The sequence below is a fragment of the Bos javanicus genome, chromosome X (genome assembly GCF_032452875.1).
Source record: "Bos javanicus breed banteng chromosome X, ARS-OSU_banteng_1.0, whole genome shotgun sequence".
Lineage (NCBI taxonomy): Eukaryota > Metazoa > Chordata > Mammalia > Artiodactyla > Bovidae > Bos > Bos javanicus.
This window is the reverse complement of record NC_083897.1, coordinates 124,420,956-124,565,134: the sequence shown is the minus strand read 5'-3', so window position 1 is coordinate 124,565,134 and position 144,179 is coordinate 124,420,956. Positions and strand designations below refer to the sequence as shown.

Genomic DNA, 144,179 nt, shown 5'->3' with positions numbered 1-144,179 from the left:
TAGTGAAAAATCTGTCTGGTTTCTTTGCTCAGTTGTGTCTGATCGGCCATCCTGTCTTCACTTGAAAAAGCCCATTGTGGTTTTATGGATATTGGGTTTTTCCCTTGTATCTCAGCTGGAAAAGAATTCGCCTACAGTGCGGGAGACCTGGGTTCGATCCCTGGGTTAGCAAGATTCCTGCAAAAGGGGGAGACTACCCACTCCAGTATCATGGCCTGGAGCATTCCATGGACTGCATAGTGCATGTGGTCACAAAAAATCGGACACAACTAAGCGTCTTTCACTTTAAACTCACTGAAAAATCAAACCTGCAAACTGAAATGATAAAGAAAGCTTCAAGAACCTAAAAAAACCACCCAAAATCATTTATTTTTCAATTTCTAGTTTTCTGCACTAGAATATTGGCCTTGCTTAATCTCACAAAACCTCCAAAAATTGTCTGGTAATGGAAGTATTATTTCTTTCTTGGTCCCTACTTGACCTAGTCTCCACCACAACACAAGAGATTAACTTCAAGCAGGAGCAAGAAATGCACCATGGGTACAGCACTGTGCCTGGGCCATACCAATAAGAGGGAGCTCACTCCTAATTCTGAGGATGAGAAGCACAAAAAAGGGTACGTTCCCGTGAGGAGGTTGTAGCAGATCTTTCAACATAAGGGGATGAAGGCTCATTCTTCAAAATACATTTAAAAGAAATCTATGATAAACTGAAATAATAAATTGAACGTATTGCATGCAGTGCATTCTGGTTATGCAAATGATGCTGAGTCCCCGCCCCCAAGATTCGCCCCTTTCCTGCCCCAGCTCCTGCGAAGCCGGCTTCCAGTCCATTGTTCCCAGGCCCCTGACTCTATGTCTTTTCTTCGACACTCTGCGTCTGATTTCCTTCGAATAAAGGATTTTGTTGACGGCTTAAGAAACTGATATAGGAGCACTGCATTTGACACGAAGAAGGTTCACTATAATGTCAAATGAAACAGAGTGCCCTGAGTGCACAGGCCTGCCGAACTATTTGTGACCCCATGGACTGTAGCCCTCCAGACTCTTCTGTCCATGGAATTCTCCAGGCAAGAATAATGCAGTGGGTAGCCATTCCCTTCTCCAGGAGATTCTTCCCCAGGAGCAAACCTCTGTCTCCCACATTGTAAGCAGAGTCTTCACTGTCTAAGCCACCACGGTGACTCTAATCACTAATTTTTTTAAAAAAGCTGTCTACCAATATAGGAGGAGCTGGTTCCATCCCTGGGTCATAAAAATTGTCCAGTTCCTTTGCTCAGTTGTCTCCAAACAGTTCTCCTGGGGCTTGTTCGAACGCATGTCCACCGAGATGATGGGTGCTATATAATGAGTCAATGTCATCCCTTTCTCCTCCTGTCTTCAATCTTTCCTAGAATCAAAAAACCAAAAAAATCTCTTTCAGGATTATGAAAATCTTACTGACTAAAAATAAAGAACACGATTTCACGTGATAAATACACATCAAACTCTTAACTGCTGCAGGCATAGAAAAACTGCCCAAAGCCCTCCACATTTCAAATTCTATTCTTCCACACAACAATATTGGCCTTGTTTATCTCACAAGGCCTCCAAAAATTATCGGAAGCTAGCCTTATCCCTACTTGGGCCTACCTCACCAAATCCTCAGTAAGACAAAAGACTCAGTTCGAGTAGAAGCAAGGACAAGAGTAAACATACTGTAAAGAGCCTGTGAACATACTGATGAGGTGACACTCACACCTAACACAGTGAGCCTGAGGAGTGTCAAGGGTAAGTCCAGGTCAAGAGTTTGCAGCAGATCTTTGCACCTAAGAGGATGAAGGCTCATTCTTCAAAATACTACATTAAAAAAAAATTATGATAAATTGAAAAAAATAAATAGAAACTATATGGCCTGCATTGCATTCTGGTTATACAAATGAACGCTGATCCCCGCCGCTGAGATTTGTGCCTTTCCCCCAGCTCCTGTGAAGCCCGCTTCCAGCCCCTTGTTCCCAGGCCCCTGACTCCATGTCTTCTCCTCGACGTTCTGAGTTTGATTTGTGTCGAATAAAGGATGTTGTTGACAGCTTAAGAAAATGATATAGGAGCGCTGCATTTGACACAGAGAAGGTTCACTATAATGTCAAATGAAATAGAGTACCATGTGTGCTCAATCCTGCCCAGACAATTTGCAATCCCATGGACTGTAGCCCTCCAGGCTCCTCTGTCCATGGAATTCTTGAGGGAAGTGCACTGCAGTGGGTAGCCATTCCCTTCTCCAGGAGAAGCTTCCCCAGGATCGAATCTGGGTCTCTTGCTTTGTAAGCAGGCTCTTTACTGTCTCAGCCATCAGGGTGACTCTAGTCACTATTTAAAAAAAAAAAAAAATTGCCAAAATAGGAGGGCCCAGTTCCATCCCTGGGTTGAGAAAATTGTCCAGTTCATTTGCTCAGTTCTGTCCCACCGGCTTTCCTATCCTTCACTAACTCCTGGGGCATGCTCAAACAAATGTCCACCGAGTTGGTGATGCTATCTAATGATTTTCCCCAATGTCGTCCCTTTCTTCTTCCATCTCTGATCTTTCCTGGCACAAGAAAAATTTCCTGGAAAGTGCAGTCATGATTATGAGAACCATACTGGCCAAAGACCAAGCAATTTTACTGACTGAACAACCTTACCTGCCCCCTGAGAAACCTGTATGTGGGTCAAGAAGTAACAGAACCGGACATTGAAACCCAGACTGGTTCCAATTTGGGAAAGGAGTAGTCAAGGCTGCATATTGTCACCCTGCTTATGTAACTTATATGCAGAGTACATCAAGTGAAAAGCCAGGCTGGATGAAGCACAAACTGGAATCAACACTGCAGGGAGAAGCATCAATAACCTCAGATATGCAGATGACACCACTCTTATGGCAGAAAGCTAAGAACTAAAGAGCCTCTTGATGAAACTGAAAGAAGAGAGTGAAAAAGTTGGCTTAAAACTCAAAATTCAGAAAAGGAAGATCATGGTATCCAGTCCCATCACTTCATGGCAAATAGATGGGGAAACGATGGAAACAGTGACTGACTTTACTTTCTTGGGCTCAAAAATGACTGAGGACAGTGACTTCAGCCACGAAATTAAAAGACACTTGCTCCTTGGAAGAAAAACTATGACCAACCAAGATGGTGTATTAAAAACCAGAGACATTACTTGGCCGAAAAAGGTCCGTCCCGTCAAAGCTATGGTTTTTCCAGTACTCATGGAAGGATGTGAGAGTTGCACTTACGTAAAGAAAGCTGAAGGCCAAATAACTGAGGCTTTTGGATTGTGGTCTTGGAGAAAACACTTGAGAGTCCTTTGGACTGCAAGGAGATCCAACCAGTCCATCCTAAAGGAAATCAGTCCTGAATAGTTATTGAAAGAACTGATGTTGACACTGAAATTCCAATACTTTGGCCACCGGAGGCAAAGAACTGACTTACTGGAAAAAACTCTGATGCTAGGAAGGACTAAAGGTCAGAGGAGAAACAAAATGACAGAAAATGAAATAGATAGCACCATGGGGTCTAAGGGTATGTGTATGAGTAAGTTCCCACAATGGGCGACAGGGAAACCCGAAAAGCCGCAATCCACGGAGTTACAAAATATTCAGACTAGACTGAGAAGATCAACTGAGCAGACCAAAACCTAACATACGAAACAAACAGAAAACTGTTAATTATAACAACCCCAATAAAAAGACCTATCTTCAAAGTTTCATCTCATAAGATCTGTTTTTGTATACAACCATATTGGCTTTGTTCAGCTCACAAAGCCTCCAAAAATTGTGGGAAACGTAACTTACACGTCTGTCAAAGCCTATCCGCCAAGCACCACAAAAGACCCACCTTGAGAACGAGCACTCTTAATACAGTTAGGGTGAGCAGTGTCAAGGGTAAGTCTGGGTCAAGAGTTTGTGGCAGATCTTTTTACTTAAGTGCGTGAAGGTTCATTCATCCAAATATTATGTTTAAAAGAAATCTATGATGAATTAAAATAGTAAATTCAATCTATATTGTGCGCAGTACATGCTGGTTATGCAAATGAATGCTGAGTCTCCGCCCCCTAGATTCACGCCTTTCCCCGCCCCAGCTCCTGGGAAGCCAACTTCCTGTCCCTTATTCCCAGGCCCTTGACTCCATGTTTCTCTTCCTCGACACTCTGAGTCTGATTTCTTCTCAATAAAGATTTTGTTGACGGCTTAAGATAATGATATATGGGTGCTGGATTTGACACAGAGAAGGTTCACTATAATGTTGAATGAAAGACAGTGCCGAACCTCCTCAGTCGTGCCCAGACTATTTGCGACCCCATGGACTATAGCCCTCCAGGCTCCTCTGTCCATGGAATTCTCCACCCAAGAATACTGCAGTGGGTAGCCATTCCCTTCTCCAGGGGAAGCTTCCCCAGGATCTAATCTGAGTCTCCCGCTTTGTAAGCAGACTCTTTACTGTATAAGCCATCAGGGTGACTCTAATCACTATTTTTTTTTTAAAGTGACTGCCAAAATTGGAGACCTGAATCATTGGGAAAGACCCTGATGCTGGGAAAGATGGAAGGCTTGAGGAGAAGGGGACAACAGAGAATGAGATGGTTGGATGGCATCACCACCTTGATGTACATGAGTTTGAGCAAGTTCCAGGAGTTGATGACTTACAGGGACCCTGGCGTGCTCCAGTCCATGGGGTCGCAAAGAGTCTGACACGACTCAGGGACTGAACTGAACTGAACAGGGCATGGCTCATAGTTTCATTGAGTTAGACAAGGCTGTGGTCCATGTGATCAGTTAGAGAAATTTTCTTTGACTCTGGTTTTCATTCTGTCTGCCCTCTGACAGATAAGGATAAGAGTCTTATGGAAGCTTCCTGCTGGGAGAGACTGACTGTGGGGAAACTGGGTCTTGTTCTGATGGGTGCGACCATGCTCAGTAAATGTTTAATCCAATTTTCTGTTGATGGGTGGGGCTGTCTTCCCTCCCTGTTGTTTGACCTGAGCCCAAACTAAGGTGGAGGTAATGAAGATAATGGCCACCTCCTTCCAAAGGTTCCAGGCAGGCACTGCTGCACTCAGTGCCCCCAACCCTGCAGCAGTCCATTGCCAACCCATTCCTCCGCCAGAGACTCCTGGACACCCATGGGCAAGTCTGGGTCAGTCCCTTGTGGGGTCCCTGCTCCTTTCTCCTGGGTCCTGGTGCGCACAAGGTTTTGTTTGTGCCCTCCAAGAGTCTGTTTCCCCAGTCCTGTGTAAGTTCTGTAATCAAATCCCACTGGCCTCCACAGTCAAATTCCTTGGGGGTTCTCAGTTCCCTTGCCAGATCCCCAGGTTGGTAAATCTGTTGTGGGTCCTAGAACTTCCTTAACAGTGCGAGAATTTCTTTGCTATGATTGTTCTGCAGTTTGCGGGTCATCTGCTTGGCAGCTTTATGGTCGGGGTTAATGGCAACCTCCTCCAAGAGGGCTTATGCCACAGGGTGCATGACCAGGGTTCCTGCACCCAGAGCCCCTGCCCCTGTGGCAGGCCACTGCTGACCCACCATCCCTCCACAGGAGACACTCAAACACATTTCTGGCTCAGTCTCTGTGGGGTTTCTGAGCACTGCTGTGCACAAGGTTTTCTTTGAGCCTTCCAAGTGTCACTGGCGGGTATGGGATTTGATTCTAAACGAAATTTCACCCCTCTTACTATCTTGTTTGGGCTTCTCCTTTGCCCTTGGACGTGGGATATCTTTTTTTGGTGGGATCCAACATTCTCCTGTTGATGGTTGTTCAGCACCGAGTTGTAATTTTGGACTTCTCCCAGGAGAAGATGAGGGCAGGACCTTCTACTTCTCCATCTTGTATGGGAATCTTTGGTCAGATTCCCATAACACTGAATGGGGATATCCAAGAGATTTTTTGGTGCCTGGAAAGATTGAAAGCAGGTGGAGAAAGGGACCACAGTGCAAAAAGCAATTAAGTGGCATCACCAACTGAATGGACATGAGTTTGAGCAAGCACACGTGTTGGTGACAGACAGGAAGGCTGGTCGGATAAGACTCAGCAAATGAACTGCACAATTTTCACGACCCAGGGATGGAACCAGGCCCTACTATATTGGCAGTCACCTTTTTTTTTTTTCTTTTTTAATAGTGATTAGAGTCACCCTGATGGCTTAGACAGTAGAGAGTCCATAAACTGGGAGACCCAGGTTCAATCCTGGGGAAGCTTCTCCTGGAGAAGGAAATGGTTACCCACTGCAGAATTCTTGCCTGGAGAATTCCATGAACAGAGGAGCCTGGAGGGCTATACTCCGTGGCGTTCCCAAATAATCTGGGCATGACTGAGGAGGTTCGGCACTCTCTTTCATTCGACATTGTAGTGAACCTTCTCTGTGTCAAATGCAGCGCCCATGTATCATTATTGTAAGCCGTCAAAAAAATCCTTATTCAAAAGAAATAAGACTCAGAGTGTCGAGCAGGAGAAAACATGGAGTCAGGGCCCTGGGAACAAGGGACTGGAAGCTGGCTTCCCGGGTGCTGGGGTGGGGAAAGGGGCAAATCTCGGGGGCGGGTCTCAATGAATATTTGCATAACCAGCATGCACTGCACGCAATATAGTTTCAATTTATCATAATTTCTTTTAAACATTGTGTTTTGAAGAATGAGCCTTCAGTCACTTAAGAGGAAAGATCTGTTGCAAACTTTTAACCCGGACTTACCATTGACGCTCCTCACCCTAACTGTGTTATGTGTGCTTGTGGTCAAGTTGAGTCTTTGACTTGCCTTAGTATTTGGTTGGTTAGGTCTGGGGAGAAACATCACTGCTTTAACTTCAATTTTTGGAGGCCTTGTGAGAGAAACAATGCCAACATCGTTGTATGCAAAAACAGACCTTGCAAAGTGAAAGCTTTGAAGCAGGCTTTTTTTCTAGGCTACTTTAAGAGCTCTCTGTGTGGCTATTGGGTGAAATTCTGAGGTTAGGCTTTGGTCGGCTCAGTTGATTCTGTCAGTCTGTCCAACTATTTTGTAATCCCATGGACTGTGGCACTTCAGGATGCCCTGTCTATCACCCATTCTCGAAGCTTACTCATACTCATGCCGTTTGAATCAATGGTGCTATCTAACCATTTCATTTTCGGTCGTCTCTTTTCTCCTCCCTCCTTTAGTCCTTCCCAGCATCAGGGGCGTTTCTAGTAACTCAGTTCTTTGCATCAGATGGGCAAAGTATTGGAGTTTCAGTGTCTGCATCAGTTCTTCCAAGGAATACTCAGGACTGATTTTGGTCAGTAAGGTTCTCATATTTGTGAATGGGCTTTCTAGGAGATTTTTCTGGTGCCGGGAAAGATTGAAGATGGGAGTAGGAAGGGACACCATTGGGGAAAACCATTAGATAGCATCATCGACTTGGTGGACATGAGTTTGCACATGCCCCATGTATTAGTGATGGATAGCAAAGCCAGTCGGACAAAACTGAGGAAATGAACTGCACAATTTTTGCGACCCACAGATGAAACTGGGCCCTCCTATTCTGGCAGTCAATTTTTTTTTTTTTAATATTGATTAGAGTCCCCCTGAGAGACCCAGGTTCAATCCTGGGGAGCTTCTCCTGGAGAAGGGAATGGCTACCCACTGCAGTATTCATGCCTGGAGGTCCATGGACAGAGGAGCCTGGAGGGCTATATTCCACAGGGTTGCAAATAGTCTGGGCACGACTGAGGAGGTTCGGCACTCTGTTTCATTTGACACTATAGTGAACCTTCTCTGTGTTGAATTCAGCCCCCATATATCATTATCTTAAGCTGTCAAAAAAATCCTTATTGAAAATAAATCAGACTCAGAGGGTCGAGGAGGAGAAAACATGGAGTCAGGGGCCTGGGAACAAGGGACTGGAAGGTGGCTTCCCAGGAGCTGGGGTGGGGAAAGGCGTGAATCTCAGGGGCAGGGAGTCAGCGAATATTTGCATAAGCAGAATTCACTGCTTGCGTTATAGTTTCAATTTACTATTTCGATTTATCATAGATTTCTTTTAAACATAGTATTTTGATGAATGAGCCTTAAACCACTTAAGAGAAAAGATCTCCTGCAAACTCTTGACCCGGACTTACGCTTGACGCCCCTCAGCCTCACTGTGTTATATTTCTCTGTACTGTACAATATATTCTTGTTGCTTCTTTATTTCATATGTAGTAGTTTGTATCTCTCAATATCATACTCTTAATCTAGTGGTGTTTTTTTTTTAATTGAAGTATAGTTGATGTACAATGTTGTGTTAGTTTCAGGTGTACAACACAGTGACTCAGTTACACATACATTAGGCCACTCAGTTTTGACAATTAATTTGATCTCAAAGACACTGAAGGAGGCCCTTGGTTATTAGGACCGCCTACAAAACCATTATTTCAGCACATGCTCAAAATCGCCATCTTGGTGAGATTAAAATCAAGAGTGCTTTGAAACAGAAACATCTGACTTAAAAAAAAAAATTCTTCCAGCTATTACTAAACACTTCAAAGCACTGAGGGAAGGCAAGCATTAAGCATCATCTAAATAGATGGTAAAGAGTTCGCCTGCAGTGCAGGAGACCCAGGTTCTATCCCTGAGTCAGGAAGATCCCCTGGGGAAGGAAATGGCTAGCCACTCCAGTATTCTTGCCTGGAGAATCCCATGGACAGAGGAGCCTGCCAGGCTACAGTCCATGGGGTCACGAAAGAGTTGGACATGACTGAGCAACTAACACTGAAAGATCTGCTGCGTTAAATTAAGGATGTGCCATGGGGTCCCACAGAAGGCTTAAAGCTACTTACCTTATCAAATGCTGTTATTAGCTATGAAATGAGTTCTGGTACATATTCTTTGCTATTAGCAAGCCATGCTCTTTTTAAAGACATGTCTTATTTCTTATGCACTGTAGAATTATGCACAAGAGTAGAAAAAAGGTTTGGCAGCCAAGTCCCTTGACAAATCACATCAAGGTGAAGAAGAACAAAACAGCTTCTACAGACATATTTGTAGTCTCCAAGCAACAGTTACAGTTTTTAACAACAGAGGGACAATATAATGAGATTTGACCATCAGAATTTTCCCCAGGTCTTTCCAAATTCATAACAGGTTCAGCTGTATCTACTTGGCACACATCCAAAGGGGAATAGGATTAAGATAGCCTTGTGTATCAGACACATTACAACTCTCTATGGACACAGTGCTCTCTTTCCAGGAAAGCCCAGCATTTTCCAGTAGTTTTAAACTCAAAATCCAGCCCCAATAATGAGGAAGAGATGTTGTATACAGTTGTGCAAACTCATAGAATATATCACACCAAGAGTGAATGCTAATGTAATCTATGGACTTTGGGTGATTATGATGTGTCAATATAGGTTCATCAATTGTAGCAGATGTCCCACTCTGGTGGGGGTGTTGATAATGGGGAGGACAGGCATGTGTGAAGCCAGGGAGTATATGGAGCCCTATATACCTTCCTCTGCAAACCTACAACTGCTGTTTAAAAAACTGTCTTAAAAAATTCCAGCCCCATATGGAAGAGGGGCTAGACTAAGTGAGCAATGATTTGGCCAACTCTGAATCAAAGACTCAAAGAGACGGCAAATCAGCTTGCAGCTGATTTTCCAGTCCTCATCTTATTGGTCCAGTAAGCTCATAACAATGATTATGGTAGCACCAGGGTGCCTGAAATTCACACTATACCACATTAACTGGCATCAGAGACACGTCTCCAGTGCCTACCCCTCCCCTGCATATCCCAAATCACCCTGCATTCACTGTGCATTTTACAAATTAAGGGTGATGATCAACAGGCAAAAAGGCAGGCCACTAGAAGGGCTGGAGTGAGCCACAGCAATGTCACTGAGCCCCAGAGGAAGCCTTTGTTATGCTCCTGATGGAGTGAGGCAGTGTGAATATTTAACACTTCTATTGAGGTATAATTTCAGAAATACCATCAGCTTCTCCCATTTGGAATGTACCATGTAATTACCTTTGGGAGCCATCCTGAGTTGGGCTACCATCCCCACAGTCCTGTTTAGGGACACTTGCATCACCCCACAGAGACCCCTGATACCCATTTCCAGTCACCCCACCCCCAGCCCTGTCTCTGTAGATTTGCTTTTCTGGATATTTTACACAAACGGAATCATATAATATGTGCTCTTTGTATCTGGCTTCTTTCAGTGAGCATAATGATTTTAAGGTTCATCCATGGCAAAGTAGCATTTTGCTACAAGGAATTTTATGTCCAATCCTTAGGGTTCTTAACAAAATTCATAAACCACAGACCATGCAGCTCATGAGAAGCAGAGTTTGGGTTATTCTCCTTTCCTTTTGATTTCTATTCCATAACATTCCTTAATAGCTCAGAAACCATGGGGACATCATCATAACCTAAAGTTCAAGGATCTTATTACAGAGTTGGTGCCATCACATACTAGGGCCAAAGAGGGTGTGTCAGAGTGAGTGATGTAGTGATCTATGTATTCCTGATACAGAAGTGCCTTCATCCCAGAAGATACCTTGGTAAGAATGGGTTTTGAGTGATCATCTCCTAGATACCACTATCCTCTGGTTCCATTTTAGTTAAGTGATTGGATTGTTTCTTCAGGATAAATAGTAGTATAAATCCTACTGGATTTCACAATCATTTACATGGACAAAATAATGCTTTCCCCTTACACTCACATACAGCCTTTTCCCCTATGGATTGTTTCACTTTTTTGTAGTTGTAGCCATGCCACCCCCCTTCCCTAACCCCGACCTGCCCACACTCCCATATTGTATTCTTCTCTTGTCATCTTGGTTAAGCTGGGAGTTAAGAGTCTCAGTGACTTACTTATGGTAGGCTAACAGTAACATGTATGTATATTGTATCTTATTTTTAGAGAACTTTCCTTCTAAAACTGAAATCTGTCTTATGCATCTATACATTTTATACACCAACCAAGTGGCAGATCTGGATAATTCTTACTGTAGTCGGATCCAGCTTTTTGTATCCTCTTCCTACTTCGATACATAGAACACCAAGGAAGAGAGCATCACACTGCCTTCATGGGGACCCTTGATTATCAAAGAGGGTAGCTATGAAAGAACCTATAATAGTCAGCTGAGGTCTAAGGAATCTCAGGAAAAACAATTTGTTACCCTTGTGTTGTCCTGTAGGTAGGGCCAACAGCCAGCCAGTCTATATAAATAACAACCAGGAAGACAATTAATCAATCTGTTCTGGATTGATTTATTGTCTGGAATTTACTGTCTGGAATGTTTCTCTGTCTGTCACATTGGCCTGAGTTAGCCTTAGAAGATGGTAGATGTGGCCATCTTGGAACGATGACATGACTTCTGATTTAGATGCCAGTGTGGGTAATTGTCTATGCAAGCAAACTCAGGAGCTGGCAAGAGGCACAGAGAGGTGACATAACTTGCCCAAGGCCACACAAGGGTGACCTTGGGCAAAGCCCAAGGGATTGGGATGGGGATACCCAAGGTTGGGATTCAAACCCATGACAGGGAAGAGCCACAGGCCATTCATTCAAAGCCCGTCCTGTCTCTCTGCATCGCTAAAGGGGTGACACAGAGGCCAGAAGGGCAGAAGCCACCAAGATGGACCAGCAGAAGATCAAGGCTCAGAGTAGCAATTCCAAGGAGAACTTAGGATGTTGGGATGGTCAGGAAGAGAGTGAAGAAGGGCTCCTAGCTAAAGCAAGAAGAAAATGCTACAATGGACCCTCCAGAAAATGACTGATTTCTCTTGAGGGAAATTTCAAAAGCCAGGGCAAGTGAGGGGGAGGAGAAAGGACTGGCCAAGCTGTGGTCCAGGCTAGCACTTGGGTGTCTCCTAGGAACAGGATGTTGACTGGGCCAGAGCTTCCCAATCTGTAACATGCACCAGAATCACTGGGGGAATCTCTAGTGCAGATTCCAGTCCAGTGGGGCCCAAGACTCTGCACTTGTAACATGCTCCAAGGTGGTGCTGGTCCACGCACTGCACTGGGTAGCAAAGGACTAGGCTGATAGAAACATGTTGTTCAGTCGCTCAGTCATAACTCTGTGACCCCTAGGACTGTAGCACACCAGGCTTCCCTGTCTTCCCCTATCTCCCAGAATTTGCTCAAACTCATGTCCAGCAAGTCGGTGATGCCATCCAACCATCTCATCCTCTCTCAGCCCCTTCTCCTCCTGCCCTCAATCTTTCCCAGCATCAGGGTCTTTTCCAATGAGTCAGCTCTTCGCATGAGGTGGCCAAAGTATTGGAGTTTCAGCTTCAACATCAGTCCTTCCAATAAACACCCAGGACTGATCTCATTTACGATGGACTGGTTGGACCTCCTTGTAGTCCAAGGGACTCTTAAGAGTATTTTCCAACACCACAGTTCAAAAGCATCAATTCCTCAGCACTCAGCTTTCTTCACAGTCCAACTGTCACATCCATACATGACCATTGGAAAAACCATAGTTTTAACTGTACAGACCTTTGTTGGCCAAGTGACTGCATAGGTTTAAAATGGTAGCTTAGGGCTTCCAAGGCAGCCCTCATAGGGGCAGTCCCTCCAGGATTCAAAAGGGTCTAGGCTTCAACAGGATGAGATTCTTGAGTGGGAGTTTCTAAAATCAACCTCCCAGCAAAAACACCCAGGGACCTCAAAGCTCTATGTCTGAGACGGTTTCACACTCAAGACCACAAACCAGCTGAAAAGGCTCCCTCTGGAGCTTTCCAGATTTCAGAGAGGAATATGTTCAGGAGCACATGGGGAGATACATGTTTGTGGGAGAAAGAGGAAGCCTGTGTCTGGACTTTGCGGCCATTCCATACATTTGTTTCCATGCGGGCACAGTATTTATTGAACTAACCTTATTTATTATCTGTTGAACTCTGCGCTGAGCGCTATTTGTCACACTATAAATACAGTCTGTAAGGATACATCACATATTTAGCAGTGGCCATCTACGGAGCATGGAATTTGGAGCAAAATATTTCATGTGACTTTCTACTTTAGGCAGTTCTGTGTGGCCTGAGTTGTTAAATAAACAGACTTTACATCCTGAGGATCAGGATATACCGTCTGAAGTACTCCAGATACACCAAGTATTTCTTACTTCTGTGCCTTTGGGCAGATGCCTCTGTCCAGAATGCCCTTGCCCACTTGGCAAACTCCTATTTTGATGTCAGGGCTTCCCTCGTGGCTCAGACGGTAAAGAATCTGCATGCAAAGTGGGAGACCTGAGTTTGATCCCTGGGTCAGGAAGATCCCCTGAAAAAGGCAATGGCAATCCACTCCAGTATTCTTGCCTGGAGAGCCCATGGACAGAGGAGCCTGGAGGGCTACAGTTCCATGGGGTCACAGAGAGTCGGACACAACTGAAGCGACTAAGCAGCAGCACCCCGCTCCCATGCCATTGCCTCCAGGAAACCCATTTGGTGAAACCCTAGGCTGAATCCAGGCTCTTTTATGTGTTCTCACAGTATTTCACCTGCTCTTTCTTGAGAGTCCTTAGCATAGTCTATTATAATATTGGTTTTTTTTCTGCTATTTCTTTTACTAGACAGCGAGCACCTTGAAGGCAGAGGCTTGGTTTCCTTTCTATCTGTATTTCCAGCTCCCAGCTTGGGGCCTGGCATACAGTAACCACTATCCCTGTTCTTCAATCATTGTGTTTCTAGATACACTAGCTTGTTTTTCATGCATTTTGGGTTGAGTTTTCATTTGCTACCATCAGATGTGGGGTTTTGCTGGCCCCGCTGTGATCCAGATTAGCACTGTAAAATGTGGTCAGGCGCGTTCACCACAGCTTGTGTTTTGGGCCAAGTTCCTTAACTGGGCCTAAGACCACCAGAGTTCTCGCTTGTGAGGCATTAAAGTGACTTAGTGAGCAAGCCCAATTGAGGGTCCTGTCTTGATTTTCAGCCATCACACAGCCTGGCTCAAGTGCAATTAGAAGTAACAGTTGTCAAGCTCGCAATTTGATCAGGCTCTCACCCTTGTCACTGACCTACATTCCTCATCTGGAAGTGATTTAAATTCACCTGACATTTGTTTGGAGCCGAGTGGTGTCAAGGCAGATGGCTCCAGCCCTATGCTGCAGAACTCTGTCTAAGCAGATCTGCCCTGAGGGACTCGTTCTCAGCCTTTTGAATTAAGCCTTGGGGTCGAGTGCTAGCAGACAGCCCTGTCCTCCTGCATTGTGTGCAAGAAGCAGGCTGGGGAGGAAAAAATCAAGTTTATTTGCAAAGGAGGAAGCAATAGAAAGAATGACAGAGATAGACAAGCCGGAGCGCAGACACAGTCATTGTGATACAAATCCTCAGGGACCACAGCCTTAGAGACGGAAAGTAGCTAAAAATTACAGACTGAACAGGCCGAGCGTTTTGCACATCGGTGAGCCAAATCATACTCCATTATCCTCATGAAACTGTCTAATCAAGTAGCCACTACCCACATGTGGCAATTTAAATTTCAGTGAATTAAAGTGAAATAAAGTTATCTGGTTCTCATGTCCCACTAGCAACGTTTCAAGGGTTTCATAGCCACAGGTGGCTGGTGGCGTCCATGTTGGACGGCACGGACATAGAATGTCTGCCTCATTGCACAGACTTCTGTTATCCAGCAGACGTCTAAGCATGCAGCAAAGTGGTGTCTGTGCTCTCTTCTCTAAATATGTGCTTGGAGCCTTCTTTCTGGTCATTTTCCAAATGCTCTGGGGGCACCTTGCCTATTAAGCTCAGCTCTCTGAACGGAATGGAAGCGAGCTAGAAACAGCTAAGCCGACAATCACCATCAAGCTCATTATTTTCCATGTCTTTTATTTCCAGCCAACCCCCAACTGCCCTTGCCACCTGCTCACAGGGTCTCAGTAGCCCCCAAGCAGCTCTCATGCTGTTTCCACCAGGACACTTCACATACTTGAAAGCAGGACTTCCAGACTGAAGGAGAACCGAACACTTCTGTGATGAGGTTTTAACAGCTTCTCCATATGTGAGGCTCAGGCCATTCCTCTGGGGACTGGCCTCAGATGTTATGGTTTCCAGCGTTTTGAAGGCAGCTTTGAATACTTCTGGATATTTTATAAGGCTGAGGAAATTGGGGTCTCATTTTATGGTGTGTTATAAAGGATCTCACCAGAGCAAAGGAGAAATGTGCCCAGATTCAAAGCAGTTATTTATAGAATGGCCATTCTCTTATTCTTAAAGAAGATACATGTCCCATATGAAATACATACCACCATGGTCAGGAAATAGGAATAAGAAGAAGAAATAGAAGAATTGATAAAGAAGAATTGTTCCTTTTTAAATGTTATTTTTCTTAAAATATACTTTATATAACATGCATATGTGTATATATATGTATGTATGTGTGTTTGGTGTATGCAAAAAATTGTTTATATGTGAACCTTGAACTTCCTGATGTTCAAGCTGGTTTTAGAAAAGGCAGAGGAACCAGAGATCAAATTGCCAACATCCGCTGGATCATGGAAAAAGCAAGAGAGTTCCAGGAAAACATCTATTTCTGCTTTATTGACTATGCCAAAGCCTTTGACTGTGTGGATCACAATAAACTGTGGAAAATTCTGAAAGAGATGGGAATACCAGACCACCTGATCTGCCTCTTGACAAATTTGTATGCAGGTCAGGAAGCAACAGTTGGAACTGGACATGGAACAACAGACTGGTTCCAAATAGGAAAAGGAGTTCGTCAAGGCTGTATATAGTCACCCTGTTTATTTAAATTATATGCAGAGTACATCATGAGAAACGCTGGACTGGAAGAAACACAAGCTGGAATCAAGACTGGCGGGAGAAATATCAATAACCTCAGATATGCAGATGACACCACCCTTATGGCAGAAAGTGAAGAGGAACTAAAAAGCCTCTTGATGAAGGTGAAAGTGGAGAGTGAAAAAGTTGGCTTAAAGCTCAACATTCAGAAAACGAAGATCATGGAATCCGGTCCCACCACTTCATGAGAAATAGATGGGGAAACAGTGGAAACAGTGTCAGACTTTATTTTTTTGGGCTCCAAAATCACTGCAGATGGTGATTGCAGCCATGAAATTAATAGACGCTTATTCCTTGGAAGGAAAGTTATGATCAACCTAGATAGCATATTCAAAAGCAGAGACATTACTTTGCCAACAAAGGTTCATCTAGTCAAGGCTATGGTTTTTCCAGTAGTCATGTATGGATGTGAGAGTTGGACTGTGAAGAAGGCTGAGCACCGAAGAATTGATGCTTTTGAATTGTGGTGTTGGAGAAGACTCTTGAGAGTCCCTTGGACTGCAAGGAGATCCAACCAGTCCATTCTAAAGAAGATAAGTCCTGGGTGTTCTTTGGAAGGAATGATGCTAAAGCTGAAACTCCAGTACTTTGGCTACCTCAGGTTAAGAGTTGACTCATTGGAAAAGACTCTGATGCTGGGACGAATTGGGGGCAGGAGGAGAAGGGGACAGACAGAGGATGAGATGGCTCGATGGCATCACTGACTTGATGGAGGTGAGTCTGAGTGAACTCTGGGAGTTGGTGATGGACAGGGAGGCCTGGCGTGCTGTGATTCATGGGGTCGAAAAGAGTTGGACACGACTGAGAGACTGAACTAGAACTAGAACTGAACTAAAGTAAACTATAGTCTGCCTATGGACTCCACGTCCCCCACTAATAGTCAGCCATATTCCTATTAAATTACCATGTATTTCATCAGTATATCTAGGAAACAGTAGTGTCTGTCTGTTGTTTTGTTTGTTTATAGCAGGCTATCCTTCAATAATGGATCTAAGACAAATACAAAACATGACATACTCTTGAAACTCATCAACTGCTACAAATGTATCAATCATAAATATACTGTTCACTAGTATACTTGTTGACAGTAGTATACTTGTTGACTCAATGGAAAAGACTCTGATGCTGGGAGGGATTGGGGGCAGGAGAAGAAGGGGAAAACAGAGAATGAGATGGCTGGATGGCATCACTGACTCGATGGACGTGAGTTTGAGTGAACTCCGGGAGTTGGTGATGGACAGGGAGGCCTGGCGTGCTACGATTCATGGGGTCACAAAGAGCGACCAAGCGACTGAACTGAACTGAACTGAGTATACTTGTATGGTGCTGCTGCTAAGTCGCTTCAGTCATGTCCGACTCTGTACAACCCCATAGACGGCAGCCCAACAGGCTTCCCTGTCCCTGGGATTCTCCAGGCAAGAACACTAGAGTGGGTTGCCATTTCCTTCTCCAATGCATGAAAGTGAAAAGTGAAAGTGAGGTCGCTCAGTCGTGTCAGACTCTAGCGACCCCATGGACTGCAGCCTACCAGGCTCCTCCGTCCATGGGATTTTCTAGGCAAAAGTACTGGAGTGGGGTGCCATTGCCTTCTCCGGTATACTTGTATACATTGTGTTAAATGTATCGATTGTTATATCTCAGAAGTATCCATTGAACAGTGTTTAAACATAAGAGGCAAAGTTAACTTTAAAAATAAGTGGAGAGACTTCCTGGTGGTCTGGTAGTTGAGACTTCACCTTTCAATGAGGGCGATGTCAACAACAACAACAACAACAAATCCACAATGTGAGTGTTGCAAGTTAAATTTTATTTGGGGGAAAATGAGAACTGTAGCCCAGGAGACAGCATCTCAGATAGCTCTGAGAAACTGCTCCAAAGGAGCAGGGTGAAAGGTCAGTGTATATGTGATTTTGGTGAAGGTGGAATACATACAATCGAGCACATATTTTTCCAGAAGCTTTCTGCTAGTCATGAGAAACAGTCATGACCATGAAGGATTTCATACCTTTCTAGATATGAGGATGTCGACCTAAAAGAAAAAAATGCACTATGTGAGAGTTGGAAGTTAAGTTTTATTTGGGGCAAAATGGAGACTGCAGCCCTGGAGCCAGCGCCTCAGATAGCTCTGAGAAACTGCTCCAAAGAGGCAGGGGAGAAGGTCAGTATATATGTGATTTTTGGTGAAGGGGAAATCCATGCCATGAAACACTTTTTCCAGAAGGCTTCTGCTAGTCTTGTGAAATCTTCACTAGTCACGAGGAACAGTGTCACCATGAAGGATTTTAGTGGTTTTCTAGATATGAGGAGATGCAAGAATTGGGCTCATAAAATCAGCTCCTGAGAATATCTAACTATCTGAAGACCTGTCCAGCCACTTTTCCCAGAGCACAGAGGGCCTCATTTCTGCTCTCCACCCTGAACTCTTTCAGGGGTGTTAGAGGTCAGCAGCTGCAGCAGCACGATCTAATCCTTGTAGAGATAGATGGCAAGCACCCATGGCAAGTGCTGATTTGTAGTTGACAGGGATGTGGGCTTGATCTCTGTTCAGGGCTGGGATCCCCTGTGCCTTGCAGCCAAAAAAACTAGAACAGAAACAACAGAAGCAATCTTGTAACAAATCATTAAAGCCTTTGGAAATGGTCCACATCAAAAAAAAAAAAATCTTAAAAAAGAAGTAAGTGAAGAAATTGGGCAAAGGCAAATAGAGTTAACTGCTCACATAATTAGTTCTAAACTTCCAAACAGCCAAGACAAGAAGAGAAACACAGGCAGTTACATGATCCAGCATTCAAAAAGCATGAACTAACTCTTAAGGTGTTCTCTTCTCCCCAGTCCTAGCAAAGAGAACAGTATAAAAGTGAAGAAGGACCTTATCAATGACCCCATGAAAAAAAATTATTTGGTATGTTTGTTCTTCTAGTAGGCTAATCGAAATAAAAAAGCAATTCTGAAGCAAAGAGCTTAGGGATCAAAACACTTTTGTCTGGATGAGAATCTTTCTGATGGATCCTTTCATCCAAGGATAAATGGTAGAGGTGTGGTTCTTAGACTAATTGGGAAAATGATCCAGCTGTTGGAATCAGCTGGGGATCTTTTCAAACTCCATAAGCACCTCCCCATTTCCATCCTCTCTGAGATTTACTAGGACTCTTGGATTGTTTTTAATTGAAATAATATCAATTTACAATGTTGTATTAGTTTCAGGTGTACAGAAGAGTGATTCAGATATATACTCTCTTTTTACATACTCTTCCAGTATAGAACTCTAGGATGTTTGTCCTGAAATTTACTAACAATGAGCCTGAAGTGCATCACTCCTGTGTGTTGGGGCAGGAACCTCATGGAGAATGGAGGTTGTCGTGAGAGGGTCATCCGGAGCAGACACAAAACCACCTAGGGAGCGTTCTCCATGAACTGCCTTGATGTCACCCTAGACCTGGGAATCTGTGTCCCAGATGGAGCCATGCCCATGTGTTCTTAACTCCCTTACCACGTGGTTCTCATGCAAAACTCCCTTGAGAAGTGCCAACTAGAGCAATGGATGGAACATGTAGTGTTTGAACAAGCTCCCCTAAATGTTTTTTTTCCAAGAAAAATTTTCAGAAAGACTGAATTCCAAGCTATAGTCCCTAGTAAACATACCCAGAGTGCCACTCCTCTGTCATTTCAGTTGATCAGTCCTGTGATGGATTTACCAGTTAGCTCATCCCAACATGGAGGAGGCATCCGCTGATTAAAGCAGAGGATACCAACAGAGGGGCATTCTTAACAGGCAGTCTTCCTCCTCTCCCTACTCATGTGTCTCTGAACACAGGTAAGATAGTCTGTGGGTCAGAATCTAGATTCCATCTGTTTCTTTAGGTCCTTGATCTTTAGCGATGCCCCGTGGTGTGCAAATCTACTTCTGTACCTCCAGGCGTTGTGCAAAATGCCACTGATGGAAAGATATCATATTGATATTTTATATTTGATGCCTGAAAAAAAAATCTTATATCTAAAATATTTTCAGCATTCACTGAATTGATGTAAATTAAATTTATATTTAACAGTGATGTGAATGACATTCACTGTTCTCAGACAACACAGATAGAGGAACTACCCACCTGGCCCAGATAATTTGACATGCCTTGAGATTCCTGAACCAACATGTTTGAGAAGAGTCAATGTCATTCACATCACCATTATTATATATAAACATTACTACAAAATATTACATATATTATTATATATTATATATTTTAAAATATAAATTTATTTATTTTAATTGGAGGTTAATTATTTTACAATATTGTATTGGTTTTGCCATATGTTTTATATTGCATATATTATTATAAAATTATATATAATTACATAAATATGTATTAAATTTTATTAAAATGTAATTTCTAAACTATGAAAAGCAGAGGATGAGGAGAAAAACGGTGCAGGAGCGGTGGCTGTGACAGCATAGGGGCGGCCGAGAGAAGCTACCCCACATCCAAGGTAAGGAGCAGTGGCTGCACTTTGCTGGAGCAGCTGTGAAGAGATACCCCACGTCCGAGATAAGAGAAACCCATGTAAGTTATGACCAACTTTAGACAACATATTAAAAAGCAGAGACATTACTTTGTCAGCAAAGGTCCGTCTATTCAAGGCAATGGTTTTTCCAATGGTCATGTATGGATGTGAGAGTTGGACTATAAAGAAAGCTGAGTGCTGAAGAATTGATGCTTTTGAACTGTGTTGTTGCAGAAGACTCTTGAGAGTCCCTTGGACTTCAAGGAGGTCCAACCAGTCCATCCTAAAGGAGATCAGTCCTGGGTGTTCATTGGAAGCACTGGACTGATGTTGAAGCTGAAACTCCAATACTTTGGCCACCTGATGCGAAAAGCTGACTCATTTGGAAAGACCTTGATGCTGGGAAAGATTGAGGGCAGGAGGCGAAGGGGACAAAGGAGGATGAGATGGTTGGATGGCGTCACCTACTCAATGGACATGGGTTTGGGTGGGCTCTGGGAGTTGGTGATGGACAGGGAGGCCTGGCGTGCTGTGGTTCATGGGGTAGCAAAGAGTCAGAAATGACTGAGTGACTGAACTGAATTGAACTGAGGAGAAAAAGAGTAAAAGGAAAGAAAAAAGGACAGAAAAGCCTTCAGTTTGCTGTGGAGACAATGCAGGCTTGGCCCACTCCTGACGGACACATGAAAAAGCTCCAGAAATTTCTTCTACTCTGGCCCAGTCCGTGAGCATCCCAGAGAGACTTTCATTAGGGCTCTTCTTCCCTTTTTGGTACCCAGTTTATAAAAACATTCCTGAAAATGAGAGTAGGGCATACATAACAGGGAAGTAAGCACAACGGAAATTCAGCTCACTGTGACTGGTTGAAGGGACGTTGATCAGAAACTGGTTTCTTGCCACCAATAATGAGCGGCCCTGAACTTGTAACAGCCTTTAGAAAACAAAGATACCCTGTAGAGACAATTCACTCAGCCACTCACCAGTAAAATTTACTTGGTTTTCATTGCAAAATCATTTTCATTTAAGAAAAAAGATGGATCTGATTGGATTTGCCTTTCTATTTTAGTTCCAATAGCTAAGTAATATCTTGAGATTAGAATAGTATGTTTTCTTTTTTCTTTTTCTTGGGCTTTATAAGGAACTATGAGAATCTACATCTTTAGCTGGGAGGTTATTTCTTTTAATATTTTCATTGCAGGCAGATTCATTAGTGTCTGAGCCACCAGGGAAGCCCCCGATATTTTTGATGCATGCTAAGTTGCTCAGTTGTGTCCAACTCTTTGCAATCCCATGGGTTGTAGCCTGCCAGGCTCCTCTGTCCATGGCATTCTCCAGGCAAGAATACTGGAGTGGGTAGCCATGCCCTCCTCAAGGGGATCTTCCTGACCCAGGGATCAAACCCACATATCTTGCATCTCTTGCATTGGGAGGTGGGTTCTTTACCACTAGGGCTACCTGGTAAGCCCAGCTTATTGACAGAGGAGGTACGGGGAGATGGATTTCATTCTTTTATTCAAAAGGCAGGCCTGGGATACTGGTGCTACTTGCATTGAATATTCCTGTCCTGAAAGGTGGATGGAAGGACATTCCATCACGTTCAATTTCCTATTTCCATTTCAAATACAATGATCTGGTTTTGATGGAAGACAGAATAATTGTGCTTATACCGTTCTTTAGGAGTTATCTGAAATTTCTTATTTTTACTACCTTGAAAATTGGAAGGAAAAAAAACTGTAGGAATGTTATAAATATGTTGGCATGCTTGCATCTGCTTTTGTACTTTTGAAAATTTTCATTAAAAAAAAAAAAAAGACCTGTGGGGACTTCCATGGTGGTCCAGTGACTAAAGACTCCGCACTCCCGATGCAGGGGGCCGGTGTTCGATTCCCGGTCAGGGAGCTAGATGCCACATGCCACAACTAAGAGTTTGCATGCTGCAAGTAAAGACTTCATGTGCCTCAACTAAGGTTTAGTGCAGCTAAATAGGTAAATGGGTAGATAGATAGTCAGACTTCTGTTCTGGCCGCCTATTTTCTAATATTGAAAGGAACTGTGACTTTTGCACAAAGTTCAATAAATATCTTTAAGAAGATTTAACAGCCTTACGAATAGCTGTTAAAAGAAGAGAAGCTAAAAGCAAAGGAGAAAAGGAAAGATATAAGCATCTGAATGCAGAGTTCCAAAGAATACCAAGAAGAGGTAAGAAAGCCTTCCTCAGCAATCAATGCAAAGAAATAGAGGAAAACAACAGAATGGGAAAGACTAGAGATCTCTTCAAGAAAATTAGAGATACCAAGGGAACATTTCATGCAAAGATGGGCTCGATAAAGGACAGAAATGGTATGGACCTAACAGAAGCAGAAGATATTAAGAAGAGGTGGCAAGAATACACAGAACTGTACAAAAAAGATCTTCATCACCCAGATAATCACGATGGTGTGATCACTGACCTAGAGCCAGACATCCTGGAATGTGAAGTCAAGTGGGCCTTAGACAGCATCACTATGAACAAAGCTAGTGGAGGTGATGGAATTCCAGTTGAGCTATTTCAAATCCTGAAAAAATGATGTTGTGAAAGTGCTGCACTCAGTATGCCAGCAAATATGGAAAACTAAGCAGTGGCCACAGGACTGGAAAAGATCAGTTTTTATTCCAATCCCAAAGAAAGGCAATGCCAAAGAATGCTCAAACTACTGCACAATTGCACTCATCTCACATGCTAGTAAGTTAATACTCAAAATTCTCCAAGCCAGGCTTCAGCAATATGTGAACCGTGAACTTCCTGATGTTCAAGCTGGTTTCAGAAAAGGCAGAGGAACCAGAGACCAAATTGCCAACATCCCCTGGATCATCAAAAAAGCAAGAGAGTACCAGAAAAACATCTATTTCTGCTTTATTGACTATGCCAAAGCCTTTGACTGTGTGGATCACAATAAACTGTGGAAAATTCTGAAAGAGATGGGAATACCAGACCACCTGACCTGCCTCTTGAGAAATTTGTATGCAGGTCAGGAAGCAACAGTTGGAACTGGACATGGAACAACAGACTGCTTCCAAATAAGAAAAGGAGTACTTCAAGGCTGTATATCGTCACCCTGCATATTTAACTTATATGCAGAGTACATCATGAGAAATGCTGGGCTGGAAGAAGCAAAAGCTGGAATCAAGATTTCTGGGAGAAATATCAATAACCTCAGATATGCAGATGACACCACCCTTACGGCAGAAAGTGACGAGGAACTAAAAAGCCTTTTGATGAAGGTAAAAGAGGAGAGTGAAAAAGTTGGCTTAAAACTCAACATTCAGAAAGCGAAAATCATGGCATCTGGTCCCTTCACTTCATGGGAAACAGATGGGGAAACAAGGGAAACAGTGTAAGACTTTATTTTTATTTTTTTGGGCTCCAAAATCACTACAGATGGTGACTGTAGCCATTAAATTAAAAGACGCTTACTCCTTGGAAGAAAAGTTATGACCAACCTAGACAGCATATTGAAAAGCAGAGACATTACTTTGCCAACAAAAGTTCGTCTAGTCAAGGCTATGGTTTTTCCAGTGGTCATGTATGGATGCGAGAGTTGGACTGGGAAGAAAGCTGAGTGCCGAAGAATTGATGCTTTTGAACTGTGGTGTTGGAGAAGACTCTTGAGAGTCCCTTGGACTGCAAGGAGATCCAACCAGTCCATTCTGAAGGAGATCAGCCCTGGGATTTCTTTGGAAGGAATGATGCTAAAGCTGAAACTCCAGTACTTTGGCCACTTCATGCGAAGAGTTGACTCATTGGAAAAGACTCTGATGCTGGGAGGGATTGGGGGCAGGAGGAGAAGGGGACGACAGAGGATGAGATGGCTGGATGGCATCACCGACTTGATGGACGTGAGGTTGAGTGAACTCTGGGAGTTGGTGAGGGGCAGGGAGGCCTGGCGTGCTGCGATTCATGGGGTTGCAAAGACTCAGACACGACTGAGGGACTGAACTGAACTGAACTGAACAGTATACCTCCAGGGCTATGATTTCTATTTTTTAAAATTTTTATTGTAAGATAAAGCATAAACACAAGAAATCACATAAAGCAAATATATGTCTTAGTGAAGTAGTCTAAGTCAAGCACCCTTGTGCTTGTAACCATTACCACATCCAGAAAGATTTTTGCAAGTCAACCCAAAAGCCCCTTCTTTGTACCCAGTCCTCATCTCTTCTCACCCATTCCCCATAAGAAACCATTTTGGCTTTTCTAGTAATCACTTCCGGAGATGGCAATGGCACCCCACTGCAGTACTCTTGCCTGGAAAATCCCATGGATGGAGGAGCCTGGTAGGCTGCAGTCCATGGGGTCGCTAGGAGTCGGGCAGGACTGAGCGACTTCACTTTTACTTTTCACTTTCATGCATTGGAGAAGGAGATGGCAACCCACTCCAGTGTTCTTGCCTGGAGAATCTCAGGGATGGGGGAGCCTGGTGGGCTGCCGTCTCTGGGGTTGCACAGAGTTGGACACGACTGAAGCGACTTAGCAGCAGCAGCAGCAGCAGCAGTAATCACTTCCTTGCAATTTTTAATAGTTTTGTTATCCAGATAGATGTACCTAGATATTATATAGTTTTGTGGACATTTTAAAATTTGACAGCTTTTGTATCTCTTTCAGTCTTTAAGTTCCCTGCTCATTCCTTTCTTTTGCTTATAATTTATCTGATGAAGTTCATAGACTATTTGAATAGTCGTGTTTTGACAGCATGGCATTTGCTGATGGCATACTCGTGGTTTCCAGCTTTCCAGAGGGGTGCCAATGACCCGTACTTCCTGTCATTCATACACTTGTATAGTCCCATCCTACATGACATCAGGGTTGGTCTGTGTGACCAACAGAATACAGCCAAAGTGATAGTGTGTGGCTTCTAAGGTTTTGCCATCAATAACATTGTGCTGTGTCTGTTTTTCTTCCTTGGATTACTCAGCAGGAAATCAACTACCACGTCATGAGGACCTTTAAGCAGCCTGGGAGTAGTCTATGTGAGGAGGAGCTGAGGCATCCCACCTACAGCCAGAATTAACTTAGCTGCCATGTGAATGACCCACCTTGGAAGCAGGTATTCCAGCCCTGGTCAGGCCTTCAGATGATATCTGCCTCAGCTAACATCTTGACTGTGACCTCATGTGTGACCCTGAGCCAGAACCACCCTGCCAAAACACTCTAGAATTCCTGACACAAGGAAACTGTGAGTATAAATGTGAATTGTTGTCTTAAGCCACTATGCTTTGGGGTCATTTGTTACGCAGCAGTAAATAACTAACACAGCACTCTTGACTAATGCAGCTCAATATATTCCTCTGTCTTCCATATTTCTGCAATTAAGCATCTGGATCCTGAGATTTGTCAGACTCAAGTCACTTCTCTTTGGCCCAAACCATAGGATGGCGAGGTGTTTTCCTGTCAGGAGGCTCACAGTGTCTGTTTGTCTCTGTTTCGATGACATAACAAGCCATTGATGTCTAACACCTATACATTATCTGTGTATTCATCAGGGGTTGCAAAATGGTTATTTTTTTTAACTTTATCCGCTCTTTTTCATTTATTAGTTGGAATACTTTTATAGAGAAAGACTTTCCTCATTTACTCTCTGTTACCTAGTGGTATAGTTCATAGATGCTTACTCCTTGGAAGAAAAGTTATGACCAACCTAGACAGCATATTAAAAAGCAGAGACATTGCTTTGCCAATAAAGGTCCATCTAGTCAAGGCTATGGTTTTTCCAGTAGTCATGTATGGATGTGAGAGTTGGACTATAAAGAAAGATGAGCACTGAAGAATTGATGCTTTTGAACTGTGGTGTTGGAAAAGACTCTTGAGAGTCCCTTGGACTGCAAGGAGATCCAACCAGTCCATCCTAAAGGAAATCAGTCCTGAATATTCATTGGAAGGACTAATGTTGAAGCTGAAACTCCAATACTTTAGCTACCTGATGCAAAGAGCTGGCTCATTTGAAAAGACCCTGATGCTGGGAAAGATTGAGGGTGAGAGGAGAAGGGGATGACAGAGGATGAGATTGTTGGATGCCATCACTCACTCAATGGACACGAGTTTGAGTAAACTTCGGGCGTTGGTCATGGACAGGGAGGCCTGGCGAGCTGCAGTCCATGTGGTCATAAAGAGTTGGACACGACTGAGCAACTGAATTAAACTGATCTGAATATTTTATAGAGGAAAGGTGGGATAAATCTCTGATTCACTTCATTTATCATTTTTTTTAAGATTACGAATTAGTGTCCTATCCTCCTATAAAGGTGGAAATTATCATTATCATCATTCTGAATATTATTATGAACTCATGTATTTAAATATTTGATGGATTTCAGTCCATGGCAATTAGTATTATTCTTAGAGCTTATATTTGGCCAGTGGGAGCCTCATCAAGTTGATTTCTAAGTCATCTGATGTGATCCTGGATGCTTTTGAGAGCGTCCTTGCTATCTGGTGTCAGAAGATGTTCCAGACTCTGTTGTGTCATGTCAGCCTTTTGATAGAGATGCTATTGTCCAGAAATGCCTGAAGCGCTCACCTGGGCCCCCACTACCTGTGGCAGCCCCCATAGACACTTCCCAAACCAGAGCCAATATTGTGGCTGGACCAGCCTTTGTGGTTCTTATGATTATGAAATGTACCTTAGCACCAAGCCTCAGGGAACTTTGAAGAATGTGATTTATTACTCACAAATCTGGGAAGGGACCTGACATGCCCAAGGACCATACAGCCAGATCACAGGTAGAGAGAGGAGGGGAAAGGGGTGCAGACCTGCGGCTCTCCCTTTATTAGGGTCTGAAACTCCAATACTTTGGCCACCTCATGGGAAGAGTTGACTCATTGGAAAAGACTCTGATGCTGGGAGGGATTGGGGGCAGAAGGAGAAGGGGACGACAGAGGATGAGATGGTTGGATGGCATCACCGACTCAATGGACATGAGTTTGGGTAAACTCTAGGAGTTGGTGATGAATAGGGAGGCCTGGTGTGCTGTAGTTCATGGGATCGCAAAGAGTTGGACACGAGTGAGCAACTGAACTGAACTTAACTGAAAGCAATCCAAGCCTGTGCCTTGAGACTGGGAACCTGGCAGAATAGCTCCAAGCCTAATCCTTTTAAGATGATATAAGCCACTGATTTCTTCCACTAGTCCTCCATAAGAACAGTTTAAAGTGTCTCCAATGATAAACATTTCATTGTCAGAGACCCATTTAGGGTTGGTCAATTTAGGGTTGGTCATCATAAAGTGAGTTGCCTTTCCAAACCTATAGTTCTTCATCGTTATCAGTGCTCCTTTTGTATTTCTCCAGCTTCCACAATTCCTTGTCTCTCTCAATTCTTCATTCTCTTCCAGAGTTCTCCATTCCCTCCCCCAGTTTCCTATATTTCCTATAATTCTTGATCTCTCCATGATTCTTTTTGCTCTTTTATAATTCTCTTTTCCCCCATTTCCTACTCACTCCCCCATCACTACTTCTCCTGTAATTCCTCATTCTCTGGCCCAATTCCAGGCAGCCCCTATGATTCCCTATTTTTCTTCAATTCCACAAAGCCTTCTCTCTCACTCATCACTGTTCCCCTACAATCCCCAGTGGCCCTCATAATCCCCATCACTGCCACAATTCTGTGTACCCTCCACTATTCCCCACAGTCCCCACAATCTCCCACTTGCTCCCACAACTCCATGCAACGTCTCCACATAAGTTTCTCCCACAATGCCATCTAGCTGCCACAATCCCTTACTCATGACCTCAAATCCTCATTGTCTCCACAAGTCACTGTTTCTCCCCAAATTTCTCATTCTCTCCCACAATTCCATGTTTTCTCTCCCATTTTTTCATGTCAGGCCGTTCTCTATTCTCTTTCCCAGTTATCTATTCTCTAGCAATTCTTCATTCTTTCTCACAATTCCCAACTCTCACAAGTCCCTATTTTTTCCACAGTTCCATACAGCTCCTTCAGTCTCCATTCACTTCCACGGTTCCATATCTCATCTATAATCCTCTATCCTAAAATCCTCCGTGTTCTCTTGGGATTTTCCCATTTTCCCACACAGTTCTCCATTTTTCTCTCACAATTCTGTTTCCTCTTCATATTCTCCATTTACTCTCACACTTCTGTTTCTCTGTGTTGGTTCTCCATTCTCTTTTAAATTCTGTTTTCTCCCTCAGCTCTCACAATTTTCCATTCTTTCCCACAATTTCTTATTACTCCCACAATTCCATGTTTTCTCCCACAACTGTTTATTATACAACTTGACACAGAATTTGGTAATTGTGTCTTAAACTGTGTATTTCTCCTACCTATGAGTTTTCTGAAGTCAGAAAACATATTTCATTAGTTGTGTAACCCCCGTGTCTGTGCTGGTCACAGTGCATCCTGAACACAGGCACCAGTGCACACACTGCTTTAAGAGATAAGCCTGTGCTAGAATGGAGTGCAATTTCTTTCGTCAATAAAATCTTATTCCAAAAAAAATAAGTCATCCTGATAAACACTGTGCTGAGTGGCATATCAGATGTACATTTTGGTATAAGCTTTGTGTCTCAGCTTAGACCAGTAACTCACACTTTCCGGACTGGCAATCGGGTAGCACTGCCCCCTATCACTTATAGCCTAGATCCTATGGTGTGAAGGAGCAGTCACTGAAGCAGTAAGGGGCAGTAAAGGGATAAAGGAATTACTCTTGAAAAGCCTTATTCATTCACCTGTGCTTATGGAGCATCTGTGACCTGCCAAGTTCTGTGTTAAGTGCTAGGAATACAGAAGTGAACATGCTGAACAGAGTCCCCAGGTGAGGGCCAGTCCTGTTTACCAGGGCCCAGAGTCCCTGTCTCCTTGCTCAGAACTGTGTCTGCATTGACCATGGCCACCTTCTGGTGCTCAATACTGAAGCTGGGGCATCCACTGTGGGCCTGGACACATGAAAGTCTCCCGCCGGCAAAGTCAAGGAGCCTGTGAAGGAGGCCATTGGTGCAGGAAACCACCAAGTTGACTGTGCCTGTGTCTTATCAGAAGAAGAATAAGATGGCGGAAGCCATCTGAGAGAAGGGTGTGAAGCACGGGGACCTCTTCATCATGAACAAGTTATGGTCCATCTTCTTTGAGAGAAGCTGGTGAAGGAAACCTGTCAGAAGATCCTAAACAACTGAAAACTGGACCATCTGTACATTTATCTTAATGGCTGGGATTCCAGCCTGGGGAAAACTTTTCCCCAAACACAAGAAAGGTGATGTCCTCACCAGTAAAATAGCATTCTTGAAGGCCTGAGTGACCATACTGGGCTGGTGGGTGAGGGGGTTGGTGAAAGCCATTGGAATCTCCAACTTCAGTGACTTCCAGATCAAAGGACTCTTTGCTGCTGATGCTAAGTCGCTTCAGTAGTGTCCAACTCTCTGTGACCCCATAGACGGCAGCCCACCAGGCTCCTCTGTCCATGGGATTCTCCAGGAAAGAACACTGGAGTGGATTGCCATTTCCTTCTCCAATGCATGAAAGTGAAAAGTGAAAGTGAAAGTGAAGTCCTGTCCGACTCTTCAAGACCCCATGGACTGCAGCCTACCAGGCTCCTCCATCCATGGGATTTTCCAGGCAAGAGTACTGGAGTAGGTTGCCATTGCCTTCTCTGGAAAGGACTCTTTATTTAACTTAAAAAAAAAAAAAAACTTTTTAAAATTGAAGTATAGGGACTTCCCTGGTGGTTGAGTGGCTAAGACTCTACACTCCCAATGCAGGGTGCCCGGGTTTGATTCCTGATCAGGGAACTAGATCCCACATGCCACAATGAAGAGTTCACATGCTGCAACTAAGAACCAGCACAGCCAGATAAATAAATTTAAAAAAGTTTAAATGAAGTGTACTTGATCTACAATGTTGTGTTAATTTCTGCTATACAGCAAAGTGGTTCAGATATATATATATATATATATATATATATATATTCACAAATATACATATTAATATATATATACACACAGTCACACATCTTTTCTGAAACATTTCTTTCCATTATGACTTACAGGATATTGCATATGTTCTCTGTACTCTACAGTAGCACCTTCTTGTATGTTCAGACACACAATGCTGTTGAGCAGACCTGGAATGAAATACAGTGACTAACCAGATTGTCACCCCTACTTCATACAGGAAGGAGGAATGGAGCCAGTAATGCCACTCCAGGGGCATAACTGTCATACTATACAGCCTTCTGGTGTGTCTGTGCGCTCAGTCGAGTCCAACTGTTTGCAACCCCATGAACTGCAGTCTTCCAGGCTCCTCTGTCCATGGAATTTTCCAGGCAATTATACTTGAGTGGGTTTTCAGGTCCTCCTCCAGGGGATCTTCCTGACCCAGGGCTCTGGGTCTCAGCTCCTGTGTCTTCTGCATTGGCAGGTGAGTTCTTTACCACTAGTACCTCCTGGGAAGCCTGCATAGCCCTCTTGGCTCTCCAGATAAACCTCAGGCCAACCCAGAGTACTCTTCCCTACTGGAAGATCCCCAAATTAAGGAGATTGCTGCAAAGCACAAAAACTGCGGGCCAGGTTCTGATCCGGTCCCCCATCCAGAGAAATGTGGTTTAAATCCCCAAGTCTGTGACACAAACATGCATTGTTGAGAACTTTCAGGCCTTGACTTTTACACTGTACAATGAGATAGTGATCATACTCAGCTTCAACAGAAACTGGAGGCCCTGCACCATGAACCCTCTGTCCCATTTGGAGGATTTTCCCTTCAGTGCACAATATTGCAGCTGAATCTCCCCCCAAAATTGCCCAGCAGATGTTCTATGTTCACTGAAGTCGCACTCTCCCCACCAGAGTCTTCATTTAGCTGAGCTAATCGGAGTTCATAGTGAGCCTGGCTCCGCTGAGGCCAGAATCTAGGCAGTGCTGTATCTAGTATGTTCCACTGGGAGCAGATTATCACAAGGAAATAAGATTCTGATAAGCAGATTACAATTTTTTTTCCACTTACTTGATTTGAACACCAGGGGAACTCTGCTAATGCTGAGAATACAAAGATTAAAGAATAAAGAAGAATCGTGTGAAAAAAAGTCCCCGCTCTTATGCTCTTATGGAAGTTACTAGTAGACGAATAGATCAGCCCACTCATGAACAATCCAGTACACAAACAGATAAGTAATTTCAAAATGTGAAGCATCATGAGAAAAATGAAACAGGTAGTGTGACAGAGATGAAGGGGTGGTCCTACCCAGCTCCTGGGATCTTGTTAGAAATGCTCTCCCCGCATTACCCCCAGTTTGTCCTCCACCACCCCCACCCCAGACCACTGACTGAGTCCAAGTCTGCCTTGTAACAGGCTCCCAGATCGGCTTGCACAGGACAGATTGAGATCCTAAATACAGCCTCAGCTATGGACATCAGGAAGACCTCTCTCTAAGTGGTTGGGGCGGGGAGGGCTATTTTAGAGGAGACCTGAATGATGAGAAGGACCCAGCATATAAAGATCAGGACAAAGAGCAGTGCAGACAACGGTAACAGTAAAGGAGAGCGTCCTGTGATTGGAGTGAACAGCAGAAGGCCAGGGGGCCGGCCCGGGGTGAGTGAGGGTGGAACTAGGAGAGGACGAAGCTGCTGGAGCTCTCTGGGCGGGGGGTGTATTTTCTTCTAAGTGAGATGTGAAGCTGGAGGAGGGCTTTACAAAGAATTACTCACCTGACAACAGGGAGAAGTTTGCTTTTCTCAACTTCACTCTTCACCGCTCTGCAGTAAGGTCCAGGGACCTTCCCTTGGCAGCACTGCCCATGACCTTCACGGTCTTTGCTGGGGCCTGAATACACGAGGGCAAGTTGCTAAGACAGAGCTGGTGAGCATCCTTGTAGCTCAGGGCTGCACGGGTCTGCCCGGATTCACCGGGACTCGCCACATCTGTGCTCAGAGGGACCATGTCCACATCATGTCTGTCCCAGGGGCCAGGGCTGCCTCACACTCTCTGAGATCAGTGCTCCTTTCATCATAGGAATTTGTTGCCAGTGATGTTACATGTGGCCAGAAATTATCATTCTGTTGAACATTTTCAGCACCGTTATAACAACTTCAGAGGATGGGCTATTGCTAAGCAGTAAATCTCAATCTTTTTGTTTATAAATGATAGTTCAGAGTCTCTTCTCAAATGTCTACAAACAAAATTAATTTTCACTCTCTGTAAATCCGAAGAATGCTCTAAGATTGTGGGCAACTAGCTTTCAATGTGGATCAGCCTCAACTTCTTATCTGAACCCTAGTTCCATGCTTCTAGCTGTTCACTGGACATCACTCTTTGAATAAGTTTCTCTTATTTCTTTCTCCTACAGATGTGATATTTTTTAACAACTTGCTTTGTAGCAATGAGAGGTTCCCAAATGAAAACCTTAGGATTGTCTTTAACTTTTGTTTCCACTCTCTTACTACTTATATTGATTTTGTTATCAAATCTTGGTCCTTTTTTCCCCCCCTTCTTTGACTCCTTTCCTTCAGTTCCTACTGCCAGAATCCTACAGGCTTCATCTTTCCAACAAAGTCCAGGCTCTCCATACCTATGGAAGAGATCTAGTCCCTGGACGACGGTTCTAGGAATGAACAGGACACTATGATGTAGTCTTCGTAGAGCCTTTATTGTCACTTAAACTTCAGGATGAAATGGTTTGTCCTGTGCCTCTCCAGAAGGAAAGAGCAGGAAAAAATCCTTAACTACAGTTCTAAACTCAAAATAGCATCTTTATAGCATAGGAAATATGTGCTGCTGTTGAAACCCATATTTTATTTAAAACACCAGTCCTGTCTCAGCCAACTTCAAACTCTTTTATTTTATTTTTTTTTCAAACTCTCTTTTAAAAGAAAAACCTTTAAACTCCCGAAGGTCTGGAACCCTAACCTTCCTGCCAGTATGTTTCCCTCCAGATATATATTCTTTCTTGCCACTTAAGCCTCAAAGGCTCCTCTAGGCTTCTTTCATCTGCTTAAATGATTGATTTTGAATATCAGCATTTATAGTACCCAGACATCGACATTTACAAAGTCTTCGGCTATATTTTTTTGTGTCATATACAACTCACTGAACACATGTCATTTTTTTTTTTCTGGTTTCAAATATTTTAAAAAATCTTTATTGAAGTATAGTTGATTTACAATGTTGTGTTTCAGATATATAGCAAAGTGATCGAGTTATATTTATTTTATATGTATATTTTTGTCAGGTTCTACTCTCTTATGTTATTACAAAACACTGAGTATAGTTCCCTGTGCTCTACAGTAGGGTTTTATTTATCTATTTGGTATATAGTAATTTGTATCTGCTAACCCCAAACATCTTTTTTTTTAAAATTAAAAGCATTTATTTTTATTTATTTATTTTGTTGTGCAGGGTCTTAGTTGTAGCATGTGGAATCTAGTTGCCCAACCAGGGATCAAACCCAGGGCCCCTGCATTGAGAGCTCAGTCTCAGCCACTGACCACTGGGGTTAGGGGAGTCCCTAACCCCAAACTTCTAACTTATTCCCTCCCTTCTCCTTTGGTAACCATAAGTTTGTTTTCTATGTCTATGGGTCTACCTCTGTTTTGTAAATAAGTTCATTGGTATCATTTTTTTAGATTCCACATATATACAATATCACATGATATTTGTCTTTCTCTGTCTGATTTACTTTTCTTAGTATGGTAATCTCCACACGTGGGTCATTTGTGACTTTGCCTTTGACTGTGTGGATCACAATAAACCGTGGAAAATTCTGAAAGAGATGGTAATACCAGACCACCTGATCTGCCTCTTGAGAAATTTTTATGCAGGTCAGGAAGCAACAGTTAGAACTGGACATGGAACAACAGACTGGTTCCAAAAGAAAAGGAGTACGTGAAGGCTGTATATTGTCACCCTGTTTATTTAACTTATATGCAGAGTACATCATGAGAAACGCTGGACTGGAAGAAACACAAGCTGGAATCAAGACTGGCGGGAGAAATATCAATAACCTCAGATATGCAGATGACACCACCCTTATGGCAGAAAGTGACGAGGAACTAAAAAGCCTCTTGATGAAGGTGAAAGTGGAGACTGAAAAAGTTGGCTTAAAACTCAACATTCAAAAAACAAAGATCATGACATCCGGTCCCACCACTTCATGAGAAATAGATGGGGAAACAGTGGAAACAGTGTCAGACTTTATTTTTCTGGGCTCCAAAATCACTACAGATGGTGACTGCAGCCATGAAATTAAAAGACGCTTACTCCTTGGAAGGAAAGTTATGACCAACCTAGATAGCATACTGAAAAGCAGAGACATTACTTTGCCAACAAAGGTCCGTCTAGTCAAGGCTATGGTTTTTCCTGTGGTCATGTATGGATGTGAGAGTTGGACTGTGAAGAAGGCTGAGTGCCGAAGAATTGATGCTTTTGAACTGTGGTGTTGGAGATGACTCTTGAGAATCCCTTGGACTGCAAGGAGATCCAACCAGTCCATTCTGAAGGAGATCAGCCCTGGGATTTCTTTGGAAGGAATGATGCTAAAGCTGAAACTTCAGTACTTTGGCCACTTCATGCGAAGAGTTGACTCATTGGAAAAGACTCTGATGCTGGGAGGGATTGGGGGCAAGAGGAGAAGGGGACAACAGAGGATGAGATGGCTGGATGGCATCACTGACTCGATAGACATGAGTGTGCATGAACTCCAGGAGTTGGTGATGGACAGGGAGGCCTGGCATGCTGCGATTCATGGGGTCGCAAAGAGTCAGACACGACTGAGCGACTGATCTGATCTGATCTGATGTACTGAGGACAGAGTGTTTACTAAAATGACAGTCATCTATTCTGGGAGTACAATGGGGAAAGCATCTTGACAGGAAATTGAACATTGCCTGTGATGTCTGATGAGGCCCTCACTCTCAAAGTCTTTAACACCCAGTTAATTGTTTGAAATTGTCAGTTTGAATCACCTACTGTTCTGTCTCTGATTACCTTTCACAGATAAATGTTTAAATGGTTTTAGAGTTTCCGGTATCTTCATTCTGCAAAAACTCAGACGAATGACATGGTTACTTATTTAAGTTTCACTTTCCAAATATTTTTGTGTTCTGATTCTATTTGGGAGGAAAAAAGGTATATATTTGGAATGGCTTCATTAATTTTGGGGAAATAACCTTACCTTCCAATCTGGAATCAAGATTGCCAGGAGAAATATCAATAACCTCAGATACGCACATGACAGCACCTTTATGGCAGAAAGCGAAGAACTAAAGAGCCTCTTGATGAAAGTGAAAGAGGAGAGTGAAAAAGTTGGCTTAAAACTCAACATTCAGAAAACTAAGATCATGGCATCCAGTCCCATCACTTCATGGCAAATAAATGGGGAAACAATGGAAACAGTAAGAGACTTTATTTTGGGGGGGGGCTCCAAAATCACTTCAGATGGTGACTGCAGCCATGAAATTAAGACACTTGCTCCTTGGAAGAAAAGCTATGACCAACCTAGAGAGCACACTAAAAAGCAGAGACATTATTTTGCCAACAAAGGTCCATCTAGTCAAAGCTATGGTTTTTCCAGTAGTCATGTATGGATGTGAGTGTTGGACTATAAAGAAAGCTGAGTGCCAAAGAATTGATGCTTTTCAACTGTGGTGTTGGAGAAGACTCTTGAGAGCCCTTTGGACTGCAAGGAGATCCAACCAGTCTATCCTAAAGGAAATCAGTCCTGAATATTCATTGGAAGGACTGATGCTGAAGCTGAAACTCCAATACTTTGGCCACGTGATGCAAAGAACTGAGTCATTTGAAAAGACCCTGATGCTGGGAAAGATTGAAGGCAGGAGGAGAAGGGGATGACAGAGGATGAGATGGTTAGATGGTATCACCGACTCAATGGATATGAGTTTGAGTAAACTTCAGGAGTTGGTGATGGACAGTGCTGCAGTCCATGGGGTCACAAAGAGTCGGACATGACTGAGCAACTGAACTGAACTGAGCTGCACTGATTTACATTCCCATCAACAGTACACAAGTCTTCCCTTTCCTGCACATCTTTGCTAACACTTGTTATTTGTTGTCTTTTTGATAATAGCTATTCTGACAGGTATGAGGTGGTACCTCACTGTGGTTTTGATTTGCACATCCCTGATGATTAGTGATGTTGAGCTTCTTTTCATGTACTTGTTGGCCATCTATATGTCTTCCTTTGAAAAATGTTTATTCAGATTCTCTTCTCATTTTTAAAATTGGGTTGTTTGCTTTTTTTTGATATTGAATTATATAATTTTTTGTATAATTTGGACATTAATCTCTTATCAGATATACTGTTTGCAAATATTTTTTTTCCATTCAATAGGTTACCTTTTTGTTTTGTGTATTGTTTACTTTGGTGTGCAAAAGCTTTTTAGTTTGATATAGTCCCATTTATTTATTTTTGCTTTTCTTTCCCTTACCTGAAGAGACATATCGAAAGAAATATTAGAAGTCATGTCAAAGAGCTTACTGCCTATGTTCTTTTCTAGAAGTTTTATGGTTTCACGTCTTATATTTAAGTCTTTAAACCACTTTGAATATCTTTTTGTGCATGGTGTGAGAGAGTAGTCCAGTTTGATTCTTTTTGCACATAGCTGTCCACTTTTCCAACCACCATTTATTGAAGAGACTGTCTTTTCTCCGTTGTATATTTGTGCCGCCTTTGTCATACATTCATTGCCTATACATGCGTGGGTTCATTTTTGGGTTCTCTATTCTGTTCTCTTGATCCATGTGTATGTTTTTATACCAGTACCATACTGTTTTGATGATTAGCTTTGGGGTATAGTTTGAAAACAGGGAGTGTGATATCTCCAGTTTCTTCTATTTTAGATTTTTTCTGTTTCCATATCAACTTTAGAATTATTCACTCTAGTTCTGTGAAGAGTGCCATTGATAATTTGATAAGGATTTTGCATTGAATCTGTATATTGCCTTAGTCAGTGTGAACTTTTTTTTAAGAAAAAAATAACGTTTACTAGCTCCTTTACCCATTCCAGTGTTCTTGCCTTGAGAATCCCAGGGATGGGGGAGCCTGGTGGGCTGCCATCTATGGGGTCACACAGAGTTGGACATGACTGAAGCAACTTAGCAGCAGCAGCTCCTTTAATTGATTAATAGAGATGGAATCTTTTAGATGAGGCTTTATTCTAGGCTCTAAAGATGTCTGTGACCCAGTTTTTGTTTTCATTTTTCCCCCCTCTCCATTTAAAACAAATTTTTTTTTAAATTGGAGGCTAATTGCTTTACAATGTTGTGTTGGATTCTGCCATACAACAGCATGAATCAGCTGTTAGTATACATATATCCTCTCCCTCTTGAATCTTCCTCTCACCCCCCAGTATGGACTTTTTAACAATATTCATTCCTCCAATCCTTAAGTGGGTTTCCCTCATAGCTCAGTTTGTAAAGAATCTGCCTGCAATGCAGGAGACCCTGGTTTGATTCCTGGGTCTGGAAGATCCACTGGAGAAGGGATAGGCTACCTGCTCCAGTATTCTTGGGCTTTCCTTGTGGCTCAGCTGGTAAAGAATCCACCTGCAATGTGGGAAACCTGGGTTCAATCCCTGGGTTGGGAAGATCCCCTGGAGAAGGGAAAGTCTACCCACTCCAGTATTCTGGCCTGGAGAATTCCATGGACTGTATAGTCCATGGGGTTGCAAAGAGTCAGACACAACTGAGCAACTTTCACTTTCACTTTCCCTCTGTTTCTCTCATCCTTAATTTCTTTCATTAGTGTCTGATAGTTTTAGATTTAGTCCTAGGCATTATTCTTTTTGATGTGATATGATATATTAATTTTATTTTATTTTTGATATACTAATTTTAAAATTAAATTTTATTATCTCTATTTGAACAAATTTGAGTGGGAGGGATATTTTGTATTATTAAATTTTAAAAAATATATTTGAGTTAAGTGGAAATAAATTGTGACCAAGAAAACTGGTTAGGGAATCTAAGTTGATAAAAGTAACATAGACTAGAGCAACAGCAACTTGGAATATTTTAGTTAATAAATCTATGCCTCACAAATAAAATAAAACTTAAATATATGTATACATATGTATGTTTGTATTATATCTCAAATATTTCAACTAATATGTCAGATAGTTCTTATTGTAAAGGTTAAGATTAATTAAAAGATAATTTTTAAAAAGGTGAAATGATAAAGATATAAACACGTGTTAAAGATTTTATTTAATTACTGTGGAAACTAGGGAGATATGACAACTAGTTCAAAGGAGAAACCAAAGAACAGACACATATAAATCAGAAATGTTGAAATGAACTTGCAAATGGAACCAAAACTGTCCTCTTCCACCATGAGGGAGGGAAGTCACTTGAATCTCCAGAAGACAGGATGTACATGTCTGTAGATATGAATGTTTTGCATTGTTTTATTAGTAACTTATAGCTTGCAACAAAACAGCTCAAAGACAATGAAAGGCTAGACTCAGAAAACCAGGAAGGGTATGATCTAAACAGTCTTTTCACTGAAGCATAAATGTTTCTCTACACCACCATGAGATAATACATGTTTTCCATTTACTATTTTTTAAATTGAAGTATAATTCATTTACAATGTTGTGTCCATCTCTATTGTACAGCATAGTGATTCAGTTATATATATATATATATATATATATATATATATATTCAGTTTTGTATATATTTACATATATTCTTTTTCATATTCTTTTCCATTATTGTTTATTACAGGATACTGAATATAGCTCCCTGTGCTATAGAGTAGGACCTTGTTTTATATATAGTAACTTGTATCTGCAAATCCTGAACTCCTTTATACCTGTTCCCCTCCCTTTCCCTTTTGGTAACTAGAAGCTTGTTTTCTATGCCTATAAGTATCATTCTGTTTTATAAATAAGTTCATTTATGTCATATTTTAAATTCCACATGAAGTGGTATAATATGATATTTGTATCTCTCTGTCTGACTTACTTCCCTTAGTATGATAACCTGTAGGTCCAGATGGCATTGTTTTGTTCTTTGTTATGGCTGAGTAATATCCCATTGTATTATGTACTGCACCTTCTTTATCCATTCACCTGACTTTGGACATTTAGGTTGCTTTCATGTCTTGACTAGTGTAAATGTTGCTACTATGGACCTTAGGGTGTATGGATAGTACACGCTTTTGGACTGAGTTTTCTTTTTTTATAAATAACATTAAAAAAAAGAAATAACATTTTTTATTTGTTTATGTTTTGGCTGCAGTGGGTCTTTGTTGCTTTGCATGGGCTTTCTCTAGTTGCAGCGAGTGGTGGCTACCCTTTGTTGCGGTGTGCTGACTTCTCATTACGGTGGGTTCTCTTGTTGCATAGCACAGGCTCTTGGCACATGAACTCAGTAGTTGCGACATGCCTCCCCTAGAGCATGTGGGCTTCAGTAGTTGCAGTTCACAGGCCTGGTAGTTGGGGCTTGTGGGTTCTAGAGAGCGGGCTCAGTGGTTGTGGCATACAGGCTTCGTTGCTCCTCAGCATGTGGAATCTTCCCAGACTGGGGATCAAACCCATGTCCCCTGCATTGGCAGGTGAATTCTTTTCCATTGTGCCATAAAGGAAGTCCTAGACTGAGTTTTTTATTGGCGTGATTGTGTTTGGGATCTAACATAGCTGAAGAATAAAGCTTTAGAGGATTTATTATAGAAAATAGGAGGCTAAAGAAGACAACTTTTAAAGAATCTTTTTATGTTAGAAAGAATTAGCAGAATTCTTACATTTAATATTGGCATTGTATTTGTCACTATGCACAAAATTAGGTCTACCAAATACATACCTCTTTGGTATTCAGTTCAGTCCCTCAGTCATGTCGACTCTTTGTGACTCCATGGACTGCAGCACACCAGGCCCACACCAGGCCTCTCTGTCCATCACCAATTACCATAGTTTACTCAAACTCATGCCCATCAAATCAGTGATGCCATACAACTATCTCATCCTCTGTCATCCCCTTCTTCACCCACCTTCAATCCTTCTCAGCATCAGGGTCTTTTCCAATGAGTCAGTTCTTTGCATCAGATGGCCAAAGTATTGGAGTTTCAGCTTCAGCATCAGTCCTTCCAATGAATATTCAGGACTGATCTCCTTTAGGATGGACTGTTTGGATCTCCTTGCAGTCCAAGGGGCTCTCAAGAGTCTTCTCCAACACCACAGTTCAAGAGCATCAATTCTTCGATGTTCAGCTTTCTTTGTAGTCCAACTCTCACATCCATACATGATTACTGGAAAAACCATAGCTTTGACTTGGCAACGTAATGTCTTTGTTGGCAAAGTACTGTCTCTGATTTTTAATATGCTGTCTAGGTTGGTCATAACTTTTCTTCCAAGGAGCAAGTGTCTTTTAATTTCATGGCTGTAGTAACCATCTGCAGTGATTTTGGAACCCAAAAGATAAAGTTTGTCACTTTTTCCATTGTGTCCCCATCTATTTGCCATGAAGTGATGGGACCAGATGCCATGATTTTGGTCTTCTGAATGTTGAGTTTTAAGTCAACTTTTTCACTCTCCTGTTTCACTTTCATCAAGAGGTTCTTTAGTTCTTCTTTGCTTTCTGCCTTAAGTGTGGTATCATCTGCATATCTGAGGTTATTGATATTTCTCCCAGAAATCTTGATTCCAGCTTGTGCTTCATCCAGCCTAGCATTTCTCATGATGTACACTGCATATAAGTTAAATTATCAGGGTGACAATATACAGCCTTGACATACTTCTTTCTTGATTTGGAACCAGTCTGTTGTTCCATGTCCAGTTCTAACTGTTGCTTCCTGACCTGCATACAGATATCTCAGGAGGCAGGTCAAGTGGTCTGGTATTCCCATCTCTTTCAGAATTTTCCACAGTTTATTGTGATCCACACAGTCAAAGGCTTTGGCATAGTCAATAAAGCACAAATAGATGTTTTTCTGGAACTCTCTTGCTTTTTTGATGATCCAATGGATGTTGGCATGTATCATGTTAGTCCCTGTTTAAAGTCCCTCAATGGCTCCCAGAGCCCATAGGATGAAGTCCAAACCCTTCAGCCAGGCTCATGAAGCTCGTCAGCATGCTAGGCCAGTGGTTCTCACCAGGACAGTGTCACTTTCATGAGGGTGTTTTGAAAATTCACAGTAGCTTTAAAGGTAAGCATGATGACTGGGGGCACTAATGTCAGTTAATGCTAGACATCCTGAACTTAATATCACCAACCCCAGGCATTGTGCCTGGCCCCAAATGGATACTCAACAAATTAATGTGTACATGTAACAGCTCTCACAGAATGTGGAATAAACTCTAGAAGCAAAGCAGGATGGATCTTAACCACAATGGATGAAAAAAATCCACTCATTTGTCTATCCATTGATTCTTGAGATCAAGATTCCTTTGATGAAGTTACCCCAACTTTGCCATTTCAAATACGGTCTTTGGGGACATAGATGATTTTTTTCCCACCCTCCTCCCAAACAAAGTGTTTGAATCAGGCAACTTTGGAGAAAGACAGTGAGGGATCCAGAACCCTTTTGTTGTTGTTTAGTTGCTCAGTCATGTCTGACTCTTTTCTGACCCCTTGGACCATAGCCTGCCAGTCTACTGTCCATGGAATTTTCGAGGCAAGAATACTGGAGTGGGTTGCCATTTCCTTCTCCAGGGGATCTTCCTGACCCAGGGATCAAACCTGCATCTCCTGCATTGCAGGCAGATTCTTTACTGTCTAAGACACCTGAGATGGAGAAGGCAATGGCACCCCACTCCAGTGTTCTTAAGAGACATCAAGTGCTTTTTGGAGATGAGACTAATAGTTGTTCTAGCAGTGGACAAACGGACCTCCAGGAGCCTCAGTTTCAGAGGGCAACCAAATTAAATCAGCAGTCGAAAAGCTCCCAAATTAAACCCAAGAATATTACATTGGAAGCTTGACATTAGGATTCTGCAATTTCACAGTTTTAAAGATGTGAACCGTGGTTTCTGTCTGTGGTCTCAGGTTCACGAGCTGGTATGCTCATTATCTGTGCAACATGCTTGGAAATGTCTCACGCTTGATTTTTCAGGAACTGCCCAGGGACCAGGTGTAATCACCTCCAGCACCCAGGTTACAGACAGCACGTTTACAGGATAGGCAAGGTGCTTGTAGCATAAGAGCGTGTCCACTGGTTATTTCCTGAGGTTTTATGACTTTTAGTAAAAACTGACTGCTTTATAGGGATTTCTAAGATAAGCACCCGTTGTTGTATTTTTTTAATTGAGACATCGTACCATAATTTAGGTGACCTAGAAGATTATATGCCTCTTAAATGTTGATTAGTGTATTAGTCATCAATTAACAATCATCAAGTGAATAAATCTTCAGCAGCATGCAATTTTTTCATCTTCAGCATCAGAATTTGGCATAAACCTTTTACTTTTATCTTGTATGCTGCTTCAAACTAATACTCTAAGTATCATTGACTTACAGTATTATTTTCAAGTGTACAACATAGTGATTCAGTATTTTTGTAGCTGACACACCATACAGAGTTCTTATAAAATATTGACTGTTTCCCTATGTGACTCCCATGCATTTTAATGCCATTTGGGCTTTGGGTCTATTTAGATGCTCTCAACCTGCTTTGTCCAATACAGTAAATACAGTAGTCACTAGCCCCATGTAGCTGTTGAGTACTTGAAACATAACCAGTCCAAGTTGTGATGTGCTGTGATTGCAAAATATACATTGGATTTTGAAGACTTTCTAATAAACAAAGAACATAAAGCATCTCACTAATCATTTCCTATTGAATACATGTTGATAATGTTGTGGATATACTGCATTAGATAAAATATATTACTAAAATTAATTCCACTTGTTTCTTTTATAGTTTAAACAATATGGCTGCTAGAATTATATTTCTATTGCATGCTGTTAGTCTAGAACACTTACTGATCTGAACTCCATCTCCAGCATTCCAGGTCCTGACACTGGTACCTTTCTGCCTTGGGCACATAAGATAAATATGCTATTAACTTTGCTGTTCTTGAGTTTGATGTGTGGAACAACTCCCTTCTTATATTTATGCAATATACATTTTTTTCTCTATTGAGTTCAAGTAACAATAATGTGAGCGATAAAGGAATTGCTGAGTTCGTGTATTCATGGACAGAGGCCTGCTTTCTGCAGACTACACCCTGTTTGAGAATTGATTCTTCTCAGAATCCTGCTAAGGAAGTGCCTTTGTCACAATTTTCCACAAAATTAGTGGCTTAAAATAGCATAAATCTGGGATTTCCCTGGTGGTCTCATGGTTAGGACTCCCTGCTTCTATTGCTGAGGGCACAGGGAACTAAGATCAAATCAGTTCGATCCCTGGCTGGGGAACTAAGATCCCACAAGCCTTGCAGCATAGGGTAGGGGTGGGAGCAGGGATATACATAGATTTTTCTAGAGTTCTGGAGGTTGGAAGTCCAGAATTTGTCTTATGGGGCTAGAACTAAGCTGTTGGCAGGGTTTGTTCCTTCTGTAGGCTCCATGGGAGCATCCATTCCTTGTCTCTTAGACTTATAGAGGCTCCAACAGTCCTTGGCTTGTAGGCATATCACTGCACCTCTTCTTCCTTTGTCCCTTTGCCTTTTCTCTCACTCTTAATCATGTTCTTTAAAGAACCCTGTGATTATACCTGGCCCACCCAGAAAATAAAGGGTGACCTCCCTGTCTTAAGATGCATAAGAGCACATATGAAATTTCCCTTTTGTTCCATAAGGTAACATTTTGAGGTTCCAGGGATTATGACATGACCAACTTTTGGGGGGTTCATTATTCAGCCTGCCACAGGAAGTCTGAGCTATGAGTCTGTTGTTCTTGGTTTTATGGATTGGATCTTATATTTAAACATGATTTTAATGATTTGTGAGTGGTTGGCATATCATTCCTTTCTTTATTCTTAAAACCAGGGTTTGAGGGAATATACCCAAAACTCAAGAGCTGAGTGTTTCTAGGAAATGGTGACCATGAAATGCCAAATTACAGTATAGAAATCATTTCTGATCAGTCTTGTTTCAATAGTTTCATTAGTTTAAAGGGTGTTAAAGTCCTATTTATATGTAATTTATGTACATAATCCAAGGTTATGTAAACATTAAAATGAATAAGTATATTATCTAGTCTTCATAAACCAGATTGGGATTCAGCTAATTTTGTTGAAACACTATGTGTCAACACTTTTTCAGTGTGATTTCAGCCAACTGTCTCATCAATCCTAAGAAATAAGTATTGGGTCTCTTTGACAGACAGTGGGATGGAGAAAATTGAAATTAGATGATTCCTCAAGAACTGAATTGGATTTGGTCTTCTGCTCTAACAACAGTGACATTCCAATATTTCAAATTTGTTTCTGAAGGAAAATTGAATACATAGAAGCTGACGTTCTTACAAAGTACTTTCTCACATGTTACCACCAATGAGCCTGTTGAGCTTGATGCTTGCCCAGCACCATCAAGGTATGTGTGTAGAGTAAGTGGGGACTTCCTGGTGTTCCATTCTCCCAGCCTTTCCTCTCTAGGTTTCATTCTCTCAGAAACAGACTCTGAAACCAGAATTCAAGTGTGCATGGTTTATTTGGGAGGTTGTCCCCAAAAGTGCTAGTTCTAGTAGGACAGAGAAGGGAAAGACATGTTATATAAATAAGTTACCATTGTGATTGAATTCTGCTGGGGAGTTCTAGAAGACAGTAGGGCCCAAGCCTTAGAATTATCCCCCCTGAGGCACAGGAGCTGGGGTATCTGTGCTCCCAGCAGTCATTGGTGGAGGGCTTCGGAGGATGCCAAGTCTACGTGTTCAGCTTGCCATGCTCACAAGCAGCTCGGGCTCTGTGAGGAGCCCTGCATGTGTGGGTAAGGAATTTGAGCTTTGATCTGAGGGCAGTAGCGAGCAAAGCAGGGCATCGCTGGCTGAATTCTTTAACGATAACCCCATCATGACCAATTCATGCTCAGAATTATCACACAATTGCACAAAATAATTTTTAAGATAATGAGCAATAATTTAGTTTACCTGGCAGCATTTTTTCCACTAGTGTACAAAATAATAGTCCATAGTATCTCAGATTTAATGAATACAAATTAAAAATCAAAATACCAAAGCAGCAAATACCTTTATAAAGATCATCACCTTGTCCTTCAAGTTTTCCCTTTGTTCGATTTCTGGTCCCCACATATATTACAGTTATCTATTGCTATTCAACAAAATACTGCAAAGCTTAGTGGTTTAAAACAACATTTATTGTCTCACAGTTTCTGTGAATGGGAAATCCAGGAGCAGTGTACCTAACTGGGGCCTGGGGTTTTTCACCAGGTTACAGTTGAGTTGTTGGCCGAGGCTGCAGTCATCGAAAGGCTTGACTCCAACTGCAGGATCTTTCAAGATGGTGTGCTCACATGGCCATGGGCTCCTTGCCTTGTGGACCTCTCCATAAGAATACTTGAGTGTCCTTATGAGGTGTCAGCTGACTTCCTACATATCAAGAGTTACAAAAGAGAGAACAAAGGGGAAATTATAATGCCTCCTATGTCCTAATCTCAGAAGTTACTCTCCATCACTCCCACCATAATCTCTTCATCAGAAACCAGTCACTAAGTACAGTCCCACATCAGTGTTAGGTCCAACTGCTCAACACTCAAAAGCCAATACTTGAGAGGCAAGATTGGTGGCAGGAAGTTTGCTTTATTTCAGAGGACAGGGTGAACTCATGTCCAAAGGCCAACTTCTTACTGACAATCAGTAGGCATGAGTTTCAGGGGTGTATAGATGGAGGGAGGGGGCTACAAGTAGAAACAACATAGTCAACTCTGACGGTCCCATCTTGGAATTGATCATGTGGTGGTCTGATCAGTGTTAATCTTGACTGTTTTAAGTACAGTTCATCTTCAGCTCCCAAGGTTGGTTTGTTCCCATTTCTTTGAGGCCAGTTCTCAGAACCCTGGCAGCTTATGTCATGACTACAGCCTGGTCATTGTATAGTTACATTCTTGCACATGGTGAAGGTTTTAGTATCTATGAAACAACTCAAAGGATATAGCTCAGAATATTATCTATAACTCTTGAGGACGAACTAAAGGTCCTTGACATTTCCTAATGACTAAACTATTATTATTATGGTTGGATAGCATCACCAACTCGATGGACATGAGTTTGAGCAAGCTCCGGGAATTGGTGATGGACAGGGAAGCTTGGTGTGCTGTAGTTCATGGGGTCACAGAGAGCTGGATATGACTGAGCAACTGAACTGAACTGAAACTATTATCATTGTGTCTCCTTTGCTTCTGCATTTTTTCACTTTACTGATTAAATTTTTCTACAGGCAAAAAGCAACAAACTTTCCTGCACCTGCCATTTCTCAGATTCCTTCAGCTTAAAATATTCACTATGCCAAAGTGTCAGATGAGGTAGCGTGTCCTCAGTCCTATCACCGAGGACTCCATCAACTATAAGGATGCAAGGAGTGCAGTCTTTGTGCACTCTTGCTAGAAACCAGTTAAATGACACTGGGGCCCCTGCCTCGGTCCTTGCTTCCCTCCTTATCTGCCTTCACACAGCAGCCAGAGAGATGCTTCCTGAGGTCATTCAAATTGCATTACTACCCACCCTCAGCTACCATAGCTTCCTATCAAGCTTGGCAAAAATTCCATAATCCTCATCATGACTCCCCAGGGTAGTCTCATGAGCTTGGCATCATGAGCCTGGCATCTCCTGGATCCTTCATCCCCTCATGAGCCTGGCGTCTCCTCGATCCTTCATCCCCTTCCTCCTACTGTGCCTCAGCTCTGACGGACTCTGCCTGCGCCCTGTCTGTGTCAGACACCCTCCCATCCTGGGGCCTTTGGACTTGCTGTCCTTGTAAAAATGATTTTAATGGAAATGAGAGCTCCTTTACCCCATGAGCACTTTAAAAGAAAACCCCTTTCTTTTCAAGAGATAAGCATAGGATGTAAAAGAACTCTTACCTATACTTGGAAAATGTAATGCTCTCTCATTGACTAAAAGAAAACAAAAACCAGTTACTATTTTCCTATCTATAGTTGCAACACTCACTGACAAAGGTGATAAAAAATGAAGAAGACATGCATACATATACATATGTCAGTTGCTCCCTTGTGTCCAACTCTTTGTGACCCCATGGACTGTAGCCTGCTAGGCTCCTCTATCCCTCTATCCATGGGATTCTCCAGGCAAGAATCCTGGAGTGGGTTGCCATTCCCTTCTCCAGGGGATCTTCCTGACCCAGGGATCAAACCTGGGTCTCCCACATTGCAGGCAGATTCTTTACCGTCTGAGTCAACAGGGAAGGCGATCAACTTAGAAAATGTAATGCTCTCTCACTGACTAAAAGAAAAGGAAAAAAAAAAAAAAACAGATTACGATTTTTCTATCTATAGTTACAACTCACTGACAAAGTTGATACAAAATAAGGAAGACAACTCAGATTTTTAGATCTTGGAGAATAAAGGAATTTCCATTTCAAGTGCTTCCATTCATTTGCACATTCAGTTTGCAAAATTCTGGTACAAATAAAAAGCACCAAAATAAAAAACAAACAAAATCCTACTCCCTAAAACACACCCAAAAGCCCCCAACCAAAAGACAAACTCTGATGTGAATGGATCACATGCGGGTTTCACATGCTGTGCTCTTTTCTAACCACTGAATAGTTTTGAAGACCACTCCAAGCAAGTCACATGAAACCACACTTGGTGAACCTTGAAGTTCTAGTTGGCTGTGCAGAGTTCTTTAAAAGACTGTTACATCACAATAGGCAGTGCTCGGAAGCCTCTGGGAGAAAGATAGCAAAACAGAATTCCTCCCAGAGAGCCTCAAGCTGCTTTCTTTAAAACCACTTGAAAACACAAATATATTTGCTTTGTGTGTTCTGCACATTTGGGGGAATTCTGTCATGAGGCAGGTAAACTGTATAGTCCATGAAGACTTCAGAGCTCTGCCAAAGGGTCTTAGAAGAGTAAAGAAAGAAGATCTGGTGAAAATGTGTAGGTTTGGAGGTAACTTACACACTATAGTGAAAACAATATATAGTAAAATTCTATGAAATTAAAAAAAATCAGCTGTAATCACACAGAAGGACTGTTATATTTCAACATTATATAGGTTGGTTCGACACTGTTTACAAAAACTTCACGGAAGTGATTCCCTTTTCCTTGAGGAGACAAACATTGGGAGAGTCAAAGACCGAGGTAACAGACTTCCTCTGAGAGGTTGATGCCAGTTTTTACAAAAGCAGAATCGAACTTTGGACCTAAAGGGGTTTGGAGCATGCCACCCTCAAAATACAAGGGCAGAAAGATCATTGGAACTGAAAGCACACAAAAAATGGAAACACGGCTGAGCACTCCGCCCTCCCCCAACTGCCTCAAAGCAGACCCCAAATCCCCCTTGTGAATTCCCTACCAGGGAGAAGCACCCGATCACTGGAGGCAGTATGGAACAGAGAGGAGTCTACACAAACCATACTACACGACCCATATCGTCCATCATTTCCCCAGCTAAAGGACCTTCCCACAGCCTGCTGCCCCTAAAAGCCTACAGCCATTTTCCTTGGTATTAGGTGGAATTTCACTGAAATTTGTTGTCTCTGCTCTCATGGCTCAGATGGTAAAGCGTCTGCCTACAATGTTGGAGACCGGGGTTCGATCCTTGGGCCAGGAAGATCCCCTGGAGAAGGAAATGGCAACTCACTCCAGTACTCTTGCCTGGAAAATCCCATGGACAATGGAGGAGCCTGGCAGGCTACAGTCCATGGGGTCGCAAAGAGTGGGACATGACTGAGTGACTTCACTTTCTTGGTCCTTCTCTACAAATGGAAAATGCTGTCTAAGCCCAAGTTCTAACCATCCCTTTGAGTTACTCATCACTGAGTTTCTCCTACAGGTATAGGTGGTGCACGTGTAAATAAACTTGACTTCTCTCTGGTTCCTTTGTCTGTCTTTCCGCAGTTCTAATTTGCAGGGTCCCAGCTACAGAGTCTAGGGTTTTGTTTTTTTTTTTTTACTCCCCTACAGATCTAAACACATGCCTTTGAGAACATGAAGACTCCCTAACATCAATAACCAAATGTCCTAAAGAGTTTATGTACTCTGGAGAAATTGTGTGGAGGAAAAACAATGTGTGACTCCTATGACTGAGCAAGAGGGCTGGAAACAAAATTCTACCTGGAATTAATAGGGGAACTTTCAGGGCTCCAGGGAGACCTGTAAAGTGGAAAGAGAAAAGAGAATGGAAAACAACAAAGCTCTCATCCGCTGATGTGGGAGCTTGAAGACACTATTCTTTTAGTTCCACATCTCCAGGGCTGTATTTCTCAGGAGTCAGTATGGAAGCCGTCTCAGACAGGGAACTGGAAGGAAGAAAATCTAGCCACAGTTCAAGTGTGAGTATTTACATTTGTGTTGCCGAGGTGAGCCACAGGACCTCTGTGGACATTTCCTCAACAGTGAAGTCTACAAAATAACACTTTTCTTAAAGGTGACAAAAGGATCAAGTGCAAGCCTTTGGAACTCTGATTGCAACTTCAAGTAACTTGAGGAAAGAAAACAGAAATGTTGATGCTGGGCTGCATCCCCATAGTAAAAAGTCAAAGTGTTAGTCGCTCAGTCATGTCTGACTCTTTGTGACCCCACAGACTGTAGCCCGCCAGGGCTCCTCTGTCCATGGGATTCTCCTGGTGAGAATACTGGGGTGGGTTGCCATTTCCTCCTCCAGGCATTCCACAGATCCAGATGTAATTGTCCCAGGGTGGTGGGTAGTCAAACTACCCCCCACAAAGCACAAAGAATGCTCAAACTACCACACAATTGCACTCATCTCACATGCTAGCAAAGTAATGCTCAAAATTCTCCAAGCCAGGCTTCAACAAAACGTGAACTGTGAACTTCCTGACGTTCAAGCTGGTTTTAGAAAAGGCAGAGGAACCAGAGATCAGATTGCCAACATCCGCTGGATCATGGATAAAGCAAGAGAGTTCCAGGAAAACATCTATTTCTGCTTTATTGACTATGCCAAAACCTTTGACTGTGTAGATTACAATAAACTCTGGAAAATTCTGAAAGAGAGGGGAATACCAGACCACCTGATCTGCCTCTTGAGAAATCTGTATGCAGATCAGGAAGCAACAGTTAGAACTGGACTTGGAACAGACTGGTTCCAAACAGGAAAAGGAGTACATCAAGGCTGTATATTGTCACCCTGCTTATTTAACTTATATGCAGTGTACATCATGAGAAATGCTGGGCTAGATGGAGCACAAGCTGGAATCAAGATTGCTGGAAGAAATATCAATAACCTCAGATATGCAGATGACACCACCCTTATGGTAGAAAGCAAAGAATTAAAGAGCCTCTTGATGAAAGTGAAAGAGGAGAGTGAAAAAGTTGGCTTAAAACTCAACATTCAGAAAACTAAGGTCATGGCATCCAGTCCCGTCACTTCATGGCAAATAGATGGGGCAACAGTGGAAACAGTGGCAGATTTTATTTTTGGGAGCTCCAAAATCACTGCAGATGGTGACTGAAGCCATAAAATTAAAAGATGCTTACTCCTTGGAAGGAAAGTTATGACCAACCTAGACAGCATATTCAAAAGCAGATACATTACTTTGCCAAAAAAGGTCCGTCTAGTCAAGGGTATGGTTTTTCCAGTGGTCATGTATGGATGTGAGAGTTGGACTATAAAGAAAGCTGAGTGTCGAAGAATTGATGCTTTTGAACTGTGGTGTTGGAGAAGACTCTTGAGAGTCCCTTGGATTGCAAGGAGATCCAACCAGTCCATCCTAAAGGTGATCAGTCTTGAGTGTTCATTGGAAGGACTGAAGTTGAAGGTGAAACTCCAATACTTTGGCCACCTGATGTGAAGAGCTGACTCATTTGAAAAGACCCTGATGCTGGGAAAGACTGAAGGCACGAGGAGAAGGGGACAACAGAGGATGAGATGGTTGGATGGCATCACTGACTCAATGGACATGAGTTTGAGTAAATTCCGGGAGTTGGTGATGGACAGGGAAGCCTGGCATGCTGCAGTTGATGGGGTCACAAAGAGTCAGACACCACTGAATGACTGAACTGAACTGAATCACTTTGCTATACACTTGAGACTAGTAAAACATTATAAATTAACTATACCTCAATTAAGAAAAAGAATAGTATGTATAAGATTTAAAAGACAAGCATAAAAAGGTGGTACAAATAAAAGACAGCACTTCAGTTATCTGCTGTTAAAAGAAGATTTATTTATAATCACAAGCACACCCACTTGCTATGATACCACTGCTCCCCACATTCATTGCAGATGACATAGGTCATCATTTCTTCTTCTGGGCCTGGATTCCTCATCCAACTTAGAAGGAAGAGTGTCCCTTTGGGGATGACAGTGACCTGGCAGTTGAATTTCTCACAGCGCTCGCATTTTATTTTCCTTGTCGGCGTGCCCTCCACCACTTGGGGCAGGTAATGTTTCCGTAAGGCAGATTTCATGTAGGAGGCTCTCAACTGCTTCAGTTCCTGGCTGGCCATCTCCATGGCGGTCATTTCGGCAAATTCTCTTGGAGACATGGTCCCAGAGAGCAAGTTCTGCTGTAAGTGAGAATTGTGGGGCTTTTTTAGATTGGCCACTTTGCTGCGGATGCATGTTTTGTATTTTTGGAGGTTCTTGGGGTGAAGGGCAAAAACGTGTGCTTCGATTTCTTGTGCCAAGTTGGGCCACATGTGGGCTCTGGGCTGGCCTGGGGAGGAAGCAGTTAGAGCTTCGTACAGCAGCTCTGTGCATCTGGCTCTCACTGGCACTATGCGGTCCTGCTGCCCATTTGCTGCCAGGTCGGTGGATTGAGGGTCCCGGGCACTGAGAGGGACTGCCTTAGGCTCCACACTGCCGCAGCTGTCTTCCGGCACGATCATTTCAACAGCTCCCACCACATCTTGAGATGTGAACAGAGAATTATACCTGGAGCCACCCCATACCTCCTCCTGATGTGGGTCAGGAGGAAGTACTCGATTTTCTTCTTGACTTCCACCCAGAGGAAATCGTTTAGGGCTGCCCTCTGGCTTGCAGAGAGTATCCTTATACAGCACTTTCCATTCTGACAGCAAACGCTTGGCTTTCTGCTTCAAAGCCCCCGTGGGGCAGTTTTTGAGGACTCTGTACACCGCCCTGACCACCCCTGTCTCCTGAAGGTGCTCTGGAGTCACATGCAGAATTTCCAGCACAGTGAGGTGATGGCCGAGTTCCTCAAAACTCCTTTGAGACATCAGCTGCTTGATAAGGGAAACTCTGGCCGCTATCTGGTTCTTGTCAGACATGGTTAGAGCTGCCAAGAAAAAAGGGCTTTCCATGTTCTCAAGCTTGTGTTTGCCGGGCGCAGGTCCGTCATACATGCACTGTGCTCTCTGCCAGTTACCTAGGTAGAGAAAAAGAAGAAGAAAGTCGCTCAGTCTTGTCTGACTCTTTGTGACCCCAGAGATTATACAGTCCATGGAATTCTTCAGGCCAGAATACTGAAGTGGGTAGCCTTTCCCTTCTCCAGGGGATCTTCCCAAGCCAGGGATAGAACTCAGGTATTCCACATTGCAGGCGGATTATTTACCATCTGAGCCAGGCAGAGAAAGAGTTAGGTAATAAAAGTGGGTGTGACATGTTAGAAAATGCAATCTGCATTGCAGTATGATTCAGTCTCAAAAGTCTGAGTCTCAGTAGTTAAAACAACAACAACAACAACAAAATCAGCGGCTCTGTAAATAGCCTCTGCATTAACAATCGCTTAAAGGAGGCTTGCTGAAAGAGCTGCTGTAACTTTCTCATCTCTACTTTTACAAATGAATGCCCTTTCCAGATCAAGATTAGTCAACTCCTTTGTGTGGAATTTGGTGGTTATGTTGGGAATGAAAACATGCCAGTGTCAGCATCCATGGGGAAAGGCTGAGGAGGCCAGACTATTTCCCCCTGTGTTCAGCTATTTAAACTGAAGTCCTTGCTGATTTTATAGTTTTACTTTTTTTAATATATAGCTTTTATTGGCTGTACTGTGGCTTGTGGGATCTTAGTTCTCCCATCAGGGGCTGAACCTAAATTCTTAAAAAGATGGTAATACCAGACCACCCGACCTGCCTCCTGAGAAATCTGTATGCAGGTCAAGAAGCAACATATAGAACTGGACATGGAACAACACAGGTTCCAAATCAGGAAAAGAGTACGTCAAGGCTGTATATTGTCACCCTGCTTATTTAACTTATATGCAGAGCACATCATGAGAAACGCTGGGCTGGAGGAAGAACAAGCTGGAATCAAGATTGCTGGGAGAAATATCAATAACCTCAAATATGCAGATGACACCACCCTTATGGCAGAAAGCGAAGAAGAACTCAAGAGCCTCTTTATGAAAGTGAAAGAGGAGAGTCGAAAAAGTTGGCTTAAAACTCAACATTCAGAAAACCAAGATCATGGCATCTGGTCCCATCACTTCATGGCAAACAGAAGGGGAAACAGTGGCAGACTTTTATTTTTTGGGGTTCCAAAATCACTGCAGATGGTGACTGCAGTCATGAAATTAAAAGACACTTGCTCCTTGGAAGAAAAGTTATGAACAACCTAGACAGCATATTAAAAAGCAGAGACATTACTTTGCCAACAAATGTCCATCTGGTCAAGGCTATGGTTTTCCAGTAGTCATGTATGGATGTGAGAACTGGAATATAAACAAAGCTGAGCACCAAAGAATGATGCTTTTGAACTGTGGTGTTGGAGAAGACTCTTGGGAGTCCCTTGGACTGCAAGGAGATCCAACCAGTCCATCATAAAGGAAATCAGTCCTGAATATTCATTGGAAGGACTGATGCTGAAGCTGAAACTCCAATACTTTGGCCACCTGATGCGAAGAATTGACTCACTGGAAAAAACTCTGATGCTGGGAAAGATTGAAGGCGGGAGGAGAAGAGGACAGCAGAGGATGAGATGGTTGGATGGCATCACTGACTCAATGGACATGAGTTTGAGTAAACTCCAGGAGGTGGTCATGGACAGGGAGTACTGGCATGCTGCAGTCCATGGGGTCGCAAAGAGTTGGACATGACTGAGCGACTGAACTGACTATGGCTTGTGGGATCTTAGTTCTCTGATCAGGGGCTGAACCCGGGTTCCCTAGAGTTGAAGCATGGAGTTCTAACTGCTGGACTGCCAGGGAATTCCCTGATTTTATAGTCTTGAAGTAGGACTTTTCTGAATATAAAAGCATGAAAAACAGAGCCAAAATCAGATGCTGTTCAGAAGTCCCAAGGAATCTACAGAATGATGAAACACCACAGGTTGGGAGGCAGCTGGACACAGGTCAGATGGGCCCCAACAGTCAACAGGCCATGCGGTGCTGACGTCTATGTCTTCTGAACATCGGGGTCAAGGTTCTGACTCTGCAATCCAGAGGGTTTGGGACTTTGGACTAACGGGTCCCTAGGCCAGAGTTTCGTTCCATTTCCTTTCTCCGCCCTCCCACCACCACTTGTAGGTGTAAAAAGCTGGTTATGTCTGTGTGAACCTCATCCCGAGGAGGCAAAAGTTCACTTTATCTAACCCATCTCTTTGTCTCTCCACCTAATGCACACAACCTTGCCTACAAAACACCCTTGGATCGGTATCTGCCTGTTTGGTCTAAATGTGAACATAAGCATTTTGATGGCAGGGATATCATCTTTTCCAGACTCCATGGACTCTTGTTTTACAGCACGTGATACTAAATAACAATCACCAAAGACACACAGGTTCACCACACTGAAGTGATTATAGAGATAGTTAATGCAGTCTTCCTAGACACCACCTGACAAGTGCTGTAAAGCTTAAGGTCCTTTTAGTCAGCAATTCTATTTCTAAAAATTTACTTTAAGGAAATGAGAGATGTGGAGTTTGTAAGAATTTTCTGCAAACTTAGAAGAAACGATGAGGTTCCAAATGGTTAGGCTTGCACACGAACATTCATAGCAGCATGGCTTGTAACAGACAAAAAGTGGAAACAATCCAAATGTCTATCAACTGAGGAATCGAGAAACAAACCCTAATATATCCATACAATGGGATGTTGTCAATAAAATGAAATTCTGATACAGACAACATGGATGAGCCTTCAAAGCTTTATGCTAAATTGAAGACACAGAAGACCACATATTGTATGATTTCATTTACATGAGATGTCCAGAATACACAAATCTAGAGACAGAATGTAAATTCATGGTGGATGAGGGCTGGGATGGAGGGAATCGGGGAACCAGTGGGGTGGAATGAAGAGGCGGTGGCTATTAATGTGTACACAGCTTTTCTTGGGGGAGGTACATAGTCTTCTCTCAAATTGACTGTGGTAACCACTGCACAGCTGTGAATATGATTTAAAAAAAAACCCTAAACTGTATACTTAAACTAGGTGAGCTTATGGTATAAATAGTGTATCTGAACAAAGCTGTTATTTAAAAACAACATCGAGGGAATGCCTTTGCAGTCCAGTGGTTAGGACTCAGTAGTCTCTCTGCTGAGGGCCTGGGTTCAGTCCCTGTTCAGGGGACCAAGATCCCATAAGCTGTGCAGTGTGACCAAAAAAAAGAAAAAAGCTAAAAATTAATAAAAATAAAAACAACATCTAAAGTCCATTTATTACTATCTTTACTATTTTTTTCTGGTCATGCTGCACAGCTTGTGGGATCTAAAGTCTGATCCAAACTTTATTTACAAATCACGTGTGAAGAGAAAAGACTGAAAATAGATACAAAAATTTCCTGACAGTGTTACTTTCTGAATGGCAAGATCTTAAGTGATTTTTTTTGTTCTTTTACTCTTTTTTTATATTTTCTATTGATGTATACACATGCACTGATTTCCTAACCAGAAAAGTTATGGGTCTATTACAATTTCACAATAAACCCTATATGTTCCAGAGATTTGCTTACTGAAAAATGCCATGGTTCATAGATCATCCCAGTCCTACTGCCCCTTGGAATCAGGACACCAGAAGGGAAGCGCCTCACCTCACCTGTGACTACATTCATATCGGCTCTTACCTTCCTCAGAAGCCCACTGCTGCATTGCAAACAGTTCCGTCTCCCCTCAAACCTGATCCCCAAATATGAACAGGTGATCACCCACAGCTACAACTCTGAGGTTCCTACTGGTTTTCCCCATTGCATAGTGCACATGATCAAGGTTCTGGGTCTTGTATATTTACCACCTGGTGGTCTTTTTTATTTATTATTCTTCTTTAAAGTCAGATAACAAGAACTCAATGGGCCACTGATTCTGGATTGTAAGTGGTATTGTCTAATTATCAAGAACTGGTACTTCAAGATCCTTGTTTTTCCTTTTTGAATTCCATTTCTTTTTCTGAATGATCAGAATGAAGATTTCTGTATTGATTAATTTTTTTGTACATAAAGTTTTATTGGAACACAATCCTACCCATTTACTTATATATTGTTCCTTTTAAAATTTTATTGTAGTTGATTTACAATGTTGTGTTAATTTCTGCTGTATAACAAAGTGATTCAGTTATACATGAATATTCTTTTTCATATTCTTTTCCATGATGGCTTATCACAGGATGTTGAATATAGTTCCCTGCGCTCTACAGTAAGACCTTGTTGTTTATCCATTTGTATACAGCAGTTTGCATCTGCTAATCCCAAGCTCCCAATCCTTCCCTCCCTCACCCTGTCCTCCTGGCAACCCCAGTCTGTTCTCTATGTCTGTGAGTCTGTTTCTGTTTCATAGATAGGTTCATTTATGTCACTGTCATATTTTAGATTCCATAGATAAGTGATATCATGTAGTATTTGCATTTCTATTTCTGACTTATTCACTTAGTATGATAATCTCTAGGTCCATCCATGTTGCTGTAAATGTCATTATTTCATTGAAATCCACTGCAACAGTAGAAAGGGTCTTCCTAATAATCAAAGGCCCAGTCAACAAAGAGCAGGCAAGACAGCACAGAAAAATTAAAAATACACATCCTCACTTGCTGACTTCTGCTCTCAGCACTGTCCGCTTGAGATCTCGGGACCTGGAGGAAGTCAAGCAAGGGAGTCACGACGGTCTGGTCACAAGGAGCTCAGGGCACTTGAACCCTCCCCCATGTGTGGGAACGTTTCCTAGCAAGGACTCAGTCTCCTCACGTTCTACACTCATTCTCTACATATCGTTACCTGAGAAAGCAGGATTGAACTGGGCTGGATGTCAGCAAGGGGGTTAATAAGACACTGGTCTAGAGTTCCCCCAAGGAGGTTAGGCAATCTTTAACTCAGGTCGAATTTCTCAATGAAAGGTCAGAGCTTTAAGGAGATTCTGCAGGCAAGTTAATAGTAGCTTCAGGGCTTCAGGGAGATGGAAGCATTGTTTGTTGAAACTTTCTTTACTCATGGAAATCTACAGAACTTAAAGGTTTCATATATATAAGCACTCTGCTCTTCATTTCATAACCCTTTTATTTACTGTTCCTCTACATTTAAAAATTTTTAATTGTGGTAAAAATGCACATATAATTTATCATCTTAACCATTTTGACATGGATGGTTCATTAAGTACACTGACACTATTGTGCAACCAGCTTTTGGAATGCTAGTTGTCTTGCAAAACAAACTGCACCTATTCAACAGCTCTCCACTTCTTTTCTACCCTGCACTCCCTAGTAACCATCATTCTACAGTCTGAGTTTGACTACTTTAGATACCTCATATAAGTGGAATCATACAGTATCTGCTTTTCTGTGTCAGGCTTATTTCGCACAGCATAATGCTCTCAAGGTTCATCCACATCGGAGTGTCTGTCAGAATTTCCCTCCTTTCAAGGCTAGATAATATTCCACTGGGTGGGTAGACCACATTGTGTTATACATCCATCTGCCGATGGACACTTGAATTGCTTCCATCTTTGGGCTCTTGTCAAGAATGCTGCCATGAACATGAATGCATAAATATCTTTCTGCTTTCAATTCTGTCGGGTATATACCCAAAAGTGGGGTTGCTGGATCATATAGGCATTCTATTTTTAATTTTTCAAGAAACTGCCATGTATATATTTTTTTGGAGGAGAAAGTGGCTTTATTACTTTTCCAGGCAAACAGGGAACACAGTAGGCTAGTACCTCAAGAACTGTGCACCTCTCTTCCATATTTTCTGCAGCATTTCAATGATGTCAAACTTTCTGTTCTCCCGGTAGGACAGTCATGTTGATATAAAGCAATTTACTGCCTTAGGAGGCTATAGTATGTAAGCAACTGGGATATAAAATTTTGAGAACTGCCATAAAAAGATGAAGTAGGCTGTGTGTCCAGTTTAGAGTTCTACACAGTTCACTGAATAAATATCTGCTATGTATCTCGTACACAATAGATGCTGAACCTATTGAGATACTCTCTGCCATAAAGGAGCTGACAGCCCAGCAGAACACAGACAAGAAACTGGCAAATACAAGGACAGACACCGCTGCTAAGGGGCACACATAGGAGGGATACACAAACCAAACTTCTACTTCCTGCTATCTGGCCGGCTCCAGTTCTTCACTGCTTTCACTCTACGCATGACATTTTGTTAGAGGGATCATCTTCTAGTAGAGATTTCAGCAAAAGGCCCCCTCCTTTTCTTGCTTAAGGCCCTGCAGAGGTTCCCCTCTGCTCTCAGGATGGAGCCCAAGGTCCCTGGCCAGTAGTGAAAAGCCCCTTTCCAGCCTCATTTGTGATCTGACTGAATCACTGGCAGGCACTTGCATCCCACAGCTCAATGCCTTTGCTCCACTAGCTCTCTGAGCCTGTGTGTGGTTTTCACTCCTGCCTGCCAATCCGTGTCATCTGGAGAACTTACACAGCCAAAACAAAAACAATGCCAGGGCCTCACCCCAGACAGAATGAACTGGAATCTCTGCGGGCAGGCCTGGGCACGCTGCTGCTCTCCAGGTGACTGTGATCTAAACCAGAGCCATCACCATGGCCCTGAGCACACAGGCACAACTCCTCTCCCACAGCAGGACCGACCCAGCTCATGGGCCTCGACCCAAAGGCAGTTCCCGACCTGCTCCTGGGCTGAATGCACACCACCTCTCTGACTTCACATTCTGCTGGAGGGAGCCTCATTAAATTGTGAAATGTTTAAAACAAAAAACAAAAAACCTGCTGTGCACAACTCGCCTGAAAACCTTCTCTACAAATTCCAACCAGAGACTGCAATGTTTTCAGTGTCACTGTGTACCCAGTCCCCTGCATTCATTCCTGCACTTACCTCCTAACAGCAGAAAGCACTGCACGTGGAGAAAGTCTGTGTGCTATAGACGCTCATCTCCATCTTCACAGGTACAGGGCTACCACCATCTTACAGAGGAGGAAACCTGTTAAGAACATCAAATATTTGTACATTTTTTCCCCATGGTGCATATCACACTAAAGAGGAGGGTGAAAAAGCTGGCTTAAAACTCAACATTCAAAAAACGAAGATCACGGCATCTGGTCCCATCACTTCATGGCAAATAGATGGGAAACAATGGAAACAGTAAGAGATTTTATTTTCTTGGGCTCCAAAACTGCTGCAGATGGTGACTGCAGTCATGAAATTAAAAGACACTTGCTCCTCGGAAGAAAAGCTATGACAAACATAAATAGCATATTAAAAAGCACAGACATAACTTTGCCAACAAAGGTCCATCTCGTCAAAGCTATCATTTTTCCAGTAGTCATGTACGGATATGAGAGTTGGACCATAAAGAAAGCTGAGCGGTGAAGAACTGACGCTTTTGAACTGGGGCACTGGAAAATATTCTTGAGAGTCCTTTGGACTGCAAGGAGATAAAACCAGTCCACCCTAAAGGAAATCAATCCTGAATATTCATTGGAAGGACTGATGCTGAAGCTGAAGCTCCAATACTTTGGCCACCTGATGCAAAGAATTGACTCATTGGAAAAGACCCTGATGCTGGGAGAGACTGAAATCAGGAGAAGGGGATGACAAAGGAGGCATCATCGATTTGATGGGCATCAGTTTGATCAAGCTCTGGGAGTTAGTGATAGACAAGGAAACCTGGTGTGCTGCAGTCCATGGGGTCGCAAAGAGTCAGACATGACTGAGTGACTGAACTGAATTGAATCACACTAAATAATTTTTTCTTGTCTGCTTTCCCTACAAGACCACAGAAGAATGATGTCTGTTTTACTCACTGATACACACCTGGCAAACGTCTGGCCAGGGCTCACTATTACTCAACAAATTCTCCCCTCTCTGCTAGTGAGCATCATCCTTTGCACCACAGACTGGTTTGCTTGTATCCACTGTGCCTAAGCCCCTCAGCTTCTTCCATGGGAAACCAACCTAATCTCAATTTTAGTTTAGAAAATAATTTTAAAATATTCTAGTTTAAAAAAAAAAAAAAGCAGCACAGTGCCTCCTGTGGGCTAATCAGGTACTCAGGAGTCAAGTCATTTGGGGATAAGGAAAGACTAGAAGGTACAGTTCCCAGAAGTATGATGAGTATGTTGGGGGTGGAGGGAGAATGCAATATCATAGGGTTAATACGAGAATTAAAAGGGATAGTCCTTACAAAGTTCTTGGAACTATGTCACACACTAAGCCCAACTGAGGATTATACAGCAATGAAGAGGAATAATATATATTCATTATATATAAAATGAAGAGATTTACACGTATCTACCATACCTGACATTGTTCTAGAACAGAGGTTCAGCAAATTTTTTCTATAAAAGGCCAGATGGTAAATACTTTCGGCTTTGTAGTCCATCCAGCTTCTGTATGGACTACTCAGCTCCACTGTTCTTGTAGCAGGAACAGCAGCCACAGACAATAAATATTGTGTTAGTGGGTGGTTCAGACGGTAAAGAATCTGCCTGCAATGTGGGAGACCCAGGTTGAATCCCTAGGTTGGGAAGATCCCCTGGAGATGGAAATGGCAACCCACTCCAGTATTCTTGCCTAGAGAATTCCATGGACAGAAGAGCCTGGTGGTCTACAGTCCATGGGGTCCCAAAGAGTCAGACACACCAGCCACAGACAATATATAAATGAACGGATAGGCTTTGCTACAATAAATCTCTTTTTTAAAGGCAGAAAGACTGGATTTGGTTGCAGCCAGTGCTGTCCAACAGCAGTATAACAGCAAGCCAGACAAAGAATTTAAAAATCTCTAGTGGCCACAGAAAAAAATATAAACAGGTGAAATTAGTAATAAAGTGAAGTCACTCAGTCCTGTCCGACTCTCTGTGACCCCATGGACTTAGCTACCAGGCTCCTCCCTCCATGAGATTCTCCAGGCAAGAGTACTGGAGTGGGTTGCCCTTTCCTTCTCCAGGAGGTCTTCCTGACCCAGGGATCGAACCCAGGATCTCCGGCATTCCAGGCAAACGCTTTAACCTCTGAGCCACCAGGGAAGGCCAAAAGCTGGTAACAAAGCAGCAATAACCTAGACGAGTTTAGACTTTAGATCTAAAGAAAAAATGTAAATTTCTAGTCAAAACCCAGGTACACCTCTCTGGCTATACAGGCAGCCTCTTCCTCTATGGTGAGAAATGATGCTGTCAGGAGCGTCGCAGTTTCTGAAGTGGCACAATACCGCTCTAGCGCCCTTCCGCTTTATGATGACCAATAGCAAATGTGCAGCGAGCAGAAGGGACGAGGGGAAGGGACTGGCACAAGGGCCCACTCTGGCCTGGGTTCGGGTTCCAGTGGGTGGGGTGGAGTGACAAGCAAAGTCGGCTGCAAGACTTCCAAGGGTGACAGCCTGGCACTCAGCATGCAGGGAGCGGCGGCCCCGAGGGATCTACCCACGCTCGGCTGGAGCAGAGGGGAAGGCGAAAGCACGTCCGGGTCTACCGGCCCCGGCACACTGAGAGCCTCCCCAAGCTGGGTGGGCTTCCACTGGGACCAACTGGGTCGCCTGTGTGCAGCCAAAGAGACATTAGTGAAACCTCAACACCGCTCACCGAGAAGCAAGGGCGAAACCCGTAAGTCCTCGGTGTCCTCGGTGCCCGAGAGGGCTTCGGTCCCAGGGCGGGACCACGGAAGCTCAACCAATCATCCCTCAGACTGGAGAACAAGGCCCGGGACTCAACGCATGCGTGCTAGGAAAGTGGCGTCTGCACAGAGCGATCGGCCCCGCAAGAGGCCGTCAAGAGGCCGGCCCCACCCCCACCCCCCGCAGCTCCCAAAATCTGGTCCTGGTCTGGAGCCAGCAATCTGCAGCCAGCCACGAATTGAAAAAAATAAAAAGAAATAAACAAACAGCCCCACTGTTGCTTTTGAGCATCGAAGTTTGTTGAGCTACCCTTTCTGTTTCCCATCAAGACAGCGCTGGGCTAAATGTTGACAACACTTAGGACGGAAATGAGTTTACTTAACACAGTAATTAATTCAACAAGTACTTATTGCATCCCTCGCATGCATCGGTTGATATGAAAGCAGAAGACATTCATTAAGGAGCCTTGTGTATGCTGCGTGTCCCACCCCACACATTCTTTCCCTGCCAGGATCCGGTAAAGACACCCTGATGGTAGGACTAGAGAAAGTGGCAGCCTTCTTTGCTGATCCTTTACTCTAGGGTAACTTGGGGGACTGTTCAAGGAAGCAGGGTGACTGTATGATTGAGCCACGTGATAAACATTACCTAGAAGGAGGGGAGACAGGACCAGGACTAACGCTGTAATCAGTAATGCAGGAGCAGTGACTCCATGTTAAAAACTTGAAGCACTGCAGATTTATCCTAGATGTAATCTAAGAGACTAGTTTCAAAAGGCTATTGCTATGAAATTGTTTCCAGCACAAGAACAAAGTGAGACGCCTATTAATCTAATTTATTGAACTTGGAAGGAAAGTTATCACCAACCTAGATAGCATATTCAAAAGCAGAGACATTACTTTGCCAACAAAGGTTCGTCTAGTCAAGGCTATGGTTTTCCCTGTGGTCATGTATGGATGTGAGAGTTGGACTGGGAAGAAGGCTGAGCGCCGAAGAATTGATGCTTTTGAACTGTGGTGTTGGAGAAGACTCCTGAGACTCCCTTGGACTGCAAGGAGATCCAACCAGTTCATTCTGAAGGAGATCAGCCCTGGGATTTCTTTGGAAGGAATGATGCTAAAGCTGAAACTCCAGTACTTTGGCCACCTTATGCGAAGAGTTGACTCATTGGAAAAGACTCTGATGCTGGGAGGGATTGGGGGCAGGAGGAGAAGGGGACGACAGAGGATGAGATGGCTGGATGGCATCACTGACTCGATGGACGTGAGTCTGAGTGAACTCTGGGAGTTGGTGATGGACAGGGAGGCCTGGCGTGCTGTGATTCATGGGGTTGCAAAGAGTCGTACACGACTGAGCGACTCATCTGATCTGAACAGCCCCGGCTCTGTAGGGTATAAGTAAGAAGAAACATTAAATTTTTTCTCACCACTGCCTTGAAACACACTCTGTTGGCTCTCCTCCTACATCTTGGCTGCTCTAGGGCTGGAGCTTGAGGCTTGTGCAAATCCCACAGCTCTTCTTTCCTTCCAGTTTTATTGACATATAATTGACGTGCAGCTCTGTATTAAGTTTGGGCTTCCCATGAGGCTCAGCTGGTAAAGAATCTGCCTGCAATGCTGGAGATCTCCGTTGGATCCCTGGGTTCGGAAGATCTCCCAGAGAAGGGAAAGGCTATCCACTGCAGTATTCTGGCCTGGAGAATTCCATGGACTGTATAGTCCATGTGGTCACAAAGTGTTGGACACAACTTAGCAACTTTCACTTTCACTGTATAAGTTTAAAATGTACAGCATAATGATTTGATTTATATACATCATGAAATGATGACCACAGTATGCTTAGTGAACATCCATCATCTCATATAAAAATAAAAGAAAAAAATTGTTTTCCTTGTGATGAAAGCTTGCAGGATTTACTCTGAACAACTTTCATATTCAACATACAGTGATTGTTAATTATCTTTTTCACATTGTACATTATAGCCCTACTGCTAACTTGTAATTGGAGAAGGAAATGGCAACCCACTCCAGTGTTCTTGCCTGGAGAATCCCAGGGATGTGGGAGCCTGGTGGGCTTCCATCAATGGGGTCGCACAGAGTCGGACAGGACTGAAGTGACTTAGCAGCAGCAGCTAACTCGTAACTGGAGGTTTGTGTGTTTTGACTACCTCCATCCAGTTCCCCTTCCCCTTGCCTCCCCATAGATTTTTCTAGTCACTTTTAGTATAAAGAAACAATCTTTCTAGTCACTTTCAGTATAAAGAAACAATCTTAAGTTGTTAAAAAGTCCATTCTAATAAGATCTTTGATTATTTAACCAATTCAAACACCAATGCTCCCTCAGTTCAGGTGTGATCTGTAACTCTGTGGACCAGCAAAGGACACAGGAATCTATTCCTTCACTGTCCTTCTTGTACCCTTTCTCGGCTTCCTGCACTATTTTCTGGTCTCTCTAGGATAAGGACAGGAAGAAGGAGGGGTAAAAACTTTTATCTGATTAGTATTGTGGATTGAATGGTGCTCCACCTCCCCCAGAAAGATATATTCACTTCCTAACACTGGAACCTATGAATGTCACCTTATTTTTTTTAAAAACGAGAGCAGGGCGGCGGGGGGGCTCTTTATAAATATAATTAAGTTAAAGATCCTGAGATAAGATCATCTCGGATGACCTGGGTGGACCCTAACCCCAGTGATGAGTATCTTTAGAAAAGACAGAAGAGAAGACACAGAGGCAGAGGAGAAGCCATTGAAGATCAAGGTGGGCATCAGGGTGATGCAACCGAAAGCCAAGAGACTCCTAGAGCCACATGAAGCAAGGAAGGATTCTCCCCAGAGGTTTGTGGAGGAGCATGGTCCTGCCAACACTCTGAGGTTGAACTTGTAGCTCCAGAACTGAGAGAATAGATTTCCGTTGTTTGAAGCCACCCAGTTTTTTATGGTAGCCACAGGAAACTAATTCATGATGGTCTTACCTGGTATGGGAGTACTCCAGATGCTGATTTTCAAGGGCTGCCTCTTTTGTATGCTCACTTTTGGGATATTTTTTGGAGACCCTCTCTTTTTGGGGGGCCCCTACTCACCCATTCTCTGGTTCAGATGGTACAGTGGTTGACCACCAGCTCCTGCATTTAGTGGCATGTTGCACCCAGCCTTCTGTTGAGTCAGGCCACCTGCAGACAGGCCTCTTAGGTGAGGTCCTTCCAGAACAACCCAGCTACTTGCTTGCTATGCACTTAGCCCTTGGGAAAGTCCTAGCAGCTCTGTCCCCCTCCCCACTCTACCACAAGCCCTGGAAGCAGAGGCTGCTCCCTCTGCCATCAGAGGTAGACTTAAGCAGCCCCTGCTAGCTCCTCACCTGTAGGGTTTTTCCAGGGAATCAAGCACCTTGTGCCCTTTCAATTCAGTTCAGGAGCATCTGTCAGTCTCTGTTGAGTGGTTCTCTCAAGTTCCCCTCCACTTGCCGGGAAGGCTGGAGGAAGTTTCTAGAATTCTAACAACCATCTTCTAATTTTGTCTTCTCTTGTACATCAGCTGAAAAGGGGTGACAAACCATGGTTGGCAGATGTAGTGTTGGGCTCCCCACATAGCCCCATGTAGACTGTCTCTCTAGAAGAGTGCCCAGCAGGTACTTAAACACTGAGCTCTGATCTAGGTGAAATCAAAGTCAGGAAATTCCCGTTTAATATCCTCTTGCCCCAGGGGTGACCCGGAGGTCATTTCCATACCTCTTGTTCTCCACTCCCACACCTTCTGTCCATTCTGCCCTTTCTCTGGAAGGGAAGTTCTTCTACCACAGATTTGTGGCAACAGAGTAGGCGAGAATGAAGTATCCACAAGCCAGGCTCTCATTACTTGGTGGTAATATTCATTCATTATTGGTGGTATTATTCATTCAAGAGGCAGAGAAACAACATTGATACTACTTGGTCACTGTTGGCAGGGGAGGGCTTCACAATCCATATAATCAGAAAAATAGAGAAAAAGTACAAAAAGAGATGGCATGAAAGGAGACCAACTCAAATACCACCGCCTGTCTATTCAGCTGACTCCTGTGTTGCTGTTCACAAGTTCGAGCCGAAGCCCCGCCCCGGGACGTCACTCTGTCAGTGACTTGTTACCATGAGGAACGCATCTACCTGTGACATGGACTATTCTATGACAGCCCCCACTGCATTTGGTTCTCAGGGTTTTCTTTCAAAAGGATGTCGTTTTGTAAGAGCATTTCATCAGAGGAGCAGCATGTGTCTGACTCTTTGTGACTATAGCCCACTGTCCATGGGGATTCTCCAGGCAGGAATACTGGAGTGGGTTGCCATTCCCTCCTTCAGGGGATCTTTCCAACCCAGGGATCAAACCCGGGTCTCCTGCATGGCAGGCAGATTCCTTACCATCTGAGCCACCAGGGAAGCCCAAGATGTAAGCAGTGAACTAAAATCCATTGAGGTATGCTGTTTCCTTGGTCTTTGTGCTTGTACCCCACAGCCTGAAGGCTTACTGTCCCAGATTCATCACTGCATCCACAGACCCCCTTTCCCCACATAACAAGGGCGTGCTGCCAGAAGTGAGCATTCATCAGGAACAAGAATATGAAGAAGAACCATGCTCATCCCAGGTCTTCTGAGTCTTCAGCAGGAGATGCATCTGCCCAGAAGTGTACCGTTCTGATTTATGGTGCCCAAGAGAAGCAGTTTTTCCATTTCAGCCTCACTTTCCCCCCATGACAACCTACCACACTGTAGTTGCTACAGCATTTGGTGCATACAATAGTATTTCTGTCATTATTCATTTCAAACCTGACCCAAACACCACCTAGGTTTCTAGCTGCTGAAGGTGATGAAGGTGTTCAACTCCTTGTCATGACAAGAGTAAATCACTTAGCTTGCTATGTTGGCTGGGACAATTACATGTACTCAATACCAGCTTTTATGTGACGGCATTCATGTGGAGGACTCGGACAGGTTTTGCAACCCAGCTTTCATCCCACCTTCTGAACAGCCCATCAGGTGCCCTACTCTACCCTAGCCAGGGGACAGCTACATGATCCAAGGTGGCCTGATCGCACACCCCTCCCTGGAAACTGACTTTTGTGGAGCAATGTGGAGAGTAACTAAGTAAGAGATTATTCCAGCAGATGGTGGCTTCCTGATCGACAGTGGCTTTTTCCCATCCACTTCTAGCCCTGGAGCTTATTTCCAAGGCTGGGTTGCTGGGCTTTCCATCCTCCTACACACTTGTCTTTCCTTACTGTAACTTCCCTTTGCTGTAGGTTAGCAGAGGTCTGTTTTCTGTCACTGGCTACCAGCAAACACTGACTCAGCCTCCATCTTAATGCAGCTGTGTGATCTGAATCATCAGAGGAGAATCCCTGATCTTACACAGTGCTGAAAGTGCCTTCTTACCTGTTCCTTGGTATTAAGGCAGTGGAAGCTACTATTATAGAAGAGTAAATATTATTTGGGCTTCCCTGGTGGCTTGGTGGTAAAGAATCTGCCTGTCAATGCAGGACCTGTAGGTTTGATCCCTGGGTTGACAGGAAGACCTCCTGGAGAAGGAAATGGCAACCTACTCCAGTATTCCTGCCTCAGAAATCCCATGGACAGAGAAGCCTAGGGGTCTACTGTCCACGGGATCGCAAAATAGTGGGACACAACTCAGTGACTAAACAACAACAACAATTACTTAGTGAGGTCACAGTTCCAGCTCTTTATTCCTTAAGCCTGAGTTTTTTTTATAAGGACCGTTTCCTTTTCATTTGTCAGAGATCAACAGAATGGGACAGAGGACAAGTCAATCTTGACAGGGTGAACAGGGAGAGAATCAGAGGCCAGCAAGCTTGGATTTTCAAGAGCTCAGGGGTGAGTGACTGAAAGGTTCTGGGTACCCAGAAAGAAGCATGAGTTCACAAAACACTAGGGAGAGGAGAAATGGGGTGAAGAGGAAGCAAGAGACGCTGAAGACAACCCTCTTTGCCTTCTGCCTGCTGGCAGCCACGCACATGCGGGGAAGCTGCCACGAGAGGGCACTGTGGGAACTCTGAGAGAGGAGCTGGAAACCAAGGGAGGCAAGGACCAACTGTCCCTTTCAGCGGGGGAGCTGAGGGACTCCAGCTCAAATTCAGGAGGAAAAGCATTCTAAAAGGACAGTGACAGGGAGAACAAAGGGGGATGTGGAAACTTTTATCAGTGTCCAGAAAGACCTACAAATGTGGTGGAGATGGGGGTTCCAGGCACCCGAAGAGTGGGAAAGAAGACCCTCAGGCCTGAACCCTTGGGCCTGTTGAACCCACTCCTCAAGATTCCAATGCTGGGATTTCCCTGGTGGCCCAGGGGTTAAGACTCCGTGCTTTCAATGCAAGGGACCAAGGTTCCATCCCTGATTAGGGAGCTAAGGTCTCATATGCTGCGTAGCATGGCCAAGAAGAGCTGGGGCGGATTCTAAAGCCATTTATCTCCAGGCCAAGGTCCCTGGGTATCCTGGATGGCAGGCTAGGGGACATCCCCAAGGTCAAAGCCATTAGGGCTGGATTATGCATGAGTCTGTGGAACTGCAGTCACAACCTGCCTGTATTGAGAGATGAACTCATGTCCCAAGTCAGCAGGCCCCAAGTCACACTGAAGAGGTTCATCTTAAAGAGGGGTAACACTTTCACTTACATGAAGCAATGACCACCCCCAGAAGTCCCCCTGCGTTACTTCCTAGCACCCTCTCCAAGGGTAAACACAAGGCCATCTTCGCCACCATAGATTCATTGCATCTGATCTCAAAACTTACATATGGGTGTGTTGGGGGGAACATATATACGGAACCATACAGTATGTACTTTCTTTTTTTTTTCTTTCACTTTTCGGGTGTGCTGTGTGGCTTATGGGATCATAGTTTCCCAACAAGGGATTGAACCCAGGCCCTTGGCAATGAGAGCATGGAGTCCAACCACTGGACCACCAGGGAATTCCCAGGCTTCTTTTGATCAATGCCATATTTCAGAAATTCATCAGTGTTCCTGTGAGTAGTATTAGTCTGTTTGTTCTCATTTCTTGCTAATATTTCCCTGAATAAATATACCAGTTTATTTATCCATTCTACTCAAAAGGAATGTGATGGATATTTGAGTTCTTCTAGTGTGACTATTCTGAGATGGCGATGGCACCCCACTCCAGTACTCTTGCCTTGAAAACCCCATGGATGGAGGAGCCTGGTAGGCTGCAGTTCATGGGATCGTGAAGAGTCAGATACGACTGAGTGACTTCACTTTCACTTTTCACTTTCATGCATTGGAGAAGGAAATGGCACCCCACTCCAGTGTTCTTGCCTGGAGAATCCCAGGGATGGAGGAGCCTGGTGGGCTGCCGTCTACAAGGTCGCACAGAGTTGGACACGAGTGAAGTGACTTAGCAGCAGCAGCAGCAGCAGCAGCAGCAGCAGCAGTGTGACTATTATAAACAGTGCCATGATGCATTTCTATGGAGTATATACCTAGGAGTGGAGTCCTGGGTTGGTAAGATGTGCTGTTTTTGGTCATAAATGACACATGACCATAAATTGACATATCAAGTCTTCTATACGATTTTTGTACCCGAAAAAGGCACTTCCAAATGTGTTTTGAACAACATTGACAGTGAAACACATATATAGGCTCTCAAAGAAATTACTGAGAAGGAAAGAGTAATTAGTTCTCACCTAATTGCACTGAATCTGCCACCCATCATGGTCTAGAAAGTGGCCACAGGGTGGGAGAAACCCTAACAAACAAAACCACGACCTAGAAATGGAGAACAATTTCTATAACATTCCCAAACTGACTAGAGATATACACAGGACAAGTTTTGGTCAAAAATAGGCAGATGTAAAAGGCAATGGCACCCCACTCCAGTACTCTTGCCTAGAAAATCCCATGGATGGAGGAGCCTAGAAGGCTGCAGTCCATGGGTTGCTGAAGGTCGGACACGACTGAGTAACTTCACTTTCACTTTTCACTTTCATGCATTGGAGAAGGAAATGGCAACCCACTCCAGTGTTCTTGCCTGGAGAATCCCAGGGACGGGGAGCCTGGTGGGCTGCCATATATGGGGTTGCACAGAGTTGGACATGACTGAAGCGACTTAGCAGCAGCAACCTTTCCATTCTAAACCCACTTCAGGGAGTCCTCCTCAGCTCCAGGAGGGGCTCTCACCGCCCCACAACTGCCTCTCAGATAAAAGTCGATTTGCAAACTGTTGTACAGAGTTTTTTCACATATGTGCTAAGGATGGAATTTTTATGAAGCAGGCTAGCATATTTAAAGATGTAAGAGTTCCCCAAAGGTCATAAATAACTACACCAATCTACAACTCTATTTTCCACAGGAAGGAAGAACCCCTATCTGTACACATTTACAGAAATCCCAAATTGCTAACTGCTTTGCTGTTCCCTGGCCACACAGAATGAAGCTGCCTCCATGTAGCACAAGATAAGGCTTTGAGTGGAGACCGAACACGGCAATCTGGCATTTGCAGTCACTGTTTCACTGACTTGAAGAAGAAAACGAAAAAGGTTGAAAATATCCCACTTACATGTGGAATCTAAAAAGATGATACAAATGAACTTATTTATAAGACAGAAACAGACTCACAGACTTTGAAAACAAACTTATGGTTACCAAAGGGGAAAGGTGAGGGGGAGGGATAAATGAGGAGTTTGGGATTAACATATACACATTTCTATAAAGTAGATAATCAACAAGGACCTATTGTATAGTGCTGGGAACTCTACTCAATATTCTGTAATCACCTATATGGGAAAAGAATCTGGAAAGAATGGATATATGTACACGTTTAACTAAACCACTGTGCTACACATCTGAAATACAATATTGCAAATCAACTCTACCCCAATGTAAAATACAAATAAAATTACAAAAAAAAAAAAAAAAATTGATAGTTCTCTCTCAGAACATAGAATGCTTTTACTTTATGTCTGTTTATTTTGCAGAAACTAATTCACCTTATTTCTTCCAGTCTGATTGGAAAAAGATTTAAACATTGGTCCTGGAAAAGTAAGTTCCAGAAAGCAGTAGTATCAAAGGTGAGAATGTTAGCTGCCAAGTTCTAAACTTCTCAGGAGTCCACACTGCTACCCAGCTTTTCGCACTGCCATCCCCTCACCCAACTGACTCCTGAAAGGTCCTAAGAGGCTGCTGTCGGGAGGCCATTCTCCATGGGTCTCGTGTGTTTCTGCCCGTTTTCCGTACAAAGGCGTTGGCAGCTTTTGTTCTGTGCTGTCTTATCAAGGAGGGTGGTGCGACACACAGCCTGGGAGAATAGAGATAGTATCTTATTTCTCGAGAGCAGATTTGTTTCCTGACAAAGCCAAAAAAACCAGTCTCCTTCTAGGGCAAAGTTTGGGCAGGTGGGCTAGTGGTCCCCTTATAAGTGTGGGGCTTTCCTTAACTCAGGACTCCTCAGCTGGGACACAAACTCACCCTGTACCTGGCATCCCTCTGGATGCGCCTCTTTGATGGTCCACCCCCTGGGTGACTCGGGGTGAGAGGTAAGGGGCCGTGGACTCACCGAGGCCCATGCTGCCTGTTGTCCCATGAGAAATAAAGTCTCTCTCTGACCCAGGAGGCTTGTCTTTTCTACTGATACCTAACAAAACTGTGACAGGTCAACTTATTAGCTTTGCAAGTAGGGCTACAGTTCTTGACATCTGAAAACATCTTCAGGTAAAAGTATTCCAGAGTATACTGTATTGGTGTTTTTCTTTCTGGCTTACTTCACTCTGTATAATAGGCCCCAGTTTCATCCACCTCGTTAGAACTGATTCAAATATATTCTTTTTAATGGCTGAGTAATACTCCATTGTGTATATGTACCACAGCTTTCTTAACCATTCATCTGCTGATGGACATCTAGGTTGCTTCCATGTCCTGGCTATCATAAACAGTGCTGCGATGAACATTGGGGTACACGTGTCTCTTTCAATTCTGGTTTCCTCAGTGTGTATGCCCAGCAGTGGAGAGGGAGAAGGTGGGATGATTTGGGAGAATGGCATTGAAATACGTATAATATCATATATGAAACGAGTCGCCAGTCCAGGTTCAATGCATGATACTGGATGCTTGGGGCTGGTGCACTGGGACGACCCAGAGGGATGGTATGGGGAGGGAGGAGGGAGGAGGGTACATCAGGGGTTAATATTGTTGATAAATCCCCTCACTGGTTCTGCTTTTCTCCTACCCTGGGTGAGGCCCCCCGAGGGGGTTTTCTCTAAGGAGCACGCTCTGTATATTGTGCACACAGTCTGTTTTAAAAGCTCCACTGTTCAAAAAACTTTTTGTCTTCCTCAGGCTTAGGCAACGCTTTAGGAGGCTTTGGGGGCAAAGTGGGGAACTCCTGGGTCCTGGGAGGCACAAACAGAGGCGGTGGCGATCACCTTAAATCAGAAGGTGGTGGATAAGTTTTTTAAAGGTTTTCGCAGAGGGGGAGGAAGCGCTCCAGGGCGCTCAGCCGCAGCGTCCTGTTAAGTCCTCTCCTTCCTCAGGAGGTAGAGCACTTTCTCCCTCCTTTTTTTTTTTTTTCCAATAGCAGAAGTTATGATCTGTGCAGAAAGTGGAGACTCACCACCATCCACTGCTATAGCCTCCCCCATAGGCTATCTAACAGCCTCATGATGGAGGTCCAGGACATGTCTAATCATATTCCACAGAGCCAATAAACATTTGTCTATTCTTAGATGCAGAGAAACCCATTTATTTTGAGAATATTTTTATTTATTTTGTACCCTCTTTACCCTGTCTAAACTGCAGAGGGGACTAAAAAACAAGCCTCCAGGTGAGGATCAAATTCATCCTTGGGACTAGAGAAAACCCTTCTCCGGGAAACTCCTAGTGGAGGCCCCTTACCCCCATATGGAGGAGGAGGCATGGGGGGATGGGAGCGTCCTGTATTTCTCCTCTCCTGTTCTGGAGATCCTTTGACTGTTTGGTGACTAAATCTTACGGAGTGTCTGATGGGGGATGTTTCCCTCAAGCTCCTAGGAGTGGATGGTCTGATTAGGGATGTTTTTCTTAAACTTTTAGGAGCATCTTTAGTTAAAAAAAGACCAATCCTCATCAGAATGGTATCGAGCTGCTGTTTGCTCTAAATCTTCCTCATCCTGAGGGGACAGTTGATCTTTCTTCTCATCCCTATCTTCTACATGCTCATTGGCAGTCATAGTGGCTAGCCATTTGTTTAGCTGCCGACAGCTAGGTATAGCCTCTTCATTTTCACTTTTCTTTATAACAGGTACCTTTTCAGATTCGCTTTTCTGTTTAACAGGTACTTTTCCAACTTCACTTTCCTCTTCAACAGGTACCTTTTCAAATTCATGAGCTAGATCTAAAGCATCTCTAATCATATTCCACAGAGGAAAGGTGTAAGTAGGGATTTTTTCCAAGCTGTGATGAGCACAATAAGCTCTTAGCTGTTTCCCTACTTTTTTCCAGATATCTAGGTTAACAGTGCCCTGTTGTAGAAACCAAGGGCAGTGCTCTTGTACAAACGTAAAAAATGATTGAATGGTAGATTTTTTAACTTTGATTCTTCTTTTATTTAATAACTGTAAAATTACTCCTATAAAGAGCTGTCTTTCATTTGATTCAGTGTTACCCATGTCAGAAAATTAAGTATAATAGAAGATAAAGCTTTTAGCTTTCAAAAGATCAGGCTTTTCTTTGGCCTTATAACTTCAGAAACTGTTTTTTCTCTCTAAGTCTAACTCTTTAACACTTTCAACACTTCCCACTCTTCTCGCCCTGTCTATTCTACAGGGGGGTCCGCAGCACCCTGAGTGGGGTCCTAGCCGTCCCGAACACTGGGGGAACAATAGGGCTGATGATCCTAATCGTTCTGAGGGTGGAGCAGTAGGGCTGATGACCCAAACTGTTCTGAGGGGGAACAAGAGGGCTGATGACCCAGATTGTTCTGAGGAGGGGGGCAATAGGGCTGATGACCCTAATTGCTTTGGGGAGCTTACCTTCGAATAGCCTGTCTCGGGTGCCACCTGCTGAGGTCCAGCCCCAGCTGATCCAGGGTATTCGAAGGAGAGACGGTGTTGGCGATTTATCTAAATATTAATTAGAGATATAAAGAGTAATAGGATGAAGATAGCTCAGTAGGAAAATTCAGTGGAGAAAAGAGGCTGAGTAGCTTGGTTTACACTGAAAATCAATATAACCCGTGACACCAGGTTAGCTCTGACCACGGAGGCCGCAGGCGCCCTCTCGAATAGCGGAAGGTGCCCCACCTTAGACACCTTCTAGAGTGGGTCTTAGAAGCCCAAGCAAATAAATGGTCACAGAGGACCTGTGCACTCCAGATGGAGACTCAGCTGGAAATTGAGAAGAAAGAATGACATGGGGAGACCAAGCTTTGGTGAGCAAGGCCCGTAGCTTTATTTTCAACAGGGGCTTTTATACCCTAAGTTACACATAGAGGATAATAGCAGATGTGAAATCATGCAAAGTCAGCAGTGTTTGATCCTTATCAAAAACTAGGGTTTCTTTCCTGCAAATTTATCGTATACAAATGGTTTAGGTGATTTACATCATCTTCTGGCCAGAAGGCCTATTAACATTTTATGACTCTTGACAAAGGTTTGTCAACTGTAAGACTTATTTTCTCTAAGAGTAATAATTTTTAGGTTTGGCGCCATCATTCGAAGGTGTTAGATAAAATTGCATTTCTATAGGGCAGAGGTGTAATGGGTTTACAACAAAGGAAAGAATTTATTACCTTAAGGGTCTAAAGTTGCTAACACCAAGGCCACTACTTATTTTTTCTACATACCAAATATATTAATTAATACACATTCAAGGATACAATACAGGGGATGTGGAAACTTGGCAGAAAGCATTGGCTCATCAATGAAATATTTTACTAGTTTTATTCTGACAGTTTCTAACTCTCTGAGAGACTCTACGCTATTTGAATATCTTAAGCTTCCCGTGCCTCTTGAGGCTGGGAGACTGTAAAAAATCGTATACATAGCTGTAGGAGTCCGGGTAAACTTGTCAGGCAAGTTAGAGAGCTATCTGAGGGGTTTGGATTTAAACACTCCTAATTGCCCAGGAACTTTATTAATTGGAGCTGTAAGTTAACTCTTTGTCAGAGAGAGCGAGATGGTGGTGGGAGACAGCCCCCAGTAAAGTCAGAGGTGAGAGCACAAAGCAATAAAGTAGGCAGACTCTGGTTTTTAGGGGGTAGATGCTCCAGAATATCCAGGGGGGCTCCTGAGGCTCGATCCCGCCTTTGCGTATGCCGAGCCTCCTTCCTCATGAACTTTGTCACGAGTTGAGTGCCTCTTGCTGGCCCCCAGCAGTACTCAACTAGTTAAAATAAATTCTGGGCTCCCATCCATTTTTGACATACAGAGTCCAAGTCCAGCAGGCCCAGGGATGCCCCCCAAACATCTCACTTTCCTGGACGTGTAGGCATCTGAGAACCCAATCCAAAGTGCTCAAGCTATCAAGTGTATCCCAGTGTGTGTTGATGCATCTTCAAATTTCCCATGCCAGGAGTATACAAAACTTGGAACTCTTCACTGCTTCTTCTATTCCTCTCACTTATTCTTAATCCAATGGAGAGTTGCTGGGAGGTTTTAAGGAGAGGGCTGACCTGATCTAATTTATTCTCAAGGAGAAAACTCTAAGACATGGACTAGAGGGGACAAAAGAAGAAGCTAGGGGAAGCTCTTGGGGGTGTGGGTGGTTCTGGTGAGAGAGGATAGTTATAGGCCTGGATGGTGGCAGGAAGGAGGGAGAGAAGGAAACGGACTTGACACATGGTCTGGAGTGGGACTTAGCACCTGACTGTGCATAAGTGGGGAGGAAGAGCGAGTGGTCAGCAACAATGCCCAGGTTTTCGACACTAATCCGTCTGGACACTCCTGGAACAGGGGGAATGGATGAGAAGCAGGAAATGAGTTTTGGAGAGCTGACCAAGAGTTAGCTTTTGGATGCCCTAAGCTCAGTGAGACATCCCGATGGATAGGGCAAGCATTGACAAGGGATTAATCTCCAAAGTATATAAACAGCTCATGCAGCTCAATATAAAGAATACAAACACCACAATCAAAAAGTGGGTGGAAGATCTAAGTAGACACTTCTTCAAAGAAGACACTCAGATGGCTAAAAAGCACATGAAAAGATGGTCAGTATCACTAATTATGAGAGAAATGCAAATCAAAACTTCACCTCACACCAGTCAGAATGGCCATCATTAAAAAAATCTACAAACAATAAGAGAGGGTATGGAGAAAAGCGAACCCTACTACACTGTCAGTGGGAACATAAACTGGTACAGCCACTATGGAGAACAGTATGGAGGTTCCTTAAAAAAAACTAAAAATAGAGCTACCATATGATCCAGCAATCCCACTCCTGGGCATATATCTGGAGAAAATTATAATTCAGAAAGATACATGCACCCCTGTGTTCATTGCAGCACTATTTACAATAGCCAAGACATGGAAACAACCTAAATGTCCATCAATAGAGGAATGGATAAAGCAGATGTGGTACATATACACAATGGAATATTATTCAGCTCTAAAAATGAATGAAATAATGCCATCTGCCACAATATGGAGAGATCTAGAGGTTGTTACACTGAGTGAAGTGTCAGAGAAAGACAAACACCATATGGCATCACTTATATGTGGAGTCTAAAAAAAGGGAGGGGGTTAGTAATAAACTTATCTACAAAATAGCAATAGAGTCACAGATGTAGAAAATAAACTTGTGGCTACCAGGGGTTAAAGAGGGGGTAAGGGATAAGGTCTTTGCCCTTCCCCTGAGGCAGGTCATAAGACCCTCAGGCTAGAGGCGCCCCTCACCCCCATACCCAAGGAGAGGAGCATTCCTTTCTCTGCAGATGGAGTGATGCTGGAGGGAATCTGAAGGAACTGTCCTTGCTGAGTTACCCCCAGTTGAAACTTCCCATGCCTTTCCACCCTTCATCAGACCTAGTATAGAAACACTCAGGGGTAACCATTTCTTTGAGTCTTCATTTCCTTATGAAGCCTCCCAGATTGGATAAAATTTATATTACAGAAATGTGTGTACTTTCTTCCTTTTTTTTCCTTTAATTTATATTGGAGTATAGTCAATTTACAATGTTGTGTTAGTTCCAGGTGTACAGCAAAGTGGATCAATTATACATACACTTATATCTACTCTTTTTTTATATTCTTTTCCCATATAGGTCGTTACAGACAATTGAGTAGAGTTCCCTGTGGTACAGAGTAGGTCCTTGTTGGTTATCTATTTCATATACTGTGGTGTGTGTATGTCCATAAAACGTCCCAATTTATCTTACCCCCACATCCCCTAACCACCTGGTAACCATAAGTTTGTTTTCTCCATCTGTAACTCAGTTTCTGTTTTGTAGATAAGTTAATTTGTATCTTTTAAAAAAATATTCCACATAAAAGCAATATCATGTATTTGTCTTTCCCTGTCTAACTTCACTTAGTCTGACAATATCCAGGTCCATCCATGATGCTGCAAATGGCATTATTGCATTCTTCTTATGACTAATACTCCTTTGTGTATGTGTAGCACATCTTCTTTATCCTTTCCTCTGCTGATGGCTATTTAGATTGTTTCCATGTCTTGGCTATTGTAAATACTGCTATGAGTATAGTGGTTCATGTATCTTTTCAAATTATGGTTTTCTCTGGATATATGCCCAGGATTGCTGGATCATATGCTAGCTCTGGTTTTTAGTTTTTTAAGGAACCTCCACACTGTTTTCCATAGTGGCTGTCTGTACCAGTTTATATTCCCAGTAACAGTGTAGGAGGGTTCCCTTTTCTCCACATTCTCTCCAGCATTTATTGTTTGTACATTTTTTAAATGATGACCATTGATACCTCCGGAGAAGGCAATGGCATCCCACTCCAGTACTCTTGCCTGGAAAATCCTATGGATGGAGGAGCCTGGTAGGCTGCAGTCCATGGGGTCACTAGGAGTCGGACACGACTGAGCGACTTCACTTTCACTTTCACTCTTTAGAGAAGGAAATGGCAACCCACTCCAGTGTTCTTGCCTGGAGAAACCCAGGGATGGCGGAGCCTGGTGGGCTGCCGTCTATGGGGTCGCACAGAGTTGGACATGACTGAAGTGACTTAGCAGCAACAGCATTGGTACCTCATTGTAGCTCTGATTTGCATTTTTGTAATAATTAGTGATATTGAGCATCTTCATGTGCCTCTTGGCCACCTTATGTCTTCTTTGGAGAAATGTCTATGTAGATCTTCTGCCCATTTTTTGATTGAGTTGTTTTCCTTATTTTTGACATTGAGCTGCATGAACTGTTTGTATATTTTGGAGATTAAGCCCTTGTTGGTTGCTTCATTTGCAAATATTTTCCCCCATTCTGAGAGTTCTCTTTTCGTTTTATTCATGGTTTCCTTTCTGTGCAAAAGCTTTTAAGTTTAATTACATCCCATGTGTTTATTTTTTGTTTTTATTTTCATTACTCTAGAAGATGGAACAAAAACAATCTTCCTGCTATTTATGGCAAAATGTGTTCTGCTGATGTTTTCCTCTAATAGAGTTTTATAGTAACCAGCCTTACATTTAAGTCTTTAATCCATTTTCAGTTTATTTTTGTGTATGGTGTTAGGAGGTATTCTAATTTCATTCATTTACATGTATCTGTCCAGTTTCCCCAACTGTGTGTACTTTCTTTTTATTAATCTGTCTTTTGTTTCTTAAGTTATTTGTATTAGAAAAATGAACGTTTTCTGTTTTCAGGTGCAAAATACTGATCTAGTACATCCCCAAGCCCCCAAGGAAGCCAGCTGTGCTTAACAACTCCCCCAGAGGAAACCCAGAAGACATGGCTGAGGAAGGCTTCTTATAGCACAAATTGTTTCCATGTCTTGGCTATTGTAAGTAGTGTTGCTATGGACTAGCATGTATCTTTTAGAATTATATTTTTGTCGAGATACATGCCCAGAAGTGGGATTGATGGATCATATGGCAACTCTATTTTTAGTTTTTTTGAGAAATCATTTGAAATTTCATGTGTGTGTTCCCAAGGCCTTTTATGCTCCACCTCAGAGGTCTGATGGCTTAGGAGCACTTGCACACATGCTTGTTGGGGCCTGGAGCTTTCTCTGAAGATAAGCCCTAGACTCTGCCCATTTCCCTTCTGTGTCCTTGCCACCAACAGGCTGAAATGGGATTTCTGCTTTAAACCATGACCTTGGATCCCAATCTTGGCAGGACCTTTAAGAATATAAGGTGACTGAGGAATCTGAGCACATTGGGGGCTCCCCATTATTAATCAGAGTGTGTGAGGTAATTCTTTGGAGAAAAGTTAATAAGTACATACATGGGCTTCTCCAGTGGCTTAGTGGTAAAGAATTTGCTTGTAACACAGGAGAGGCAGGAGACCCAAATTTGATCCCTGGGTTGGGAAGATCCCCTGGAGGAGGGCATGGAAACCCACTCCAGTGTTCTTGCCCAGAGAATCCCATGGGCAGGGAAGCCTGGTGGGCTAAAGTCCATGGGGTCGCAGAGTCAGACACAACTGAGCGAGCATGCAGGAGTTGATGGCACTACACAAATGCACATGATGTGCTCAGGGCAACAGAACTTTCTGGTGCTTTTTACTCTTCCTGTAGCATCCTCAGCTGACACTGACTTTCTAGTTGAAAGCACCTCCAGTTGTCACCCATTGCCCACTCCCCTTTCCACAGGCCCAAATTAAGAGGATCCAAGTTCCCAGGGGGACAATGAATAATCCTGCTGAATCAGATATTTCTCATAGCACATTTCAGAGTGTGCGCTCTACCAAGCACAGAGGCAAGGCTTTTTGAGAACCATGTTACATGTTCACGAGCTTTCTCTGAGGTTCTTGCGTGGCATCTAAGGGCTTATGTGCCCACCCTGAAGGCTGTGAAGGCTGGATGGATGATGATGTGTTTATGCACATAAACCTAAATAACAAAAATCATTTAAAAGGTAAGTAGAGCATCGAACCATACTAAGTCTTTACAGCTTATTTTAGGTGCACGGTGTCAATATCACACAAGAATTAACAATATCCATCTATTTTTTGATTACAGCAGTTGATGGCAAGTAAGTCAAATCCTCAGCTGACCTTGCCAATCTCAGGAGGTTGTGTGCTGCTACCATGCATTCGTTACAGTGGCAGAATCTCCTATATGCAGAAGTGCTAACTTACACAAAGTGACAAGTCTCAATGTGTCATATCTGAAAATTAAAAAAGCTTATCTTTTAGGAGATAAAGTAGGTATTTGTACTCATTGTGCTTTCAGATGCCCCATTATAACCAAGATGGTTTTGCACAATCACAGGATCTTCATATTGACTGCTGGCAGGGCCTGGAAATCCTCCCCTTTCTGGTATGAATCTACTCCTGTCCCCAACCATGCCCCACACCATCCCAGCAGAGTACGTGAAGGGGCTCCTTAGCCTGACGGTTCTCACTATGGGCTTAATTGACTGCAGGGGCATTGCTCAAAAGTTCTGAGGTGCATTTCTGTCCTTTGGTACAATTTTGGGGGTACGAAGTTTTCTCTTTTAGTTCCTGTGTGATAGTCTTTACCACCTCCTATACCTTGTTCTGAACCCTCATCTTTAGTTTTTCAGGCAGTCTTCCACCAGATCATATCCCTTGAAACTATTCCTCACCTCCACTGTACAATTATAAGGAACTTGATTTAGGTCATATCAGAATGGCCTAGTGATTTTCTCTACTTTCTTCAACTTAAGTCTGTATTTTGCCATAAGGAGCTTATGATCTGAGCCAGAGTGAGCTCCGGGTCATGTTTATGCAGACTATGTAGAGCTTGTCCATTTTCAGCTGCAAGTATTCCTTTACTTCCTACTTTTCCATTTCAGTCCCCTATTATGAAAAGGACATTTTGGGGGGATGGTAGTTCTAGGCTGTGATGTACATCTTCATAGCACCACTGGACTCTAGCTTCTTTGGCATCAGTGGTTGGAGCATAGACTTGGATTACTGTGATGCTGAATGCTTTGCCTTGGAAATGAACCAAGAACATTGTGTCCTTGTGCACACTACACCCAGTACCTGCAGTTTGCACTCTTTTTGACTATGAGACTGCTCCATTTCTTCTAATGGATTTTTGCCCACAGATACAATGGTAATCTCAATTAAATTCACCCATTCCTGTCCATGTTAGTTGTCTGATTTCTAAAATGTTGACGGTCACTCTTGCCATCTCCTGCTTGACCAATTTCCATTGATTCATGGACCTAACATTCAAGGTCCCTATGTAGTACTGTTCTTTACAGCATCGGACTTTACTTTTACCACCAGACACATCCACAACTAAGCGTCGTTTTGACTTTGGCCCAGTCTCTTCATTCTTTCTGGAGCTATTTCTGGGCTCTTCCCCAATAGCATATTAGACACGTACTGACCTGGGGGGCTCAGGTATCTCCCCCTGGTATGATCTCCTGGTATCATATCTTCTTGACTTTTCATGATGTTCATGGGGTTCTCAAGGAAAGGATACTGAAGTGGTTTGGTATTCTCTTCTCCAGTGGACGCATTTTGTTAGAATTCTCCACCATGACCCGTCCACCTTGGGTGGCCCTGCAAAGCCTGGCCTGTAGCTTTTGAGTTACAAAAGGTGTGATCCACGTGATCATTTAGGTTAGCTTAGTGTGATTGTGGTTTTCATTCTAGAGGATAGGGCATTGTAGTTCTTCTGTCTGCCCTCTGAAGAATGGGTTTAAGAGGCTTGTGGAAGCTTGCTCATGGGAGGGACTGGCTATGAGGAAACCTGGCTCTTGCTCTATTGGGTGGGGTAATGCTCAGTAAATAAATAAATAAAAATTAAAAAAGCATAAAGAAATATGTAATTATATCAATATGAGTAAAATCATTAATGATATTTGTAGCCATTCGTTTGTTATTGAATACCTCATTAAGGATTTTGAACACAGAGAGAAATATGTGAGATGTAGCTAATATGGAGGAGGATGAAACTTCCCTCTGCCCTTCTAGGTTTTTGCGGGTGGTCGAAGAATTAAACTGATGTCAGATAGATTAATAGGATAAAATAAAAGTATAATAACACATAGCCGTGAGAGAGACCCAGGAAAACTGAATATTCATCAACATGGCCAAAGCCCAGAGCCAAAGAGAAAAGATCATTTTAATGGTAGTTCTTTGGGACTTGAAAGGATAGGAAGGCAGTTCACATGGAAATGGGAAAGGGAATGTTGGTAAACAAATATTTTCTGTGCCAGGCAGAGACCCCGGGCCACAGAGTGGACTCTCATCTTTACGCCCTGCCAAGATTTCGCCACCACACCTTGCCCATAATCTTTGCCGCTGTCTCTGGTCATAGTTCTCTCCAGGGAACAGGACCTTTGTCTACGTTCTTTCAGGCAGTTAGGCCAAAGGTCAGGTTCCTTTCTGAATCTTTTGGCCTTGATTGTTTTCAGTTAGAATAATCTGTGTATCAAAAGAGACATTTTGAGATGGCATGTTTTGCTCCCCCATACTAACTAGGATAGTAAAACCAATTACAGTAAAGAAGAGAAATTTAAAAAGTTATTAATCCTAGTTTCCTTTGTATAACATTTACATTTTGAAAGATACATGTTAACATATAAAAACACTCTGTGAAATAACAGCCTATGAAGGAAAAATCTGATTTACTTTGCATTGTTCTTTGGAAAATCCAGGCAAGAGTACAGGAGTGAGGTGCCATTGCCTACTCCGTCGGAAAGTCAAGGAATGTTTAAATAAAAGTACATTTACAGTCACTGTTTAGAGTCAATGGCAGCAAATATTTCTTGCAGTATGTTGCTTTACAATGTTGTGTTAGCTTCTATTCCACACTAAATAATCAGACATACATATGCATATATCCTCTCACTTTGGATTTCCCTCGCATTGAGGACATCCCAGTGAATTAAGGAGAGTTCCCTGTGCTATACAGTATATTCCCAACGGTTGTCTATTTTATACATAGTATCAATAGTGTTTATGTGTCAATCCCAATATTCTAATTCCTCCCACCCTAACCCTTTCCCCCCTTGGTACCATGCATTTGGTCTCTATATCACTGTCTTCTTTTCTGCTTTGCAAATAGGGTCACCTATGCCATTCTTCTCGATCCGACATATATACGTTAATATTCAATCTTTGTTTTTCTCTTTCTGACTTCCTTCTCTGTATGACACTCTCTAGGTCCATCCACCTCTCTAACAATGACACAGTTTTGTTCATTTTTATGGCTGAGTAATATTCCACTGGGCTACCCTGGTGGGTCAATGGTAAAAAATCTGCCTGTCAATGGAGGAGCCGTGGGTTCAATCTCTGGGTCAGGAAGATACCCTGAAGAAGTAAGTGGCAACACACCCAGTATTTTTACCTGGGAAATCCCAAGGACAGAGGATTCTGGTGAGCTACAGTCCTTGGGGTCTGAGAAGAATCGGATACAACTTAGTGACAAAATAACAAGAACAATATTCCATCGCATATGCCTCCACAGCTTCTTTATACTTACATCTGTCAATGTACATCTACGTTTCTTCCATGTGCTGGTTGTTGTAAACAGTCCTGCAGAGAACATTAGAGTGCTTGTCTCTTTTTGAATGATGGGTCTGTGTTCTCTATGGCAGAGTTAATGCTGACCTGTAAGAAGACTTACGCCAAGGAGGACCTCTAGGACTGCTTCTGCCAGTGCCCCCATCCCTGTGGTGAGCCCCAGCTGATCCATGCCTCCACAGGAGACTGTCGAACACTTGGAGGTAGGTCTGATTCAGTCTCCTGTGGAGTAAATGCTCCTTTTCTCTGGGTCTTGGTGCATGTGAGACTTTGTTTGTGCCCTCCAAGAGTGGTGTGTCTGTTTCCCCTACTTGTCTGGGAGTCCTATAATCAAATCCCACTGCCCTTCAAGGTCAGATGACCAGGGAATTCCAAGTCCCTTTGTGAGAACCGCAGGCTGGGTTCCTTGATGTGAGGTGCAGAACTTTCACAATCGTGGGAGAACTTCTTTGGTATTTTTGTTCTCTAATTACCTACTCAGGGGTATGGGATTTGAATTCATTGTGATTGTACCCCTCCTATTATCTTGTTGCGACTTCCACTTTTTCTTTGAACGTGGGGTATCATTTTCGGTGTGTTCCAGTGTCCTCCTGTTGATAGTTGTTCAACAGCCAGTTGCAGTTATGGTGCAGGAGGAGACAAACAGACATCCTCCTACACCACCGTCTTGAAACAGAAACCTCTGAAATACACTTTGGAGTAGTGAGATGACAGGAGAACTGAAGGACACTAGGTCTGCCTCAGGCTGGGAGGAGTGGAACAGTGTGGCCTCTCGACAGATGCAGACCAAATGTCTATTTCCAGCTCTGTCACAAGTCTTGTGAACTTGAGAAGATTACCAAATTCATAATCTGCAAAGTGAGTCTTCTAAACCCTATTTTGTAGAACTATTGTAATGTATGTGATATTTATAAAGTTCTTGCAATAATGGATTTCAAAGAATGACATTTATTCCTCTGATAATTATGACCACAGACCATAGTATCAACTTTTTGTGAATTTTTTTTTTTTTTTACTTGCATGAGATATCAGAAATATGTGGCACTTTTGGAATGAACCAAGTTCTGCTTAGTAAAACTAAATAAAATTTCCCCATTTGTAAATATGCCATTTGAATGTAGAGGAATCTCCCCTGCCTGTATGCTACTCAGAACTTCTAGAATTTGTGTCAAGGACAAAGATCTTCCCTTCCAGTTGCCTTTTCATCCATACCACCACCCCCTATTTTCATTAATTTCACCAGCACCAAAAGTGTAGCCTTCATTTGAAGTTCCCCAAATTATGCTTAAAATAGGTAGTAGAACATTTCTGTAACATAGTGGCCTCTGACCCCAGTGTGGAGAGTGCTGTTACAGTGGGTATTAGATATCTCAGTTCAAGGAAATACCATCCTTTTTTCTGGCAAACACCCTGGAGGCAGTGGGGTTAAATCCCCAGTTTGTGCACTGTATTTCCCTATACTGGGGCAGGAGCACAGAACCCATTTTATTCCTGTCCCAGGTGGAGAGTCTCTCTGTTTTACCCACAGTCTCAAAGTAAGAATCAAGGGTAATCTTCCATTCCATTCTTCAACTTCTCAACTTAAACCCCGCATTTGAGGGTCACCCCCTGCCCTCAATTCACTCAGCCTCATTTAGCCCACCAACCCACCTAACTTCAAATTACATCCTCAAGGGAACTGCAGTGTTCCAAAGCGCCCACATCTGTCTCCTCAAAGCATTTACTTTTGACTTGCTCTAATCTGAAACCTCCTCTGTTCTCATCCCTTGTTTCAACTTGTCATATGTTTAGGTCGCAAAGGGTATCTCCCCATCTGCTTGATATGGTGGCAACTTATAGACACTTACCTTCTATGGACAGTGGCTCAGGCTTCTTTTTATTACTATCCCCAGTTCTGCCATGGAGCATTCCAAGGAGTAGATACTCAATTAGTGGTTGGAAATACGAGTGACAATGGTAAAGTTGTCTACTGTATTACTATTTAATTTCTCCCACAATCTTGAATAAACTCAGGAAATACTTTTACTAAAAAGGAGTATGAAAAGAATTTAACAAAACCAAAAACTTAACAAAATTTACTTTTTCTTTTCTTTTTTACTTGATCTAAGTTATTTTACCACAGAGTCTCTTCAAATTTGCATGAAAATCCCTCTTCCATTGCTGTGTTTTCTTGTTCTAGATCACACAGCAATCAAAAGTTTCTAAATCTGCATTATAAAATATAAAAACTTTAACTGGAACCTGATAAACAGTAATAAATATGTGATCCATATTTTCACCAGCGGAATACTGATTTCCTGTTTTTGTCCTCCCGAAGAGAAAGAATTTATTGGAGAGACAGGGCAGTTTTAAGTAGCAGTTTTATTAAGCAGAGCAAAATTACACTCCTGAGAAGGATGAGAGCAGGCTGTCTGGAAACCAGAAGCGGTCCTGCCATGTGGTAGGGTCATGTGTGTCTTGTGACATTTGACTGACAAGTTGATGGACAGCTTTAGGTTATATAAGTTTTCTCCTAGTGTGCAGGCAGTTACTCAAGAGTACCCAAGCAAAATCCATGGAGTGGGAGGGAAGACAGAAACCACAGTGCTATTTTTATAAATATGGCATCATGAACCCTGGGTTACATTAGTCGCACCTGTGACACCCCGTGCTGGCAGTTTTGTCTTGCTTGGTCCTGGCATGGCTGGAAGCCTAGTGGTGGTCATTGGCCAGAACAGGGAGCCTTTCTGGGTGTGCTCTGATCACCAGTGTTCAGGTGGGGAAGAGGAAGACAAAGCATCCCTGGCTGCTAACCTGGCTCAAGTATTATACTCCCAATTAGATTCTGAACAGGGAACAGCCATCGTTCCCATGGGAAACGGTTGGGAGTTTGTCATGTGATAGCTGTCTCCCAGCTGAGTGCTGAATCTGTATATAGTTGTCCTTTCTGCCTGAGAGGGTGTCTGAGCAAGGATGATATAAATGTCCTTCTGGGTTAATTCAAAAGTCATAGATGTCTAAACTTGTCTAGATATTTTTTGGGGTCATCTGAGAATTGTCCCTAATCTTGTTTTATCCAACTGAGATCCTGCGTGGAGAGGGGAACTCAGATTCTTATGGAAGTCTGGTGGGCCCTATGACTTCCTGAGGTGGATAGAGTTTAAGGAGTTCTGGAGTCCCAGGTTAGAGGGCAAAGCATTGGTGATGGGGGCCGGGAGTAGTGGTGTTCAATGCTGAGTACAAATGAAGAAGAGGTCTGTGGTCCAAGAGACTCCTTCTTTTGTCCAGAAAGAGTTCCTGTGAACAGGGCTCAGTGGCTGGCTGATGGTTAGTATCATCTGGAGAAGGGAAAAGGCTTTTGTAGGCAAATTTAGCATTGCCAAGCCAGCAGAGTCTACCTGGCAAGTCTTTCAAAGTTCAGAGTTTTTCCTAAAGGCAAGGAAGACTTGGACATAAGGGACCTCGCTGGAATCCTAAGGGCAAGTCTTCAGCGATGGACAGTCAGTTACCCATCTGAAAAGGAAATGATGAATGCTCATAAGGGGCTTCGGGTGTCACTGAATTCCCTTATGGACTTTTCATGGCTGTGGCATCCCTCACCTGTGATCTTGCTGGGCAGAATGTGGTTCAGTTCTCGCCCCAGGGGCCGTTGTGTCTTCCCTGAGTATTTTTTTAAGAAATTATTTATGTATTTCATTTTGGTTGTGCTGGCTCTTCCTTGCTGCGTGTGTGTTCTCTAGTTTCGAGGAGCAGGGGCTACCCTTCATTGGGGTGCACTGGCTTCTCATTGTGGTGGCTTCTCTTACTGTGGAGCACAGGCTCTAGGACGCATGGGCTTCACTAGTTGCAGCAAGAAGTGGTAAAGTAGAAGAAGTGTTAGGAGATTGCTGTTGTTGTTCAGTCTCTAAGTCATGTCTGACTCATTGTGACCCCATGGATTGTAGCCCTCCAGGATCCCTGTCCATGGGATTCTCTGGGCAGGAATACTGGAGTGGGTTGCCATTCCCTTCTCCAGGGGAACTTCCCAATCCAGGGATCGAACCCCGGTCTCCTGCCATTTCAGGTAGATTCTTTACCGTCTGAGGCACCAGGACAGCCATATTTCAGAAGGTAGCCAGAAAATTTTTAGCTCAATGTCTTTTCTTTTCTTTTGTTTGTCCATTCTCACCCTATCCTGTAGACACTCTCAGCTTGAATTTTATAAACAGAAAATGGAGGCATTCATGGCATACAGTGTCTGGATTTGGACACCAAAGGCAAAGATACTGGGAGTCTAGGTGCAGAGAAATGCAGAAGAAAGTGACTTTCATTCTAGCCCTATGAGCCAGTTTAACAGGCCATAGTTTAAAATTTTCGAAGGGGTGGCATGGAGACCTCCTCTAGCTGAAACCTATCACATCAGGTTTTGACTCAAATCCACATGGCCAGGACTCCAACCCCCAAAAATCCAGTTTGGGACTTGAACCATGGTCTTTTAATTAGAATCACTCACCTGGTAGCTGGTCTTAGGGCAGCTCAGGTTGTTTGTGTCTCAGCACAGAAGGAATTCAGCAAGAGGCAAAGTGTTAGGCAAGAAATAGATTAATATAGGATGCTTGTAAGAGATGCAAGCAGTCAGGTGACGGAACTCTGCCTGGACGATTAAGTGGAATACATTCTATAGTCAATGGAAAGTGGAGGACTAGGAAAGACTGCCTTATTTGAGTACAGGTCAGGCTTACATCACTGCCTCCCAATTCATTTGGAGCAGGAGAGTGTCTGACCTTATGAGGTCAAACTTGGATTATTGTAGAACTTCTTCAAATGGATAGAAGGGTCGTGACATTCCTCTTTTACCTAAAGGCCTGGGGAACATCTCATGTATTATTTATGGCTTTATATTTAAACAAACCTGCCTTCTTCCACTACATTCTGATACCTTTCTTGAACGATGTTAACTTACAATGGTCTACCAATTGTTCCTATGTTTCTCTACCTCTATTTGCGTCCTAGACTTCTAGATCTTCCAGTCTGTCTGTCTGTGGTCAAGGCCTCATTCTTGTCTGACTCTTTGCAACCCCATGAACTGCAGCACTCCAGGCTCTCTGTCCATGGGATTCTCCAGGCAGGAATACTGGAATGGGTAGCCACTTCCTCCTCCAGGAGATATTCCAGAACAGGAATCAAACCTTCATCTCCTGCATTGCATGTGGATTCTTTTCCACAGAATCACCTGGGACAGCTACCTGTATCCTATGCTATTCTATCCCTGTCATATGGAGGCAGGCTCCTGGAGCCAAGAGTTGTTGATTCTCCTGGTGGGAGCCTTCTAATGAAGGTCTCCAGCTTGGACTATTGTCTGGAATTTAGTGAGCAATTTTCTTCCCAACAAGTGGAAGGGGCAGCTATGCATGTGCAGAAACATCAAAGGTAAACTTGCCTAGCAAGGACTTGAGGGGAGGAGCATGCCACTTGGTTTGAAGCCTTCCTTCAATTCCCTTTATCATGGAGGATTGGAAGGACAAATGCCCAGGGAAATCAGTCTGCACAGAGTAGCTGACCCACGTATGAAAGAACTGTCTTCCCTGCCACATCAAGGGTTACCTGAAGCTCCTCTGGAGAAATGACCAGGGGTCCTCTGGGAACTGTTGGGAGGTCTTGAAGTTCCTATTTACCTGAGGACATGTGCTCAGAGTAAGGCCCCCAACTCTCTGAGACCGAATAGAAGAAAGTAGAGGTTGCCTAACTTGCCACATCTACCTGTGGTCTCTCAGGACAGAAAGCTGTGACTGGAAATTGAGGCCTTCTGAATGCTGGCTGCACCTGTCCTCAGTCAGGCTCCTAGGAAGACCTGTATTTCCTCCTTCTCTTCACTATTACTGTCCTCTCTCCAGGTCCCCACACTGACTTCCCATCTCCTAACGAGGCCTGTCCTCTCATGCTACAGCCTTAAATTCCCTGAGACCTCCTCAGAGGATGTGAGGGCTGCCAACCTGTGGTCACTCATGGCTGACCCGAGGGGAGGGATTCTATAAAAGTGGTATAGTGTGAGTGGTTCCTTAATCCTCATGGTCCTCTACTTGACTCTTGGCATGACCTGGAATTCGTCCTGAGGTTGACCCCTGAGCCCCAACACCTCACCTCCTGAGATGCTCTAAAAAGAAATGTGTAGGGTGCATCATGCCCACATTCCCAAATTTGCCAGTGTGAGGGGTAGAGGGGCAGGGCTGTGTTCTAGGTGCCGTCCCTTTATTCTCACTTGGAGTCAGTAGCTTCCACTCTGTACTGAAGTGAGGCTTCTCCCAGTAGACTAAGGCTCTCAGCTCCCTGAGACCACTCCAGAGGAAAGAGAACATTTCAGCCAGAAAGCTTTCTCCTGGGTCTCATAGGACTGATATCAGGGGTGGGCCTCCACACTCTCCCCTGTTCTGGGCTGAGTGGTCCTCTTGCCCCTCATTCAGGGACCTCATCCTCACTCCTGACCAGACCCAGACTGCAGCCTCCACTCACCTGAGGCTGTGCTCCTCAGAACAAAGGCATTACTTTCTTGGAAGTTCTGGATTGGAAGACAGGATGAACCAGATGTGTGCAAAGCTACTGGGGCCTTCTGAGGAGGAGAACATTCTAGGGCTCCCCTCTCTTCTGGAGTCAAGTGGTCCCCCTGTCTTAGATCAGGTTTCTTATCTTGACTTCTGGTAGCATATGGGAATCCACCCTCTCTACTGGCTGAATCAGCTGGCCTGTGGCCAAGGCTTTTGCCTTCTTGAGACAACAGAAGCGGGCGTGAGAGAGCTACTCCCTGGCTACCCTTGCCTGTTCCTCCGTGCCATCCCCCTTGCTATGGGTGGGGGGGGGTCCACTCATCAGCACCCAGTGTCCTCACTGTAAATCCTATGAAGGCCTGTTAGGATCTCCTACTTGGGCAGAATTGGAGCTGCTGCCAAAAGACCAAGATGCTCAACTCCCTGAAAACCCCTCCACCTTTGCCCTGCAGGAAAGGAAGGCATACCTCAGACAGACTGCTCTCCCCATGGCCACACAAGGCAAGAAGCAGGATATAGTTTGTGGGACCCCTAGTGTCCTAAAATCTTCCCCTTGATAAATATCAGAGGCTGGGACTCTTCCATCCATTGACCTGAGGACACAGTGCTTAAGCTAAGGCTTCTATGTCCCTGAGAATCAAGAAGGATAAATGAGGGCATATTGATCTTTTCAGGGTATCTGACATTGCATGTGTTCATGACCACATTGTCCCTGAGTAGTTTTGTCTTCTTTCATACCATTCATTTATCAGCATTTTCTAAACTTTATTCCAAAACAGTTCTTTGGGACAGGGCCCCATGTATCCAACGAGACACATTTTTTGGAGTGTTTAGAGGAAAAATGAATGAAACAATATGCCTGGCTTAGGCTGGGAGAAGTGACACATTGTGGGCTCTGCACCAATCCAGGTCGGGGGACTAGTCCTAGGAAGGTCACTTCATCAGTTTGTGAACTTGAAAATTTGCAAGTTATCCATGCATAAATGGAGTCTGCTAAATCTGATCCTGCATGAATGCTGGAATGCATGTTCTACATATAAAGCAGTGGCATACTGATTAAGTATTGGTTTGTAATAAGTGGAAGTTATGATTACTATGAACCCCTCAAATACCACCTTCCCATCTGAGTTTACTTTTAATCCAGGAGACAGCAGAGAATATGCAGTGAATTAGGACAAAAGAAACAAATATTCTTAAATGAGCTAAATAAGTCAAAGTATTTTTTTTATTTTTACTAAAAGAAAGTTTAAAAGAAAGGTAAACCACAACTTAAAGACTTTTTACTGTATTCTTTTCTCCATTTTCTTTTTGATTCTCAAAAGTTTCTGTGGTCTTCTTTCACATTAGCATGAAAATCACTCTTGCAGTGCTATGTGACCTACTTTCAGATCATAAAGACAATACAGATGGATCCTGAATTTCTTTTATATCTACCAAAACTGTACCTTTAAAACTTTTAAAACAGCAGTGAATATAACAGCAGTATCATTACCAAATTAATACTCTGAGGAAAAACAACCTCTTAGAAGTAAAAATATTGGAAAAAAAAAAAAACAAAAAAACTAAACAAATAATATGTAGAAGTTACTCATGTGAAACAGAAAGAGAAATGTGATCGAAAGAAATGTGATCTAACCCCCACTACCATGCACACTTTAGAAGCTTCACTACTCTTCAAGAAAAGTTCTCTTCTAATGTCATGTTATCTTGTTTGCATTGTGAACAATATATTCAGTACTTTCAGTGTGTTTTACAAATACCCAAACTTTTAAAACATTAAAACAGCTGGAAACTATGATTTATATGATTCATACATTTGAATTCTTAAGCACAATAAACCTTATCAAAAGTAAGAACATTTGAAAATACTAAACACCTCCTTCACCTCTTTACATTTCTAATTTAAATCATTGTTCATTAGGTATTTCTCATGTGAATACAATAAAACAGATATATATTTTGTTAAAAGAAACTAGACCTAAACTCGCTTACCATTTAAACTGTAAGATATGGGCTTTGTTCCCTCCACCCCTAAGACTCTGCACTACTTAGGAGGTTGACTGCTCTCTTCCAACACAAAGGGAACAAAGTGCCCTGCCCCCCTCCCTAAATGTGGGAGGAGCTGCAGGACTTGGCCCTGGAAGGGGCACTGGCCTCAGCCATGGTGGGAGCCCTGGCCGCACCTCTCTGCTCTGCTCTCTCCACCTGATCTCTCAGAGCCTCGTCATAAAGGTCTGGGAAGGAACTAGGGACCCTACCGTGGAACTTGGCTAGAACCTCCAGTACCTTCATCTTGCTGGTCTCAGCACAAGCTCTTGGGCCCCAAAGGAACTCGTAGCGTGGAAGATCACTATTGGGTACCTGGCGGTAGTTCAGGTACTCCTTCTGCACTAGATCTTTGGTGATGAGCCTTCTGGGCTCCCCAAAGATGCAGTGCCTCCTCCCAGCATAGATCCCCAACATACTGAGGAATTCCCAGATCTCCTCCTCAGTGGCGCGGTTACCATTCATGAAGATGACCCCCAGGAGCACCATGAGGAGACGGGACTTGGGCAGCGCCCCCTCATCACGCCGACAATCGTTTCCCCTGAGGTTGAGCTTCCTGATGAGGGTGTAGATGTTCCCTCTACGGTCGATTTCCTTCATCTCCAGGCCAAAGACCAGCTCCACGCGCTCACGGGCTGTACTGAAGATCTCAGGGAAGTGCTGCCTGTACTTCCTGCTGACGATTTTCATCAGGGCATTCTGCGTGATGGGCTCCTGCTTGGTGTACTTCTCCAGCAGGAACTCCACGAGTTTCCTGGCCTTCCTGGCCAGAGGATCTTTGCGAGTGCTCTGAGTGGAAGGGGCTGCCTGGGAGGCACCTGAACTTTCCTCCTCAGGGCCCTGGGCACCTTCATCAGATCCTGCACATGAAGGCCCTGCATCAGGAGAGCTAGGGGCCATGGCTCCCTGAAGCTCCTGGCCATCGCCAGCAGCAGGGGAGCTCGGGGGAGAACCCTGAGGGGCAGAAGAGTGGGAGGAGGGGCACTCCTCCTTCGGGGCTGCAGCAGCACTGGCCTGGGCCTCCTGAGTGTCCCCTTGAACCTCGTGGCGTTTCCTGCGGGCATGGGACTTGCTCTTCTGCCTCCGAGGCATGGTGACAGCAGGTCAGGGACCGCAGGTGGGAGTGCGGGCAGGAAAGCAGGCAGGAAGGCACCTGGAGGAGGGACAAGGACATGCTGTGAGAACCTTCAGCAAGGAGAGTCCTCCCTGGCTTGAATGGAAGCCGCCTCTGGGGGATCCTCGAGGCCAGTGCTCTAGGACCCACGGGCTCCTGTTCTCCTGGTCAGCCTGTCCCCTGAAACCACTGAGTAGCAAGGCAGAGTGAGCCCTGGGGCACAGCAGACAGTCCTGCCTGGGCGTTAAAAGGGGGACCAGTGGGGGCTGGCAGGGGAGGCAGGTCCTCTCAGCTGACATTCAGAGTCAGGATGAAAATTGGTGCGAGACACCCCCATATCGAATGCCCCCTTTCCCGTACCCAGCCCCTTCCCTCTCCTGTCTGAAACTGATGGTGCCACCTTCCCTGTCACCCCAGACGAGGAGAGGAGGGCATACTCAGCCCCCCACTGAAGGGTCCCAGGACCTGCCCTTCTGCTGTCTCGTGGCTGCCCCTTCACAACCAGGCTCCAAGCTCCCCTCTCAGACCGCTGCCCCACTTCCCGATGTTTGGCCGGAGGGTAGCGCTGAGCACAGGGGAGGGTCCTGAGTCGCCTGTTTGTCGGGGAAGATGGCCCTCATCCTGAATCTTCCCGAACCCTGACATCCTCCCTCTACTGACCAGCTGCCAGCCCCTCAGACCAAAGTCCCCTCTTCTTTGAGTGTCCTGTGTCCGAGGTCGCAGTGAGGGAGCCCCCCAGCCTTTACAGCTGCCCGGCGGCTGCCCGGATAATCCGCAGCCAAATGGCGGTGAGTGGGGGTTACACATGGCTGCCGTTCTGGTGTATGGAGACCCTCAGTCCCCCCGGGGGTCCCTCCTTCACTCCACAGGGCTCGTCGCTCTTTCTCTACTGAACGGAGCTGGGGTCCAGCAGAGCCTGACCGAGGCATTCTTTCCCGAGACCCCCTAGGGGTTAGTGGATAGTCTTGGGGCCTGAGAGCTAGGCCGGATCCTCTGGTCTGAGTGCAGGGGTAGGGCGGCCGGAGGCTGTGTGGCCCCCTCTTTTCAGAGGGAAAAGGGAATGGGGGTACAGAGACTTGTCCCTGCACTCGTAACTCACGTCACCTCCGATCTTGACACCCGATGACACTTGGGACTGCTCCCTCTGGCCACCGTCAACGGCAGCTCTCAGAGATACCGGCACTGCCAAGGATGGCGTCGCTCCCCCAGCGTGCTTAGGAGGACGTCACTTCCTGTCATGCGCATCTGGGCTCCAGGAGGACAGCAGGGGCGGGACCTGGACAGGCGGGGTTCCGGGGGAGCTTCTCACAGGATTGGCACATGGACTTTCGCTTGACTCTTAAGGGGTCCTGGGACGTCCCTGTCCTGAACTGTCAGCTGGCTCACTCCATGCCTCTCACTCGTGTCAGCACTCCCAACAGGAAGAATTGGGGAGCCCAAGCCTAACAGCCTTCCTGGAGCCCATGAGACCAACACCGAAGGCTCTCTTGGGCTCTCTCTTCTATAGTAAGCGATGCTCTGTCATTTTCCATGGCTTCCCTTAACCCCTGTAGATTCTGGGCTACGTCCCGTCTGCTGACCTGAGGCCAAGGCCTCATGTTGAAGGTGTGAACCCTCGAGTCTCCTGGTATGAAATGCACATACGTCTCATCTCACCATTTCTACCCGAGGGTTCCTGGAAATGGCTGCTACAGGTAAGATGAGCTGAGAGGGAGGGATGGGAGACTGTCTTCTGTGGTGTGGAACCCCTCACATCTCACTCAGAAACTTCATTCATATTGACTGCTGACAGGGCCTGGAAATCCTTCCCTTTCTGGTATAAGTCCACCCCTGTCCCCAACCATGCTCATACAATTCCAGAAGAGTAAGTGAAGGGGCTCCTTAGCCTGACAGTTCTCACTGTGGGCTCTCAGTCGACTGCAGGGTCATTGCTCAAAAGTTCTGAGATGGTCATTTTGTACAATTACTGTGATACTAACTTTTCCGTTTTAGTCCCTGGGTGATAATCTATTAGGTGATCATTTAAAAGGGCCAGTTCTCATCGACTAGCATTCCCTGGTGGCTCAGACCATAAAGAATCTGCCTGTGGTGCGGGAGACCTGGGTTCAATCCTTGGGTTGGGAAGACCCCTCTGGAGGAGAACACGGCAACCCACTCTGGAAGTCTTGCCTGGAGTTTCCCCTTGGACAGAGGAGCCTGGTGGGCTACAGTGCATGGGGTCGCAAAGAGTCAGACACAACTGAGTGGCTAAGCACACACACAACAAACTTTGTGCTGGTTATTTCATGATCTGGGCCGTACTGCCACATCCAAGCCAAACTTTGGTGCCCCATGGTCCTGGCACGGGGCCTCGGAGATGCTGCCTCAGATTCCTTCAGTGAAGCAGTGGAGATTCATGATCCCAGGGCAGAGTGGAAGAATCCAGGGCTCAAGTTTAAAGCCTTTTGCAGCTGATCCTGTTGTCTGCTTCCCTTGCAGCCTGCACATCTGTGCCAGTCTCTTAAGTACTCCCCACCTGGGCACACATAGGGTCAAGTTCAGTGGAGACTTACTGTCCATCAGGGATTATTTATGTTTTCACTTTTGTTAATAGTTTTCTTTATTCCTTCCATAAGATTTCCGTGGTTACTTCTGGCTACAAAAAGCAGAAGACAGTGTTTCATTGTGGTCTCAGCTACTCTGAATGTGGTACTAAATCTGTAAAGGAGTTACAGAAATTTGACAGTCTTACAATATCTGTTCTTCATGAGTATACATAACATACTATTCTGTTTGAGCCTTCTTTTTCCTAAGACTCTCAGGAAATTCTTCTTGTTGCCTCCATGAAGACTGTATACATTTTTCTAGTTTCTTTGTAGGTAATTTTTTTCTATGGTTGCTTCTGTTTATGGTGCATTTTCTGTTGCTTGGTGTAAGTAACTGTTTGTTCTTCCAGACCAACTGGATGATTTTGCTGCCGTGATCTTTTTTTTTAATTTCAGATTTTTGAAGTCTCTTACATGTTTGAATATTTCCTGTCCTGTTTTCTAAGATTTTTAATTTGAGAATCAAGTTATTACTGTGATCTTTTGCTTTTCATTACTTCTGACTTTTATTCATTTGGCATTGTTGTATATAACTCTAGTGGTTATATGTACTTCTCTAGATTTTTTTCCTAGTTTTTAAATTCATAGATTTTTAACAACTATTTTTAATTAGAAGATAATTAAATGGTATGTCAGGTTCTCTTGTATGAAGCAGCTATAAGTATACATATATCTCCTCCCTCATGATCCTCCCTCCCACCCCTGACCTCACCCCTCTAGGTTGTCACAGAGCTGACTCCTTGTGTCACCCAGCAACTTTCCCCTCATGCCTGTCGTCCACATGGTAGTGCATATTTGTCCACGCCACTCTCTCAATTCGTCTCACTGTCTGCTTCCCCCGATGTGTCCACATGCCCGTTCTCTACATCTGTGTCTCCATTCTTGCCCTGCAAATAGATTTATAACTACCCTTTTGTGGCCTTTCTTTCTCATTCTCTTATCAGTATATTTTGCAGATAGAAGTTTTTAATATTAACAAGGTTCAGCTTATTATTTTCTTTCATGGACTGTGCTTTTGGTGTTGTGCCTAAAATCTCATTACCAAACTCAAGTTTTGCCCCTGTGTTATCTTCTAGATTTTCTTGCCTATTGCATATGGCATGTAGAATCCTAGTCCCTGACCAGCGATCAAACCTCTTCCCCCAGCAGTGGAAGTGTTGATTCTTAAACACTGGACTGCCAGGGATGTCCCTGCAATTTTTTATAAATAGCGAGTTTTTCATTTAGGTCTGTGATTCCCTTTGAGTTAATTATTTTGAGAGGTTTAGAGTTTGTATTTGGATTCATTTTTCTTAGATATGGATGTCTAGTTATCCCAGGACTGTAAGTTTCAAAGACTGTCCTTTTCCATTGAATTGCCTTTGCGCCTTTGTTAAAGGTTGGTTGAGTGTTTGGGGTGTCTGTTTCTAGATTTTCTGTTCTGTGGCATTGATCTGTCTATTATTCTGTTAATAGCATACAGTCTTGAGTATTGTAGCTTTAAAGTAAGTTTTGAAATCCAGTAATATCAATTCTCTAACTTTGACTTTTAATATTGACTTCAGTGGGTATTATGGATCATTTCATTTTTGACATAAAATTTAAATTGTTGGCTTCTATCTACAAGCTATCTTGCTGGAATTTTAAACAGAATTGCATTAAGTATCTAGGTTAAGTTGGAAATAAGTGACATCTCAACAATACAGCATCTCCCTATCTATGAACATGGCGTGTCTATTTATATAGATCTTCTTTAATTTTTTTCAGTGCAGTTTATGAGTTTTACTCATGTAAATCTTATACATATTATTTTAAAGAATTATTCCTAATATATTTTGATGCTAATGTAAATGGTATTAGGTTTTTAATTGCAAGTTCCATCTCTTTTTTGGAAAAGAATTGACTATTATGTATTAACTTTATCAATATGTTAATTCTATAGTAGATTAACTTTATTAATATATTAATTATATAGTAGTTATATATTTATAATATGCTAACCTTATTAACATATACTCCTGGATTATTAATGCCTGGAGTTTTCTTATTGTTGATGATTATAATTCCATTTTTCCCTTTCAAATATCTGTATCTTTTGCTTCCTTCCCATATCTCATTGCATTGACTAGAACTTTCAGTACAGTGTTGAATAGGCATGGTGAGAAGGGATATCCTCACCTTAGTGTGACAGCATCTGTCTTCTCACTATAAAGTATGATGTTTTACCTGTATTTCTTTTCAGATGTTGTATATGAAGCTGAGGAAATGCCTGTCTGTATCTAGTTTGCTGAGAATTTTTATGATGAATGGGTGTTGGATTTTATCAGATGATTTTTTTCCTTCATCTGTTGATCTCATCTTGTGATTATCTTCCTTAGACTATTGTTATTATGATTTATGATTACTGATTTTCAAATGTTGCACATCTGAAATGCATCCTACTTAGATATAGTACGTAATTCCTGCTATGGATTGTTAGGTTTCTTTTCTTATATTTTGTTGGGAATTTGGCTTCTATGTTTATGAGAGATATTTGTGTTCAATTTTTTTCTCTTAATTTCTTCATCTGATTTTGATATTCGAGTGTAATACTCACCTCACAGAAAAGGAATTAGGAGGTGTTCCTTTTGCTTCTATTTTCTGGGAGAGATTGTAGAGAATTGTCATTTCTTCCTTAAATTTTTGTTAGAATTCATCAGTGGAAACATCTGGATCTGTTACTGTCTTTATTGGAAGCTTATGAGTTATAGATTAAATTTCTTTAATAGATACAGACCTATTCCTAGTATCTATTTTTCTTTGTGAAAGTGGTGCTAAGTTACACCTTCAAGCAGTTTCTCAGTGGAACCTTTCCTTTTTTTAGGCACAGAGTTGTTTATAATATTCACTCATTATCCTTTTAATGTCCATGGAATCAGTAGTAATGGCCCCTCCTTCATTTCTACTATTAGTAATTTAATTTGTGTTTTCTCTCTTTGTTCTTGTTTAGCCTGGGGAGAATTTTATCTTCTTTTTATTTTGTATCTTTAAAGAAATTTCTTTGGGTTTTGTTTTTTTCTGCATTACCTTCCTTTTTTCAGTGTCATTGGTTTCCGCTTTGATTTATTCTTCCTCTGCTTTTTCTTTTCTTTCACAAGTTTACTAGTATAGAAGCTTAAGTTATTAATTGTAGGGGTTTTTTTTGTTATAGGCACTCAATGCTGTGTATACCTCTACTGATTTTGCTGTATCACACACCTTCTGATAAGCTGTAATTTTGTTTTCATTTTTTAAAAATATTTTAAAACTTCTCATTAGATTTTCTCTTTGGGTCATGTGTTATTTAGATGTTTATTGTTTAGTCTGAAAATAATCTTTAATTTTCCTGCTGTCTTTTTGATATCAATTTCTAGTTTATTTCCGTCACACTTTTCTTGTAATCGTGAGGGTTTTTTGTTTTGTTTTGTTTTTGATCTTTGTTTTAAATAGACACTCTCAGTAAAGGAAGATGAGGGGCTTATGTCAGATGTTGGCTGGAACAGATTCCTTTGGTAGCCTTGAACTTTTCTAAACAGGAACTCAGGGGTAGCCGAGTTGTCCTAGAACGTGGCCTTAGGTTGCTGTTAGAAGCCATGCTAGAGGTCAGTCAAGGTTCTTAATGTAGATGTTTGGACAGAGTTGTTCATGCCAATAGTTTCTGCAGTTCTCTGTTCCTAACCTCAGCTTGCAGTTCCAGGACACATTGCCCTTTTTATAGGTAAAGTCTGCTTGAGATCCCCAGAAGGGAGGGGATTGCCCACAGTGTAAGGTCAGGGTGCGGTGAGTTATGCCAAAAATCTAGAGAAGGATGCAGAGTCCCCCAGTTTTGGCCCCTGATGCAGTTCTGGTTCCGGGACCACACTGGGATTAAGCTCGAGGACTTACAGAGAAGAAACTCACCCAGTCAAGTCCCTGATTATTTGTTTGGTCTTAATTTGAACATCATGCAGTCTTCTCGGTTAAACTTCTCACCTCAAAATGGGTAGAGCCATAGAGGAAATGACAAAGACTGAGAGGAGAAAAGTCTTGGCCTCAGTAGGTGCCTTCACCATTGGAAATTCTGTGTCTACCAGGCCTAAGACAGTGTCAACTGCCACTCAAGTGTTCTTTGGGTATGCACAGCCTGGGCGTACTCCTCGCAGCTCTTAATTTAGAGGAGCCATGACACAGTGAGCTGACCCAGATCTTGCCCTGTGGGTCATGGAAAGAGAACAAAGCAGAGAGTGACAGCAAGCAAATTTTCATGGGAGAGATAGAGCAAAAGTCAGGGGTCTCCAGCCAGCAGTTTGGGCAAGACCACTGGAGTTCACCGTGGCAGGAGTCCTAGTCACAGTACCAAATATATCACTGGTGAAAAGAGATTTCCTCAGTGCTTGCTCTTGCAAAGAAAGGGAAGGACTCTGGACTAGTGCACATCAGGGGACTTGTCTGATGAAGGTCACTTTATCAGTCTTGTGAACTTGAGACAATTGCAAGTTATCCATCTATAAATGGAGTCTGCTAAATCCTATCCTGCATGAATGCTGGAATGCATGTACTACATATAAAGCAGAGTCATACTGAATAAGAAACACGGGTCTTTAATTTAATGGAAGTTATGATTATTATGAACATCCAAAATACCACCTTCCTATCTGAGGTTATTTTTATCCAGTAGATAGCAGAGACTATGCAGTGCACTGGGACAAAAGAAATAAATACTCTTAAATGAGCCAAATTAAGGCAAAGTACATTTTATTTTTAACAAAAAAAAATGGTTAGAGGAAATAAGGCAAACTACAAATTAACAGCTTTTTCCTTTATATTTGCTTAATTGCTTTTTGGTTTCTCAATATTTTCTGTGGTCATGTTTCACATTACCATGAAAATCTCTCTTTCAGGGACATATTACCTACTTCCAGATCATAAAGACAATACAAATGGTTCATGAATTTCTTTTCAGTTCAGTTCAGTTCAGTCACTCAGTCGTGTCAAACTCTTTGCGACCCCATGAATCACAGCACATCAGGCCTCCCTGTCCATCACCAACTCCCGGAGTTCACTCAGACTCATATCCATTGAGTCAGCGATGGCATCCAGCCATCTCATCCTCTGTCGTCCCTTTCTCCTCCTGCCCCCAATCCCTCCCAGCATCAGAGTCTTTTCCAGTGAGTCAACTCTTTGCATCAGGTGGCCAAATTACTGGAGTTTCAGCTTTAGCATCATTCCTTCCAAAGAAATCCCAGGGCTGATCTCCTTTAGAATGGACTGGTTGGATCTCCACACAGTCCAAGGGATTCTCAAGAGTCTTCTCCAGCACCACAGTTCAAAAGCATCAATTCTTCAGTGCTCTGCTTTCCTCATAGTCCAACTCTCACATCCATACATGACCACAGGAAAAACCATAGCCTTGACTAGATGGACCTTTTTTGGCAAAGTAATGTCTCTGCTTTTGAATATGCTATCTAGGTTGGTCATAACTTTTCTTCCGAGGAGTAAGCGTCTTTTAATTCATGGCTGCAGTCACCATCTGCAGTGATTTTGGAGCCCAGAGAAATAAAGTCTGATTCTGTTTCCACTGTTTCCCCATCTATTTCCCAGGAAGTGATGGGACCAGATGCCATGATCTTCGTTTTCTGAATGTTGAGTTTTAAGCCAACTTTTTCACTCTCCTCTTTCACCTTCAGCAAGAGGCTTTTTAGTTCCTCTTCACTTTCTGCCATCAGGGTGGTGTCATCTGCATATCTGAGGTTATTGATATTTCTCCCGGCAATCTTGATTCCAGCTTGTGCTTCTTCCAGCCCAGCGTTTCTCATGATGTACTCTGCATATAAGGTAATAAGTAAATAAGCAGGTTGACAATATACAGCCTTGACGTACTCCTTTTCCTATTTGGAACCAGTCTGTTGTTCCATGTCCATTCTAACTGTTGCTTCATGACCTGCATACAAATTTCTCAAGAGGCATGTCAGGTTTCTTTTACATCTACCAAAACCGTAACTTTAAAATCCTAAAACAGCAATAAATAAAACTGGAATATCATTACCAAATCAGTATTCTGAAGAAAAGGAATCTGGTTGAAGTAAAAATATTTGATAAAAATGAAACAAATAATTTGCAGAAGTTACCAGTTTAAATCAGGAAGAAAATAGAGATCTAAACTTGGTTTGCTTGACCCCTACTAACCTGCACTATCTAGGAGCTTGACTACTCTTTGAGAAAACTTTGTTCCAGTGTCATCTTACCTTGTTTAGATGGTGAACAACATATTCAATATGTTCATTGTGTTTTACATATACCCAACCTGTGGCTTTCAAAACTTTAAAACAGCAAACAATGTGATTTATATGATTAATACATTTGTATTCTGAAGCACAGTAAAACTTATGAAAAGTAATTAACATTTGAAAATACTGAACTCCTCCCTCATCTCCTTAATCTAATCAACTTTCACTAGATATTTCTCCTATGGATAAAGGAAAAATGATATATATTTTAAAAAAATGAGTTGTACGTAAACTCCCTTACTACATAAGACAGTAAAGAACATACAAGCTTTGTTCCCTCCACCCTACTACTCTCTACTGTTTAGGATCTTGACAGCTGTGTTCCAACACAAAAGGGAAGAAAGTGTCTGGGCCTCCCTCCCTAGATGTGGGAGGAGCTGTAGGACTTGGCCCTGGAAGGGGCACTGGCTTCAGCCATTGTTGGAGCCCTGGCCGTGCCTCTCAGCTTTGATCTCTGCGCCTGATCTCTCAGAGCCTCGTCATAGAGGTCTGGGAAGGAAGTCCAGACGGTATCGTGGATCTTGGCCAGCACCTCTAACACCTTCATCTTATTGGTTTCAAACAAGCTCTCGGGCCCCACAGGAACTCCTAGTGTGGAGGATCGCCATTGGGCACCTGTTGGTACTTCAGGTACTTCTTCTGCACCAGATCTTTGGTGATGAGCCTTCTGGGCTCCTCAGAGATCCAGTGCCTCCTCCCAGTATAGACCCCCAACACACTGAGGAATTCCCTGACCTCCTCCCTGCTGGAGAGGTTACCCTTCATGAAGATAATGCCCAGGAGCACCACAAGGAAACCAGACTTGGGCAGACCCCCCCCTCATCACTCAGACCTTCATCGCCCCCGAGGTTGAGCTTGTTGATGAGGGCATAGATGTTCCTGCTATGGTCGACTTCCGTCAGCTCAAGGCCAAATACCAGCTCCATGTGCTTAGAAGCTCTCCTGAGGATCTCAGGGATGTGCTGCCTATACTTGCTGCCAATGACCTTCAGCAGGGTGTGCTGCGAGATGGGCTCCTTCTTGGTGTACTTCTCCAGCAGGAACTCCAGCAGCATGCTGGCCTTCCTGGTCAGAGGATCTATGCAAGGGCTCTGAGTGGCAGGGGCTGCCTGGGAGGCACCTGCACTTTCCTCTTCTGGGCCCTGGGCACCTTCATCAGATCCTGCACAGGAAGGCCATGCATCAGGAGAGCTAGGGGCCATGGCTCCCTGAAGCTCCTGGTGATCTCCAGTAGCAGGGGAGCTCGGGGGAGAACCCTGAGGGACAGAAGAGGGGGAGGAGGGGCACTCCTCTTTGGGGGCTGCAGGAGCACTGGACTGGGCCTCTTGGGGACAGTGAGTGTCCCCCAGGACCTGGTGGCATTTCACATGGGTGTGGTACTTGTTCCCGTGCCTCTGAGGCATGGTGACACAGGTTATGGATCACAGACGCATGCAGGCAGGGTGGCAGGCAAGGAGGGCACCTAGAGGAAGGACAAGCAGATGTTGTGAGCAACTGCAGTGAGGAGATTCCTGGCCGGCTTGAACCAAAGCCACCTCTGAGGGGTCCTTGAAGCCAGTGCTCTAGGACCCACAAGTCTTGTGTTCTCCTGGTGAGCTCCTTTCTTGAGACGACTGAGTAGGAAGTGAGAGTGATCACTGGGGCACAGTCAGACAGAACTGCCTGGGCTTTAGAGGGAGGCCTGTGGGGGCTGGCAGGGGAGGCAGATCCTTTCAGTTCACATTTCAGAGTCATGATGAAAACTGGGGAAAGACTCCCTCATATCCCCTGCCCCCAAACCCACCCAACCTGTTCCCTCTCTTGCTTTGAAGTTGACGCTGCCACCTTCCCTGTCACCCCAGACGATGAGAGGAGGAAATGTTCAGGACTCCAATGAAGGGAGCCGGGACCCGCCTTCTGCTGTCTCGAGGCTGCCCCTTCACTACCAAGCTGCAACCTTCCCTAACAGACCACCGCCGCCGTCCCCATGTTTGGCTGGGAGGAAGTGCTGGCCACAGGGGAGGGTCCTGAGTCGGCCGTGTGATGCGAAGGATGGTCATTACCCTGACTCCTCCCGAGCCCTGACATCCTCCCTCTGCTGACCTGCTGCCAGCCCTTCGGAACGAGGTCCCCTCTTCCCCGAGTGTCCTGTGTCAGTGATGGCAGTCAGGGAGCCCCTCAGCCTTTAGAACTGCCCAGATGCTGACCAGTTGCTTTCTGGCCAAGTCACGCTGGGTAAGGGGTTAGGCGTGGCCACCAATCTGGGGTGTGGAGACACTCAGTCCTCCCGCAGGTTCCTCCTTTACTCCACAGAATCCCGGACTTCCTCTACTGAACAGAGCCAGGGTCCAGCAACCCCGCACCCAGATCCACCACCCCTGCACCCAGGTTATGTCCTGAGAATCCACGTGCGTAGCCGATGGACATGGGACCTAAGAGCCAGGTCCGAGCCTCTGGGCGTAGAGCAGGTGCAGGGTTGCCGGGGGGCTGTGAAGTCCCCTCTTTTCGAATGGAAAAGGTGTTGGGAGTGCCAGGGCATATCTTTGTACCTATCCAGTGCACTTGTAACTCATGTCACCTCCGACTTGGACCCCTGATGAGACCTCAGACTCCTCCCTCTGGTCACAGCTACAGCAGCTCTCAAAGATAGCAGCCCTCTCAAAGATGGCATGGCACCCCAGCATGGATAGGGGGCTGTCACTTCCTATCATGTGCATCTGGGCTCCAGGAGGACAGCAGGGGCGGGGCCTGGGTGGGCGGGGTTCTGGGGGAGTTTCCGGCAAGAGGGGGGATGTGGTCCCTTCTTCGACTCATAGTGGGTCCTGGGATGTCCCTGCTGATCTCAGTCAACTGGCCTCACTCCTTGCCTCTCACTTCTCTCAGTAAACCAAGCAGGAAGAATTTGGGAGCCCGAGCCTGACAGCCTTCCTGGAGCTGCTGAGGCAGACAGTGAGGGCACTCTGGGGCTCCTTCTTGTGTGCTGAGTGATCCTCTCTGTCCTCTATCCCTGCCTTCCTCTGACCGTAATGCTGCTTTATGTCCCGTCTGCTGACCTGAGGGCAAGACCTCACCTGGAAGATGTCAAATCCACAGACGCCTGGTGAGAAGTGCACCGGCATCTCATCTGGACGATTCTGCCTAAGGCTTCCTGGAAATGGCTGCTGCAGGTAAGATAAGCGAGAGGGAAGGATGGGTGAATGCTGTCTGTGGTGTGAAATCCCTCACATCTCACTCAGGATCTTCATATTGACTGCAGGCGGAGCCTGGAAACCCTTCCCTTTCTGGTATAAAACGACCCCTGTCCCCAACCATGCCCCACACAATCCCAGCAGAGAAAGTGAAGGGGCTCCTTAGCCTGACGGTTCTCACTGCGGGCTCTTAGTCGACTGCAGGGGCATTGCTTGAAAGTTCTGAGATGAATTTCAGTCCTTTTGTACAATTACTGTGATACAGGCTTTTCTCTTTTAGTGCACGTGTGACAGTCTCTTAAGCTCATCATTTACAAGGGCCAGTTGTCGTCCACTAACAAAGTTTGTGCTGGTTATTGCATGACCTCTGGGCCATACTGCCATGTCCATCCCAAACGTTGGTGCCCCATGATCCTGGCATGGGGCTCTGAGATGCTGCCTCAGGTTCCTTCAGTGAAGCAGTGGAGGTTCATGGTCCCACGGCCCAGTGGAAGAATCAACCGCTCCAGTTTAAAGCCTTTTCCAGCTGATCCTGTTGTCTGTTTTCTTTGTGGCCTGCACACCTGTGTCAGCCTCAGAGTACTCCCCGACCTGGGCACTCGTTGGGTCAAGTTCAAAGGAGACTTATTGTTCCTCAGGGATTATTTAGTTTTGTGTTCTTGCTTTTGTTAGTAGTTGTCTTTATTCCTTGTATAATTTTCCATGGTTTGTTCTGGGTACAGGAAACAGCTGCCCACGTGTGACTCAGCTACTCTGGATGTGGTACTAAATCTGTAAAGGATTTAAGGAAATCAACAGTCTTACAATATGTCCTCAGGAATACACAAAAGATACTCTTCTGTTTGAGACTTCTTTTTCCTGAGGCACTCAGGAAATTCTTCTTGTTGCCTTCGTGTAGACTGCATACATTTTTCTAAGGTTTCTTTGTAACTACATTTTTCGTATTGTTGCTTTCACTTATGGTGTGTTTTCTATTATATGGTTTGAGTATTGTCAATTCTTCCAGACCATTCTCTTGATTTTGCTGTGTTGGTCATTTTATGCCAGATTTCTGACGTTAGTTATATGTGTCAATGTTTTCTGTGCCTGTTTCCTAAGAATTTAATTTGAGGATCACATTCTTACTGTGATACTTTGTTTTTCATTATTGCTGACTTTTATTCATTTTGCATTGGTGCATGTAACTCCGTACTGGCTATGTGTTCTTATCCATATTTTTTCTAGTTTTTAAATTAGTAGACTTTTAAAAGTTGTTTTAATCGACAGATCCTTGCTTTATAATGTTGTGTTGTTTCTGCTATACAACAGGATGAATCAGCTCTCCTATACATATTCCTCCTGCCTGATGAGACTTCCTCCCACCCCCTCATCTCACTCCTCTAGGCTGTCACACAGCACCAGGCTGAGCTCCCTGTACTATATAGCAATTTCCTGCCAGCTATCTTTTGTACACATGGAACTCTATATTTGTCAGTGGCAGGCTCTCAATTCGTCCTACACACGCCTTCCCTTGCTGTGTCCACAGGTCCATTCTCCACATCTGTGTCACTATTCCTGCCCTTCAAATAGGTTCGTGAGTACCATTCCTACTTTCCATGTATATGCGTTAATGTACGTTACTTTTCTGTTTCTAAATTACTTCGCTCTGTAAACAGGGTCTAGGTGCATCCAACTCACTACAAGTGACGTAAATTAGTTCCTTTTTATGGCTAATATTCCATTGTATGTGGCTACCACAACTTCGTTATCCAGTCATCGGTCAGTTGAAGTCTGCTTTGCTTCCACGTCCTGTCTATTGTAAGCAGTGCTGCAGTGAACACTGGATACAGGTGTCTTTTCAACTATTCTTTTCTCAGTGTATATGCCCAGTATTTCTATTGCTGGGTCATATGGTAGTTTTAATTCTAGTTTTAAAGGAATCTCCCCAGTGTTCGCCACAGTGGCTATATCAATTTCCATTCCCACCTTTTCTCTAAACTCTCCCCAGCATTTACTGCTTGTACAATTTTTGATGATGGCTATTCTGACCTGTATGAGGTGACACCTCATTGTAATTTTGATGTGCATTTCTCTCATGATGAGTGATGTAGCTCCTCTTTTCATGTGTTTATGAGTGTTGCCCCTCTGTATTTCTTTTTTAAAATAACAGATTTAGGATTGGAGAAAATTCAGCAGATAGAACAGAGAGGTCCCATACAGCCACTCTCTTCCTCCACTTGGTATCTTCTATTATTAGCATCTTGTATTGGTTCAATGGATACAAGTTCGTTTTTTACAGTTGATCAACTAATGTCAATATGTTATTATTAACTATTGTCCATTGTTTACAATACATTTTACTTTTTTTGTTTTACAGTTCTTTAGTGTTTGACAGATGCATGATAGTATCAACTCAGCTCTTTGTGAATGCCCTGTGGATCTCCCATGCTCCATCTGTTCATCCCTCAAAACCTCACTTGGAACCCCTGACAACTACTGAACGTTTTACTCTTTCTAAAGATTTGCATTTTCCAGACTGTAACACTGATGGACTCATACAGTATGTCGGCTTTTTGTACTGGCTCCTTCTACTAATCAATATACTTTGAATTTTCTCTATAACTTGTTACGGTTTGAAATGTTTTCTTCCAGGACTGAATAGCATTCCATGTACCTTACCGTAGTTTGTTTACCCACTCGTGTACTGAAGGTCATCTTTGGTGATTTCAGTTTTTGGCAGCTATGACTTATTCTGCTATTAAAATTTGGTTGAAGGTTTTTGGATGGGCTTAAGGTTTTGGCTCTTTTGAGTAAATACCTTAACGCTCATTTGCTAGATCATATGATAAGACTATATTTAGCTTAAAAGAACTTGTCAGACAGTTTTGAAAGTATCAGTATCACTGCATTCCCTTTAGCAATGAATTCATTTTCAGGTAGTTTGCCTGTTTCCTCTTCATTTATTTGGACTTCTGTGTTTCTGGTTTGTTCCTTCATTTGTGTAGTATTTCTTTTCCTTTTTCATTATTATTATTATTATTTTAATTATCATGATTGAGGTCTCCTTTTCCCAGGCTTCAAGGTTGAATTCTTTCTTCCTTTTTGTTTCTGCCCTCTAAGGTTGTTCCAGTGGTTTGTGTAAGCTTCTTATAGAATGAGATTTGCGCTGAGCTTTTGTTTGTTTGTTTGTTTGCTTTTTCCTCTGATGGGCATGGCTGAGTAAGGTGGTATTTCTGTCTGCCGATGATCGGGTTTGTATTTTTGTTGTCTTTGTGGTTTAGATGAGGCGTCCTGCACAGGGTGCTATCAGTGGTTTGGTGATGCCGGGTCTTGTATTCCTGTGGTTTCCTTTATGTCAGTTCTCACTATTTGATATCCTAGGGTTAGTTCTCTGGTAGTCTAGGATCTTGGAGCCAGTGGATCCACTCTAAAGGCTCAGGGCTTGACCTTGAGTTTTGCGTGGGTCTATACGTTCTTTTCTGCTCGTCATGTACTCCTGTCCACTCTCAGCTGGTACTCTGCATGCACTTCTGTGTCTGAAGGTGTATTCCTGATGTATCCATGGAGAGAGATGTATTCCACATCCACCAACTCCTCTTGCCATCTTGTTCCTCCTGGGGAAGATTCGTGAGAGTCCCTTGGACTTCAAGGAGATCTAACCAGTCAATTCTAAAGCATGTCACTCCTGAATATTCATTGGAAGGACTGATGCTGAAGCTGAAACGCCAGTATTTTGGCGACCTGATGTGAAGAACTGACTCATTGGAAAAGACACCGATGCTGGGAAAGATGGAAGGCAGGAAGAGAAGGGGGTGACAGAGGATGAAATGGTTGGCATCACCTACTCAATGGACATGAGTTTGAGCAAGCTCTGGGAATAGGTGATGCACAGGGAAGCCTGGCGTGCTGCAGACCATGGGGTTGCAAAGAGTCAGACACAACCGAGAGACTGAACAGAACAGATGAATCATCAAAATATTCTTGTCATTCCTATATTTTCTGGATGAGTTGAAGCCTTCCCTTGCTGCAAGGCTGATTCCCTTATGGTGGCAAAGAAGTGTGAGAAAAATGTGTTCTCTGCTTGGTTTATCAAGTGTGATCCAGGCACACATTTCCCTGGGCAAATTATACAAGCTTTAACCAAAACCTTGCAGGCTTCTTGAAATTATCATTGTCCCTATGAGCCACAAACTTCAGGGAGGATTGACAGAAACAATACAAAAACTGGACTCTGGCAATATAAGAATTAGGAACATAGGGCTTAATGAATTACAAATATGATGATAATTTTCCTGATTTTTTGAAAGATTACTGTCTTTTAAAAATCTTTCATTTTCTAGATATAAGGAAATTTTTTAACACAGCAATTTGATAAATTGTACCTTTGTCATTAGAATTGAAACATTAATTTTTATCTCCCTACCATATCACTCCAGAAATTAGAAATTCTCAGTGTTCTTCTTTTCTTAGGAAAATTGTTATTTTTCAAAAGTTCAGTGAGAATCTGTTCTTGTAGCGGGACACAAGTGGAAACATTGATTACACTGCCGAGACTTTGACTGGAATGTCATATTTGACAGACACAGGTAGACTTGGATATGACCAGATAACTTGAGGAAACTAAGGTTAACCATAGGGAGCCATAAAAACCCTTTGGAAAAACAGCCTGGGCCCTTGCTGACAGAATTCCCATCAGCCTTACCAGGTGAGTAATGAAGATCACTTCTGGCAGGCACAGGAACTTTAGGATGTTTTAGGGACTTCAGGAAGAGAGGAATTCATCCAGATCTCTAGGTTTGACAACAAGTCTTTGCTGTGGCTTCCTAGCCTCAAGAGGCTATTAAAATTTCCTTCTCGAGACTCCTTATGAACCGTTCCAGCAAAGCAGATTTAAAAGCGCCTATTGGCAAATTGTTATTCTTACTGTACTTAGATAAATAATCAGGCCAAGTTTATTGAATTTAGACTTCCTTTGCAAACAGATTAGGTCTTAGTTTTCCTGTCTTCAGTAGAAATGAGGGAGATGATAGACAGAAAAAATTGGTTCGATAGAAAGTGTACTACACATGTGTGGGTATTAGGTTCTAGTGGTATTACATTTCCTTGAAGTTTTATTATTTACCTGCAAACTGGGTTGGATCCTGAATTTTTCTAGTGTCCACCCGTATCTAGCTGCAACTTTCTTACTAAAATTCCCAATTTCTCCCATCCTTTTGATGTGTCTGTGGGAAGACGGTAAGCTCCAAGAGATACACCTCTGCCATCTTGATCCACTCACTCTCCCATTCTTTTGACTTGAATCACTGAGAACTAACATTGCCATTTTCCTGAAGTCCTGCAACGTGAAGCTAGATGACTTGATGCAAAGATCAGAGAAATTGTCACAACACCTTATGTTCAAATAGACTTCATGCCTGTTGCTGTACGAGCCACTCAGAAAGTTAACCTGATCACCCAGAGATATTGCTAACTGTGATAGAGACATTTCAAACTGCAATAGTTGCTTTGATCCTGACACCTAGAAAACCTCTTGACAGACTACTCCCTGGGCTCAGAAACTGGTTTATAACCAGCTCCAATCATTACTGTCTGCTTTTCTTTTGTTTCCTTAGAAATGCCTCTTATTAATAACTACCTGATACCGCTTGCACCCTAGCCCTAGCTTTGGGAGCCCACCTGCATCACCACCTATTGAAATGAGATACCACTCTTTAAATGAACTGACCTGTTCTCAGAATTATGCAACTGCTGCCATGAAATGGAGGACTCCACTAATCTATTCTCTCTCTCCACAGTGACCAGATCAGCTTTTACCATGTGAGACTTGCAGGCAAGTTTTAGACGAGGGACCTGTCAAGGCTTAGGGCACTCTGCCCCCAAATATAACACAGTGGCATATTGATTATTTTGAATTCAAGTTACTTAAGAAACAGCCAACAAGAAGAGACACTCTGCTGCCCCCTGATATCTGCCTCCCTGAGAGCAGGAAATACATCTCATATGAAGGATGTACTGCCTGCATCTGGAGGCAGAGAGAAACTCTTCTAAGCAGAAATAGACAGTTCAAGCAGAGAAGCCTGTATACACAAACCTTGTTAAGTCTTTCATTTACTACCCTGGGTACAGATTCAGTTTAGATTCCTTACTAGTTGAGTACCTAAAACCTAAGTTGATTTGTCCTGTCGATTCCTCACAAATTGTTTTGTTGTCCACAAAATAAAGAAGCTGCCTGCTTTGCCCACTTCTTAGGTCCCATTTCTATGACACTTCTTGTGCACGTGAATTGCAGTTTGTCTCTTTTTCTCCTGTTACCCTGTCTTGTGTCAAGTTTACTAGTAGTCTAACCATAAGAATTCAAAAGGGGTAAAGGGAGGAATGTCCTTCTTCCCTAAACACCTCAAGGGAGTTCACCCTTACATCTCAGAAACTCCCTGGAGACGATGTGTGTAGAATACCAGTCTGTGCACTGGAATCTCCTACATTGAGATTTCTGTCTGTTAGGGGCCAAATTGTGTCCCCTCCACAAATGCATATTGAAGGCATAACTCGGAGTACTTCAGAATGCAACTGTAGTTAGAAATAAGGTCTTTAAAGCGATGGTTGAGTTAAAATGAAGTCATTAGGATGGGCCATAACCCAGTGTGACTATAAGAAGAAATTGAGACACAAAAGGAGGCACCAGGGATATATGCACTGAAAAGGAATGCCAAGTGAAGAGGGTGGCCACCCGGCAGCCAAGGGGAGAGGCCTCAGGGTAAACCAGCCCTCATCTTGGACTTGCAGCCTCTAGAACTCTGAGAAAATAAATTTCCGTTATTTCAGCCACCCATTCTGTGGGGTTTTGTTGTGGAAAGCCTAACAAATCAGTACGTTACCCCAGTAGAGATTTCTTCCTGGATAGTCTTTTTACTTTCCTGCCATTCCTAAAGGCTATCTCAAGATCTTGCTTATGTGATTGCAGCTCCTTGTTTCTAAAGTTGATGGGCATAGGGGAGGTCTTGATCTTAGCCTCACCAGAACTAGCATAGAGCCTTTCAAAGAGCAGATGCTCAAAAAATAAGTGAAGACAGTAAGAGGTCTAACTTGTTAAGATTTAATACCTCCTGCATCTTTCAAGAAGCATATCGAGGTATAAATTATTTAATTTTACAAAACAGAAGACAGAAAAGATGGAGAACAATCAAGGTTGAGCATGTTTTGAAATTTTTTTCATTTTATTTTTTCATTCCATTGTCCCAGCAGTATTATTGTGGGATTGCTTCCCATTTCGGCAAAAGTCCCTATTTTGATGTCAAATTTTCTTATCTGGATGATTTTTTAAAAGTCTTGGTCTTCAGTAGGGGTGGGAGAAGCTGCTGGACGTGGCCGAGGAACATGCCTGGTGGTGCCAGGCCTGGCTGGAACTGTGGCTCGAGCTCTCTCCTCCTCATCTTGCAGAGCTTCTTCATATTGTGATGAGAAGGCACTGGGGACCGTATCATTGACTTTTGCCAAAAATTCCAAGACTTTCATTTTGCTGGTTTCAGCATGGGCTCGTGGGCCCCACAGGAACTCATAACGTGGAGGATCGCAGTTGGCAACCTGGCGGTACTCCAGGTACTTCATCGTCACAAAGTCTTTGGTGATGAGCTTCCTGGGCTGTCCGTAGATGAAGTGTTTTCTCCCAGCATATACTCGCATCATATTCAAGAATTTCCAGATATCTTCCTCAGCGGCACAGTTGCCCTTCACGAAGACCACACCCAGAACTGTCATCAAGAGACCGGTCTTAGGTAAGCCCCTACCATCCCACACTCTCCCATTGTTGGGCAGGTTCAGTTTGCTGACAAGGTCATAGGAGTGGGTGGTTGAATTGACTTCCTTCAAGTCAACTGCAAAGACAGCCTCGTGTTCAGAGGCTCTCTTGAGAATCTCGGCAATCAGTTATGGTATCTTGGGTGGATAATCTTCAGCATGTTTTCCTTCATGATGGGCTGCTTCATTTTATATTTATGCAGAAGGAACTGTTCCAACACACCTGTCATGCTGTTCAGAGTATCACTGTAGGTGTTCTTGGTAGAAGATGAGACATCGGAGGAACCCGAATCTTCCTCATCTTGACTGGTATCTTCTTCATCAGATTTTGTGTCAGAAGTAGTTGAAAAAGTGCTGGTAGTAGATGGGGCTTCTGAAGACCCCTGGGAAGTGCTATTTGACCCAGTAGCTGATGAGCTCTGTAAATTATCTTCTAAAAGAGAAGAGGTAGAGGGAAGCTCTTCCATTACTGCAGCAGGCTGAACTCCCTTTTGACTCTGGGGCTCATATCGGGCCTGGTGGCATTTCTCACGGATGCAGAGCTTATGATTCTGACCCCGAGGCATAATGACTGCACTGGGGGACAATGATTAGAAGTGTGAGTAGGAGGGCAGGTGATAAGGGCACACAGGAAGACAAAGGTTGTGTGTGAAGCCGCAGCAGGGAAATACCACCTTGATTATCAGGAAGGCTACATTTGTGGTTTTCTTGAGGGCACTGTTCTGAAAACCCTCAGGGTTCCTATTCTCCTAATCAGCTGTCCTTTGGGAAACATATTGAAGGAAATTAGAGTGATCTTTAGGCTTCATCCTGCTACCCCTGCCTCAGGCACGCTGGGGTGACAGAAAGGGCTGGTAGCCTCCTACACAGAGGCATCTGTTATTTCGCATTCAAGACCACCACCCAACTAGTGGCCAGTCATAGGACCCATTCCTTCTGCTGTTCTCTAGTTGGCATCACAAAGCTCTCTGGGATTTCTGAGAAATGAAGAGGTCCTCAGCTTATCACCCCAGTCAGTAGTTATCACCCAGTACTGAGTGCTCAGGGGGAAGTGTTCTGTCCTGGCCTCTGGAGTCCTCAACATGAATTAAGAGTGCTTCCTTTGGTTCCCCATAGGGCCTGGTGTCCCCACCCCTTTCTTGGAATAGTATCTGCACCTTCATACTAAGGGTTTCATTTCCTACACACCTGATATAAATAAATGTTGGTGGAGCTTCAGCTTGATAGCTCTGCCCTGGTTCTTCAAGGGCTACAAGGAACAGGGCTGGATTCATTATCACTTCTTTTTATTGGTAGATGATCCCTCAGTCCTTGCTTTCGCCTCTGTTGTGGCCTAAAAGTCTACCCTCCCTTGGGTCCACCCTGTCTACTACTATACTTTCTTATAGTAGGGCAAGCATCTCCGTGAGACCCCTAGGAAAAAGTAGGATTCTCCTCATCCGTCCATACCTGTCCTTGGTCTTCTGAGGCACAGAGGATGAGATGAATCAGATGGTTATGGGGTGTGTGGCTCCCTTCGTCTTCAGGGTATTCAGTTGGTTTCTGGAAAACCTGGAAATAATCTCACTGCTGGCCCTAGGCTATACCCCTTGGACCATGTCCCAACCCCACTTGTGACTTCATAGAAGGAAATGGGCATGTCATGTCAACAGTGAGCAGGTATCCCAGGGATGCCAGGAAGGGCAGGATTCTGTGCAGTTTCCTCAGAGTTCTGAGGTCAGAGGGTTTCATAAGTCCAAAGCTTGACTCCTGGCAGGGTGTGGGGCTCCTTTCTCTGTTTACGTAAGGGAGCTCTCTCAGACTAAGGTCCTCACTCCCTGTGGTGCCAGAGAGGGAAAATCTGGGAATGCCACACGAGGCTACTCCTACCTGTGCCTTCAGGGACGACATCAGGATTCAGGCTTCTTGGGGCCCTCTGTGTTCAGTGTATGGGTATGCCCTCACTCAGGTGCCTCACCTTGACTCCTGGGGGACTCTGGATTTCCTCTTTCTTTTAACCTAAGGTGACCCATGTAGACCAAAGACCATGTCCTTGCAAGCCCTGAAAAGAAGTGAGGGAATGCGCAGCCTGGCAGCCCTGTCTTGGCCTTCTGAGAGCAGACACAGGCCAGTCTCTCTGTGACTTCAGTTCCTCATTCATCTGTCTTTACCTTGACTCCTGTGTCTTCTATGAAAGACTTCTTGGGTAATGCCACGTCTTTGAAAAGTCTTAGTCTGCCTGCAACACATCTCACAGAGAATGGGTAGAGTCCCAGGAGTGATGGGGAAGCTGCAGTCCGGGAGGTGCCCCAGGATAGGTGGTGTGCTATCAGAGAAAACACACTGATCTCTTCATTCTCTTCACTGGCCAGACACAGCCTCTTGTAGAACCTTCACTCTAACAGATTTACTCTCTGAAAGGAAGGGGCTGAATTAAATGATTTTCTGCATCCCTGATCTATTGCGGTTTACTGACATTTCCTTTGTAGATAAATTCTCACTGAATGCTGTCTCCTTCCTTATACATCCTTCACTTTTATTTTCATTTTTTGTTACTTACTTCTGGGGCCTTTTATTCCAAACCCATGTTTTGGGTATGAAATTCTGCTATTTAACATGTGAAATACCTTTTGGACTAATGTTCAGAAAGAGGAAGTGACCCAAGATTGGCCTCATCCTGGAGGAGTGGCACAGTATGGGCTCTGGAGGAATTCAGTGCTGGGGTTCAGTCCAGCTCCTATCATTTATGAGCTTTGAATTTGAGCTTATTTATTCCAGCTTCTTTATCTGCAAATTGTGTTTGGACGAGTCTATAGTGTAGGACCACAGACATGTGTGATGTATGTAAATCACCTGGCACAGTATGAGACAAGCTTTGGTACTTTGAATGAATGGCAGTTATTACAAAGGTGATTTTGACCCCAAATGATAACAGACTTCCATCACATAATTTTATTTCCAGGCTAGAGAATATGCAACTCCAAACAATAATCAAACCCACATCAGCACTAATGCTCCCAAGCAAGTAAAACTAAGCAGTATTTCCCTATTTGAGCATCTGTTTTAATATGAGTTTGGGGTTGTCTTCTCCACATGGATGTAAGGACAAGTTCATTTGTCTCAAGGACCAGCAACTTCCCTCTCAGGTGCTTGTTTTTGTCCAAACCACCCCTAATTTAATCCCACTGACAGTAAAAATTGAGCCCTCCCTTAAAGTTTGCCAAATTACACTAAACAACCTAATTAAACTGCCCATTTAACAGAGCAAGTTCTGGTGCTCCCATCCCAGAAAAAGAGAGACAGTCCAGTGATGTCTTGGCATCTCGCTTCAGTGGGTATCACGCTTATTTCTCAGAAACTCTCTGGACAGCTTTTGATGAAAATGTGTATTTTGAGTGTTCACTTGCCCTGCCTCAAGTGCACAGGGCCCCTTCCATTCCCTATGGTTTTCGGATATCCCCAAATAATGGTGAACATGTGGTTTAGATATATTCCAGGTTTACAGACTCACCTCTGAGAACCATCATATGAGTGTCTGGCATCACTCCCACAGCTTCATCTAGCCCATCATGCATCTGGACTGAAAATGACCTCCCACCGAGGAACTAGACGTTTCCCAAGACCCAATGCCGCCTTAATCAGGTAACTTCGACTTGCTTGCTCTCATCTGGAACCTCCTCTTCCACACTTCCCCCATTTAAATTTATGATTTGTTTATTCCTTAGAGTTAGCTCACCACCTTCCTTATATGGGACCTGCTGCTAGCCTCAAAATTCCATGGGCAGTGGCTTGGGCTTCATTTTCTTACCCACCCAGTACTATAAGACAGCCTTCTAAACAGAAGATGGTCAATTAATTTGGGAGAAAAGGAAATAATGAGCAAAGATTCTCTTTTATTATGATTTAAGTGTCATACAGTTTGAATAAACTAAGCAAATCTAGGTCCATGTTATTAACTTTTATAAGGAAAGAGGACAGATAAGAAGACAAAGAATAAACCAGCGTTTACTCTGAAAGCTCTGTGATCCCAAATACTTATCTCTAGGATTCTTACACATTTCCAAGTAAAATTCTATTCCAATGTTATGTTACCTTGTTCTGGACCATAAAGAAAATATTGAAGTCTTTTCAACTTGTTTACAAATAATGAACTCCTAGTCTTAAACCTAACAGCAATAAACATGACATCCATGACATTAATAAACCTAGGTTCTGAAGCAAAATAAACCTTATGAAGGTTTATTTAAACATTTAAAAATACAAAACACCTCTACCTCCCTAACTAAATCATCTATTTTTGAGAGATATTATTCATATGGATAAAAGGAAAACATGCATATTTTGTTAAAACTGTACCTAAACTCCCATACTACTTAAAACTGTGAAGAACATATGGGTTTTGTTCCCCCCACCCCTACTACCCCGCGCTATTTAAGAGCTGGACTGTTCTCTTCCAACACAAAGGGAACAAAGTGTGCTGACCCCTCCCTAGATGTGGGAGGAGCTGTAGGACTTGGCCCTGGAAGATGCACTGGCCTCAGCCATAGCTGGAGAAATGGGAATGCCTCTCAGCCCTGCTCTCTCCACCTGTTCTCTCAGAGCCTCGTCATAGAGGTCTGGGAAGGAACTCGGGACCGTATCCTGGATCTTGGCCAGAACTTCCAACACCTTCATCTTATTGGTCTCAGCATAAGCTCTCAGGCCCCACAGGAACTCATAGCCCGGAGGATCACTATTGGGCACCTGGCGGTAGTTGAGGTACCCCTTCTGCACCAGATCTTGGGTGATGAGCTTTCTGGGCTCCCCAAAAATGGAGTCCTCCAACACACTCCCGTGCCCACACCCAGAGCACACAGCACGCACACACACGTGTGGTTTCTTCACTGGAAACTCTGATTATTCTGCTACCAACGTCCTATCCTCCAGGAAGAGTTCTGGATCCCTGAGGTACATTCACTGGATTTCTATCACTTTGTACAGCTTATTTTAGAGGTATTATCTTGCTGTAATGGCGTTACTTCTATTCACATTTTCTCTTTCATTAGGCCCTGCCTTTTCTGGGGCAGGGAACATACGGCTGGCAGTTGGTACACAGACACTCCATTTTGCTGAAGGAATTAATATTCTTCCAGCTATGGATATTGCATGGCAAACCTACTACACAAACATTCAAAGCTTGCATTTTATGAAATAATTTTTTCATTAGCAACCGCCTCCAAATCCTGTCATATTGTCCCAAATCATAGAAACATGGTTTTTAAAGAATGTACTGATACATAAATTGTGGGTCAAGTGGAATGAAGCCATGATGCAACTTAGGAGACAAGAGGCTTCCTTCCTTTGCTACCATGGAAAGTCACATCACAGAGGGGCTGACAGCTATGCTGACCAAACCATTAAGACTCAGACTTTGCCTTAACTTTCAGATGTCAAATCAAGTAAATTTGGAACCATCATTATTTTGAAACAGTGGTTAAACAAGAAATTTGGTGCTGGCTTATTGTTCTTTTTGCATTCTTGATATAATTAACAAGTACGTGTTGGATTGACCAAAATTATTTTTCAGGGATCACTCTCATGTACATCAAGTTTCTCCTCCAATACAAATGGCACTTGACAAATCAAAGAGGTGGGTGAACACTTGGATTCATTTGGTCAAGAATTAGCCTTGACATAAATCTGATTTTACTGAAGAGCACTAAACCCTGTGAATTGAATTAAATGATTGCCTGCTCTCAAAGAGCAGAACCAAAATTTTAATTTATACAGACTTCTATTAAAGTGGTTAACTGATTTAGGATCTATTTGAGTGAGATTTCTAAATGTGGTTTATCAAGTTATGTATCAATACATTTATGGTAAATAAACACCAACCACCTCAACTGAAAAATATTTCTATTGTAGTCCAGAAGTTAGAATATCAAATCATAGTGCTATTTGCTTGCTTCCATCAAAAAATATTAACAACTCTTTCAACATTCTGTTTGGTTTGACATCCCATATTAATGCTATGTGTTAACTTGGTCATAATATTATCTATCTTTAGTGCAATATAGTTAAATACACTAAGAGTATATACAACTTGGTAGTTGAAGTAAAAAGTGCAGGGTAAATATACAAAAATAAAATTACTTGTATCTTTTTCCATTATGGCATCAGGCAACCCAACAAATTATAGAAAAGTGTTTCCTCTAGCACAGCAAAGTGCATCTAGAACATTCGTGCTATAAATGTTGTCATGGAAATGGACATAAATCTGTCATTTCAGGAATTTTCGATGTCTAGTCAACAAGTAGGTTGTGACAGATGAAAAAGGAGGAATGGAGTAAAGGGAGAAGTCAGGGGAGGAGGTAGCTCCAGATACTCCACCTAGACACGCTCTTCCATTGGGGGCCAAGCGGAGGCCTGGAGATGGACACAGACAGCGTGGCCCCTCTTCCGTGTCTTTACAGCTGTACTGGCAGTTGGTCATGGCACACATCCTAGAGTCTGTGAAAAGAGGCACGGGTTAGCCTTTTCCCCAGGAGATGATAAAAAATGCTCACTAAAGAATGGCCCCTGAGACATGAAATGTAACACGTGGAATGGTATCAGAGGATAAGCTTCATCATCTGAGTCCCAGATGGAGATCCAAATGGAATCTGTGCAGGGGTGGTGTCTTGTTGGCCCCCTGGTTGATTCTGTTGGCCACTGCATTGCACCTGACAGTCTTTAGGCAGAGCATGCACCCCTCAGTCACCAAAGACGTCATCTCTATCTCTTCCTATACAAGATCCTTTACATCACCTGACTGGTCTCTACTATTGGCTGAAATGCAACCTCTGATAGAGATGATTCATTTGAATAAATAGGGTAAAAAAATGCAAATTCTACCCATCTGTCCATTCATATCTAGCCTCCTTGAGAGTCACTGAAATCATTAAACCTTGTCTTTTTGCATGTATTAAAACATGCAGCAGATAAGGCTGATCAGCTACCCAAAAGCCATTCCTATTACTGAGGCTGAAAAGCCTGTTACACATCTTTTTCCTAGCTTCCCATGCAGCAACAAGGGAGTGGCCATATGATTCGGTTATAGCCAAAGAGATATTAAGATAAGTCTGCTGGAGTTTCTGGAAAAGATGCTGCTGCATGACAAAACGATGGACACAAAAGAGGCGTTTGTTTCCTGGCATCGCTCCTTTTCCCTTTGTCTTGCCTACCTTTGATGTGTGTGTGATATCTGGAGCTAGGGCAGCCATATTGTGACCACAAGGCCACAAGCATGAGGATGAAATCAATACCCTGAAGATGGCAGAGGTGGAGTCCTTGCTGACCTGTTCTGGAACTGCTTGCCTCCAGCTTTTAAAAGTAAAGAGAATTTAGTTCGACTTTTCTGTCACTCATTGCTAAATAGACCGTGTCTCACAGAAACACATATCCTGAGTAGGGTTCCAGTATATATGGATCAAAAGTGCCTATAACAGGGGAGCACTGTGAATATCCTCTCTTTATACACCCTCATCTATAACATGCCAGTCAACCAGCTGGACGAAAGAGATTGCAAAGGGCTATGTAAGTAAAATCAGCATCCGAGAGAGACATTCAGGGCCACCTGGCCACTGGAAGCTATAAACAGGGAGGCAGAGGCAACCCTCACATGTATAGTAATAGACAAAGAGGGCACCAGGACAGACACCCAGGCCACAGTAATGTAGCAAACACTGACCAATGGTTATATTTCTAGTTTATTCCTTTTCTCTTTAGTTGTCTCCTTTCAAAATTAATCTTCAAAATTTACCTCATTTCATTCTTCCATTTGGAGAAAGATATCTTTTTGGGCACTAAAAAGGCTTTTGTGGAATGTTTCAGAAACATCCATTAGCATATATCTTTTAAAAAATGTTACGTGATGACTAGAAAACCCTGGACAGTTGTTCCCAAGGGGCTGGGAGGTGACGGGGGTAGTTCTGGCAAAGTTCTATTTGGTAGGGGTTACATGGATGCTGGCTTTATGAGAATTCATTAAGCTACGTATTTGTTTCTTGGGGGTTTCTGTTTAATGTATAATAAATATTTTTTAAAAATACTCAAAAAAATTTTTAAAAAAGACTCTCTGAATGCCTGCTTTATTTCTTAAACATGCTTGCTAATGGAGACTCTAGTGGTGTTGGGGCATTTTGCCAAGTGGAGCCAGCAGCTCAAGGGTGAGGCAGGGGTGGGGGAAGTGAGCTATGCAGGAGCCCGGATTTTACAACCAATGGAGGGAGAGCCCAGGATAGGCTGTGGAGTCAGAGGACCCTGCAACCATGGGAAGCTGGCAGAAGGCACAAGCTGCAGGCTTGTTGGGAGTGGCAGGGCAGATGGATTTGCTTTTCAGCTGCAACATAAAACCTGAAAAGCCTTCCTTCTCAATAAATGAACGGATATAGACATTTAGGCCCCACAGGACATGGGTTCTCTTTATCAGAGAAGGGCTTTTCTTTCCAGGAATGTGAACTGGAATGGACTTCCAACAAGAGTCACTAATCTTTGAGCGTGGGGCAAGGGGCGTGAGAAAGATAGCTGGTGGGAAGAACTGATGTCCTGAGATGGAACTGAGATTTATCACCTTCCTTAAACAATATGCTTATATTTTCAGTATGCTTATTTTTTCATGAAGAATTCTAATTCATCTGTGAATATATAAGAGATTCAATGTATCTTACCCCTCAGTTAGTCTTTTTATTTAAAAACAACGAGGCCAGAACAGGCAAATCCAGAGAGACAGAATGCAGGGCTGGGGTGGAGGAGAAGATGAGTGGAGAGTGACTGCTAATGTGGTCAGGGTTTCCTATTGGGGTGATGAAGATATTATGGAGAGCAGTGACAGTTTGCACAACATTGTGAATGTATAAATGAAATTAAAAGATGTTTACTCCTTGGAAGGAAAGTTATGACCAACCTAGATAGCATATTCAAAAGCAGAGAGATTACTTTGCCAGCAAAGGTTCATCTAGTCAAGGGTATGGTTTTTCCGGTGGTCATGTATGGATGTGAGAGTTGAACTGTGAAGAAAGCTGAGCGCTGAAGAATTGATGCTTTTGGTGTTGGAGAAGACTCTTGAGAGTCCCTTGGACTGTAAGGAGATCCAACCAGTCCATCCTAAAGGAGACCAGTCCTGGGTGTTCATTGGAAGGACTGATGCTGAAGCTGAAACTCTTGGCCACCTCATGTGAAGAGTTGACTCATTGGAAAAGACCCTGATGCTCAGAGGGATTGGAGGCAGGAGGAGATGGGGACGACAGAGGATGAGATGGCTGGATGGCATCACTGACTTGATGGACATGAGTTTGAGTGAACTCCGGGAGTTGGTGATGGACAGGGATGCCTGGTGTGCTGTGATTCATGAGGTCAAAAAGAGTTGGACATGACTGAGCAACAGAACTGAACTGACTGACTGGCCCCAGATAGCTGAGGTACATATCAAAGAAATGATTTCAGTGAGCCCACACTCTTGCATTTTTCAATACAAGGAAAAGTGCTGCTGCTGCTGCTAAGTTGCTTCAGTCGTGTCCAACTCTGTGTGACCCCATAGACAGCAGCCCACCAGGCTCCCCCGTCCCTGGGATTCTCCAGGCAAGAACACTGGAGTGGATTGCCATTTCCTTCTCCAATGCATGAAAGTGAAAAGTGAAAGTGAAGTCGCTCAGTCGTGTCCGACCATTCACGTTCCCATGGACTGCAGCCTACCAGTCTCCTCCATCCATGGGATGCCTTAAATTGAGATAATCTGGTTTTCTTTAATTAACAAGAATCTTTTGACTTTAAGACTACCTGCCTTTTGTTGCCAAACTCCTGTATATTTACCTGCCCTCTTGCCTCCTCAGAGTAGTTTTCTAAGGGTTACTTGAGATGTTGCCTCCCAGGCTTGAAGTCCTAAGTGTTTCCCTCGAATAAAACCTAACTCTCAACTTTTAGGTTGCCTATATTTTCTCAGTCGACATCAGCAAGTTAGTATGACCTCCTTTTTGGTTATTCCAATTTACAAAGCAGTTAAAGGAGGAAAGTCCAGGACAAAACACTTCTGATTTACCCCTCTGCACTCAGTAGTATTATGGGCTTCCCTGGTGGCTCAGACAGTAAAGAATCTGCCTGCAATGCAGGAAATCCTGGGTTGGGAAGATTCCCCTGGAGAAAGGAATGGCAACCCACTCTAGTATTCTTGCCTGCAAAATCCCATGGACAGAGGAGCCTGGTGGGCTACAGTCCAAAGGATCACAAAGACTCAGACACGACTGAGCGACTACTACTTTCACTTTCATACATTGCAAACAATACTTAATTCAAGAGTGAAGCCACGGTCAATGAGACACCATTGGGAACAATCTATAATTCCAATAATACTTAAGATATTGAGCCCTAATGGCATAATCCTCAAGAAAGAAAGTGGCTCTGTCTTGTTGACATCTGTAACTTCAGAATGTAGCCAAGTGCCAGACACATAACAGAAAGCAGCTAAGTGAAATGGTATTTTGTCATTAAAAAAAAAAATCATGTTTTTGAAAACTAGTGATTTGAGGAAATGCTCACAACATAAAATTAAGTGAAACAAGTTAGGGAACATACATAATAAATAAACAGGTGTATATATTTTATGATACCACTGTTTTAAAACCCCAAACAGCATGTATAAGTACCAAAAGAGAAAAAACAGGAAAAATAATGAACTAAAAAAAACATGGGATTATTGGTGATTTGCTGACTTGTTTTTGCTTATCCATATTCACCAAATCTTTAATCATTAAATGTATTACTTTTAAAAATAATTTTAAAAGAAGATGAAAGCACAAAACTTTGAAGATAATGTCAACAACAGAGAAGAATAAAAGGTGAAAGACATCATGCATCTGACACATTCACTGACTCAAAGTTGACTTTTGAGCAACCATCCTGGGTCCCTTCCTACTCATGCTAACAAGTGCTCTCCATTTCTCCCCATTTTCAGCCACTAGCCCGAGGCCAGGTCTCTATCTGGACACCTGTTTCTCTTCCTTTCTAGGAGAACAAGCAGGTCACTGCTAGCATTTTCCTCCTCCCATGTTGGAGGCAATGGTTTTGAGAGAGTTAATTCTTAGGTAAGTTGATCAGAAGTCCAGCATCCCCAAGGAGGAGAAAGAGGTCTGGGACTCTCAAGGAGGAGAAAAGAACAAACTTTTTTTTTTCTACATTGCTTTGTCTTAGTCACATAAGACATTATTTTCTTTAAGCCCAGAGCTAATGATTACGTAACAAAACAGCTGGTCTTAAAACAACTCCATACTAAGGATTCCATCCCCCTTCTGATGTCTATGTCAGAAGCTTTCTCTGCCCTTTTTCACTGTAATAAAACTTTTGCCACACCAAAGTTCTGAGTAATCAAGCCTGGTCCCTGATTCTGAAGCTAAATCTTCTTGGGAGATCACGAGTCTGACATCGTTCACTGTAAGGTATCATCTTGGGGGCTCATCCAAGATCTTCAGGACAAGGAAGAACACTCAGAGCTCTAGCCTCTCTGCTTTCTCAGTATACATGTTTCCTGATTTATTTTTACTAACTACGGTGTAGCTGTGTGTGAGAGTGATTGAAAGCCTATGGGCAAAGCATGTGGATGGAACTTTCCTTTCTCAGTCAGCTTTTTTGGTCTCTTTGACCATTCCATAACTGCCTGGGGAATTAGAACTACTAACCTAATCTGTTGGATCATAGACTTTTGAGGGACTTGTGATCCATGTCATTACTGTGTACTTTTACTTAGATGAGCACCCCGCCCCCGCCCCCATCAAGCTTGGGTTTCCCTTGTGGCTTTGAGGGTAAAGAAATTGCCTGCCATGCCTTAGACCTGGCTTCAGTCCCTGGGTCAGGAAGACCCCTTGGTGGAGGAAATGGCAACCCACCCCAGTATTCTTGCCTAGAGAATCACATGGACAGAGAAGCCTGGTGGGCTACAGTCCGTGGTGTTACAAAGCCTGGTGGGCTACAGTCCATGGGCTTGCAAAGAGTTGGACAAGACTGAGCAACTAACAGGAAGGACTATATAACAACAATGTATCTTGCTTGATACACTATCTTTCATGGTGACTGCAACCTTAAAAGACCCTTACTCCTTAGAAGAAAAGTTGACCAACCTAGACAGCACATTAAAAAGGAGAGACATTACTTTGCCAACAAAGGTCCATCTAGTCAACACTATGGTATTTCCAGTAATCATGTATGGATGTGAGAGTTGAACTATAAAGCAAGTTGACCACCGAAGAATTGATGCTTTTGAACTGTGGTTTGGAGAAGACTCTTGAGAGTCCCTTGGACTGCAAGGAGATCCAACCAGTCCATCCTAAAGGAGATCAATCCTGGGTGTTCATTGGAAGGACTGATGTTGAAGCTGAAACTCCAATACTTTTGCCACCTGATGTGAAGAACTGATTCATTTGAAAAGACCCTGATGCTGGGAAAGATTGAAGGCAAGAGGAGAAGGGGACGACAGAGGATGAGATGGCTGGATGGCATCACCGACTCGATGCATATGAGTTTGAGTGAACTCCAGGAGTTGGTGATGGACAGGGAGGAGGCCTGGCGTGCTACAGTCCATGGGGTCGAAAAGAGTCAGACAGGACTGAGACTGAACTGGATTGATTTTGCTTGAGGACATATTTCTCCTTTTCAATAAGAACCTTCTGACTAATCTTGTTATCTTATGTGGGAGTGGGTCTGGTAAGACCTTTCTATTGTTAATTCTAATCTGTTAATTTAAGATGTATGTTGTAGGAGTGGGTCTGGTAAAAGTATATAAGGCTTTGATAAGACTAGGGAGGGGGGCACTCTCCATCCCCCTTTATAGGTCTATGTCAGAAGCTTTCTCTGTCCCTTTTATACTTTAATAAAACTCTGCTACACAAAAGCTCTTGAGTGATTAAGCTGGTCCTTTAGCTAAATCATCTTTGGAGCTCCAACACCATTCACTGTAAGCTATTGGTTTTGGCACTCTGGTAGACTTCCAGGGCATTGTGTTACCTGTTTGCCTATAAGTCTATAAATAAATTTCTTTTGTCTCTTTGCTTTACATTTCTGAAACTCAGTTTACTAAGCGAGGAAAAGTGGTTCAGCCTCAGAACACCTCAGTTTGGGGCCTTTGCTGAATCCACATCATCTGCCTCCTCCTTATCTCCCAGAGAAACAGGCTTCTGGGTCAGGGTTTCTTTGCCTCAACTTTGCTTTTCTTCTGGAACCAACTCCTGGGCTCTCCTTGGGCCCCATGTCCCACTTAACTCTTAACCAACTCAGCAAGATTCTACCAAAGGACTCTGATATACAACTTGAAAATGCCATCATCATATCACCTTAAATAAATATCCCCTGCACCCATGTCACAGATGAAAGGATGAGAAAGGGCTGGAAGAAGCACAAGCTGGAATCAAGATTGCTGGGAGAAATATCAATAACCTCAGATATGCAGATGACACCATCATTATGGCAGAAAGTGAAGAGGAACTAAAAAGCCTCTTGATGAAAGTGAAAGAGGAGAGTGAAAAAGTTGGCTTAAAGCTCAACATTCAGAAAACAAAGATCATGGCATCTGGTCCCATCACTTCATGGGAAATAGATGGGGAAACAGTGGAAACAGTGTCAGACTTTATTTTTGGGGCTCCAAAACCACTGCAGATGGTGACTGCAGCCATGAAATTAAAAGACACTCCTTGGAAGGAAAGTTATGACCAACCTAGATAGCATATTCAAAAGCAGAGACATTACTTTGCCTACAAAGGTCCGTCTAGTCAAGGCTATGGTTTTTCCAATGGTCATGTATGGATGTGAGATTTGGACTGTGAAGAAAGCTGAGTGCCAAAGAATTGATGCTTTTGAACTGTGGTGTTGGAGAAGACTCTTGAGAGTCCCTTGGACTGCAAGGAGATCCAACCAGTCCATTCTAAAGGAGATCAGTCCTGGGCGTTCTTTGGAAGGAATGATGCTGAAGCTGAAACTCCAATACTTTGGCCACCTCATGTGAAGAGTTGACTCATTGGAAAAGACTCTGATGCTGGGAGGGATTGGGGGCAGGAGGAGAAGGGGACGACAGAGGATAAGATGGCTGGATGGCATCACCGACTTGATGGACATGAGTTTGGGTGAACTCCGGAAGTTGGTGATGGACAGGGAGGCCTGGTGTGCTGCAATTCATGGGGTCACAAAGAGTCGGACACGACTGAGCAGCTGAACTGAACTGAACTGAAGAGATGTTCATGCTCATGTCCTCAGAATGGATATGTTTATTAGGAAAAACAGCAGAATAGGGTTTAAGGTAGGCCTTAGAAAAGCAAAAATACATGAAAAGGAAAGATGAAAGGCCACCAAAGACAGATTCTAATGTTTTACAATCTGAGAGACCTTGAAGCCAGAGACATCAAAGGTAATTAGACCTGCAAAGAAGCCTCTGAGCTCACTGTCACCATTGCTTTATTCAGAAGGGGTTAACGGATTTTCTCACAAATATATAGCTAGCAATCATTGAAATATCTATACACTTTTTATGTCTTTGCATCTTCCATGACAACTGTGCTCTAAGACTTTTAGATTTTTACAGACAAGCTCAATTTTAGAAAAGGAAAATTGCTGGTTTCTGGGTTTATTACATAGTTGCCAACCTATCATTCACTGAGTAATTTTATTTTTAAAAAGGAAAAAAAGCCATCTATTGTGAATATCATTTTATAAAAGACAAACTCAGAGGAAAGGCCATTCATTTAAATTGTAGAAATTGTAGAAATGTGAAAAACTGTTAGTGTATCCTGCCCCAGTTTATCAGCCAATTGCTATGCATATGGCATATTCTATCTGAATACTAAGACCTGGGAATACTGGTACTGCCTCCATGGGCACATTTTAATAATCCAGTAGGAAATTACATTGACTGTCCATGTCTGTTTCTAGTCAATGTCTTAGTTTGACTTTCCCAGAAATAGACCCCAAGACAAGGATCTAAAGATAGTTTATTAGGGAGGTGAGCCCAGGAAGCACTGGAAGGTCAGTGGGGAGATAAGTCAGGGAAGGAAAGAAGCCAAGTACAAGCAGGCACTATGCCCAACTGGGCACAACAAAGAACTGCTGGAGACTTCTAGGAACACCAAAGATACGTGTCAATTCACTCCCTATCCGCCATTTGTGGAGTACCATTCCCAGGAGCATTGACTCTTAGTACCACCGGTCTACAATCACGGGTCAAGCCTGCTCTTGTGACCATATCAAGTCCTCAAGGAAATATATACAACCACCAGTGTGAGAGTCCTCTGGCACATAGAACGCTTGGGGAAAGTATGGTCCTGGCACCAAGAGCATCTGCCACAGCACTTTGTTAAGCATTCTCAAGCACAGTGGTTAATTAACTTCACATTGAGACCATTTCTTTATTCACTGTTGGCATCAAATAAAGATATAGAAAAGAATTTGTAGGTTTCAAAATAAGAGCATTTCCTGTTTTCTCTGGAGATTCCTAAAAGCATTCTAGACACTCTGTGATCTCTTTTTTAGTAAGGACTTGACACATCCAAGAGAAAACAGGAGTAAGAACTATGGAAGCCTCTAGAGCACAGATGGTGATAGGACTGACTTATGCCGTGTTTTGCCTCCTCAGGCAGTTAGACAACGGGAAAAAAACACTTAGTATATGAGGGATTTAGGAACTGTCAGAAAAAGTTTGTAAAAAAAAAAAAAAAGTTAAATTTATTCACCATCCTAATAAGCTAAAATTAGTCACCACTGAATAAATCACAAAGGATACTGGAATCTCTTCTCAGAAGCTTGCCAAGTTATGATGTGTAAGACTTTGTTATTTTGTGTTTTATTTTAACTTTGGATTCATATTTGTTTATAACATACTTTTATCCATGCTATTTCTTCAAATAGCCATCTATAGTTATGTAGATAGACATGTTAAGACTTGCTGGGCCAGATCCTGGGAGAAGATTTAGTTATTCCTTTACCCCAGAGATATTTGCTGATCCTCTGATATCTGGCCCAGAGCACAGGCTCAAGATTCAAAGATCAGGAAGATGTTTCTTTGCCCTCTAAGGAGCTTACAGGGTAACAGCCATAAAATGTGGAAACAACACAGAAAATGAGGAATCAGAATATCCACTGGTGTAAAATCAAGCCAAGGGTTTTGGAACCAGAAGCCCAACTCAGGTATAGGAAAAGGAAAACAAGATTCACTGCTTAAGGAAAGAGCTTGGGTCAAGTTAGGAAACAGAAACATCAATGAGAATATAGGGATGAGCCTAAAACTTGGCCAGAAATTAGACCCTTGTCTTCAACAGTCTTCATGAAGGGTTTTCTCCTGGCAACCAGTCCCCAAACCAGGTCTCAAACAGACTCCAGCTGTGGCAGGAACAACAGTCCCACCATCTGGACTTGAAGGTGGTTCTGTTGTAGATTCCATAGCAGGTAGGCACGAGGTGAGTCCTGGATACCCATCTTGCCATCACTCTTGCTATGTTCATTCATCTTGTAGGATTGAGTTTTTACCTTTTTACCATATAGATATTAAGCATTTCTCTAGACTTTAGCCCTCTGGATCAGAATCCTATTTCTTTTTCAGACATCTTCCCTACACAAATAGAGCATCTTGCCACATGTCTCCTGGTACATCCCCCACAACCTTCTGTAAGGTTCCTGGATCTTTTCCTAATTACTCATCTTGTACTACATACACTTGGATGATTCTAAGTACCAAACAGTGCCCATGTACCCCACTCCTATGCCCCATCCAACATACTGGGATATCAGCATCAGCAAGGATAAGAAAGATATTCAACTGACATTTATTCATACCTAGGTACTGGACTATTTCATTTCATCCTCAGTCTTTGAGGAAAGCATTCTTGCTAATCCCTTTATAATTATTGTCATTTAATCACTAACTCATGTCCAGCTCTTGGTGACCCCATGGACTTCAGCCCACAGGGCTCCACTGTCCATGGGATTCTCCAGGTAAGAATACTGGAGGGGGTTGCCATTCCCTTCTCCAGAGGATCTTTCCAACCCAGGGATTGAACCCATGTCTTCTCACTGACAGGTGGATTCTTTACCACGGAGTCACCAGGGAAGCCAAATCCCTTTTTATAGAAGAGGAAACAAGGTTTAAAGGACTTAAGGTGACAGCTGATAAGGTGAACAACCAAGTATGGGATCCAGTTCTACTGAAGGCCTCTGTCATGTTTTAAGTGTCTAACCCCTGCTATGCTGAGCCCTATTTAGGCACCATGGAGAGGGATGATGTTAACTTGCCTTTTAGGAATGAACCCTCAGATCCTCAGGCCCAGGCCCATAAGGCCAATGCTTTCTCTTTCCTTCTACAAGTCCATGTACTATTACTAAAGCCCCAAGAAGCTTCACAGAGGAGCTCCACTGACATATGACACTGGGCTTAATTTCCAAGTTATTTCTTCCCAATGAGATAGGAAGTGCTCTCAGGTTACGAAAATACAGGGGCCTGCTTGTAAGTGAGAAATGAATGCAGCTGATTATAGAAACAATAGAGCTGTCATTGCTGCAGATGTGTCTCTGTAAAGAGATAAGTCTCTTGAAGACAGAGAAAATATTTTCTCATGAATTTAACAAGGCAGTTACTCACCTATTTAAAGTGATGATGGTACTGAGTTTCCCATTTTCTGATAATTCTTCTAACATTAGTGATCTTAACCAAACATCCAGTATTGACACTGGATATATCTTGTGTTTTGAACTGAGGTCACAATAGATATATGAACAGCATAACCCAGTGGCAAGAACAAGTGCAAATCTCACAATTCATGCTGGAACCATTTCTACCACTTCCTCTCCAGTCACCTTCTAGTTGAAGCTACAGAGATTAGATGGAATCTATAAAAGTTTCAGCAGCTGCTGGCACACAAATGCCATGCTATTATTTTGAAATTTTAGCTATTGCTCCACCACACTATAAGTCCAAAACAGGCCTCTCTGGACCAGCTGGCTGGCTGCTTGACCTTGAGGCCTGCTGGTAAGGCTCCAGCAGAATTTGCTTCTCCCAGGATTTCCCCAATGCTCTACAAACAATCTCCCTCCATTCCAATTGCCTTATCTTAGTTTCCCATCTCTGAGTTTCACCAACTAAACAGATTTGGCACCACTGTCCATTAAAAAGAATGATGTACAGGACTTCCCTGGTGGTCCAGTGGTTAAGAGTCCACCTTCCAATACAGGGAACTCGGGTTCAATTCCTGATCAGGAAATTAAAATCCCACATGCCTTGAGGAAACTAAGCCCTCGTGCCACAACTAGAGAAGCCTGTGTGCCATGACAAAAACCCAGTGCAGTCAAAATAAAAAAAAAATTTAATTAAAAAAAGACATAAATAAAAAGAATGATGTATAGAGACAAATCTCATGTAAGGATTGAGTGAACAACTTGGTACTTCTCAGGACCATGGTGTGAATCATTGGACAGTAATTTATTCTAGGCTTTCTCTTCCACTGATCTTGGGTCTTATTCTTAAATTGTAACCATTTAAAAAATACGGTGCATTGACAACAATTCTGATATTGATATTTACTTGAAGCTCTTAATACAACTGTCAAAAAGGTAATTTATATGATTACTATCAATCACAGTTTGTGTGTGTGTGTGCTAAGTCGCTTCAGTCATGTCCAACTCTTTGTGACCCCATTCCTTTTTGGGATGATGATATTTAAGTGTATGCAATGATCTATATGATCATATTCTGCTAATATTTCTCTATTCCATATATCTTCCAGTCCTCTGTAGCCACCTCTAAGAAAATGAGAGCAATTCATTTGTCCCTAAACACCAGGGGAAAACAGCAACACAAGAAGTAAACCATCACTGGATTTAGGGACTGAAGGGAGTTGTAGGGAATGAAACAAGCATTTGAACATGACAGCAAGATGACTTTGCTTTGTGACGCACACATACCCTCTCCCTCCCCACCCTACACTCCCTCCCCCATATACACATACTCCAAAAACAACTGTGTGAGCAGTCTTAAGGCCATAATCCTACTTGCCTACAGGATAGCACAGAGAACAAAGCAATTTTTCCTGTCTTAGCTGCACTGACAGTACTTAGAGAGGTTCCAGAGGCAACCTCAACCCTGCTGCTACAGATAGTTCAACTTATAATTTAATATTACAAGCAAAGGATTTCCCTGGCAGTCCAGTATTTAGGACTCTGCATGGGTTTGATCCCTGGTTGAGGAATTAAGATATTGCATGCCATGTGACACAGTCAAAAATAAATAAAGAAAAGTGGTTCTTACTTTCTAAAAAAAGAATCCAAACAAGATCTCCTTTTAGTGTACTTTCCTTTTCACTATAGTCCACAACAACAAGTTAAAAGCATTAAAATAGTCATAACATCCTTCCATTCTTGAATTGCTCATGGCCACAGTGGATACAGTGTATAATATAAATTTTAAATTCTTTTAAAATAGGACTTCCCAGCATTTCCCCCTCACCTTATTATTAGCACATGACACATGCAAACACACACACACACATACATGTTCACCCATTCTCATCCCCTTGAATACACACAGACAAGTTCAAGAGAACACACCTACCCTCCACGGCTTCCACCACACTCACGTGCTTGGAGGAAAGATTAGGAAGTGTCAGAGAAATAGCAACTTATCAGAAGAATCTGGTCTTTTGGAGATTTGAATTCCAAAGAGTATCAGAGAGAAAATGTGATCTAATAGTAAGTAAAGGAATATTTAGGACTAAGGAAACATTATTATAAAAATAGAAAGATACAAGTATATGTTTTAGTTTGGGCTCCCTATAAGTAGAACCTGAGTAAGAATTTGAGGGTAGGTAGTTTCTTTGGGAGGGAACTAGAAATGACTGGGGAAGGAAGACAGCCAGTAAAGAGTACATGAATGACTAGGTCTACCATATAAGACACTGGAGCTTGAGCCCTCTGGAAATATCAGTGATGGGCAATTCAGAATTATCACCCCTCACCTAGCAGTGAAGGAGGTAGAGGATTTATACATTAATTCCCTTCAGTCATTGGTTGAGGGTTAGGGGTGGGAAGTGAGTAATCCCATGACACTTTTTATGGCCTGGTACAAGTGGCCATACAAGACCCTGGAAGGCAGAGAGAACCCTCAGACCAATAAACTCAGTTGATGTCAGCTTGTATGAAATGGTGAGGAACACAAATGATGTACGCTACCTAAAAGGTTTGCTTCTGTCTGTATTTTAGTATATTCGAGTGTGTGAGTTTTAGTATATTGGTATGTGAGAAAAATGTTCATATAAATGTGTACCACAGAAAACAAGAGCAGACCAACAGTGAAATGAAAAAGGCTCTCCAAATGGCAAGGGAAAAACTGATTGAAAAGAAAAACAGAGTGACTAAGCTGTACAGCATGAACACCAGATGTTGGCTTGAAAAATGCCACAGTGATAAAATGTTTCTGCAGTAGACAGGAATAGCCTTAGTTCATTCCACTCATGGCAATGACAAAAAACGCATGCCAGCATCACTTTGAAGAGACAGCTATCTGGATTTAAAATATCTTGCATGTTTCAAAATTAATTAACAAAAAAGATCAGGTTAAAAAAAATATCAGAGCCATCCGTGATGTCGAGCAGTTTTAGAGAGAGACATGACCTTCCATAGAATAGTATAAAAAGTTTGTACTAGATAATATTCAGATGGAGAAGATAGTTTACTGAGTAGAAATAGTCATGTGGCTCAATAAAAGAGAGACCAATCAACTAGACGAGAAAGAACCAAGTGCAGTGGTAGATTGCAAAAATGGCCACAACTTCTCCCCTCCTTATCACTGTTGCTGCTGTTACTGTTAAGTCGCTTCAGTCGTGTCCAACTCTGTGCGACCCCATAGACGGCAGCCCACCAGCCTCCCCCGTCCCTGGGATCCTCCAGGCAAGAGTACTGGAGTGGGGTGCCAATCAAAGTGTTGTTGTAATTCTACCCACCTTGGACTGGAATCCAGTGGTCCATCACTAAAACCTGGGTGGATTCTCAGAATCTTGACCAATAGGAGAGAAACCTAAGCCAAGCTGAAGCCTGCAGGATGAAGACCAGCAATGAACCAACTTATCTTCTCACATGGCCCCAATTCCAAACAGTCAGACATAGCAGACACACCTATGTTGAAAGCTCAAGAAATATGCTGAGCCTGGCCCAGATCAGACAAATAACCTGGCAGATAGTGGTCACTATGTCACTAAGATTTGGGATGGGTTTGTCATACAGCAAAAGCTTGCCAATCTCCAGAACCTGACAGAACTTGGGGGTCAACATACATTTTGTGCTTTACAAATATGTGTTAATTGCTTATCATGGCTTGCTACTGTTCTGGGTTTAGGGAAGATATAAATGAGAAAAGAATAAAAGTATCTAGTATCATATTCAGATGTGAAGAAACATCTAAGCAGATAATAAACATAGACCATGCCAGAGAGTGGTTAAGTACCAGGAAGTAAAGAAAAAGGGATATGAGAGTTAGCGAGTGGCAGAGGTTGGGGTCATCATTCTAGATAAGGGTTGGAAAGGGCTCTCTGTGGATGTGGCACTTGTTCTGGCCTCCAGCTGCCTCCTTGCTCCATCTCTCACTTGTCTCCCTGTAGATTACTTCCCTCCAGTCACACTGGCTTCCTCTTGTAACCAGCTGGGTACCCTGCTGCCTCAGGACCTTTGTGCTCACCATGGCTTCTATTAACACTTCAGCCAAGGAGCTGTCTTATAGAGCCTTCTGAATGGAGGGAATAGTGAGTGGAGTTGCTATTCCCTGAGATGGGGAAACTGGTGAGGAGTGACTAACAACAGTTTCCCTTGTTCTCTTCTCTGGAGTCTAAGCTTAAATGTCTGGCAAGCAGGGAAGATTGTACAAAAAGCCTTAACTCTGAACATGAAGCAATATCCCCCTGGCCACACGGGCAACAGAGATGGCATGAAATCACCCCATTTCTGAAGGTGAATATGGATGCTTTCAGTATGCGTGCATGCGTGTGTGCTAAGTCACTTCAGTCGTGTCTGACTCTTTGCGACCCCATGGAGCACAGCCCACCAGGCTCCTCTGTCCATGGGGATTCTCCAGGTGAGAATACTGGAGTGGGTTGCTATGCTCTCCTCCGGGGGATCTTCCTGACCTAGGGACTGAACCCATATCTCTTATGTCTCCTGAACTGGCAGGCAGGTTTTTTATCACTAGCGCCACCTGGGAACCCCATTTGCAGTATACCCACCTTCTTACAGTACAGAAATCTTGAGCCAGAAATGGATTCTCTTGATCAAAAGAATCTGCTATGCAATACATTCTACAGACTGAAGCTCTATTTAAACACAGAGCATTACAGTTTTTCCTTCACAAGGTGACCAAGGCCATTATTTATAGTCTTCAGTCATTATACAGTTTGGGAAGGGGGATAAAATTCTGTATTCTATATGTTTAGCCCCAGGAGGTAGCACTATTATTCCTTTTTCAAAAAGAAAAGCCCAAGCCCAGAAAAGTTTACATAGTAAATTATCTGTTTAAGATTCCAAGTCATGTTCGTCTCATTCCAACTATACTGTGAGTGTTAAATTCCTTCTCTGGAGCCCCTGATCAGTCCTTCTTTGGCTGAACAATTCAAAATCAACCCACTTTGTCTTTTACGATTAGAGGACAGCTCTGATGTTTTACATTTTCTTTTCTTTTACAGAATGAATGTCTCCAATTCCCTTAACACTTTTTTGGGTAACATGGTGTCCATATCTTTTCATCTCACTCAGTGATGTTTTTCTTACAGCAAGGGGCCTGGTCTGACTCACACCTAAAGCTTGAATGATAATAAGTGTAAAACCTTACTTGATCAGAACACTAGTTTTCCATTTTTGGAATCTGAGATGGGAATAATTTCCTCTCCCACATCACAAGGACTCCCTGTGAGCACAACTGTGCTCCCTGATGTCCCTCTCAGTCTCCTCACTGTGTTTTGTTTTGTTTTTTTTTAATTGACATGTGTCTTTTGCTTGCTGCTGTTGCTGCTAAGTCGCTTCAGTCGTGTCCGACTCTGTGCGACCCCATAGATGGCAGCCCACTAGGCTCCCCCGTCCCTGGGATTCTCCAGGCAAGAACACTGGAGTGGGTTGACATTTCCTTCTCCAATACATGAAAGTGAAAAGTGAAAGTAAAGTCGCTCAGTCTTTTGCTTGGGTTCCTCTAAAAGCAGATGCATTTTAGTTCCTCTAAAAACAGAAGCATTCCCTGGTGATGACCAGGAAGCCTGGAGTGCTGCAGTTCGTGGGGGAGCAAAGAGTCAGGCATGACTGAGCAACTGAACTGAACTGGAAAGAGACTCTGCAACAGGCATGGAAGCATGAGTGGTGTTGTAGGAGGTGATCCCAGGAAACCTTGGTAGTAGAATGAGGAAATTAGCAGAGAAAGGAAAGTATGTAATAAAACATTATCGATCACATTTCCTCTTGGGAAACCCAAGCAAAACCCCGCTAGGGAACTCCAGGAGTGCCCTACAGAAAATATTTCAGAAGTATGGTGGCTCAGCACTGAGGAACTGCATCATCTGTCTCCCAACAACTCTTCATGTGACAAATAGATCACTATGTAATACCTCCACCCCAGCCTCTGACAAAATGTCCACAAGGGCATGCATAAAGCACTGAGCTATTCCATCCAGGCCATGGGAGTTTCATATTCCCAAATGCTATCAAGTAAATTCAAGTTAGCTCCTTCCTTAAGCACAGCCCCAATGATGCCTACTTTTTTAAAATGCCTTTTTCTCCTGAATTCCTTATTGTTCTGAATTATACAGACTACTAGAACACTTTCTTCTGGTGAATTAGAATTAGTACCTGCTGGCCATAAGTCATCATCTAATCCCCTTCGCCAGGAAAGTGACCCTGAGTTCAAGAAAACACTGTCGTGGAGCCTGCTTCCTTCTGGCATGAAGATTTCAGCTGGGAATCTTTACTGCCTCATGTCCGGAGAACTTTACACACATTTACCAATACTTCAAGAACAGAGTTACTTTGTGGTGTAACTGCAGGGAGGCACAAAGGGGTTTACTGGGAAAATTTTGTTCTCACTAAGCTTTTAGAAAAGGGCTTTTAACTTTGTCCTATTTCCTCTGCTGGATGGTTTTCTGATATTCAAAGGGCACATTGGCAAGACAAACATTAACAGGATCAATGCCTTTCCTTCGATAAGACAAGGATTCTTCTTTCTCAAGGAAAGACAAGGCTAGATAGCAGCTTAGTTTCATCAGGACCTGCATTCCAATTCAGTGAAGAAGCTGCATCATTGCAAGCCAAGGAGGACAAACCTCTGCCACTGCCTTTTCTAGGTGCCCCTTCACATTTTCATAAAAGTATTAGATCGTTATACAAATCAGAATATTAGACAGCATTCAATCATGTGTGTATGTGTGTGCAATAGCTCACTCATGTCTGACTTTTTGTGACCCTATGGGCTGCAGCTCACCAGGTTTATTTGTCCATGGAATTTCCCAGGCAAGAGTACTGAGGCAGATTGCCATTTCCTACTCCAGAGGATCTTCCCAACCCAGGGATCGAACCTATACCTCTTGCGCCTCCTGCATTGGCAAGCAGATTGTTTACCATTACACCATGGTTGTAATGGGTGTACATTGGGTACACCTATTGAATGGGAAGCCCCATTCAATCACATACTGGGATTTAAAAGTTTTTTCAGTGAACTATGGGTCTCCATTGGAGAAGGCAATGGCATCCCACTCCAGTACTCTTGCCTGGAAAATCCCATGGACAGAGAAGCCTGGTGGGCTGCAGTCCATGGGGTTACGAAGAGTTGGACACGACTGAGTGACTTCACTTTCACTTTTCACTTTCATGCATTGGAGAAGGAAATGGCAACCCACTCCAGTGTTCTTGCCTGGAGAATCCCAGGGACGGGGAGCCTGGTGGGCTGCCATCTATGGGGTCGCACAGAGTCCGACACGACTGAAGTGACTTAGCAGCTTAGCATGGGTCTCCATGAACACTAAGCTTTGAAAATATCAAATCCCCATGAGGTATTTTGTGGTTTGAGTTCTTTCATGCAAGTACTTTTTTCCTAGAGCAACACATTTCTTGGTTCCTTTCAGATATTTTAGTCATTAACTTTTATCTCCTTTGCAATAGGGTTAAAAATTATTGGGCCATGATGGCACTAGGTAGGATTGTTCAATGAACAGTTGTTTAAAATATTGATGGTATCTTCACGTCCCATAATATCCAGAGAACAAGGCAGCAGTGTAGCTGGAAGAAGACTTACCAAGTTGATATAATACTTCAGCAGCTGGACTTTTATCAAATTGTCTAACTTAAATGATTTCCTTAAGATAGAAATGGGAGATACACATTTTCCATGGGCTGTCTCCCCTCACCAACATGTGACAGATACAATAAATCAATCAGAGCCCTAATAATTTTTCTCAATTAGCCCTGTAGGCAGCCACAACTAATGGACCCCTGTGGGCAACAAAATGAAATCAGCAGATCCCTGTTTATGGTGGTGTGATCCAATATCTAGATATATTTCCTAGTTTCCTGATAGGAAATATATTCACTTTCAAGTCAAATGCACTCAGTCTATAAAGTCAAGGTACTGGTTATATATGGTGCTCAAACACTTCATCCATTTAGGAAAATATGAACTAAGAATTGTGAAGGTGTTGAGCAACTGACTCAGCTTCACAGGTGTCTCATCAACTACAGAATATAAAATACAATTACGGCTCCACAACTTCTTCTTGGATGGAGAACTTGACATTCACTAGCATAAGGCTAAGCACATAGTCAACATCAATAATATTTTTTAGTCAATGAGTCACTGAAAAATTCATCCTAAGATTTGAAGGACAAGGTATGCCATCTCTCCATAAAATAAGTGAGACTTAACCTCGTCCTGCCTGGCGTATACAGTGGAGCTAAAACTGACAAAATCTACATAATTTTACATGTGTCCCTTCATAAAGAAATCTAAATTGGTCCCTTGCTCTTTGAATGATATGCACTTGTATTTTTTATATGGGTTCACATCATCTTATAATCCTTGGTGGGCTTGACCTCAAGACTTCAAACATCTTGTCATGACTCTTCTTAAAGAGCTCTCTGCATATCTAACAGCCTGTGGAAATCCACTCTGCCTTAGTTCCCATTGCTGCCTATCAGCTAACATTGTCAAGAAACAGGCAAATCTGCAGAGAAAATTGTGCTCTTTTGACACTTTTCTCCTCCTACTTCTGTCCAACAGTTTTTCTTTACAACACCATGTCACAAAATAAAAAATGTTTGTCTCTACTCTGTCTACCCTTCTGTAGTTTTCATCCCTTCCCCCCCCCCACAATGATCTAAACCAGTAATTCCTAACCATTTCAGGCAATCTTAACCGTTCAGCCAACCAACTGATGGTACATAACCTTTTTGTTTTTCATTTCAAGAATGACACTTCATATGACAGACCAAACTTGCGATTATTACACTGGCCTGCATATTGCTGCTTCCCTTGGAAACTGCATTTTCCATTGCTGACATCATTTGTACTCTTAACAATTTCAGAGAGTCTTTTCATGTGGTTCTGAAAAAATGCTCCCAAGCTTTAGCAGAACAAGGGGACACAAGGTGAATCAAAAGTTCCTAATATTTAAAAGGCTGCTACTTCTTTCCCAATTTTGCAGGTAGCCGCACAGATCACTGATGCAATGCAGTATGATATTTGGCAGATCGATAGTAAATAGATATGACTTAGATATTGTTCTATAGGGGGCAATTATTACTTGGTGTAATCATTCAGGGCATCAGAACTTAACCGCAACTGGCATTGGTGACAGCACAGGCATGCAGCTACTCTTCCTTGAGCTTATTTTGAAATAAGAGGGATGATTTAAGAAATGTCTGATGCTACTCCTCCAACAGCTGTTGGGGCAGGGATCCACAGGAACAGGCATGTACTCCTTACCTCTTGTCACAGCTCAGAGGAGACAACCAAGAAGGGCTCCTGTCTGAAAAGGGTCAGTTAGGTAATAAAAGTCAGGAGTGATCAGCAGTGATGAGTGATAAGGAAAATCATGATGCAGAGCCAACTAGAATTGAGGAAGTCAGCATATAGTAAGAGGAGCTGTAATTACAACACAGGAGAAAATATGAATCTGAACGTATTCCACTGGAAAGTAATTTATCTCAACTCATAGAATGACTTTTCAAAGGATAAGCTAGATGTCTTGAAAGGCAAAGGATGAGGTAAAGAACAATAGGTTGGGCAATTAACAATGTCTGATTTATACAACAATTTTTATAACCAAATAACATCCATTCTAATAACAAATAATACACACTGCAAATCTTGCATCACTTTTAATTGTTCCTCAGAAAGAAAAGGTGAGAACCTCAGCCAGTGCTATCTTAAGTCTTCCTCTTCTAGCTCTGGCTTCTATGATTCATTCATTACCCTACTTCTGTGTCCTTTGCTTATTTACACAGCAATTTAGAATGGTCTCATCTCTGAGATAATTGAAAGCTCTACAAAACTCTCATTCTATCATCAATAGGCTTACCTTCTCCAACTCTTGCATTTCCATCTGGCTCCAACTTAGTTCTGTCCTCTAAGCAGGTTTTCTCTCTTTCAATGTATTACCTGCAAATATGGGCTGCAAATAACCTCAGTTATCTCAGGATGGTTCCTCCACCTAAGCATTAGCATATGAAATGGACTTCTCCCTCTCATTAGCCTGAATTTCTGAAAGAGGTAGAATGCGTTCTAGCATGTGTGTTAGAAGAACCCCCCAGCAAATATTGCTGCCTCTGATTCTCCTGTCACAGAATCAAATGTGTCCTCTGGCTACACTGAGGTTCATGTGTAGCTAAAACTACCAGATCATGGTTACGCTAAAGTAGCATGTATGGTATTTTCTGAAAAAAAAAAAAAAAAAGCTAGAAAATCCTGTTGTTGTCTTCATTCCCATCACCAGGAACAGAGAACTCAAGAGCCCTCCTTTCATCACTCACTCGATCCACAGCTCCCTGAGCCCCCAGCATGACATTCTCTGTGTAAGTGCCTACTGCTTCTTTACTGGTAAGATGTACTGTGATACCCACATACAGAAGTGTCCTCTATTTCTCAAAGCACCAAATACAGAATACACTATGTTTGGACTCTCCCATACATCACCCATCCAAAGGCTAAGTTCTACAATGAGTCTTTCTTATAACCTCTTATTAAAATGGTCCATGGGTGTACACATGTTCCCACATGTACACCCGTGGCAGATTCATGTTGATGTATGGCAAAACCAATACAACACTGTAAAGTAATTAGCTTCTAATTAAAATAAATAAATTTAAATTAAAATGGTCCATGGTTCCCCATGCTGTACCTTCCCCTTCTCCACAGAAAGTTAACCAAACTTTATTGATTACTGGTGTATTCCTGGAGACTATGGACCAAGATGGAGATTCACCATCAAGATTCAGCTGAAGAAATCACTGCCTTGGAATGGAACGTTCCACTCTATACTTGGATGAACATTTCATCTCTCTTGTGTTTCTACTTATTCAAGGTGTCAACTGAGCTTGGTTGGGACATAAGTTCAACTTGAACTGTGTTCTGATATTTCCCTGAAACCCTTCAACATAGGATTAATTTTGCTGGCCTAAGAGGAAGGTCCCTTGGAAGTCTGTTTTGTTTTGTTTTGTTTTTTAATTGTATGATCAGATTCCCATTGTTCCTTGTTGAGATTGTTTTTCTAGCTTTCTAACACCTGCTCCTATGGTCTTTCTGCTTGTCTGGTTTCTTAAATGCTGTTTGTCTAAAAGATGAAAATTATATATTAGAGAGAATGGACATAGGTCCAGAAGTCCACCTTTGGGCCAGCTGTGGGGGCTGAGGACTTCAGAAACCCTCCTCAGACCAATGTCGATTGAACAAATTTCACCCTGAATCACCTTTTCAAAATGTTATAAAGACTTCTTCCTCAGTCTTATCTTTATGCTGCCAAGAAGTGCTTTGTTTACTTTCATCTGCCCGGAATTAAAAGGTTTTGTCCAGCACTTGATCAGTGACAACTGGCTTGTGGCCAAGTTCTGAGGATAAAAAAAGTCACCCAAGTGCTCAGGGACTGTTTCAGTTTTCATGATGCATTCTCAGTATAAAGGGGCACCTCTTCCAGGCTAAATATCGGTTTCCTTCACATTTTCTCACCATAACACTAACCTGTCCACTTAGCTCTCTAACTGGCATGATTTTACCACAGAAAATTAGGAACTGCAGTGGTCACTATCAGGAAATTTTGATATAAATAAGAGTATTCATTTAAGAGTAATCTTAAAACAAAAAATTTAAAAAGCCCTGTGAGGAGATTCTTTGTTTAATCTGTCTAAGAAACAAATTGTCTTTTTAACCTGGGAAATATCTTTGCCTTCAATTCCATACTTAAGGGATGAGTTAGTGCTGGCATTTTTATCATACAGTTTTATAAAGTCATATCTGTATCATGTCAAAACCAGCTGTATGTCACTCTCTGGTGTCCATTTCAAAACCTTTCCCACATTAATTTTTTTCCCTTTCCTTACAGAAAGAACATAATGAGCTTTTACCATGATCATTATGTATTTGTCTAAAGATATCATCTAAAGTCATTTAAAGATAACTCTCATTTCTTCTGGTTCATTCCCTATCTTTTTCCCTCTCCCAGGAAACTTTTAAAAGTCACTAATGATAAAAATCAATGAGTTACTATGCATATACACTAGGAATATCTAGTCCACATGAACTGTCAAAAATGTTTAAAAGAAAGGGTTCTTAAACTGTGCTTCTTTTTTGTGGACAGAAAAGTATATTTCCATAATAGCTTTTATTAATGTAATGACAAAATTATAAGGGAAAGTTTGTGTTTCAAGATAAAAGAATTTTGGTCTGATTTTTAGACTTTAAAATTAGTTTTCTATATGAAAATAAGGTTAGCCAATAATTTGGTTTGTTCAAGAACAGTTTGTGCAAAGTCACTTTAGTAGTGTCCAAATCTTTGCGACCCTATAGACTGTAGCCCACCAGTTTCCTCTGTCCATGGTATTCTCCAGATAAGAATACTCAAGTGGGTTGCCATGCCCTCCTCCAGGGGATCCTCCCAACCCAGGGATTGAACCTGACTCTGTTACATCTCCTGCTTTGGCAGGCAGGTTCTTTACCACTAGCGCCACCTGAGAAGCCCCTTTGAATGCCTACACACCTTAAAAAAGAAAATACAACATACAGGTTACTAAATATAATATTAACTGGCCATTATTCCCTAAAATGTCAAGAGAACATTTGGAAGATAATATAAAAAAATATTTATTTTTACCATTTAAAAATAAGTACTTGGGAGACTGAGATTGACATAAGGACCTACTGTACAGCACAGGGAACTCTACTCAATACTCTGTAATGATCTATATGGGATAAGAGTCTAAAAAAAGAATGGCTATATGTATGTGTACAGTTGATTCACTTTGCTGCACAGCAGAAAGGAACACAACATGGGAAATCAACTATACTCCAGTAGGGCTTCCCAAGTGGCGCTAGTGGTAAAGAATCTACCTGCCAAAGTAGGAGACTTAAGAGGCTCAGCTTCGATCCTCGGGTCAGTGAGATCCCATGGAGGAGGAAATCGCAACTCACTCCAGTATTCTTCCTGGAGAATTCCATGGACAGAGGAGCCTGGCGGGCTATAGTCCATAGGGTTGCAAAGAGTCAGACATGACTGAAGTCACTTCACACACATATACACTTTCCAGCAAAAAGCTTTTTTAAAAAGAAGTTATGAAAACAATACCTAATTTTTTTGTGCTTCTGCCCTCTTATTTTCCCTTACGCCTAGAGAAAAGTTGGTACTTTGACTAAGGATAATAAATGACA

General features: G+C 43.1%; 2 protein-coding genes, 1 long non-coding RNA gene and 1 pseudogene across 14 annotated transcripts; 1 reads left to right on the top strand and 3 right to left on the bottom strand.

The window, feature by feature from the left end:
• Window positions 1–50,680: 50,680 nt before the first annotated feature.
• Window positions 50,681–62,701, bottom strand: LOC133241997 (transcription elongation factor A N-terminal and central domain-containing protein-like). Of its 2 annotated transcripts, XM_061407851.1 has the most exons (3): window positions 62,228–62,701; window positions 59,523–59,628; window positions 50,681–52,681 (listed from the first exon to the last, which is right to left on the bottom strand). In XM_061407851.1, the coding sequence occupies exon 3, from the start codon at window positions 52,656–52,658 to the stop codon at window positions 51,525–51,527; it is 1,134 nt and encodes a 377-aa protein (XP_061263835.1). In that variant the 5' UTR covers window positions 52,659–52,681; window positions 59,523–59,628; window positions 62,228–62,701; the 3' UTR covers window positions 50,681–51,524. The 2 variants fall into 2 exon arrangements, with proteins under 2 accessions (XP_061263835.1, XP_061263834.1); XM_061407850.1 differs by lacking the exons at window positions 59,523–59,628; window positions 62,228–62,701 and adding an exon at window positions 58,774–59,177.
• A 7,164-nt stretch (window positions 62,702–69,865) lies between these two features.
• LOC133241996 (uncharacterized) lies at window positions 69,866–122,252 on the top strand. Of its 10 annotated transcripts, none has more exons than XR_009734740.1 (7): window positions 69,866–71,321; window positions 83,920–84,048; window positions 95,059–95,199; window positions 101,668–105,499; window positions 112,840–113,271; window positions 116,759–116,914; window positions 118,839–119,164. It is a non-coding gene; the product is annotated as an uncharacterized LOC133241996 (long non-coding RNA). The 10 variants fall into 10 exon arrangements; XR_009734744.1 differs by lacking the exon at window positions 69,866–71,321 and adding an exon at window positions 121,742–122,252 and having other exon boundaries at window positions 80,474–84,048; window positions 118,839–118,901; XR_009734746.1 differs by lacking the exon at window positions 69,866–71,321 and adding an exon at window positions 120,702–121,352 and having other exon boundaries at window positions 80,474–84,048; window positions 118,839–118,901.
• LOC133241995 (melanoma-associated antigen B4-like) lies at window positions 91,550–94,707 on the bottom strand. Of its 2 annotated transcripts, none has more exons than XM_061407849.1 (2): window positions 94,610–94,707; window positions 91,550–93,544 (listed from the first exon to the last, which is right to left on the bottom strand). In XM_061407849.1, the coding sequence occupies exon 2, from the start codon at window positions 93,481–93,483 to the stop codon at window positions 92,452–92,454; it is 1,032 nt and encodes a 343-aa protein (XP_061263833.1). In that variant the 5' UTR covers window positions 93,484–93,544; window positions 94,610–94,707; the 3' UTR covers window positions 91,550–92,451. The 2 variants fall into 2 exon arrangements, with proteins under 2 accessions (XP_061263833.1, XP_061263832.1); XM_061407848.1 differs by having other exon boundaries at window positions 91,578–93,544; window positions 94,605–94,706.
• Window positions 111,455–115,560, bottom strand: LOC133241994 (melanoma-associated antigen B5-like; annotated as a pseudogene).
• Window positions 122,253–144,179: the final 21,927 nt, after the last annotated feature.

Excerpts from the sequence above, each read along its gene's own strand:
- LOC133241997 (XM_061407851.1), bottom strand. The coding sequence starts at position 52,658 with ATGTATGACGGACCTGCGCCCGGCAAACACAAGCTTGAGAACATGGAA.
- LOC133241995 (XM_061407849.1), bottom strand. The coding sequence starts at position 93,483 with ATGCCTCGGAGGCAGAAGAGCAAGTCCCATGCCCGCAGGAAACGCCAC.